General features: G+C 41.4%; 2 protein-coding genes and 1 pseudogene across 5 annotated transcripts in view; all 3 read left to right on the top strand.

Moving 5' to 3' along the window:
* Positions 1 to 27,395: 27,395 nt before the first annotated feature.
* LOC118618512 lies at positions 27,396 to 28,060 on the top strand (annotated as a pseudogene).
* A 7,994-nt stretch (positions 28,061 to 36,054) lies between these two features.
* On the top strand, positions 36,055 to 116,279 carry SHLD1 (shieldin complex subunit 1). Of its 4 annotated transcripts, XM_036245645.1 has the most exons (4): positions 36,055 to 36,071; positions 42,909 to 43,090; positions 114,828 to 115,068; positions 115,723 to 116,279. In XM_036245645.1, exons 2-4 carry the CDS (start codon positions 42,913 to 42,915, stop codon positions 115,832 to 115,834), a joined length of 531 nt encoding a protein of 176 aa, XP_036101538.1. In that variant the 5' UTR covers positions 36,055 to 36,071; positions 42,909 to 42,912; the 3' UTR covers positions 115,835 to 116,279. The 4 variants fall into 4 exon arrangements, with proteins under 4 accessions (XP_036101538.1, XP_036101536.1, XP_036101540.1 ...); XM_036245643.1 differs by having other exon boundaries at positions 114,828 to 115,782; XM_036245647.1 differs by lacking the exons at positions 114,828 to 115,068; positions 115,723 to 116,279 and adding an exon at positions 81,118 to 81,357.
* Positions 116,280 to 139,333: 23,054 nt separating this feature from the next.
* CHGB (chromogranin B) overlaps positions 139,334 to 144,179 on the top strand; it is a 13,585-nt gene continuing 8,739 nt past the window's right edge. Inside the window, exons 1-2 of the mRNA XM_036245037.1 lie at positions 139,334 to 139,553; positions 144,168 to 144,179. The exon at positions 144,168 to 144,179 is cut by the window's right edge and continues 35 nt beyond it. Coding sequence (XP_036100930.1) covers positions 139,505 to 139,553; positions 144,168 to 144,179 — 61 coding nt within the window. The 5' untranslated portion in view covers positions 139,334 to 139,504. The remainder of the gene's footprint in view (positions 139,554 to 144,167) is intronic.

Here is a 144,179-nt window from a genome sequence, read left to right on the forward strand (position 1 = left end):
ATTAGTAAAGCAAGATAGGACACATAGCTATAGAAATTAGTTATTGTTTTCTTTCCTTCCTTAGATTACTCTGAATAACTTATTTAGATGCCAGAGAAAGCATCTAGTAATGTTGGGGATCTGCAAGAACAACATATTTGAAAGTAACTATAATAAATATTACATCATTTATAAGAGAGGCAGGGGAGCAGGGTCTAGACAGACAGTCCTCCCTGGCAAAGTTGTAGCAGATTTCATTCCAACAGGGAAAGAGCCAGGAAAGGTTCATTCAGGGCCAACAAGTCACAACCCAGCAGGGAACCAGTCCCTACTGTTTGCCAGCTGCTATAGCATGATGCACTTGGGTAAAAGGAAGCACCTAGTTTTGGTTAATCCTGGGACATCGAGGGATGAGATGCAATCGTGGGTAGTAAGGAAAGGAAGGAGGATTGACCGTAGGGTTCAACTCAAGATGAAGTAACGGCAGACTATTCATTATGCAAAGGAGCATGGTGCAGTCAGCTTACTTAGGGTTGTTGTTGGTATTCAAGATGATCAAAACCAATGGAGGAGACAAGGCAACAGGTCTTTATAGATGGCAAATCTTCTTTGAAGTAAAGCACGAGGCAGTCTTTTAATTCCCAGTGTGTTTCCCAGAAAGAAACTGATGACACATGTAATGGGGTAGCTAAGAAGAATTTCATAGACTATTTAAAAAGATGTGGACTGTAATAAATATTACATCATTTATAAGAGAGTCAGGGGACCAGGGTCTAGACAGACAATCCTTCCTGGCAAGGAAAACCAAACTGGATGGTGCAGTGAAAAGAAGCTAGCAAAAGAGGGAAACCACTCACACCCCTAGGCCTGCAGAGCAACAGGCAGTAGCAGTTACAGTTAAAGAGAGCAGCAGCAGCCTGGCTGGTGTGGCTCAGCGGTTAGAGAACCAAAGAATCAAGGATTCAATTTCCGGTCACGGGCATGTACTTGGGTTGCAAGTTCAATCCCTGGGCCCAATCGGGGTTGTGAGGGAGGCAACCAATCGATGTGTCTCTTTTACATCGATGTTCCTCTCTCTCCCACTCTATCTAAAAAAAAAATTTAATGAAAAAATATCCTCGGGTGAGGATTAAAAAAAAAATTTTTTTAAGTATATAAAAAAAGAGCAGCCTCTTGGTATAAGCTCTAACTTTCAGCAGAAGGATAAAGCCCGTCTCTGGCAATCAGCAGGGGAGACACACAGAGAGAGGCAGAGGAGGAGGATGGGTCAGGGAATCTGAGAAGAGAGATGGCCTCCCGTTCCAGGTTCTCTCCCTTACGAAAGCCCTCCTACATCTGGTTCCTGGTCTGTGAATTATGCCAGTAATACAGGCGTACATTCCCTCTTATCTCTCAAGCTAGCTCAAGGAACTTTTATGACATACTATTAAATAGTCAATTAATCCAAAAAAGCATAATAAAATTTCACTCACACTCTCAGTGAGCCAGAAATTTCTGCTCCACTGCGCTCCCCGTGAGAATTTCGTTCTCGCAGCCCCGAGAGCGCAGTGGTGGCTCATTTCCCCACAGGTGAATGAGCGAGTCTTCAACTACTCTCCAGCATTCATAAAACTTGGCCTGAAGACCTGGCTGCCACACAGAGCAATGTGTTTGTGGTCCCAGATAACCTAAAATGGAACAATTTACTCCCTAATTACTCTAGCTGGAGTAGCACAAGCTCACCAAGCCACCCCAGGTTTAGAGATACATGGCAGTAGGAGGGAGTCGGAGGAAGTCAAAAGCGTATGAGCAGAACAGACTGGGACACCAATCCTGCAAGCTCCCCAGCTCCTACTTACTGCCTGCCAGGGTTCTGAATTCTCCACTTCCCTGTCTCTAACACTGGGCCACCGGAATGTGTGCGTGTTCATAGGCAGCTTCTCACCTGACGCTGTTACTGGGGAGCAGCATACCCTGACCAAAAATATCCTCTTTCTACCAGCCTGTTGTAACTCACAAAATTCTCATTATAGAGCTGTGCTTTTGGTTAAGATATAATTTCTGAAATGTCACTGCTAAAGCACAGCTGTACTAGAAAAATACAGAAAAAAAAAACTGGAAACAGAGTCATTACCGACAGGGCTCTGCCATCGTTTGTATTTGAACAAGCCCTCCAAGGGATTCTGATGCAGACAAATGTTTGAGAACCACTAAATGGAGGAATGAAGGAATCTATCATTACACACTGAGGCAAATGCTCTGAAGGAAAAGAACTCTACCAATGCTTTTTAAAGGGTGGTTTTGCCCACTATTAGTAGCACTGGCATCACCAGAGAGCTTGTTAGAAACACAAATTCCTAGATCCCACCCAAGACCTACTGAATCATGGAGTTGTATGTAGGGGACAGATCAAGAAACCAATGGAAGTCCCTGCTGGGTAGCTAAGTTTGTAAGAGCATCATTCCAATATACCAAGGTTGTGGGTTTGATGCTCGGTCAGGGCACATACAAGAATTGACCAAAGAATTCATAAATAAGTAGAACAACAAATCTATGTCTTTCTTCCTTCCTTCCTCTCTCTCTCTAAAATCAATTTTTAAAAATTTAGAAAAAAATTTTTTTAAAAACCCATTGGAGGCCATTCTAAGTAATTAAGACTTTACATGACAGGAAATTGAGGCTCTCTGAATTATTCAAATTCTGGCAATAAACAGAATTAGGTTGGAGAAAAGGTTAGATTCTGGAAATTATATCTTAACAAAAAGCATAACTCAATAACAAGAATTTTATGAGTTGAAGTAAGCTAGTAGAAAGAGATCCCTTTGATAAGGGTACTGCTTCTCCCCAGTAATGGAGGCAGCAGGGATAGCATGAAGGACATACAGACGAGAAAACCTCAGGAGAGAGAGTGTATAGGGCATGATAACTGATTGGATTAGGGAACAAATGTGTCAGAAATTCTTTTTTTTTTTTTTTTTTTTTATCCTCACCCGAGGATATTTTTCCATTTTTTGTACAGATAGAGTGGGAGGGAGAGAGAGGAAGAGAGAGAGAGAGAGAGAGAGAAACATTGACGTGAAGGGACACATCGAGTGGCTGCCACCAGCACGACCAACCAGGCCCGGGGACAAACTGCAACCGAAGTACGTGCCCTTAGCGGGAACCGAACCCGGGTCTCTCCGGACCGCAGTCCGACGCTCTAACTGCTGAGCCAAACCTGCCAGGGCAGAAATTCTTTTGACTGAAGTAACAAAAAAGAAATCACAACTTCGAGTGGCTTAAACAAAGATTGATTTTTCTTTCTATAACAAGAAGTCTAGACTGAAATAACTGCTACCTTTGGTTCAGCGGTCCAACAATATCAAGGTTGGTGTCTCTGTGATTCTCTTGGCCTTTACTTAAAATTTGTTACCTCATGGCCACAAGATAGCTTCTGCCTATCCAAATAGCTTGTCTGGGTTCAGGGACAGAAGGAAGAAATAAGAAAGACAGGGTCTGTTCTTTTTTTTTATCCTCACCCGAGGACATTTTTCCATTTTTTGTTCAGGTAGAGTGGGAGGGAGAGAGAGGAACACAGAGAGAGAGAGAAACATCGACGTGAAAGGAACACATCGAGTGGCTGCCACCCGCACGACCGACCAGGGCCGGGGACAAACTGCAACCGAGGTACGCGCCCTTAGCGGGAACTGAACCCGGGTCTCTCAGGACCGCAGGCCAACGTTCTAACCGCTGAGCCAAACCGGCCAGGGCGCAGGGTCTGTTCTTAATAAGAAAGCAAAAGTTTTTGTTAAATCACTCACAGACTTCTACTTATTGGCCAGAACTGTGTCACATGACTACTTACACAAAATAATGTGAGAAAGTGTTTATCTTCATCTTAATAGTTGAGAAAGAGGTTGGGAATTGGTATTAAGCCCTCCAACTCATAGTGTCTGCAAGGGAGAAAGGAGCAAACTAGAATGACTCTGACTTGAGTGAATAGGGGACACTGGCGCCATTCCCTAAGAGAGAAGGGGCATGAGAAGAAACAAGTGTGAAATGGGAAGAACGTTGTGTTAAATTATCTATTGCAATAATACCATGTATCGTCGTATACATGACTCTTTGCTGTGTGACTTTGCTGCTCCTGCCATCAGGAAATATAATTAATTTCTCCATCCTTTCAATTGGGACTTGACTGTGTGACTTCCTTTGGTGAATGACCGAGGCAGAGCCCTGTAAAGCACTTGCACACTGAGGCTTACTCTCTTCTGGCCAGTGTTGGAACAATGAGGCAACGATGTGCATAAGTCTGGTGAGCTGTACAAAGGAGTACTGTAGTGCCCCAGCAAAGACCCAGCACCACACACCAGATATACGAGTGAGACCATTTTAAACCACTGAGCACCAGATGGACCAGCAGGTGACTGCAGCTGCATGACTGAACTCCAGTGAGATCAGCAGAAATGCCCAGCTGAGTCCAGCCCAAATTGCTCCTCAGAGAATTGTGAACAAATCAACATCCTGGTGGAAATGTCCAGGAGCTAACTAAACTTTTTGATCTGAAGCTGGAGATACAGATTTGGGAGTTATTAGCACCACATATGGACTATATGAAGTTATGAAAAGAGACAAGATTGTCTTGGGGCAATTCCAGGAACATTAGTGAAAGGCAGAAAGTAAAATGGAAAAGGAATAGGCAGACAGCTTATAAGAGGAATTTCCAGAAAAAAGGTATCAACAGTATCATGTGCCAAGGAAATGTTAGGAAAGATGAAGCTGAAAAAGAGAACATTGGATTTGGCAATTAGTAGTCATGAGAGATCTCAGTCAGAGAGGTTTCAATAAGCAATAGGGGACAGAAGTCAGGTTGCAATAGGATTGCAATGGGTTGAAGTGTAAGTGGGAGGTAGGGAAGTAGATCATTTTACCTAAAAGTTTGGGCTATGTAGGCAAATATAGAAAGGAGGGTAGTAGCTAGATAAAAGTACATGGCCAAGGAGGGGCTGAACCTTATTTTTTTCTTTTAGATAGGGGAGGCATGAAAATGTTTAGAAAGTTTGGGGTAGAGAAGATATAGAAGTCATAATAATCACTGGATCTTGGTTCCTGAGAAGCAGGATTTATATTTTCCAGGAGAAAGGGCACCATAAAACAACAACATAACAAAATGAAAAAAGGAGAAGAAAAGAAAAAACAAATCAAAACAACAACAACAACGCCCTGGCCAGTTTTGCTCAGCGGTTAGAGCGTCGGCCTGCAGTCTGGAGAGACCCGGGTTCGGTTCCCCCTAAGGGCACGTACTTTGGTTGCAGTTTGTCCCCGGCCCTGGTTGGTTGTGTGGGTGGCAGCCGCTCGATGTGTCCCTTCACGTCGATGTTTCTCTCTCTCTCTTCCTTCCTCTCTCTCCCTCCCACTCTATACAAAAAATGGAAAAATATCCTCGGGTGAGGATAAAAAAAAAAAACAACAACCAACAACAACAACAAAACTAGAGGATAGGTGTTGTAGGGTTAAATGGCAGAAAGAAAAAAAACAAACTGTAGATATGGGGTTGAGGTACCTATATTTGAAACTATCCATTTCTTCTGGGGTGTAAGAGGTCAGGGAGACAGGAGGAGAGTGTCTGTAGAATAGTGGTGAAGGTTTGGAACAGCCCCTATGGGACTGGAGCAGGTAGCTGACCAGGCACCAGTAATGGATTAACTAGGGTGCTGAGGTCCACCTGAAGTTTGATGGTCACTCATCTGGCCACTACCTGTGCAGTAGTGTAGTGCTCAGCAGTCTGTGTGTAGAGACTAGAAATGTGAAGACTGGCTCAATCCATGGATTTTTTCCAATTTTCATTTTCTGCAACACCACTTCTTTCTCAATTCTTCTGACTAAATGGTAGGACAAAGATGGTTATTTGACCCCCATTGTTCATTCTCTCTAACTTTTAACTGAACATGTAGCTTTTCGAAGCAAAATTTACATTTCCAAGCTTCCCTTGCAGCTAGATGCGGCAGTGTGACTAAGTTCTGACCAATGGCATGAGTGCTAGTAAATGTCCTTAAAGAACTGGATATGTCCATTTTTCTCTCTTTTTCTCTCTGTCTGGAATGCAGATACAATGGCTTGAAACCAGGCAACTATTTTGGATCATAAGGGAAAAGCCACATGTTTAAATGTCAAAGCAACAAGATAGAAAGTATCTTGGTCCCAGATGATCATGGAGCCAAAATATTAACATGAGACCAGCTGCTTCTCTATGTACATAAAAATATTCTATTATGTTTAAGTAAGTATTCTGATATATAACTGAAGTACTCTCTGCTGTCAGAGAGCCTTACCTGCATGGATAGTCTGTCAATTCCAGATGACTATGTCTTCTTTAACGGCCTGTTTAAGCATCTTCTAACCTCTTTTTGAATACCTATCTCATAGTTTGATTTTACATCAGCTCTGCTTGGTTAAATCTCTACCCAAAGGTTTATCATATTTGGGGCACTTTTGCTTATATTATACTTCTGATTAAAATGCAGTAAAAAAATCCCCTCAATTTTTTCCACAACTATTTTATTTATTTACTTATTTATTTATTTTTTATCCTCACCCAAGGACTTTTTTTTTTTTTCCATTTATCTTCAGATAGAGCCGGAGGGAGAGGGGGAGGAAGAGAGAGGGCGAAACATCAATGTGAGAGAGACACATTGAGTGGCTGCCACCCACATAACCCCAATCAGGGCCAGGGACAAACTGCAACTGAGGTACGTGCCCTTAGTGGACACCGAACCCAGGACTCTCTGGTCCCCAGGCAGACTCTCTATCCTCTGAGCCAAACTGGCCAGGGCTATTTATTTATTTTTGTTGATCCTCACCTTAGGATATTTTTTTTCCATTGATTTTTAGAGAGAATGGAAGAGAAGGAAGAGAGAGAGAGAGAGAGAGAGAGAGAGACACATTGATTGGTTGCCTCTTGCACAGGCCCTGACTGGGGCCAGAGATCAAACCTGCAACCCAGGTATGTGCCCTTGACCAGGAATTGAACTGTGACCCTCCAGTGCATGGGCTGATGCTCTAACCAATGAGCCACAATGGCCACGGCCTTCCTCAACTATTTTTAATATTGCATTATTTTCACAGTGCTGTTAATAACCATACCATCATATGCTACACATTTATTTGACATTGATTGAATACCTATTATGTGCTTTGATGTGATAGACAATGTGGAGCAGCAGAAATCAGTAAAACATGGGGTATTCTCTCAAAAAGTTGACAATTCAGTGGAAGAGAGGAATTTGAAAACAACTACGATAATAAAAACAGAAGTGAGGCAGACAAATTTTTCATGGGAAGTATGCAATATTTAAAATCTTTTTCTCAGTCCACTGCTATAGTTTATAAGACTGGAATTAGAATTCAAGTTTCCTGATTCCCAATATTCTAGTCATAATATCAGATTTCATACTTGGCTGCCATCCCATATTTCACAAACACATCTTTCTGAAAAACAAAATCTTATTTGTTTGAAAGTTTAAAGTGTAGAATATTAGGAGTCTGAAAGGAGGAGATAATTTAAGTTTATTCATTTATTTACCATATGTCAGGCCCAGAGGTACCTGCTGAGATGAATGGAAACAAATGACTGATGTGGTCCTGTCTTTACAGATATTAAAAATAAGTCTCCCATGTAAATGCAAAATAAAATGCTAACTACAATTTAAAATTTTCCAAGAAGAGGTACATGTACCCAGAGAGGATATCATTGGGGCACTTTTCCTAGTTAGAGAGAGCATGGATGGGCTGAGCTGGGGAAGGAGGGAGGAGGGTGACCTAGGGAAGGGAAGGCTCCCGAATAGGGGGAAATACCAGGGGCACTGAAGCGGGGCTTGTTCAGTGGAGCTCAGAGAACGAGGGGAAAGGAGTATGATGTTAGAAGAGATGGGAGAGGTAAGTAGGGGCTAGACCATGTTACTATTTTGGCTTATTTTCAGAGCAATGAAAAGCAAGCGAAGTGGTTTGATTTCCAGTGGACTTCTCTGGTTCCTGAGTGAAGAATTGAAACAAGGGGGCCAGGTAAGAGTGGGAAGCAGGGAGACCAGTCTGGTGGTGATGGCAGAAATCCAGCTATGAGGGGAAGATAGCTCAGTTAGGATGTGCAGTGAGGAGAAAAGGTTGATGGCAGAATTTTTAGGAGGATTTGGCAGTGGTTCAGATGTGGGATGGGAGGAAAGAGATGTCAAAGATGACACTTGGGTTTCTGGATTTCTTCACCTGATGAATGGCATTATTATTCAGTGAGATAATTAGACAGACCAGAGCCTTGGCCACTGTGACTCGGTTGTGCGTTAAAGGGTTGTGGGTTCGATTCCCGGTCAGAGCACATGGCTGGATTTCAGGCTTGATCCCCAGTAGGGAGTGTGCAGGAGGGAGCTGATCGATGTTTCTCTCTCTTCAATGTTTCTCTCAGTCTCTCTCCCTCTCCCTTCCTTTCTCTCTCTCTAAAAACAAAAACAGCCCTGGCTGGTTTGGGTCAGCGGTTAGAGCATTGGCCTACGGACCTGGGAGTCCCAGGTTCAGTTCCCACTAAGGGCATGTACCTCAGTTGCAGTTTGTCCCCGGCTCCGGTTGGGGTCATGTGGGTGGCAGCCACTTGATGTGTCTCTCTCTCATATTGATGTTTCTCTCTCCCTCTTCCTCCCTCTCTCCCTCCTGCTCTATCTGAAGATAAATGAAAAAAAAAAAAAAAGTCCTCGGGTGAGGATAAAAAATAAAAACAAAAACAAATAAACAAAAACTTGAAGACAAACCAGATTTGGGGATGAGAGTAAGATGAAACGGGTCTTTCTTGAGTCGTTTTAAACATGCTGACTTTGAGATGCTTTTGAAATATCCAAGTGAAAATGTCATAAAAGAGGTTGGAAAAATGGATCTAGGTTCCCTCAGAAGGGGATGGGACATAGGTGTCTGCGAATTGTCTGTGGATTGGTTAGAACTGAAGCCAGAGGCAGGAATGAGATCACCTAGAAAGTGCACAGAGACCAGTAAGTAGTGAGCCTTAGAGTCAGCAATGCTGAATGCCCAGGTACAGTAGCCTGAGTCTGTCTGCAGAGGAAACTCTTAGACTTGCTAGGGAAGAAGACACCAGGAAATAGTAGAAACCTGAAAGCGAATCAGAAGAGCATTTCAAGGAAAGACTGTTCAACAATGTCAAAAGCTGCTGAAGAAACACATAGATGAAGCCTGAAAACTGCCCATGGAATTTAGTGCCATGGCGATGACTCAAGTTCAACAGTTTGTTTGTTTTTTATCTTCACCCGAGGACGTTTTTCCATTTTTTGTTCAGATAGAGAGGGAGGGAGAGAGAGGAAGAGAGAGAGAGAGAGAAACATCGACGTGAAGGGACACATCAAGTGGCTGCCACCCTCACGACCAACCAGGGCCGGGGACAAACTGCAACCGAGGTAAGTGCCCTTAGCGGAAACCGAACCCGGGCCTCTCTGTACCGCAGGCCGACGCTCCAACCACTGAGCCAAACCGGCCAGGGCATTCAACAGGTTTTGATGGAATAATCAGAGTGAAAGCCAGATCGAAGGAAATTGAAGAATAAATGGAAAGAAAATGGAAGCAAAGCATGGAAAACTCTTTTTGAAAAGTTTTTGTAGAAGAGGGGAGAGCTAAAGCAAATAGTAGAAAAACATGTAGGATTGGATGGAGGTTTTTTTTGTTTGTTTTTTTTTTTTTTGGTTTTTTTTTATGACAGACACATGAATAGACAGAGCAAACAAGAAATTCAAAAATACACTCAAATACACACGAACATTTAGAATATGATATAGGTGGCATTTCACATCTCTGGGGCTAGGACTTTTTAATAAGTGATATTGAGATGCCTTAAATAGCCATGTGGAAATTATAAAATTGGATTCATATCTCAAATTATATAAAATAATAAATTCCTAACGAATTAGATGTCTAAATGTGAAAATGAAACCATATAAATTCTAGAAGAAAACATGTGTGAATTCCTTTACTTCTTGAGGGTAGAAAAAGGTATTTCTAACTGAAAATTGAGATGCAATAAAAGATTGATCAATGTAATGTTTAAAAAAGAGTAAACTTGCCCAGCTGGTGTGGCTCAGTGGATTGAGCATCGTTCCATATACAAAGAGGTCATTGGTTTGGTTCTCAGTCAGGGCACATGCTTAGGTTGCAGGCTCCATCCCCAGTGTGGGGTATATGGGAGGTGGCCAATCAATGTTTCTCTCTCATTGATGTTTCTATCTCTCTCTCCCTATCCTTTCCTCTCTCTCAAAAATCAACAAAAGCATATTTAAAAAAAAAATAAAAATAAAAAGAGTAAACTTTTGCATAGCTAAAAACACAGCAAGCAAACAAACAAACAAAAAATTATAAACAAAGTCAAATGACAAACTTGGAAATAGTTGCAACATGTACTATATATATTACGTGTAGAACAGGTAAAGGAATGAACAAATGGATGTAGATATGAAGAACCCGCTGTCAAGACCCAGTTGAGAGGGACAGATCAGCTGGAGAAGGAAAGGGCAGATCCATCCCGTGAGTGTTCTGTGAACAAGCTGGGACAGAGGACAGGGCAAAGAAAGACAAAAGGGAACTGCCAGCCACTTCTGTGTTAGAGGGAGGGAAAGAGGCGATCTGAATCTGGATGGGGTTGGACGTTTGACAGCGTTAGGAAGCAGTCAGCAGCCAAGAGGGAGAGGAGGGAAATTTGAAATGATCGTGATGGAGGAGAAGAGCCTGCACTGAGCAGAGAAATGCCACGGAAAGACCGGAGCCTGCTGAGGGAGTGAATTTACAAAGGAGCCATTGTAGCTCCATGCGTCACTTTGCCCTGGTAGTCCTTGAAAACTGAGTAATTTGACTTTCTATTTTCTCCTTGGAAGGAGGGGGGAGAAAATTTCTTCTAATTGAACTCAATCTTTGTGGGAACATTTTTCCTACAGAACTAAGAGGAGAAAGGAAATGAAGGAATGGTCAGCAAGAAGCAGTTGAATTTATATTGAAAATGTTATGTCCAAGTCAAGTTTGTCAAGTAAAACTGGGCAATGTTAGACACAGAGAGAGATGGAGAAACTCAGAAGACTGAGGACTTTTAGGGACAACTGTTAGAAGGTTATAATAAGTTTATCTAATCACCTTCCTTCTCACTGCCTTTTGTAACGTGGCTGGGTGAATAAACCTTTGCTCAGAGTTCAAAGTCCTAATGCTTCCTAATGCTATTAATCTCTTAGATGAATCTCTGAGGGCTAACACATGGGTGTGTCTGCCTCTCACCTGACTGATTTAGGTGTAGTAGACATTTTTTTTTATCCTCACCTGAGAACATTTTTGCATTTATCTTCAGAGAGAACAGGAGGGAGAAAGGGAGGGAGAGAGAGAGAGACGCACACATCGAGTGGCTGCCACCCACACGACCCCAATCAGGGCCATGAACAAACTGCAACCGAGGTACATGCCCTTAGCGGGAACTGAACCCTGGGCTCTCTGGTCCGCAGGCCGACACTCTAACCGCTGAGCCAAACCAGCCAGGGCATGTGGTAGACATTTAAGCATTTGCAATTTGCTAGTTCCCTCCTTGCCCTTCACCCCCTGGCCCAGCTCCATGCAGTCTGTAGATTAAATATACATGAACAGTTTTCTGTATGAAAACCTCTTAGTGTCCAAGACTGGTGGCAATGGCCCTTAATTAAGTGTTGGAGTTTAGGGTACAGTAGATTATAGGCTAAGAGAAAGAATGTGGACATAATGAGTTTTTTTTTTCAAAGGGTAAAATGCATTTTTGTTTAGAATGTTGGGATCCTTAATCAGAGCAGAATACTAACTCATTCTTCATGGAAAAGATGAGATCATCTGTAGTGACAATATAATTTCAAAGAAAAAGCAAAAACGCCAGTCTTCTGACATTCAGAGGAAGAAAGGCCTCCCGGGTGCTGTGCCTGGAGGCATCTAAGCACGGACAGCACAGCTCTGTGGGTCCAAAGCGCCTCAAGCCAGAAGAGAGAATGTTGCCAATGTGTCGCTGATCTGCTTTGCTTGGTGGCTGTTTGCTGGGAAACTGATGTTCCCAGGTCAAGGTGATTCAGAGTGTTGATGTAAGAAACTGTAGACAATTTAAACTTTTTTTTTTTTGTAGATTTTAAAAATTGATTTAAAGAGAGAGAGAGAAGTATAGATGTGAGAATGAGTGAGCCATGACAGCCACTTTGATACGAAAGGTAGTATATGTTCACACACCCTCACGTGCTGGGGAAGATGAGTTTTATTACCTCCTTTTTGTGAAACAAGAACAGCAGGAAATGTGAGGCTGCTGACTCCTGGGGTGTCCCGCAGACATGGAGTGAGCGCTCTACCTTCCTAATGAGTCTGTCTGGCCACCCACAACAAAGGAAGGCGCCAACGAAGATACTAGGGCCAATGAAAGGGATGTCTGCACATTTTCATCTTCTACATCAATCAGATTGGAGCACTGGAGCTTTGTAGTTACACATTTCTCCCTGTGTATGCTTTTGTTAGGGATTTTCCCTCTCTAGGCCTTTAAATAATCCACTTGAGCAATAAGGCACTCTGATGTGGAGTTTTTATAGCACACAGGAGGGATGCTCCTAAAACACTCAAAGGATCTGGGTCACAGATATCCAGTATGGGGTTGTGTCTGTTTTATTTTAATAATTTTTTTTTAATCCTCATCTAAGGATATTTTTCTATTTATCTTCAGATAGAGTGGGATGGAGGGAGAGAGAGAGAAACATTGACATGAAAGAGACACATCAACTGGTTGCCTCCCGCAAGACCCTGACCAGGGCTGGGGGCGAACAGCAAACGAGACACATGCCCTTGACTGGAATTAAACCTGAAACTCATTGGTCTGTAGGCTGACACTCTAACAGCTGAGCCAAACTGGCTAGGGCTTAATAATGTTTTAAAAAAATAATTTATGACATCAATATTTGAAAATGAAAACTTACTTTTAATTTTTTAAAATTAAAACTTACTTTCAAGTTATTTTCTGATGCTATGAATGCTACCGGACAGGGACTGAGCCTGGAGCGGGTCTGCCTTGGGCCGGGTGGTAGTGTGTGGGTTCTTGATTTCATGCAGGAGAGATTTCACAACACAAATTCAGGTGGCTTTGAGAGTATGTTTATTACAGCTGGGAACAATGACATGAAGGAAGGGCTTAGGCTAGAAGCATCAACAGGGGAGAGGCCAGGCAGGGCTGCTTTGCTTTTTAGAAATGTTGTGGGAAAGAAGTGGGCCATGCTGGGCTGCAGGGACTCACTGAGAAGTAGAAGTCACAATGATAGAAGTGAGCCAAGGTGGGGCTGCTGTTAGCTCTCTGGGAAGTCTGAGAAAAGGGGGCCTTGGAGGTAGGTTCAGGGGGCTAGCCCTGGATGAGCTGCCATTGCCCACTGCTTCTCTGGCAACGAGTGTTGTGGGGATCCTCAGAGTTTAGGAGAAAGAGAACACAGATACATGCTTAAGGGAGAAAGGCATGGGTATGCTCTAGAAAGGTGCTCCTGGGTCTTTTGACTTGAGGCCTTTTATGTTTCTTTAACCAGTGGGAATCCTAGGGGAGTTCTCAGAGGGTCTTAACAGACTATTCAGTAGTTTTCCAGGTGTGTTCTTCAAATATGTTGATTAATCAAAAGGTGGGTATAAAGGGGTCAGGATTATTTTCTGACTAGTTTCTTTCTTTTTTCTTTTCCTTTCTTGGGATCAGATAGTAACAACCAAGGTGTTGCAATGATTAGTTTAATTTTTAAAGAATGTTCTGGTCTGCCCTGGTATGGTATGGAATGTGTAAACCTTTTGTTCCGGTGTCCTTGATTAAGGAAGATAAAACCTTGTGATTCATTAGCTGGCTGTAAATTGCACAACTTGTTTGGCTTTGTTCAATTTTTTTTTTTTTAATGTTTTGTTGTTGTTGTTAATCCTCACCTAAGGATATTTTTCCACTGATTTTGAGAGAGAATGGAAGGGAGGGAGGAAGAGCAAGGGAGACAATCATCAATGTGAGAGAGACACATTGATTGGTTGCCTCCCGCACGACCCCATCCAGGGTCGGGATCAAACCTGAAACCCAGGTACATGCCCTTAGCTGGAAATCAAACCCAAGACCCTTCTATCTGAGGGCCGACACTCTAATCACTGAGCAAAACTGGCCAGGGCTGTTCAATTATTTTGTCTCAGTTTTCCTTATTCTATTTTTCTAGTAATTTTCCTAGCTTCTTACTATCCTGCCTCAGGAATAATAACTGATTCCTTTTACAGTAATAGCATACTTTGCAGTTAATATACTTTAATGTCTTTTTTGCCAGCCATTTATGAGCTCTGTCACAAGTTACCTACATTCTCTGTGTCTCAGTTTCCTCATCTATAAAATGGGTATAAGAATAGTACCTTACAGCATTGTTACAAAGATTAAATAAGGAAATCCATGTCTTTAATGCTCTTAGCACAGTCTAGAGCACTCTACCAAACTTAACATATTATAATTGTTTTAAATTACAAAAGTAATATATGCTAGTTTTAAAAATAAATTTAAAAGATTCAAGCAACACAAAGGTTTATAAAGTAAAAAAATGATAGTATCCTGCCTTTCTCTAGCTCCTCCCACTCCTACCTCTGAGAGATAAACATCGTATATTGACCCAATCTTTCTATATATATTCATGAAACAATCTTAGAACTTTGCTTGTCCCCTCTAACAACTGATCATGGACGTCCATCCAGAGCAGGTCTCCTGCAGCCACCTCTTTACGTGATATGAATATTAGTACCTTGCCTGATCTCTGTGTGGCTCCAGTATGGCTCAGGGCATACTTCTCTGTAGTTAAGTTCTCACTCTCTTCTTTCCACCTATTGGGTTTTGCACAATGCTTAGAAAGAGCTTCCCAGTTGTCAGCATCTAGAAATATACTTCCCAGGATCAGAAAACAAAGACTTGCACAACTCAAAAGAAATTTTGAAACATACATTACATTTTGTGACTCATTAGTGTGAGTGTATTTTGATTTTTACTGGAGTAGTTCAAATAACTGAAACCTTTTTAGATGTTGTGGGGAATGCTACCTTCAACTAATGATGAGAAAAGCAAGCATGAGGACACCCCACAACAGGTCTCTTCATTGCACCCCACAGGCTTCTGATAGGTCATGGTGTATGTGGTGGGGAGAGAGGTCAATAATTTGGTGCTCTATGTCATGAACCTGTGGTCTAACCAGCATGGAGTGTAAGAAGATAGTTTCACTTTATTTCCTTATTTCAGAAGGTCATTGTCAAAGATAATAACAGCAAAATCATATGTAGACTCAAAAGTTACTGATAAAGCCAGTAGTTCTTGGCAAGTTCCATTAAGTTCTCCACATACTTGAGACGCTATGTCTGAGAACATCACACAAAGATATTTGTCAAAAAGATAAGTGAATATTTAAAAGAAAAAAAAAAGTGACTGTTACATTTTTGACACTAAGGCATTTCTATGAACATCTTACTACATGCTTTTACATACATTATTTTTCTCAAATAACACATACTGTGTCTATATAAAGTCAGTTTAACTGGGTGAGAAATAGATAATTAATTAATCTTTAATATTTTATTTACAGAGTGCCAAACAATTGGACAGATCAATTTTAAAAAGGGCTATTTGAAGCCTTATAGACACTAATATATATATAAACATTTATTTAACACCTACTATTTTAAAATAGTTTCATTAGGAGTTGTGGGGTTTTGAATATAAAAATGGCAGTCTTCACTCAATCTAGTTATTTATATTTCTTACTATATTTTAGACCTTTTCAGGGAAATATTTGGAAGAATACCAAGCAACTAGGAGCAGAATATTTTATATTTTATGGTAAGGAGAGTTATCTGTGTGATCTACCATGTTAATCAATTGGGATACTCCTCAGACACTGATATTATTTTTAAAGCCTCCAGGTAGCCTAGGATGACCCTTGCCTTTGGCATAGTCTTCAAACCCTGTGTGGTCTCCTCCCACAATAATCAAGCCTGAAGTGACCAATAGAATACAGCGGGAAGGACAGTATATGACTTCCCAGGCTAGATCTTTAAAGAATGGAAGTTTAGCCCTGGCTGGTTTGGCTCAGTGATTGGAGCGTCGGCCTGTGGACCAGAGAGTCTTAGGTTCGGTTCCCGCTAGGGGCATGTACCAAAAAAAAAAAAGAATACTAAAAAGAATGGAAGTTTAGGCGCTCTCCCTCTCTGGGAGCACACCCCCACCTTACCCTCCCTCTCTTCTTCCCCCAGGGGCACGTTACCTTTGCCTTCCCTCTCCTAAATTCCAAGGGCCCTTCTTCTGTCTCTGTAACTTGTTTCCTGAGCCTACGCAGCCCAGCTGGCTCACTTTTACCACCTCCGTAACTTTCTAATTAAACTTTCTCTTATAATTTGAAAAAAAAGAATGGCAATTTCCATTTTGGTCTATTGGACTGCTTGCTTGAGAGCAGGGACTGGCAAATTAGGGCTCATGGGCAAAATTCATCCCATAGACTGCTTTTGTATGACAAGATTGATTTTATATTTGTAAAAATATGGTTTGTTTGTGTTTAAAAAAAAAGAAAGAAAAAGAAGTGACAAAGACTGGATGTGGCCCACAAAGTTTAGCAATTTTACTTTCTGGTCTTTTACAGAAAAAAGTTTGCCACCCAGCTATGAGGAATCCAGGCACCTTACTATAAAGGACACTCATATAGCCTGTGGAGAAGCCAATATGGAGAGTAGCTGAGGCCTTCCAGCCACAGCCCAACCAAACGTGCTAACCATGAGTGAGCCACTTTGAAAGTAGTCTCCAACCCCCACTTAAGTCTTCATAGGATTGCAGCCTCAGCTGATATTGGCCTGTTTCCTCATGAAGGACACTGAGCCAGAACCATCAGGCCAAGCCACTGCCCAATAGGTGACCCACAGAAACTATAAAAGATAATAACTGACTCACAGAAACCAAATTATTATGTTGTTTTAATAATACTTAGAAGTAGGTAGAATACAAGCATATAAAAATCTTTATTACCATATTGTACCTGCTGATTTCTAAGCTTTGCAGTAGTTCCCATAAGATTTGAGGTATCACATTCCAAAAATAATAATCAAATTATTTTTTTAGTATTCAGGAGCATTATCAGTGTCTTCAGCTAAAGAGTCTTCAAGTTGCATTTGTTTACTGCTGACTTGCAATACTTCTGACGTTCACATCATTCATTTGTGAGGAAAGTGAATTTAAAATTGCTGGCCATCAGTCCATCACTTACTCCATCAAGCAGGATTTTTGTTGTTATTTTTTATAGTAGTCCTGGAAGGTATTTATTGTTCCCTTTTCACAGATGAGAAAAATAAGGCTCATAGAGGTTAAAAAACTACTGTCATAAAGTTGATTAATAAGAGAGTGAGGATTGAAGCTCAGTCTCCTAACTCCATATTCAAGGTGTTTGTTGATCCACCATTGAGTATAGACAATCCAGGGTGGTTCTTGGTGACAAGTCAGATGGAACTGTTCATCAAATTAGCTCAAGGTGCATAAAATGGATGTTTTCCCCTAGTATCACAAAATGTCCATCAAGACATATTATTAAGTTCTTCACCATTTGACTACAATTGTACAAGGGTTGATTTTAGCTATTAAGGTCCAGGTTTATGTTCATTATAAATATTGTGCATGAAAATGCAATAAGTCTAAACAACAGTAGATAATCTGATCATAAATTTCTAACTGGGCACATCATGGTGGATAGTCATGACCAGGCCTAGAAAAGGGTTATCTTTACCTTAAGGCAGCCTTGTCCATTGTTTCAGTGCATCTAAGTTAACACACCTTTGAAATGCCTTTTTTTCAAATCCATCTGAAGTGTAACCACCTTCAAGAGAGCACATAATCAAAGATTCCAAAATAGTGGCAGAGTGAATGGAAGCTACACAGACCATCTCCCAGGACCAAACAGGAATTACAACTAAATTAAAGACAAATCATTGGGAAAAAGAAACAGAAAAGCGGCTTGCGAGGATCATATAACCAGGGACACTGACTCGATCCTGGTAGGATTGCAGAGATGTGAGAGGGGGGCTGGGAGCCCATGGACAGCAGTGGTCTCAGCTGTGAGCAGCACCCTTGGTTTAAAATTCCAAGGGGCTCCACAGCACAGAGCTGGGACAGACGCTAAAATAGGCACAGCCACCCACCTTGGGTTCCGACAGAGGGAGGATAACTGAACTGGAACTGTATGGGGCCACTCAGGATTTGGAGGGTGCTCAGAGCTTTGGCTGAGTTGCAACCACACAGGGGGGTGGCCATCTTACGCCTTCCCAGGGCTCTGGGGAGAGGCAGCAGCCCCTCCCTTGGAGATTCAACCCCATCAGGTGGGCCATTGAAATGCAAATTGAGCTCATTAACAACCAGCATCTGCCCCGACCTCAGGGAACCCCCTTAAGCTGAGTCCCTGAGGGAGTTTTTCATTCTATTGAGAACCCAAGGCTCTTAAAGTAACCTTGACTAATAGCCACCAGGCAAAAAGTTAGAGGATAACTGAACTTTCCTGGGCTTGCAACTCTGCCCAGGAAAGTAAGACTTGACAGTGGTGTTTAATGTGGGTCCTCCCACGCTCATCCAAACACAGAAGAGGGAGCCACAAATAGCAGAATTCCAACACCCACAGGGAAAATTTGGCAGGCTCCAAAGCCCACTGTGATAGCCAAAATGGTGAAACACACAGAAACAGAAGCCAAATGAAAGAACAAGAGACCACTACCAAAGATGAGATAAATGAGGAGCAGTTAAGCAAGTTAACAGAGCTAGAATTCAGAGCCATGATCTTGAGGAAGCTCAACAGGATGAGTAAGGACATCAACACCATGAGTAAAGACACAGAAATGTTGAAAATCAACCAATTGGAAATTAAAAACCACCAAAAAGAAATGAGGAATGGCCCTGGCCAGTTTGGCTCAGCGGTTAGAGCGTTGGCCTGCGGTCCGGAGAGACCCGGGTTCGGTTCCCGCTAAGGGCACGTACCTCGGTTGCAGTTTGTCCCTGGCCCTGGTTGGTCGTGCGGGTGGCAGCCACTCGATGTGTCCCTTTCACATCGATGTTTCTCTCTCTCTCTCTTTCTCTCTCTCTCTCTCTCTTCCTCTCTCTCCCTCCCACTCTATCTGTACAAAAAATGGAAAAATGTCCTCGGGTGAGGATAAAAAAAAAAAGAAATGAGGAATGACATATCAGAAATAAAGAACACATTGGAAGATCTAAAAAGCAGAGTAGAGGAAGCTGAGGACCAGATCAGTGAATTAAAAAACAGGGTAGAATAAAATGAACCAATCAGAAAACCAAAAGGAAAAAAACAATTAAAAAATAGGAAGACAGCTTAAGAGAACTGTGGGACAACTGGAAATATAATGTTTTCGTGTCATAGGAGTTCCCGAAGAAAAAGAAAATGAGCAAGGGTTAGAGAATATATTTGAAGAAATAATGACAGAAAACTTCCCTAATTTGGTGAAGGAATAAGGCATTCAAATTCAAGAAACACAGAAAGCCCCAAGTAAGAAGAACCCAAACAGGCCCACACCAAGACACATAGTAATTAAAATACCAAAATTTAGAGACAAAGAGAGAATCCTAAAATTAGCAAGAGATAAGCAACAGGTTACCTACAAAGGAACCCCCATAAGGCTCTCAGCTGACTTCTTAGCAGAAACACTACAGGCCAGAAGGGAATGGCACAAAGTAATGAAGATCATGAAAAACAAGGATCTGAATCCAAGACTATTCTACCCAGCAAGGCTATCATTCAAAATAAAAGGTCCAATAAAGAGCTTCCCAGAAGAAAAGAAAAAAAGGCTAAGGGAATACATTAGCACCAAACCAGCACTGCAAGAAATGTTAAAAGGACTGCTGTAATTACTAGAAGAAATAGGAAGAAAACTATAACCACACTAAACAAAAATGTCAATAAATAAGTACATATCAATACTCACCTTAAATGTAAATGGATTGAATGTTCCGATAAAAAGACACTAAGTAGCTGATTGGATAAGAAAGCATGACTCATATATATGTTGTTTACAAGAGACCCATCTCACAACAAAAGACTCACATAGATTGAAAGTGAAGGGATGGAAAAAAATCTTCCAAGCAAACAGAAAAGAAAAAAAAGCTGGGGTAGCAATACTCATATCTGATAAAATAGATTTCAAAATGAAGGCTATAACTACAGACAAAGAAGGCCACTACATAATATTGAAAGGATCTATCCAACAGGAAGATATAAACTTGATAAACATATATGCACCCAATATAGGAGCACCAAAATATATTAAAAATATTCTGGAGGACTTCAAAGGAGAAATTGATAACAATACAATCATAGCAGGGGATTTCAACACCCTGCTGACATCACTGAATAGATCTTCTACACAAAAAAATTAACAAGGAAACACAGACTCTAAATGAAGCACTAGAACAAATGGATTTAATAACTATCTACAGAGAATTACACCCCAAAACTATAGAATTCACATTCTTCTCAAGTGCACATGGGACATTCTTAAAGATAGACCACATGATAGGGCACAAACTAAATCTCTACAAATTCAAAGAGATTGAAGTCATATCAAGCATCTTCTCAGATCACAATGGCATGAAACTAGAAATCAACCGCAACAAGAATATGCAAAGACATTTGAACACATGAAGGCTAAATAGAATGTTATTAAACAATGAATGGGTTACTGAGGAGATCAAGGAAGAAATTAAAAACTTCCTGGAAACCAATCAAAATAAACACACAACAACACAAAATCTATGGGATGCAGCAAAAGCAGTTCTGAGAGGGAAGTTCATAGCACTACAGGCCTACCTCAAGAAACAAGAAAAATTTCTAATAGACTATCCAACCTCACAACGTAAAGAACTAGAAAGCAAATAAAAAGAAAACCCCAGACCAAGAAGAAGGAAGGAAATAGTAAAGATCAGAGCAGAAATAAATGACATGGGAACCAAAAAAAAAAAATCAAAAGATCTATGAAACAAAGAGCTGGTTTTCCAAAAAGATAAACAAGATTGATGTACACTTAGCTAGACTCACCAAGAAACAAAGAGAGAGAACCCAAACACACAAAATCAGAAATGGAAGAGGAGAAGTAACAACTGACACCACAGAAATACAAAATATTATTAACAACTACTATGAACAATTATATGACAACAAATTCTATAATCTAAGCAAAATGGACAAATTTCTAGAAACATATAGTCTCCCAAAACTGGACCAGGAAGAGATAGAAAACTTGAACAGGCCAATAACAACTAAAGAAATTGAAGATGTAATCAAGACTCTCCCAGCAAACAAAAGCCCAGGCCCAGATGACTTCACGGTGGAGTTTTACCGAATATTCAAAAAAGAAGTAACACCCATTCTCCTCAAACTATTTCAAAAATCTCAAGAAGAAGGAAAACATTCGAACTCATTTTATGAGACCAACGTAATTCTAATTCCAAAACCAGAAAAAGACACTACGAAGAAAGAAAACTACAGGCCAATATCCCTGATGAACATAGATGCCAAAATCCTGAACAAAATACTAGCAAATTGGATCCAGCAATACATCAAAAATATTATTCACCATGACCAAGTAGGATTCATCCCAGGGATTCAAGGCTGGTATAATATTCGCAAATCAATAAATGGGATACACCAAATAGATAAAATGAATAATAAAAACCACATGATCATATCAATAGATGCTGAAAAAGCATTAGACAAAATCCAGCATCTATTTCTGATAAAGACGCTCAGCAATGCGGGAATAGAGGGATCATATCTCGACATAATAAAGGCCGTATATGAAAGACATCATATTCAATGGGCAGAAAATAAAAGCATTCACCTTAAGAATAGGAACAAGACGGGGATGCCCACTCTTGCCCCTCTTAATTAATATAGTACTAGAAGTCTTAGCCACAGCAATCAGACAGGAAGAAAAAATAAAAGGGATCCAAATTGGAAAGGAGAAAGTGAAACTGTCATTATTTGCAGATGACATGACATTATACATAGAAAATTCTAAAGACCCCATCAAAAATCTACCAGACCTAATAAATGAATTTTGCAAAGTAGCAGGATACAAAAGTAATGTCAAGAAATTGGCGTCACTCTTATACACCAATGATGAACTCACAGAAAGAGAAACTGAAAAAACAATCCCATTTACCACTGCCGCAAAAAAATTAAGATATCTAGGAATAAACATAACCAAAGAAGTAAAGGACCTATTCACAGAAAACTACAGGACATTGAAAAAGAAAAAATAAAGGAAGATATAAAAAAATGAAAGCACATACCTTGTTCATGGATTGAAAGAATTAACATCATTAAAATGTCCATATTACCCAAAACAATCTATAGATTCAATGCAACCCCCATTAAAATACCACATACTTCACAGAACTAGAACAAATACTTCAAAAGGTCATATGGAACCAAAAAAGACCCCAAATAGCCACACCAATCTTGAAAAAGAAGGACAAAGTATGTGGGGTCACAATACCAGATATCAAGTTATACTACAAAGCTACTGTAATCGAAACAGCCTGGTACTGGCACAGGAACAGGCATATAGACCAGTGGAACAGAACAGAGAACCCAGAAATGGACCCAAGGCAATATGCTCAATTAATATTTGACAAAGGTGGCAAGAGCATACAGTGGAGAAAAGACAGCCTCTTTAATAAATGGTGTTGGGAAAATTGGACAGCTACATGCAAAAAATAAAACTAGACCATCAACTTACACCATACACAAGAATAAACTCAAAATGAATAAAAGACTTAACTGTGACCCGTGAATCCATAAAAATTTTAGAAAAAAAGGTAGGCAACAAAATTTTGGACATCATACTCAGCAGAATTTTCACTGATACATCACCTAAGGCAACAGAAACAAAGGAGAAAATGAACGCATGGAACTACATCAAACTAAAAAGCTTCTGCACAGCAAAAGAAACAACCACCAAAATGGAAAGGCAACCCACTGTACGGGAGAGCATCATCGCCAATGATACATCAGATAAGCGGTTAATTTCCAGAATACATCGAGTACTCATACAACTCAACAAAGGAAGACAAAGATATAGACATCCACATTCACAAATTAATATTAAAATGACAATACTACCAACCCAAAGTGATCTATAGATTCAATGCAATCCCTATCAAATTTCAACAGCATTTTTTTCATAAGTAGAAAAACATCCTAAGATTCATATGAAATCTCAAGGGACCCTGAATAGCAAAGCAATCTTGGAAAAGAAAACAAAGCTGGAGGTTTCACACTTCCTGATTTCAAAACTTACTACAAATCTATAGCAATCAAAACAGTGTGATACTGGTATAATGACAAACATACAGACCAATGGACTAGAATAGAGAGCCCAGAAATAAACCCTCCCATATAAGGTCAACTGATTTTTGACGGGGATGCCAAGACCATCCCATGGGGAAAAGACAGTCTTTTCAGCAAATGGTGCTAGGAAAACTAAATATTCACATGCAAAAGATTGAAGCTGGACCTTTACTTTATATCATATACAAAAATTAACTCTGCCAGGCTGGTGTGACTCAGTGGATTGAGCATCATCCCACAAACTGAGAGGTCTTGGTTCGATTCCCAGTCAGGGCACATGCCTGAGTTGCGGGCTTGATCCCCGGCGGGGTGCGTGCGGGAGGCGGCCAGTCAATGTTTCTCTCTCACATTGATGTTTCTGTCTCTTTCTCCCTTCCTCTCTCTATTTAAAAATAAACATATTTTTAAAAAATTAACTCTAAATAGATCAGAGATGTAAATGTAAGACCTAAAACTATTAGAAGAAAACACAGAGGAAACTTCATGACATTGGACTTGGCAATGATTTATTAACTATAACACCAAAACATAAGCAACAAAAAGAAAATTTAGATTTAATCAAAATTAAAACCTTTGTGCATTAAAGGACACTATCAAGAGAGTGAGAAGACAACCCACAGTATGGGAGAAAATATTTGCAAATCATATATCTGAGAGTTGGTTAATATTCAGAATACATAAAGAACTACAACTCAATCGCAAAAAAGACAACCCAATTAAAACACTGGCAAGAAACTTAAATAGGCATTTCTCCAAATAAGATACACAAATGGCCAATAAGTACATGAAAAGATGCTCAGTATCATCAGTAATTAGGGAAATGCAAATCTAAACCACAATGAGCTACACCCATTAGGATGGCTATAATAAAGTATAAAATAAGTATTTTTAAAACATTTTTTCTTTATTGATTTTGGAGAGAGAGGAAGGGAGAGGAAGAGATATAGAAGCATCGATGAGAGGGAGCATTGGCTGGCCGCCTCCTGCATGCCCCCCACTGGGGATTTGGCCCAAAAAAAAAAAAAAAAAAAAAAAGGAAGACAAAGAACCCAATTAAAAAATGGGCAGAGGAACTGAATAGACACCTGTCCAAACAGGACATACAAATGACCAAGAGACATATGAAGAAATGCTCAACATCACTAACCATCAGAGAGATGCAAATTAAAACAACAATGAGGTATCACCTCACACCTGTCAGAATGGCCACCATCAACCAATCATCAAACAACAAGTGTTGGCGAGGTTGTGGAGAAGAGGGGACTCTAGTACACTGTTGGTGGGAATGCAGACTGGTGGATGCACTATGGAAAACAATATGGTGTTACATCAAAAAATTAAAAATTGAACTGCCATTTGGCCCTGTGATCCCACTTCTAGGAATATACCCTAAGAAGCCTGAAACACCAATCAGAAAGAATATATGTACCCCCATGTTCATAGCAGTGCTCTTTACAATAGCTAAGATCTGGAAACAGCCCAAGTATCCATCAGTAGAGTAATGGATAACAAAGCCGTGGTATACATACACAATGGAGTACTATGCAGCTGTAAGAAAGAAAGATCTCTTATCCTTTGAGATGACATGGAGGGGACTGGAAAGTATTATCTTAAGCGAAACAAGCCAAGCAGAAAAAGACAAATACCACATGATCCCACTTATTTGTGGAATATAATGAACATAACAGTCTGAAGAATAGGGTAGACCCAGAGACGTGGAAGTAGGGTACAGACTGAGAACCCTCAGAAGAGAGGTGTTGGGGGGAGGGAAGAGATAAACCACAGAACTTATATACATGTACGCATAACCAATGGAGATGGATAACAAAGCCAGGGACGGTGTGGGGGTGGTGGGGAGGAAGGTGTCAATGGGGTAAAAAGGAGAAACATCTGTAACAAAAATTAAAAAAATTTTTAAAAAAGGGAGCACATAATCTTGTTAACGGTTTTATGATCTAATCCCTGCCATGCTTTCTCCTACCTTCATGTAATATTCCTTAATTCCAAATGCATAAACGAAACTGTCATTTTCTAGAGCATTTGGGACTTTGTTTCTTGGCATGTCATCAGTTTGGCTCAATTAAACTCTTATAAAAATTCTTTACAGGTTGACGTTTCTTATGTCAACAATATACAAGAGTTTGCTGATTGAGACACTGTCTAGGCGGTGGGTATTCATTGGAAAATAAGGCCCACACTTTCCATCTTCATGGACCTTCCAGCTTAGTCAGGGAGCTTCCAGTCTACCTGATATTTACCCATTGGTTATCAACTTATTGCAGATTATGGTTTTAAAACACTGCATGAATTAAAAGCAATAAGATGCCTTGAGACTCATCAATTACTTAACCCTTGAATTTAAAAAAAAAATTTTTTTCTGTATTGATTTCAGAGAGAGAGGAAGTGAGAGGGAGCGAGAAATGGAAAAATTGATGAGAGAGAACATCAATTGGCCACCTCCTGCATGCTCCTCACTAGGGATTGGGCCCACAACCTGGGCATGTGTCCTGAGCAGGAATCAAAGTGGCAACCTCTTTGTGCATGGGTTGATGCTCAACCACTGCTCAACCACTGAGCCACACCAGCCAGACAACCCTTGTATTTTTGTAAGGTTAGTTTCTTCTTTTTTAAAGCTGAATCCCCAGATGTAAGAGTGGTTAAATCAAGGTTCTGAATGACAAAGAGAGATGAGGTGGCTGAAACATCACCCCACTTTAAAAGGGCTATTTTTTCTTCTCCCGAAAGTAACTTCTTTCTCCTGAAAGAAATTTGGCTGAAGCAGCTGGCTTAACTGATGGTAGAAAAATCAACCATGAAGTATAAGAGTTTCATAAGATTTATACAGTCATTAAATAATTAATGTCAAAACAGCAGGGGAGCCTGGCTGGTGTGGCTCAGTTGGTTGAGCGTCATCCCATGCACCAAGAGGTCACCTGTTCAATTCCAGATCAGGGCACATGCCCAGGTTTCTGGCTCGATCTTCTGTGGGGGGGTGTGCAGAAGGCAGCCAATCAATGTTTCTCTCTCACATAGATGTATCTATCTCTCTCTCCCTCCCTCTCTCTCTAAAAAATCGATAAAAATGTATTTTTAAAAAGAAAATGTATATTAATTGTCCGCTGGCCTGGGGACTGGCGGCAGGCAAAGTGCTCGACCATTGTCTCGCTTGCTCAGCCTTGTCTCCCACCCTGAACGGCCTGCCTCGAGCTTGTAGATTAACTCCCATCTTGCTCTTATCGATTCACATTCCAGAGGCTCCATGCATAGCCCCCGCAGGGCCAAACCCTAAGGGAAAAATTCCAGCTACAACAGGTAGATATAAAAGACACAAGCCCCTACATTGAGCGCGGCTTCTAGGACTCGACCCCCGGAGTCTGTGAACCCGCCCGAAGTGTACCCATTAAAGCCTGATCCCTGTTTATTCGGCTGATTGGCTCTCCAGTCTCTTCTCTGTTTTATTCGGCGGCGCCCCCGATTCCTTACATTAATAAAACAACAACAGCAAGGGATCTAAAGTAACTTATAAAACGCCTGAGCTGGAGACAGATCATATCCACAACACAAGGCCAATGTAAAGCAAAATAGCTTTCTTGCACTTGTCCAAGTGCAGGTGGGCTCAGCTGAAATGGGATCAGTCTCGAATGAATAACAGTTGGGGTGTAGGTTATATACTCTACTTCTAGCAGTTCCTGCTGACGAACCCTGCCTGGCCCATTGTCCACTTTGCAGTTGAACTGGTCCGGTATCACATCCTGCCTCTGCTGGGTGATTTGTTGTCTTGCAGATAATCCAGATAATCCGTACTCAACAGAAGGTTGAGGAAAGGTCACACAAGCAACACATTTTTCACAGTTTCCACCTTTTGCAAGCTTTTACCTTTACCCTTTAAAATGTTACTAACCCTTTCAATTTACACTTCATTTTTAGGAAGATGTGAGGATGACCCCCCGGACCAAAGAAAGCCCACATGCTGCTGCAGCCCCACGTCCAGCCTGTAATCCTGCCACCATTGCCATCATGCTCATGAGAAAGGCTGAAGGGGATGCTAAAGGAGATAAAGCCAAGGCGAAGGACGAACCACAGATAAGATCCATCAGTGTGGGAGACTTTTTGCATGGCATCAATTTTGATAAAATCTGTTCTGCCATCCCCTGCCCCAAGGCAGGATATCTCTGCATTCTGCATTTCTTTATCTCTGCATTTTGCATTTCTTTAAGTAACCATTTACTCCTCAAGCCAGTCTTTACTGACCTTTTGTTCCTCTTGTAGTATTTCCTGGAATTGCTTCGGGCAAGCTTGGTGCTTGGCAAAAGGTGCTTCTTACCCTATATATTGTGTGAATTTCCCCTGAATAAACGAGACTTGATCAGAGCCCTGTCTTGTCTCCATTTCTCGTGTCTCTTGTCCCTTGTCCCTCCTCATCCTCACTCCCCCTCTAGAGTCCTCGTTGCTCGACCTGCGGGACGGGTCACATCAGGTTATTAGCTAAACCTGCTTCTTCAAAGCCAGAGCCCAAGCCTCTAAAAGGCTCCTGCAAAGAAGGGAGAGAAGGTACCCAAAGGGAAAGGGAAAAGCTGATGCTGGCAAGGATGGAATAGCCCTGCAGAGAACGGAGATGCCAAACAGAACAGGCACTGAAAGCTGATGGTGCTGGAGATGCCAAGTGTGTGCGTTTTTTATAACTGTGTATTTCTGGTGACTGCACAGTTTGAAATACTACTTTTTGTCAAGTTTTATAAAAATGCAAAATTTTGTTTTACATTTTTTAAAGCTAAGTTTTTAGCACACAGAATACGTCATTGCTGTTTTTTTGGGAAGGACATATATACTAACAGAATGTTTCAAAGCTAGACTGAAATGGGAAAAACAAAAAACCTTTCCCTTCTAGTTTTGAGACTTCCTCTTGGTTCCTGGAGGAGGGAGCCCTTGATGTTGACCCACATTAGCCACCTTGGCAAAAACACCTTGAGGTGTGAGAATACTAAAATTCCTTTTCATGTCCCTTGCTCCCTCTCCAGTTTAAGCATAGACTTGACTCCCTTAAGCCCAGAGACCTGTTGGGACCTGTATGTTGGTTACCAGTATGTTGGGCAATCTGGACTTTCTAGTGTCACCACTGAGATGGCATCCTTCAAAACAGCAGCAGTTCCTTTTTAGATTGTGAATCTACAGATCGATAATTCTGCCATTATTATTCCATTTCCTGCAAATTAGGGTCAGCTTGTGAAAAGTTGTTAAACAACATGCTTAATGTGAAATGTTAACTCTCGCTCTAAACTTTGCCTGTTCAGAGCATCAGATGAAGACTTTATTGGGTTTTATAGTGGCTTTCTGATTTTGGCAGTCCATTGAAGAAGAAAGTTTGAAAGTTGTTGTACATTTTTAAAAATATATTTTCTTTATTGATTTTAGAGAGAGAGGAAGAGAGAGATAGAAACATCAATGAGAGAGAACATCAATTGGCTGCCTCCTGCATGCCCCCCACTGGGGATCAGGCCCACAACCTGGGCATGTGCCCTGACCAGGAATCAAACTGGCGAACTCTTGGTGCATGGGTTGACGCTCAACCACTGAACCACACCGGCTGGGCTGAAAGTTGCTATATACTATTAACAATTGTCTGCCCATGTCCTGCTTGAAATACCATGATTGTTTATGAAAAGTATCTTTAATAAAACTGGATACAGTTTGGCTTGGGGGAAAAAAAAGTAACTTATACTTTATTTTTAGAATGCAATAAACTTGTTCTTTTACCAGCTCTGTAGATTTAAGGTCCCAATTATTGAAAATTTTGTTTCGAGGATGATTTCAATTGTTTTCATTTCTTGTGCACTGACCAATTGAAAGTGGTAAGAAAGAATGGTCAGAGGCATGCTATGTGACAAAGAAAGTCATTCCAGACTTCAGACATTTGCTCCAGGAAGCCCATCAGAAAGGTAAACTGACAGAGCCACTGGAGAACAAATGAAAATAGTTAATAAGCAAAAACTTGTTTTTCAAGAAAAGGGCAACAATCGCAAAAGGCCCCAATGGTTGTTTCACTGATAACAGACCAAAAGGAAGTCAGGATTTTAGACATCTTGGAGAGCACAGAGGTTGGTGGGGCATTGGGGATTGGAGCAGAGGAGACCTAGGAGGAGACTTATTCATTCATGCATATAAAAGCACTTTGTGAGCACTTACATGTGCCTTCCTGGGCTGGGCTCCAGACCATGAGTTTGAAATACATATGGCCCTGGAGTGTGACTCAATGGATAGAATGTTGGCCCATGCACAGGAGGGTCACAGGTTTGATTCCCAGTCAAGGGCACATACCTGGATTTTGGGTTAGGTCCCCGGCCCCTGTCCCTGTCAGGATGCATGTGTTTCACTCACATCGATGTCTCCCTCTCTCTCCTTCCTTCCCTTCCAATCTGTAAAAGTTAGTGAAAAACTATCCTCAGGTGAGGATTAACCAAATAATAATAATAATAATAATAATAATAATAAAACAGAAAGAAAGAAAAAGAAATACATATGGTATATGCCCTCAAGGCACTTGCAGTCTAGTGGGGAGAAACAGAAAGGGTAAAAAATTTAGAGTACTTAGAAAATAGAGGGATGGGAGCATTCCTAGGAGGGACAACTAACTCATATTTGACAAGTCAGAAAAGGTTACCTAGAAGAATTCCATAAAGCTGAAATTTTTTTTTATCCTCACCCAAGGACAATTTTGCATTTATCTCAGGTAGAGCGGGAAGGAGAGAGGAGGGAAGAGAGAGAGAGAAACATTGACATAAGAGAAACACATTGACTGGTTGCCACCCACACGACCCCAACCAGGGCCAGGGACAAACTGCAACTGAGGTACGTGCGCTTAGCGGGAACCAAACTCAGGACTCTCTGGTCCATAGGCCAATGCTCTAACCACTGACCCAAACTGGCCAGGGCTCTTTTTTTTTTTTTTTTTTTTTTAATGTCACTTTTTAAAAATCCTCACCTGAGGATATGTTTATTGACTTTTTAGAGAGAGAGAGAAACATTGCTGTGAGAAAGAAATATTGATCAGTTGCCTCCCATACATGCTCCAAATGGGCTCAAACCTGCATCCTAGGTATATTCCCTCACTGGGAATCATACCTGTGACTTTCTGATGCTCCATTGATCTGAGCCACACTGGCCAAAGCAAAACTGAGCTCATAAGAAGGATGAAAGAGACCAAAGAGTAGGAGAGAAGAGTGTTCCTAAGAGAGAACACTGTATAGGTAAAAAGCTCAGAGGCAGAGAGAGCAAGCATGGATTTTTAAGGAAAAGAAAATAGTGCATAGGTAGAGGGTTGGGAAACAGTGATGGGGGTAGGGGTAGGAACCTTCTACGTCTAGTGAAGAAGTTTGAACTTTGGATCAAAGGTAAGGGAGTGGTGTGCTCAATCCTCATTAAAAAAAAACACAATAACTCTGGACTTCTGGTCAAGATGGCGGCATAGGTAAACACTGTATCGCGTTCTCCCACAACCACATCAAAATTACAACTGAACTACAGGACAACCATTATTCAGAACCACCTGAAATCGACCTGAATGGAAGTCCTACAACTACAAAGTTAAAGAAGAAGCCACACTGAGACTGGTAGGAGGCGCAGAGGGTGGACGGGATGGTCCTACACCCATGTGTGGTAGATAAAAACCAGGAGGTACACCTCAACTGTGAAAGTCCTCCGTGAGGGGTGTGGGGTTCCCATCCCACACCAGGCTCCCAGCTCAGGGTTCCAGTGCCAGGAAGAGAAGTCCCCATCACTTCTGGCTGTAGAAACCAATGGGAACTTAGGCTGAGGGAGGTTACGGCTGCTGGAGCCCCAGGCAGTTCCTCTTAAAGGGCCCGCACATGGACTTACCCAGATTTGTGCCCTCTGAGCTTGGAGGCGAGGCAACTTGAAAGGCACCAGAGACATATAGAAAAGAAGTGAGCTGTTTGGCCTCAGGACCAGGGCTGGAGAGGCAGCTTTGTCTCAGACAGATGTGCTGGTGGAGGTGTTTGTTCCTTTGGTGAGCCCTTCCCCGGGTAGCAGCGGGGTGCCATACCCGATCTCCAGCAACCTGGCTTACACTGTCTGCCCTGCCCTGGTGATTCCCTAAGGCCCTGGCCCACCCAACCTTTGGGCCCATCCAAGCTGTTTCCAATCGTTTTACCATAGGATTGGTTTGTCTTGGATCCCTGCTTCAGATTTTCCTAAAATTTCTTGAACAAGCAGCATCTGATCTCAGCAAGCCCATACTTCTCATTAAGTGGCCCCAGGCCTGGCACTAGAAGCAGCCAGCCGTGGTTCGCAACTTGCCTTTTCCTGGGCACCTCCAAGCCCAGCACAAAAAGCAGCCATCTGCAGATCACTTTGTAGCTTATGCTGGGTGGCCCCGGGTGGAACACAGGCAGTGGCTGACCTTGCCCCAGAGCCAGCACACCCAGTGGACAGCTTCAGACCACATCAAAGCATCACCACCCAACAACCTCCACAAGTGACACACTCAGAGAGTAGAATCAGTGGGTACAGAGTCCTGCTAAAGTAAGTCTCGCTCTGTGTGGTGGGCCCTTGCACAGCTGATCCTCCAATGTAGACAGAGGCCAGTTGTCAGTGGGCACAGACAGTCCTTGCAGCTGGTCAGCCTGAGTAAATCTGTCTTATTGACATGCGAACAATAATCAAGACTCAATTACAATAGAAGGGTATACAGTCCACACTAGGGGTGCACCTCAAGGGCTCAGCTGGGATACTCAGGGAGGCTGTGCCACTGGACCCTATAGGACACCTACAAAATCGGCCACCCTATGAAGCATAGGAGACATAGCAACTCTATTTAATACATAGAAACAAACACAGGGAAACAGCCAAAATAAGGAGACAAAGAAACATGGTGAAGGAAACAGACATACAAGTCCAGGAAGCACAGAGAGTCCCAAACAAGATGAACCCCAAGAGGTCCACACCAAGATACATCATCATCAAAATGTCAAAGGTTAAAGACAAAGAGAGAATCTTAAAAGTAGTAAGGAAAATGCAATTCATTATCCTACAAAGGAGCTCCCATAAGACTGTCAAATGATTTCTCAAAAGAAATTTTGCAGGCCAGAAAGGAATGGCAAGAGATATTCAAAGTGATGAAAAGCAATGACCTACAACCAAAATTACTCTATCCTGTAAAGCTATCATTTAGAATCGATGAGCATATCAAGAGTTTACCAGGAAAGAAAAAGCTAAAAGAATTCATCATCACCAAACCAGTATTATATGAAACACTGAAGGGTCTTCTTGAAGAAAAAGTAGAACAAAAACATGAACAATAAAATGGCAATTAATACATATATATCAACAATTGAATCTACAAACAAAATGAGCAAGCAGAACAGAGACTCATAGATACAGAGAACTTTTTGTTGCTTGCCAGATGAGTGGGGGCTGCAGGGATGGGTGAAAAAGATGAAGAAATTAATAAGTACAAATTGGTTGTTAGAATGATGAACCTCAAAGGGAAGTGGGGACAGGAAGAGAGAAACCAAAGAACTTCTATGCATATATGCATAACCAATGGACACAGAAAATAGTGTGGGGAAGGCAGGAGAGGGGCGGGACTGGGGAGGAGGAGGTCAATGGGGAAAATAAGGGAGAACATCTGTAACGCATTCAAGAATAAAGATAAGTTAAAAAAAGAAAAGAAAAGAAAACTCTGGCTTCAGGGGAGTTGGGAAGCTGTTATCACCCAGGTGGCAGATAATGGTGGACTCTACTCAGAATGTTGGAGTGAAGATAAAGAGAGTTAAGAGATAAGTCAATAGATCTTTAAGAGAAAAAAAACAGCCTTGGTCCCTTAGCTCAGTGGTTAGATCCCTGGTCCCAGTTAAGGTCATGTGGGAGGCAACCAATCAATGTGTCTCTCTCACACTGATGTTTCTCTCTCTCTCACTGTCTCTCTCTCTCCCTCCCCCTCTCTTCCTCCCTCCATTCCAGTCTCTCTAGAGACCGATGGAAAAACATCATCAGATGAGGATTAACAAACAAACAAGCAAAAACCAGCAAAAGAGAATTTGATTATTCATAGATATTCTACATGCTGATAAAGGAGGAGAAAAAAGTCTGGCTTTGGCAAGTAAATGGACCAAGCCAACTCACTGAGACAGGAGACTTCAAGGTAGAAGCAGGTTGATTGGGAGGAGGGGGAAGATTGAATTAAAGGTGGCTGGAGGATATGTTGAGTTGAATCTCAGGAGGAGACTAGGCTTAGAAGTTTGGGAATCATCTGCATAGAGGACAGAAGAGAAGAAGATTCAAGATAGAACCCTGGGACAGGTCCACATTGAAGAGAAAGAAGAGCTTCTATTGGAGATTAGATGGGCTTTTGAGAGAGGTAAGAGAAAAATCAAAAGACAGTGGTACCAGGGAAACTCAGGGACCAGAGCTTTCCAGAGGGAGGGAGTGGTCAACAATGTTCAATGCCAGGTGGAAGCATCAGACAAACTAAAATTGAGAACATTCTACAAAATAACTGACCTGTACTCTTCAAGAAGTACAAAGAAAGACAGAAACAGAGATTAAAGGAGACTAAAAGATATGAAAACTCATTTGCAATGCATGATCTAAGATTTTCTTTTGCTATACCTTTTATCATTTTTAATAGTTGCATAATAATAATTATTCATCTCATTCATTTATATTTGAGAGAAAGAGAGAGAGAGAGAGAGAGAGAGAGAAACATCAATTTGTTGTTCCACTTATGCATTCATTGGTTGATTCTTGTATGTGCCCTGCCTGGGTATCCAACCCACAACCCTGACATACTGGGACCATGTTCTAACCAACTGAGCTCCCCGGTCAGGGCTGAGTTTGTCATTTTTCTGCAACAAAAGAATAACTTAATATAATTCTAGACTTTCTCTAATCACAATCTATTATGTTACCTTGAAAGAGTGTTTTTATGAGATGTCACATAAAAAAGGCAAAAATCAAAATTATATACTTTGATTTCTAATGCACTGTCAACAAAAGAATATCCAGCCTATAGAAAAGTTTTATAAGAGTTTATATAAACTAAAATTTTGAGGACATGCCCAGAAACAAAATCTCAACAGATTGAGAAAATGTTCCCGATTATGGCAGTTTTGTAGCTTATTTTATATATTAAAATCAAAAGAGAAGAGGTAAAGAGGGTGACATAAAATCCATTGATGGTAGGTTAAAGGGGTGGTTGACCTAGGATTGGATAAAGAACAAAATGGAGAAACATGTAGTTCTTTTATATTGTTGGGCACAGGATAGTTAACATTTAACATGAACAGTACATAGAGATGGTATTTGGGGAACAAGATAACAATGAAGAGTTTCATGGTCTTGTGCTCTAGTGCCACAGGTTATACCTCCAAGGAGTCTAGAAAAAATATTACACTGACATTTTAAAAGTATGTTATCCTAAATGCATCAGTACAATGCACAGAGCTCACTTAAGATAAAGATTGAACTTTGCTAAGGAGGCTGTAGACCTGGCTGTGACTACCTGCCATGGTTCACCCAGTTAGGAATTTATAATCAGACCATTCTATGTGCTTATTTTCAGTCACCAAGTTTGTAAGGCCTGCCATGTGCCACCCCCATCTCCCAACTTTTCAGGTTTAATATGTAGTCTACTTGTTGTTCATAGCATAAAGCAAGAAGAGAAAATAAAATTTACAGTTGCTGTGTTAGGTTTGTCTGAATGTGAAGGAAAGTTAGTTTTACTTCTTATTGTATCTTTAAATTTGCTTTCAAAAGTTGTCTACATCTCCCAGGATATCTTAGTTCACAGTATCTGGCATGTGATTGGCCAAATCTCAGGTTGTGCTATTTAAAATGGTCACCTCAAATGCAGGACTCCTAATTAATGGGATCTTATCCCAAGGCAGGCATCTACTGGAGATGTCAAATGGGACAATAATCCCCAGTCTCTTCTCTGTGTGCTGCAGTTCTGACAGTCATAAAGAGTTACCTGCATGCAGCATATTACATATTTTCATTCTCACCCACTCAAAGTGGTTCATTGGTTCCTATTCACGGAAAGGTTTTTGTGATCCCCGAGGAGGTATGGAAGGAACCATCAATGTTTCTGTTTCTTTTATTTAAAAATATCATCTTTTTATTGATTTATAGAGAGAGAGAGGGAGAGAGAGAGAAACATGGGCTGCTTTCTGCACATCCCCTACTGAGGATCCAGCATTCAACTTGGGTATGCACCCTGACCAGGAATCCAACCAGTGACCTTGTGATGCATGGAACAATGCTCAACCAACTAAGCCACACCAGCCAGGGCTCTCTCTCATGTCTCTGTCTCTGTCTCTGTCTCTGTCTCATCTCTTTCTCTCCCCCACCCCTACACCTTGGGTGAGGATTTTTAAAAAAGTAAAATATTTTCATTCTCTTTGTTAATTTCTCTCTACTTTTTGTTTCTTAATCTAGACACTCACATTTAAAAAATTTTAAAATACTTTTTCTGTTCCCTTTAGTGTCCACCAAGCCCATTTTACCAATACACCTTCACTAGAAATTGCCCTTAGCCAAGATGGCCGCAGCTACCTTCCATTGCTCTTGCTTGCCCTCAGCAAAGATGGTTCCACTGACTTCCTTTTAAACTCACCTTTCCCTTAACAAACATGGTGCTTCCGCTTCCGGATTTCAGCTTGCTGCTGTTGCCGGATGGTGAGTGTAATTGGCAAGTTTTTGGTCATGTTGTCTGGGTTAATATAAGAATGCCTTGGTACTGGGAGCAGAGAAGGGGGTTCTCGCAATGTTTCAGACCGTTGTCTCACAATTGAGAAGTTATGGCTGCTTCCCCTGGCACACTTCCAATTTCCTGCCTGTCCAGCCCCTCCTCCACCCCAGTGGGCGCGCTCTGCAGCTTCAGAGGCCTTGGCTTTGGGGAATCTCTGGAATTTGCAGGCACTGTGTCCGGATGAGTTTAGGTTCTTCTTCTTATATAAAAAACAGCCTTGTTGAGATATAATTCACATAACATAAAATTTGTCTATTTAAAGGTTTGGTGACATGTAGCTATAGAAAAGTTTTATGAGTTTATTTGAGCCTTTTTTTTTCTTCTTTTTTTAACCACTAGCTTTTTAAAAATAATGTTTTCAAAACTTGTCCTTGTAGCATGTGTTAGAACTTCATTCTTTTATTGCTGGAAAATACTACATGTATGCATATACTAAGTTTTATTTATCCATTCATTAGCTGATGGACATTTGGATTGTTTTCACTTTTTTAATGTTATGAATAAAGCTGCAATGAATATTTGTGAAAGTTTGTGTGAACACATATTTTTATTTCTTGAGTATATACCTGCAAATGGATCTGCCTGGACAAAATGTAACTCTGTTTATCCTTTGAGACACTGCCACACTGTTTTCCAAAGTGCCTGCACCATTTTACTTTTTTGTATGTGAATATCCATTTATCTCAGTGTTGAAAAGACAGTCTTTTCCACTTAGAATTGTCTTGGCACCCTGTGGAAAAATCAATTGATGAACAGACATTTTTCCATAGAAGACATACAGATGACTAACAGATACATGGAAAGATGCCCAATATCACTAATCATCAGGGAAATGCAAATCAAAATTACAATCAGATATCAGCTCAAACCTATCAGAATGGCTATTACAAAGAAGACAGTAAGTAATAAGTGTTGGTGAGGATGTGAAGAAAAGGGAACCCTCGTGCACTATTGGTGGGAATGTAAAATGGTGTAGTCACTGTGGAAAACAGTATGAAGGTTCCTCAAAAAATTAACGATTCAGCAATTCCACTTCTGGGTATTTATCTGAAGAAAACAAGAACACTAGTTTGGAAAGACATGCCCTATGTTTACTGAAACATTATTTACAATTGCCAAGATACAAAAACAACCTAAGTGTCCAATGATAGATAAATGGATAAAGAACATATGGTATGTATATAGAGTGGACTATTACTCAGCCATAAAAATTAATGAAATCATGCCATTTGTGACAAGCATGGATGGACCTAGAGGGTATTATGCTAAGTGAAATAAGTCAGAGGAAGACAAATAGCATATGATTTCACTTATATGTGGAATCTAAAAAAAATAAAGTAAAACAAAAACAGTAATAGACTCATAGATACAGAGAACAAACTGATGACTGACAAAAGTGTCAGGGGTAGGAAGATTGGAAAATATGTGAAAGGGATTGATAGGTTTATACTTTCAGTTATAAAATAAATAAGTTACCAAGTTGTAATGCAAAGCATAGAGAATATAATCAATAATATTGTAATAACTTTGTGTGGTAGCAGATGACTATAAGACTTAATATGGTGATAATTTCTTGAAGTATATAAATATTGAATTACTATGTTGTACACCTGAAACTAATATAATATTGTATTTAAACTAGACTTCCATTTTAAAAAAGAAAATTAATTGACCATAAATGTAAGATTTTATATCTGGACCTCAATTCTGTTCCATCCATCTATATGTCTAATCTTTTGCCAATATTACACAGTTTTGATTATTGTGGTTTTGCAGTAAGTTTTGAAATTGGAAAGTATGAGTCTTCCAACTTCGTTCTTTTTGGCTATTCAGAGTCTCTTGCATTTCCATATGAATTTTAAAAACAGTTTTGTCAAATGTCTGCCAAAAAAAAAAAAAAAAGGCAACTGAGATTTTGGTAAGAATTGCATTGATCTGGCCCTGACCGGTTTGGCTCAGCGGTTAGAGCGTCGGCCTGCGGTCTGGAGAGACCCGGGTTCGGTTCCCGCTAAGGGCATGTACCTCGGTTGCAGTTTGTCCCCGGTCTATGTTTCTCTCTCTCCCTCTCTTCCTCTCTCTCCCTCCCACTCTATCTGTACAAAAAATGGAAAAATGTCCTCAGGTGAGGATGAAAAAAACAACAAAAAACAAAACAAAAAAGAATTGCATTGATCTGTAGATCAATTTGGGCAATAAAATATTAAGTCTTCCATTCCATGAACATAGGATGTCTTTTCATTCATTTAGATCTTCAGTTTCTTTCAACATTTATTTTGTAGTTTTCAGTGTATATGCCTTACACATTTTTATTAAATATATGCCTAAATATTTTATTTTTTGATGCTATTGAAAAGGGAATTGTTCTTTTCATTTTAATTTAATTTAATTGTTTACTGCTAATGTATATAAATATTTGAATTCTGTAGCTCAATCTCCATCTCCATCTCCAGTTGGACTTCCTTGAGGCTTAGCCTAAGTCTCAGCCCTCTTTGTGTGTGTGTGTGTGTGTGTGTGTGTGTGTCTATATGTATATATGTATATACACGTTTTAAGAACCATTTGAGAGTATGTTGTAGACATCATGTCCTTCTACAAATATGTATTTGAGGGGCATTTCTAAAGAATGAGGACATTCCCCTATATACCAGCTTTTGTTAAAAACAGAAGCAATTTGGGCATGTTGAAAATCTTAGTGTTGGTCTAGTGGAACAGAAGTGAAAGACAGAATTGTTGTCACTAAAGGCTATGGACAGATCCAAAGAGTGACATCTAAGGCCCAGGTTGGTTCCTTGTGATTCACGCTCTTTTAAGAGAGGAATATATACATTTCTGGAGAAGGAAGTTGAACCACACTTCAAGAGTCTGGGGGCAGCCTGGCTGGAGTGGCTCAATTGGTTGAGTGTCATTCTGTGTACCCAAGGGTTTCTGGTTCAATTCCCAGTCAGAGCACATGTGCAAAAGGCAACCTATCAATGTTTCTCTCTCTCTCTGCTTTCCTCTCTCTAAGCATATCCTCGGGTGAGGATCAAAAAAAAAGAAGTTTTAGGGCAAAAGATAAACATTGTATTCTACTTGCCAGCCTATGTGGTTTTTTTTTTTTTATCCTCACCGGAGGACATTTTTCCATTTTTTGTTCAGGTACAGTGGGAGGGAGAGAGAGGAACAGAGAGAGAGAGAGAAACATCGATGTGAAAGGAACATATCGAGTGGCTGCCACCCGCACAACCGACCAGGGCCAGGGACAAACTACAACCGAGGTACATGCCCTTAGCGGGAACCGAACCCGGGTCTCTCAGGACCGCAGGCCGACGCTCTAACCGCTGAGCCAAACCGGCCAGGGCCAGCCTATGTGGTTTAAGACCATAGCAAGAAGTGTCTCTTCTGTCTCTATTACTTGTTTCCCCCTGTACAAATTTGCTGAGTCCCAAATAATGTATTTTACATGCACAGATTCTTATTTTATAATAAAAAGGATTCAGCCTTTCAGTGGGTTTTTTCTTCATTCAAATGCCCAGTTTGAAATGTATTTGACATTTAATATAAGTGATTCTAAAAGAAAAGATAGATATCATATCAATGTGCTATTTGTTCTTTTTGTTTTTTTTAAAGGATCCCTTTTGCCCGGCGGGTGTGGCTTAGTGGTTGAGCATTGACCCATGCACCAAGAGGTCCCCGGTTCAATTCCCAGTCAGGGCACATGCCCAGGAAGTGGGCCAAATCCCCAGTGGGGGGGAATGCAGGAGGCGGCCAACTGATGTTCTCTTTCATCGATATTTCTGTCTTTCTCCCTCTCTCTTCCTCTCTCTAAAATCCATAAAGAAAGAAAAAAATTTTTTTTTTAAAAAAGGATCCTTTTTATTTCACGTTGCTATTGACACCTTTAGTTATGGTTGATTTCAGGCCCCTCTGCAGGCAGACAGGGTGTGCTGATGTCATTCAGTGACCTGTTTGTTCCCTTCCAGAAGACTCCAGAACAGTGTTTAGTAAGTGAGGAGAGAAGGTGGAGCCATTGATAGCCTGCAACAGAAATGTTTGCTGAAACTTCGGGCTTGGTTGGCAAATGTAGCACGTGTGAAAAGACAGGATGTTCTTACTTCTTTGGGAACTTTGATTACTCCACTCTTTTCAGAAGCAATCAGCTGATGTCTTAGTTCACACTCTGCCAGAGTGATTGTTCACAACAGCATGTGACTTGATGTCCTCAAAAGAAGGATCTTGCCAGGTCTCTCTGTTGATTTGTTTTCATCCACCTCCTATCTGTGCCTGATTAGGTCACGGTATGGAGGCTCTGCAGATGTAGGAGACTGGGAAGTCTTGGTGCTGAGTTCATCCTATCTTGGTACTTTCTAGGTGGGTTTCCTTGGGCAAGTTACCCTACCTGTGCCCGGGTCTGACTGTCTGACTTTAAATGAGGGGAATAAATGGATTACCTGCTTCATAGAGCTGTTGCAGATAAAGTTGTTAGTACAATGCCCTGCATACAACAAATACTTGTTATTATACTGTCCATGTTATTCTGAAATTTCTTTTTTCATTTGAAGTTATATCTTTGAGATCTTTCAAGTTCTGACTGTCATTTTAACAGTTGCATAATATTGCCCTGGCTGGTTTGGCTCAGTGGTAGTGCATTGGTCCGCAGACCAGTGAGTCCCGGGTTCGATTCCAGCCAAGGGCATGTACCTCAGTTGCAGTTCATCCCCAAACCTGGGCAGGGTCGTGTGGGAGGCAACTAGTCGATGTGTCCCTCTCACAATGATGTTTCTCTCGCTCTCTCTCTTTCTCTCCCTCTCTCTCTACCTGAAGATAAATAGAAAAATATCCTCAGGTGAGGATTAAAAAAAAATAACAACAACAAAAACAATTGCATAATATTCTATAACTTGGAATATTTTCTCCTCCCAAACTCATTCTTCTCCTATCTTTCCTAATTCAGTTGATAATACAACCCAGGTGCCACTCCTCATTGACTCTCTATTTCTCTTTAGCTCCTTTATCTATTTAGTTATTAAGTTCTACTCTCATTTCCCTTTCTAAATATGTTCTTAATCTGCCTCCTGCTTCTGGCTGGTAGTGCCTTGCCCTCGTTCATATACTCTTCTTTTCTCTCCAGGATCACTGCAGGTGAATGAATTCCTGTTGCTTTTGAGATTGCCTGCCACTGGGTGCAGGCCCTGTAAATCCACCTGCTCCCTAGCTGCCATATCTGACCATGTAACTCCTCTGCATGGCACGTGGTGGCCCATGGCAGTCATGATGCATGGTGTTGTCTATAATAAGATTTATTGATGACAACAACTTATGAGGCAGAGAGTAACAGAGGATCCAGGATCTCCCCAGGCCCATAGTTATTTTACAGAGAGATGGGTAGGGTTGGATGCACTGCAAAGAGCCCTTCCACCCCCACGGCCCTGCCTTAGAGAACCCAGCCCACAGGTGGATATAGATCCAGGAGAGGTAAGGAACAACTCATTTTTAACAAGAAATGGTCAAACACTGAACCTAATAAGCTACTTTTATCGTCCCCAGAGCTCAGCTTAAGAATTTGTATATCCAAGCTGCTGACAGCAGCCAAGCCTTGCTGTCTTTCCCAGACCTGGCACAGGAAGAGGCGAGAGTCCCAACTAAGACCACAGGGTTTGTCCCTCCCCAGTTACACAATGCATGACTGTTCCTTGACTCTCACTTTAAACTCCTGACACCCCATAACACTTGTTGTTGCCCTAGCTGGTTCTGCTGGAGTTCACAGTGTCCCCTGGCCATGGCCTGGCCTGCCTTATGCTTGGGGATAACCTCCTCCAGAAAGCCTGCTGCCCCTTCCTGGGCCCTACTCTGCTTTGTCATTGTGTTAACATGGTATGCTCTTGTGTTTGATCACCCCAAACTGTGAGCAATTTGAAGGAAAGGTCTATCACATTCACCTTTGTATCCCAGGGCCTGTCCTCTGGCCTGACATGTTAAATAACTGGCTGAATGTATGTTTGAGTAGGCCACAGAAGAAAATGAAAATCATCTATAATCTCACTACTGAGAAATTAAACCACTGAATTAGCTATCAGTGAAATTAATTTGGGATATACTCTTCTAGATTTGATTTTTCTAGCTTAGACATATATATTTCACACATATACATCTCATACCTCATATTTGATTTTACAGAATCTGGATTAAACCCTACCTATTGTTTCAAAATTCTTTTCCATTGACTATCTCATGAACAGTTTTTCTTCTCATTTAATATTCTTGTAGTCCTTGAATTATAGTACTGCACAGTATTTCATCCTATCAGACACACACAGCCTATTTTCCAGCTGGATTTATTAATGATTTCTTTCATACTGAGAAGATTTGTTTCTCATGATGAAGAAAATGTGGTAAACAAATACTGAGTCTAGTGGAAAGACAAGGAAGTAAAGACAAATTATTCTGGTTCTACTGTGCTTTGGCTTTTAAGATTCTGAGACGTCAGTCCTTCAGGTTGTGACAGTCTGTGATGGAGGCTCCTCTTTGCAATGCCTTTTGTTTTGATTGCTTTATTTTATTTTATTTATTTTTTTAACTGATTTTTTCAGATAGAGAGAAAGGGAGAGGGGGAGAGAGAAACATCGATCAGCTGCCACCTGCACACCCCCTACCAGGGACTGAGCCTGCAATTCAGGCATGTGCCCTGACTGGGAATCAAAGTGATGACCTCTTGGTGCATAGGATGGTCCTCAACCCATTGAGCCACACCGGCCGGGCTGACTGTTTTATTTTTCCCATGGCAGGACTATGGCAGCTCAGCAAGCCACTCCTGGCAGCCAGTCAGAGGAGAGCAGTACTTTGGAGCTGCCATCGGCTTGTGACATAAGAGATTACATGCTGCGGGAACACAGCCAGGAGGCCCACAGCGAGACTGTTAGCTCTGTAGAAGCCCTTTCCATTCCTTCTTCTTCTGAGGTGGATCCAGGTAAGAAACAGAATTGAAAACAAACTAACATGAAAAAAACAAACAAACAAAAAAACCCTAAGATATATAGGTATGCAGTAGTTTATTTCTCTCTCCCTGTGGAATGATTCATTGGCTCAGGTAGAAAAACATCTCAATAAAACTGGGGAGACACTTCAAAGGACAGCCTCCCTGGTGTAAGCACCACAAAACACTGTTTCCTGGAAGCCTTTTTTTTTTTTTTTGGTCTGAGTATCTTTCTGATCTCTATCCAAATGCATTCAGAGGCAGGAGAACACTGGGTTCAACAGGGAGAGAGTGGAGTTGTTTTTTGGTTTTGATCTCTTAAAAGTTCAGAAAATAGCAGTGTGGGCCAGTTATTTGTTATAGGCAATAGTAATACATACTTTAATTTTCCTCGTAGGAAGGATACTCTGGATTTAGGTAACAACTTTTCTATAAATTTCTCTGACTCAATTACTCAAAAGTATATTATTTAAGCTTAATGATAATTTCTTGACATTGTGACCATCTCTGGTTTGTAAAGCTCATGTCTTCTTCGTTCATTGCTCAGTTCAGACCTGAAGATCCACAGATCTGGATTCAGAGGCTGGTTCTATTTTTCCAGAGATTTTAGTGTGGACTCAGTTTTTAGTTTTTATTGACTATTGAATGAATAATCCACAGGAAAGCAACTATTATTATTATTATTATTATTATTATTTTATCCTCACTCGAGCATATTTTTGCATTTATCTTCAGACAGAGTGGGAGGGAGAGAGGACAAGAGAGAGAGAGAAACATTGACGTGAGAGAGACACATCTAGTGGTTGCCACCCACACGATCCCAACGAGGGCCAGGGACAAACTGCAACCAAGGTACATGCCCTTAGCGGGAACCAAACCCAGGACTCTCTGGTCCGCGGGCCGACGCTCTAACCACTAAGCCAAACCGGCCAGGGTGCAACTGTTATTGTTTTGAATTTGGTTGACAGCTCTAAAAATGAGAAGCATGTTGAAATATTTATGTTGCAGTATTTGTTAATATTATAAACATTTCATGCAAAAAAAGTTCTTTTAGAAACCCTCATAAAGGTCTAAACATGGGAATGCGCACTTAAGTGTTGAGACAAACTATTGCATGGTCTCAATGGTGGTGGTACTGGGTCTGACTGCCTGGCTTGAATTTTGGTTCTGCTTCTTCCTGTGGTTCAACCTTGGGCAAATTACTTGACCTCTCTGTTTTGGTTTCCTCGTTTGTAAAATGGAGATCATGACTCTTACCTTGTTGTGGGGAGGGATAATGAGAATGAGTGTGTATGAGGCATGTGGTAACTGCCATATGGTGGACTCTTGGAAATCCATCTCTTCATAACCTCACAGCATCTGGGTCACTCAACCCACTACCATGCTGACCAGGCTCCCTGTACATGTCTGAGCTCCCACCTCAGTGGACCCCTTGTGCTGCCCTCCTGGGTGACTGTTTTGTACCTTCTCTTCTCTTTGGAAACCCCCATTGCCTCCTCTTTCAGCCCCTCTGATGACGATGAGCTGATGAACTGATGAGCTGATTTTCTGTTTCATTGAGAGACCAGAAACAATCAGAAGAAACGACCACACACACACTGCACATCCACCAGCTTCCTTTCCTCCTGTATCTGAGGAAGACCCATCCCTGTTTTATCCTTCACTTCTGCACTAGATCCTGTTTTCTCTCTCCTACTCAAGGTTATCACTGGCAGTTTTCTGTGTCATCAGATACCCCCCGCCCCCGTCATTCTCATGATCGTGAAAACATGCTATATTTCCCGTCTTTAAAAACATCCACCCTAGACCCCACATTTCCCTCTAGTTATAGAATTGTTTCTTTCTTCTTTCCTACAGAAAAACCCTCAGAGGTGTCATGTATACCTGCTCGCTCCAGTTCTTCTCCTCTCAATTCCTCCTAAAACCCTCCAACGTGGCTTCTGTCTCCATCACTCCATGGAAATAGCTCTTGCCAAGGTCACTAATGGCCTCCACATTATAAGTCCAATGGACACTTTTCAAGCCTCATCCTTCTTGCTCTTCAGCAGCATTCACACAGTTGACCTTTTCCTTCTTGAATTCTTTCCTCACTGGGCTTTTTGGGAAGTAGCCTCTCATGGTGTCTTCTTACTTTACCGTCAGTTTGTTCCCAGTCTCCTTTGCTGGTTTCTCCTTGCCTCTCCAGCCATTTAACATTGGGCAGCCCCAGGGCTGAGTCATCAGTTCTCTTCTCTATTATCATCACTCACTGACTGAATAATCTTCCCAGTTTGGGGACCTTAAATGCCCTCAGTTGCCTGCTTAATCTCAGATTTCTCTCTACAGCTTGGATCTCCAGCTTGACACTTAGACCATGTGCATACTTGACATCATCACTTAGATTTCCATTAGAGTTCTTTTTTAAATGTAATTTTTATTTTTTAATTACTCTGATTTCTTAAATTTGACATATCCTAAACCAAATTACCAATACCTCTACCCCTTCCTCAGTCCCTACCCCTCATATACACATACACACACCTGTTACTTGAGGCTTTTTCATCTCGAAAAAGCACTTCCATCCTTCTGTTCACTTAGACAAAAATCTAGGAGTCATCCTCAACTTCTCTCCTTCCCTTAAACCTCACATCCAGTCCACTGGCAAATCCTGTCAACTCTGCCTTCAGAATAGATCTAGAATCTAAACAGTTTTGCCATCTCCACTGTACCGTCCTGGTCCCAGCCACTATCATCTGTCTTCTGGATTACTGTTACAGTCTCCTAACTGGACTTTTCCACTCCTGCCCTTATCTTCCTACAATCCCTTCTCAACACAGCAGCCAGAAGGATCCTTGTAAAAAGGATCCATGTTAGTCCTTGGTACAAACACCCCCATGGCTTCTCATCTGACTCAGAGCAAGCGCCAGGGTTTTTACCCATGCCCTCTGGGCCCTGGGCATGCCACCTCTCTGATCTCACCTCCTACTGTTCCCCTGCCCCCATCCCTGGCAGAGCTGGGCCCCTGCCACACCAAGTGTGTCCCTCTGCCCTGTGTGTTCACCCTTCTGGGAGGCCCACCCCTGCCTCCTGTGTATAGGAGCCAGCTCCTGCTGACGCTCCTTCATCATATCCTCCCCCAGCTTTGTTCTTCACCACAGATCTAGTGCCAGCCAGCACCTTATGTATTTGACGATTGCGGGAGGAACCCTTGCAGAAGCTAGGTTATAGGACCATGGGCCCAAGCTTAAACCTAACTCTTGTAAAGGTTTCCCCATTTCATGTTACAGTTGCCTCTGGCTCTGGGCCTATCACTGCTTTTCCCAGGCAGGCTTTTTGAAGGGGTTGCCTACACTTCTTTATTCTTATGATTGTTCCTTATTCCTGGGTGTGTGACTAAGCCTTCTCTTGCTCAGATGCCAGTGACCTTTACCAGGAGCTATACCTATAGCTCTACCCTTATCTGTATGCTCACTGCTACATTATTGTTCTTGCCCTGGAGGAGGACATTGGTGGCAAGGGGCATGAGACTTAAGAGCACTTTCTAAGGAACTAATGGGTTGATAAGAATTTGAGAGTATTAGAAAAAGCTTAGAAGCCTTAGTCATTGGTCATTTCAGTCTAGGTACCCAAAGGTAGGTGAGGACAGGCTATATTTGTTTAAATAAACAGAGCTCAGCTGTCCTTAAATGACCAACTAGCCACCTCTCATGACGAGCTGATGGAGTAAACAACTTGTCACCTAAGCCAGGCACAGGATTACGAAACTCCCTCCCTCTGCCCATCCTGCTGAGATAAGGCAGAAGCCCCACACCCCGAGGTCTTTCTGAACACCGTTTCCATCTCAGTCCTCTAAGTGCCTTTGAGATTCACTGTCTACTTCTACTTTCCTGCCAACTCCATCAAAGCTCCTTTCCCTCGTTTTCAGAACTCTGTGGTATCTGGTGTCTGGGTATTTATTCAAAATATTGAACAAACAGTTCAGCAGTACTGCAATATTTTGACAAATGGCAAGGTTGTACAGGTACACGCCAGCTGAATAGAGGACCCTGGTGTTGTCTAACACTCATTAACACAGGCCTGCCACCCCTGTGGGGCCTGTTTTCATGCTGAGTCAGACCTTAATGCCACAGCTGAGCTGTAATGTTCTCCAACTTGAAATGTGCCCCTTTCTCCCCTCTCAACTCCAGTCCACTCAGAGAATGCTGAATTGAATCCATCAATTAGCCTTGAGGGCATAATGTTGATGGACTTGAACTCCCTGCCTCTAAGATGCTTATTTCCTTTCTCTGTTTTTACCGGGCTCAAGGAAAGCATAGAATAAGCAGAATGGAAGCTTCAAGAGAAATGGCAAATGGCTTCGGACGAACCTCTCAAAAGCCAAGTTACAAAGGTTTCCTGGAGGCGCAGTCCTGTGTACATTACGATAGCTTGATAAACTGAGTAGCCCTCAGTAGCTCTAGTGGCATATCTCATCAGGGCCTTCTGAACCTTTGTCCTGGAGAGCACCCAAGATACATACAGGACAAAGAGTTTCCTGGGAGCTGTGCTTACACATTACAATCTGGAGGTGGAAAACCTCGGGCCTTTCCTTAAACTTGAACTTCTGAGGTCAGTGGTTGGAGAAACTGGTTGAATGTATACAGTAGGTTGAATGTTAAACACAATAAGTCTTTGATGATTAAAGGTTCTAGCTGACAGACAACTACAGTCTAATGTAAATAGTGCTTGAATGCCCCTTATTCTTCTTTTGGAATCTGTAAACATCCCAATCTTCAAAGGCCATTTTATAACCTGTGTATTTAGGCATTTCATCCAAGAAATTTGATAGTTAAGAGTAGAATGAATATGTCTTATTTTCTTTTAATGACCATACGATATCTATTTGTATTTCTAGAAAATTCTATTTTTGTAAGAAATTATACGCTCTTAAATCCAAAATCTCAAAATAGAATTTGCACAATTCTGGGTGAGTTGTCATTTTAAATAGGAGTCAGGATATATTTTAGACATGGAAAGAATGTTAAAGATGTTTTCTTTTTTTAGAAGGAAAAGGAAATAGTTTAATCAAAATATATTTCCATGGCATTCAAAATTCAAGTGTTTACAATAAGAAACTTTTAAAATAAAGGTTTCAAAGTACAATGTGATAAACAAGAAGTAATACATAGAGTAAATAAAAACTTGGGTAGTAAAAGTACAACAGAAATACTTAACAATACATAAAAGGTCCTAAGTTACATCTTAAATAATAATTACATTTAATTCTCTATTTATTTATTTTTTTTAGCATTAGAAATACATTTTAAGATAAGGGGGAAATGACTCAGAGGAAAGAAAAGAAAGTAAAATAAAATAGGTAGAAAATTATTCATTTTAATAATATTTTTAAGTAATTCTTTGAAGATACAGAATAAATTTGTGAATGTAAACAAACCCTTCAGAAGGATATGTTCTCATTTTAATGGATTGATTCCCTTCTTTAATGAAAGAGTGGAGCTAAGTATCAGGTACAAAATTAACGTTTTTCTCCTTAAGTTTTAGTGACCTTTAAAAATATGGGTAAGCCTGGCTGGTGTGGCTCAATGGTTGAACGTTGTCCCATGCACCCAGAGGTTGCCAGTTCAATTCCTGGTCAGGGCACATGCCCGGGTTGTGGACCCGATCTCCAGTGGGGGTCATGCAGGAGCAACCAGTCAGTGTTCTCTCTCATCAATGTTTCTCTCTCTCTCCCCCTCTCCCTTCCTCTCTCTCTAAAATCAATAAAGAAAAAAATATTAAAAAGAAATATGGTTAAATTTAAAAGTGAAATAAAATGAAAAAACTCATAAAACTGGCAATGTTCATATTAAAGTTTCTTTTTACATTGAATTAAAAGACATTAAAAAAAATGTTTCTCTTTATTGATTTTTAGAGAGAGATTAGAAGGGAGAGGGGAAGAGAGATAGAACATCAATGAGAGAGAACATTGATTGGCCACATCCTGCACACCCCCTACTGGGGATCAGGCCCAAAGCCTGGGCATGTGCCCTGACCAGGAATTGAACCGGCGACCTCTTGGTACATGGGTCGACACTCAACCGCTGAGCAACACTGGCCATACTAAAAGACATTTAAAAAAAATAGGTACATCAAATGATATCTAATCTAGTGGCTAATGACCCAGTACCCTCTAAACTGGCCCTAAGGTACTGAGGAAGGGGAAGGAGATTGATAACGCAAGTCTCTGAGAAGTCATGCAACAAAATCTGGTATTACCCCTCACATACCAGGTTGAACGGGTTTTTGTTTTGTTTTTTGGACAGTCTAAGTATTTTTCATGACAGTGCACCTCTGCGTTTGTCAGCACCTTCTGGGTTGAGTTATGTAGATTTAGCCATCTAGACTTTATTTTCAGGTCCAAAATGAGATTTTGAACTCTGTGCTTGCTCTTGGAAAGGCAGCAGTGTGTCCTAATTGTGTGGCCCACGTAGTAACTGATACACCTTTGGTGTATGTGGTTAAGGCCCACAGAGCTAGTGAAGGGCGTGGCTTTGGGCCAGTGATTTTCAAACTGTACTTCAGGCAGCCCTTTAGGGGCTACAGAGTTGGGACTGGGCGCCCTGGACTCTCCACTCTTGCTTGTCCACATCAGCTTATTTAGTGTGTGGGCTTCTAGACAGGCATTCATTGGAAAAATGGATATCAGGGCCAAAAAAGAGTTTGAACACCATCAAGCTCACCTGGTTGTCTCATTTTCTACAAGGGGAGGTTGAGTCCCAGGATAATTAAGAAAATCACCAAGGTCACAGAATAACCTGGCAACTCCTATTTCCCAGGTGACCCTCTGTCAGACTACTTTGAACTGTGACTTTTCTGTCGCTTAAAAAAAATTACATGTGTATATATATATGCTGCTAAATTGTAGATAACAGTAAACAGTGATTAGCAATGATAATAGTTTAAGCGTGGAATTATTTTTAAAGGCTTGAGCATGCTATTTGCCATCTGTGACATCTGCCAACTCTCGGCCTGCCAGGGGTCATTGCAATGCAATGAACTACAAGCAGACACAGCTTGGAGTGAGGAGGAGCATCACAAGGGAGCAAATGCTCCAGATCTCTGGATGTAGCTTAATTTATTTGCAAAGTAGTTCCCTAGGTTACATGGTGTTTTAGGTGATTAAGTCCTTGAGATAGAGTCTCTGCTGACCTTATAGCCAAGCCCAGCATACTCTGTTTCAGCTGTCTCTTGCTGATTTCAACGGGAGATACATAACAAACATATTCACGCTTGGGCAATAAGCTCATTGATGCTGTCAGGGTGGCTTTCCAAACCCAACATGCATACCTTATCTATTCTCATGCATACTGTACATTCAGGGCATCATTCCATTCTTATGCATACTTTGATAGATCAGGGCGGTGTTCCAGCCCATCATGCATACCTTATGTATTCACATGTATACTTTGATCCTTGGCTGGCCAGGCTATGAGAATGCATACCTCAACATTACATTTTGTTCATCCACCAAACCTCCAACTCTATATCTCCCCCTTTTTTGTTTTCTTGTAATTGAGGAATCGCCATGGCTGCAGTGGTCAGGAGTGTCATCACTTTTCAGTCTTTTGCATAGAGGACACCATTTGCCAGAGTCCTTGGAGTACTATGAGGCCAACACAAACAAGAAAGTGACAAACGGCAGTAAAAATTCAGATTCTAAGATTGAAACCCTCAAACCAATGCTTTGGATTGAGCCATTGGACGTTATCTGAGATTGCCTTCAAAACATTCTGTTGAGCAAGCTGTTGTATATCTGCTGTGTTTCCAGGTTTCCAGAGCCCTTTTTAGATTAGCTACTTGCCCTCCAAGGTTGCCAGCAAATGCTCCTTGTAAGTGTTGCTTGACTACTCTCCAGTTGTGGGAGGTGGCATTCCAAGGCAATGTAGTTACACACATACTATGATTAAATTCCCAATCACAGTGTAACATAGAGCGAATGGCTAAGGCCTCTTCACCCTCTCCCAGCCATAATACAGCTGCCTCTAAGGTGTTTAATTGAGCTAAAGTCCCTTGATTAATTTCTGTCCAGGAAGCCATATCTTTAGTAACATTGGTCATTACTTCAGCCACTGTAGGTGCCATTTGAACTGATTCTGTCAAGGCCGTGACTGAAATAGCTGCAGTAGCAGCAATGACTATGGCTGAAATTATGAATGCTATAAGCCACCCAATGAACTTCCTTTTATGAGGGTGTCCAAATACTTTAACTAATAAGTGAGTATTATGATTAGCATCCAAGGTCAGCTGCGTCATCTGAGGAAGCCGGTTGAAGGGCAGGTCCTTCCAATTCATGGTAAGGTCTTGTCCTCCGAGCCGCTAGCCACTTGGAACCTGTAGGAGACAAAACACAAGCATAAACCCCCGTCCCCAAACCAATAACTCTGCCAGACCTTGCCATTCAGGCCCTTGCTGTGGATCTCTGTACTGGACTAAAGTCTTGGGCCCTGTGGTGGAAGCTTTTTGTTGAAAATGTCGCTCTGCAGCTCCGCAAAAGCGATCTTGATTTAAAAAATTAAGGGTATAGATTGCCATAGAAAGTTGATTCACAGGGGGTTCACCCATACCCCCCCCTTTTTTGTAATTAATTCAAAGTAGCATGAGTACATTCAACCATAGCTAGCCCTGTAGAGTTATAGGGGATGCCAGTTTTATGCCCAATGCTCCACTGTTGGAGAAATAATTTAATGCTTTGAGATGTATAGGCTGGCCCATTATCTCTTTTAATTTCTAATGGCACCCCCATATGTGCAAAACAGGATGGCCAGTGATGCTTAACGTCTTTGGCTTTTCCCCTGGTAGTGGCAGTTGCATGCAGAAAATTAGAATGGGTATCAACAGTAACATGTACCCACTGAAATCGACCAAATAATGGAATATGTGTTACATCTGTGTGCCATAAGGCATTAGGGGTTAAACCCCGAGGATTGACTTCTGCTGATGTTGGAGTCCCTCACGAAAGTTGGCAATCTGGGCAAGCCTTAATAATACCTTGAGCTTGCAAAAGGGTCAAATGAAAGGTTTTCATGAGAGCTCACACATTCTGGTGAAAAAAGGCATGCGAACTTTGCGCTTGCTGAAATGCAAGCATTGCTATTACAATGGCATCTGCCTATTGATATCCTTGTGTTGATAGTCTGGGGAGCACGAAATGAGATCGAATGTGGGTTATAAAAATAGGATAATTCCGTTGGTCTATCAAAGTTTAGAGAGATAAGAATAAGGTTAATAGATGCTGATCAGCTAAAGGCTTAATAAAGTCTTGCTCTATTCTTTGTAACACTTTAACTGCATATTATGAATCACTAACTATATTTAAGGGCGCTTCTGTAAATTACTGAAAAGCTAATATTGCAGCCCGTAATTCAGCACGCTGAGTTGACCTAGGCTCAAGGCTGCTAATATTTATCCATTTCTCATTTTTTCCCAGGCTACACCTGCTTTGTGAGACTTACCTAACCCATCAATGAATATCGTTCTAGTCCCAGGTAATGGAGGAGTACTGATTTTTTGCACCATGTTAAGGTGTAATTGAGGAATATTTTGTAAGAATTTATTTGCTGGAGGAGACTAATTAATTTTCCCAGTGAAATCTGCTAGAGCTATTTGAAAGTCCATTCATTACCTGGGAAATCAAAATTGTAAATTGTTCCTGAGTAAGAGGCAAATGTAGAATCTGAGGGTCATATCCTGTCTGTCCTTGTGTTCTTTTTCTACCTTTGGCTATTCGATTTGCTAACTGTTCGGCAAATGGAGTTACTGTTTTAGGCGGGGTAGCTGGGAGAAAGATCCATTCAAGATATTTTACTTCAGGAGTAAATTGTCCTATTAATGCTGTAGGGTATGGTGCAGTTGAATATACAAATAGCCGAATAGGGTCCTTTAATGACCTACGATGAGCTTGTGGAGTTTGTATCTGAGTGGTAATTTCTCTAAGTTCTTGCTTCGCCTCTACAGATAGAGTTCTAGGTGAATTTAGTGTTGGATTACCCTTGAGGGTATTACATAAATGAGTTAACTGCTGAGTAGTGATACCAAGCATAGGTCAAAGCCGATTGATGGCCCCCAATAAGTTTTGTAATTCACTTAAAGTTGTTACTTTTACTGGAATGGTGAGTTTCTGGGGACAAATTGTTCTTGCCCCTAATAAGCACCCCAAATACTGTCAAGGTTCGAATTGCTGTACCTTGTCTGGAGCAATTTGTAATCCTGCCACTTTCAAAGTCTCCTGAAGCATTATATAGGCCTGATTCAATTTTTTGGGGTAGAGGCAGCTAAAAAAATATCATCCATGTAACGGTATAGATATATGGCAGGAAATAGTTTTCTTACTGGATCAATAGCATGATGGACATAGTACTGACAAATTGTTGGACTATCCATCATTCCTTGGGGTAGTACCTTCCATTGAAACTGCTGTATTTGTTCACCATTTTTAATGGAGGGAACAGAAAAAGCAAATTTCTTTCAATCTGTAAGGACTAAAGAGATAGTGAAAAAACAATCCTTAAGATCTATAACAATTACATGCCATTTTTAAGGAATCATTGTAGGATTGGGGAGCCCAGGTTGTAGGGCTCCCATGGGTTCCCTGACAGCATTGATCGCCCTAAAACCATGTGGTAATCTCCATTGACTTGCTTCCGATTGTTCTTTTACTAATTTGTTTGCTTGTAGTAATGTTTGCCCTTTTAAGAGTCCCTGATCAACCCATACTGGCTCTGTCATTTTCCAGGCCAAAGAAAGGAGGGGAATTTCACCAGTGACCCCTAGCCAAAAGGCTGAGCTTTAATAATCATTCCCCATTGAGTGAGAAGATCCCTTCCCCACAAATTTAGGGGAGACTCCATGACGTAAGGTTGAATCCATCCTTTTTGTCCATCTGGACCTACACAGGAAAGGGAGCGAGTACTTTGTTGAGGAGCTCGAGTTCCTCCCACTCCTGTCACTAACAGGGGTACTGGGGCTCTAGGCCATTTCTCAGGCCATTCCCTAGCTGTTGTAATAGAAATGTCTGTATCCACTAATCCTAAAAGTAGTTGCCCTTGTATTTTAATGGAGAGTAAGGGCTTCCTGGTGTTAACAGCAGCTGTCCAGAAAACATCACACTGACCAGTGCTCCCAAACCCTGCATTTCCTCTTACTGTGGAGGTGGCTCTGGGGACCCAGTATGGTAACAAAAGGAGTTGAGCTATTCTGTTACCGTGTTAATACATAAAAGCCCACTGATTTAAGCAACACTTTAATCTCTCCTTCAAAATCCGAGTCAGTTACCCCTGGCATTATTTGAATTCTTTTCATTGTTCAACTAGATCTTCCTAAATCATTAAAGCCATCTCTCCCTCAGCAAGAAGCCATAAACTGCAGTAGGAGCTAGATGAGTAACATTGGACTCCTAAAGGGTTAATTCTGTGGTCGTGGTAAGGTCCATGCTGGCACTGCTTGGAGGACTCCAACCCTCCACTTGATTGACTGAGAAAAGTCTGAGGCTGGGGGACCCAGGGAGTTGTCAGGGCACCAGGTCTCACACCCCTCTTCCCATTTCCCGACAAAGGATTCCCAATTTTGTCAAATTTAGACTGGCCCAATTGATTGGCCCAGTGCAGCCTTTGCCACATCGAGGACAAGGCTTAGTAGGAGTGCCACTGGTTTCGACCGTCCCTTTTCTATATTCTGAAAATGTCCTGGCATGCCACAATTGAAACATAATCCGGACCCTTGTTGCCCTTTTTTGAATCCTCCAATTTGCAACATTCTGAGAGCAGCAGCTAATGGTCTGGACCGATGCGCTTCTGTCCCCACATTCTGACATGCTTTTATATATTACCCTACCCTTGAGGTTTTTCCCTTCAAAGGAGCAAGTACAGCCTGACAATCTGCATTAGCATTCTCATAGGCTAATTGTAATAACTATGCATCTGCTGCTTCTGTATCATCAACCTGTCTACTTACTGCTGCTTACAACCGATTAATGAACGACACATGATGCCTGTGCTTCTTGCCTAACTAGCAAAAGAGCCTGTCCTTCCTCCAGACTCTGGAAGCCTTTGCCAAGCTTTAGTAGCTAAATCTGAGGCCTGACGAAACAATCTAGCATCTTGCCTTAATTGTACTCTGGGATCTAAATAGTTTCCTTGTCCTAGTAACATGTCCTGCCCAATAGGGATCTCTCTGCCCTAAGATTCTCCATTGCCTGCTGCGGCTCCTTCCTGACACTCTAACTTCCACACCGCATGTTGGGCAGGGGTCAGCACTGTTTTTCTGAGTGCAGCCCAACCCCAGGGAGTCATCTGATAACTGCTAGCCGCTCCCTCCAATATTCCCACAGTAAAGGAACTTTGAAAACCATTTTTCATTATGCTTCACCTGAATTCTTTAAAAACGTGATAGGGCAAACATTCATGCACAGGTTGTTGACCTGGCTGAGTAGTAGCTGGGAAAGGTCCAGAATCTCCAGCTTCCCTGGCTTCTCTAAGACAGCCCCCCACAGCTGGGCGTGGAGACACTGAGGAGACACCGCAAGCAGTGGAGGAGGGGGAGGAGAATTTTCCTCTTTTGATGACCATGGGGTGGTGGTTGGCTCCAGAGTCTCCTCCAAAGGGGAGATTGGAGCTTCCGCGCTGCTAGGACTTGTTTCCTCCGTTAGCGGCTGCAATGCTGTAAATACCAGTCGCCATACAAGAAGGGTTGAGGTGGAAAGATTACACCCCAAATCCTTGCACACCCTAACAGTTCCCCCCACTTTGAACCACACGTCCCAATCAAACGTGCCCTCGTTAGGGAACCATGGGCAGTACTCCTGCATGTCCCTCAGCAGCTAAAAGAGCTTCTGCTCCAATACAGAGCATTGAGCTGCTTTCAACAGCTGTTGTAAGACTTGGGCATAAAGTCGCTGATCTTTAGAAAATCCTGACCCCATGCTGTTTTACTGGAAAACCCCTCACAACACTTGGTATGCAGGCAGGTGTCCCAAGACAGGGCGCTGCTGACTCGAGATAACCCAAGTTTACTTTTACATTTGATCTGGATGGTTAAATCCTTTTTGCATACTCTTACATTGCTGGTCACATCAAATCGTGTTGCTGTGTGTTCGAATCATGTCGGGGTCACCACTTGCTGACTCTCGGCCTGCTGGGGGTCGTGGCAATGCAATGAATTACAAGCAGACACGGCTTGAAGTGAGGGAGAGCATCGCAAGGGAGCAAATGCTTCAGATCTCTGGACGCAGCCCAATTTATTTGCAAAGTGGTTCCCTAGGTTACATGGTGTTTTAGGTAATTAAGTCCTTGAGATGGAGTCTCTACTGACCTTACAACCAAGCCCCACATACTTCCTATGTCAGCTGTCTCTCAATGATTTCAGCGGGAGACACATAACAAGCACATTCATGCTTGGGCGATAAGCTCATTGGCGCTGTCAGGGTGGCTTTCCAAACCCAACATGCATGCCTTATCTATCCTCATGCATACTGTACATTCAGGGCAGTGTTCCAGCCTATCATGCGTTCCGTATGCATTCACATGTAGACTTGATCCTTGGCTGGGCAGGCCGTGAGCATGCATACCTCAAGGTTACATTTTGTTCATCCACCAGACCCCCAACCCTACAGACATCTCTCATCACTTCTCACTTTTGAGTTTCACGGACACGTGCTATGGGAGAAGAGACTCGTTTACTTCTGTGTACTTTGCCTGCAGTCACAGATTTAAAAAGAAATGCCAACTGAGTTGAAAAACAGACTGTGTGCCTGGTGAGAGCCACACCTGCAGGTATTTATTTTTTCAGGCCAGGTGTACAGCTGAGCCACGTGGTCTGACCCGATAGCTCTCCTCAAGGGCTTCCCCAAGTGAACATTCATTCATGACTTGTCACTCAGCTGTGTCTTCTTAAAATATGAGAAAACAGCTTGATTAAAATAGTTAAATATACAACATCACTTGTATTATTTACTCATATACTTATAGAACAAACAAGACTATGCATAATTAAGGGAAGACAGAAATATTAATAGTTTGTCATTTACTGTACACTGACATTCCCAGCATTGTGTTATGCATTTTATATGCTCTGTTCCTTCTGATTCTCACATCTACCCCCAAGAATGAAATACTGTTATAATTGCCATGTTACCTATGAGGAAATAGAACCTTAGAGAGAGGTTACATATTAATATGTTACCCAAAGAATGGTGGAAAGTTGAGTCCCAAATCTGGGTCAGGCTGACTTAAAGGCAAGCCTTGAAAGAAATTCAAACATCCAGGAATGAGTAAGTACTAAGCAGTGCTAAGTCTTAAGTACTTACAGTTACCTCCTTCAGTCCCTGTGAGCTTCTTTCCACTAACTCAGAATATGCTCAATATCAGCACCCTCTCAGAGGTGACCAGGACTCTGGTCCATTTGACCAGCACTGTGTCCACTGCCCACTGCGTTTCCCTCCCAACATCTCCTCTTCCCATTGTTGAAGAAGCTCTAACTACCTGCACACTAATTGGAGAGAAGGCATTGCCTTCTCAGTTAAATTTTTCACTGAGGTAGGATCCAGCTTCATATGTTAAAACCAAGGGAAGAAAACAAGTCAGGAATTTTAACTCTGTTTGCTAGAATGAATGAAACCCTTGATAACTTTTTTTCTACCCAGAAGAAATGTCCTCATCGGGCCTGGGAACTCTTCTTATTCTTGGCTCTTTGCCCTTTGAAGTTGTAAATCATGCCTTTTGTCTGCTGGGTGGCTGTCCTGTGCAGACCAGCAAACTCCCTGAAGTTTTTGATAGAGCTGAGTTTTGCTAACATGTTTAATGTAAAAAACAAAATGAAGAAAAAAAAAACCCAGTTTATTGAAGCATAATTGTTAAGGGTAAATAGTTTTTAACTCATTCCTGTTTGCCTGCCAGGGCTCATGTTTTGTTCCCTGCCTTGCCTAATCACAGTGCTTGCAGTGCTGCCTTCTAAACCCAGACCCTCACATGTGAGTAGAGAATAAGGGTACAGTGCCTGGAACATGGTAGGTGCTCAGCAAAGGCTGGTTGAATGAATAAATGCAAAAACACATATAAGTGAAATTTGATATGATTTTAATATAGATATAAAGTATCACAGGACCTTGATTACCTTTTTATAACTACCATTTAAGCTGTGATTGATCTTATGTATATTATAGGACAAGAAACTTTCTAAGTTAAGTAGAATATACTCTTACTTAAGCCCTACAGATTTGTTCAGCTCATTGGGAAACTCTTCAGACTAGCCCAAACTGGTCTCTTTAAAGCCTCTGGCTTCAATAAAAAAAAAACCAAAAGCAAAACAGCAGAGAAATGAACATCTGTGAGGAGAGAAAATGCTACTGAGAGTTGAAAAGTATCACTACATTTCTCCATCATGAAGAAAGCATGTTCCTCGTGGAGATGCTTCTTTAACTTATTTATTCAGCAAATGTTTCTCTATAGTGTAAGAGTTTATGGCCGCAAGGATACGCCTAAACACTTTTTTTTTAAAGCATTGTTCTTAAGGAAACTGTATTCTTATCGCATTTTATAGCATATGAGCTGTTTCTGCTTACAAAATAATACACTTGAGTGGAAAATTTTAATAAATTTTAAAAACAAACAAGCGAAGAGACTGAGTTCCATATTTAGCAGTTATGTCCAGAATTTTCTTTTACAAAGAACTCTTAGAAAATACTAGGGAATATTAGGCACAATATAAATTAAAAAATGGGGTAGTTATACATGGGCCAATGGCATTTTAGAAGTAGAGTTTGGGGGAGAATGGGTTAAAATAATATCCCATGTTTTTAGGCAGTAATACCTGAATAGCTGAGCCCGAGATGTGCTTGGAAAGCTCTAGCTAAGGGGTAGAGTTTGAGTCTACTGCCCTCTAGTGGCTACTCATTACATATTCTTGAGCCCTACAGAGAAAATTATTTAAATGTACTAGATGGCTTAAGCCTTTGTAATTCATTCTTTGCAGTTTTGCACCTACTCGGGATCAGAATTAAAGTTGTTGGAGATTATTTTACTGATTTGAAATCTGAGAACCTAACTTGTCTTAAGGCCGGCAATGTTAGGTCTAGTTACTGTACATGCATTCTATAACCTGAGGACACTTTTTCATTTATCTTGCTAAATTGATTGCAGACATAAGGAATGATGTCTGGTTTTTCTCTGCACATTTGCTAAATAAAAGTTGTGTTTTTTTTGAAAAAACAAAACAAAACAAAGATAAGACCAATGGGTTTAAATTTGTTTTATCTGATAAAATTATATTTTAAAAGTCTTTTGGGATTTCTAATCTGATAAAATGGAATAGACATATTTCTCCCTGCTAAGTACAACTGTAAATCCTGGAACTACGAGAGGCAACCAAAGGAGGAGAACATTTTGCAGGGGTAAGAAGAAGATGAATTGGTGTGGAGCCCCAGGCCTGGAGGAACACCACCACCAATAGAATAAGGTGACCTGAAACCTAGCAACAAGGAGGGGCCCAGGTAGGAGTCATTTCCTACCTGGTCATTCCCGGGATTGACCTGTTGTTTGTCCAACATCACCAGGCTAACTCAGCACCCCGAAAGAGGGAATTGATAAAGACCCATAATAGTAAGTGGTCACGGGAAGTGGCCTGAGATTTCCATCCCCTACAAAGTCAGACTTTGGGGGTCAGGAGGCACACGCCTGGGGATTCTGCCAATGCATGTGCAGTGACCTGGCCTGGGAATGCTTTGTCCCTGTGGACCTGAGACTGCCCTCCCCCACGCACAGTCTCTGGGGCACCCAGCAAGCAGCTGGGGGCACTGAAAAGGGGATTCCACCTAAATAAGCAGCACAGCCTGGGAAGCCTCCTCCTCCCAAGGGGGTCTGAGATCTTCCTACCACGAGACACTCGTGGGCCAGGCCAATCCTCAGGCAGCCCTAGCAGGGACCTATGGGAGCCTCGGCAGCACCAGATAAACTACTCAGACCAAAATTCACAGCAAAGGCTCTGAAAATTACACTGTCATAGGAACCGCAGCCCACTAAAGTAGGCCACGACCTACATGCCAAACCTAAACAGGGTGTTTTTGTGCTAAAGTAAAAGACCAAAATTCTCCAAACATAATAATCTCTAAACATAATAGACAAAATGCTCAGGATACTGCCAAAGATCACCTATCTTGACACCAAGAACTGAAAATCACAACTTGAATGAAAAAGCAGTCACGACACCAACGTGATGAATCAAATGTTGGAATTACCTGACAACGATTTTAAAACAACCACCATGAAAATTACAGTTTCTCTTGAAACAAATGGAAAAAATGGGAAACCTCAGTGAAGAAATACAAGTTGTAAAAAGAAGCAAATGGAAATGATATAATTGAAAAATGGATAACTTTAAATTACTCTTCAAGCTAAACTATTAGAAAAATTACCTTATACCATAAAAATTTTTTGATACATATTCTAATTTATCCTCAAGAAAAGGGATGAAAGTCACTTTCCAAGACTCTTATCAACAGTAGCATTATAATTTTTTAATACTTTGATCAGCCAGTGTGGCTCAATGGATTGAGCATCGACCCATGCACCAAGAGGACACTGGTTCGATTCCTGGTCAGGGCTCATCCCAGGTTGTGGGCCTGATCCCCAGTGGGAGCCATGTAGGAGGCGGCCAATCAGTGTTTTCTCTCATTGATATCTCTCTCTCCCTTCCTCTCTTTCTAAAATCAATAAAGAAAAAATATTAAAAAAAAAAATTTTGCTAATGATGTAGGCAGAAAAAAATAATTTCTTGTTTCAATTTGCATTTCTCTGATTATAGTGAAAAGAGACATTGTGGTTTTTTTTGGACATTTTTTTCCCTATACCTACTAACTTTCTGACCTGGGGCAAGTTGCTATATACACTTCACTTTTCTCAGTTTCCTCACCTGTAGAAAAAGGATAATAATCTTGCCTGCTCCCTGTTGTCATGAGGATTGAGGGAGGCACCTGGTGTTTAGCACACTTAGTAAAGGCTGGCTGTCATTACTACTGCTGCTGTTAAAATGAGTACTGCCACCAGGGTTGTTTCTGGACTTCCTCTTCTTCACTGAATTCCTTTCTGGAAGAGACCAAGCTCATGAAAGAAAATAGTTATACAGTTCTGTAGGAGAAGGCTTACATCTAGTTGTGATTACAGGTATTGCAGCAGTTCTCAACCAAAGGAGATTTTGTCCTCCATGGGTTATTTGGCAATACATAGAGGTATTTTTGGTTGCCATAGCTGGGGTAGAGGACATTGCTACTGGCATCTAGTGGGCAGAGGGCAAAATGATGTTAAACATTCTACAATGCACAGGACAGCCTTTCCCCACAACAAAGAATATTCTGACTCCAAATGCCAATAGTCCTGAGGTTGAGAACCCCTGAGCTACAGCCAAGATTCTTCCCATACTCTCTTGTTAGTTCATATAGAGCACATTGCTTTTTAAACTCTGAGACATCGTTTGTTCCTTTCATTTTGTAGAATAAAAAAAAATTTAATTCCTATATTTCCAGATTGAAATTATGAGATTTCTCTAAGGGTGCTTATGACTGAAAAACAGAAGTTTATTAGAGTATTGTAATAAGAATAGCCTGGGAGATTGAACCCACTTATATCCCAGAGATGAAAGAATTAGAAGTGCTCTATTTTAAAATTTAAAAATGTTTGATGTTTAAAAAGTATTTAATGTGTTGTGGAAATTATATAAAGTCTTCTCTATAGAGTTTTGTGTTCAACATCATTGGCCTAGTACAGAGCCTGTTACATAGTATGTGCTCAATAAATACTCACTGAATTGAATGGTAGCTCTAACCTTACCATAGGGAAAACCAAACATTGGTTATAAATTATTAACATCATCATCATCATCATCATCATCATCATCATCATCATAATCCTGTTATCTATCTCACATTTAAAGTTGGTTTTGAAAACATATCAGTGTCCTGACCCCTTTTAAGGAAGTTTTCCTGCCCTGCAAGCTGCCAAGATCCAAATAAAAGACCTGGGGATTTAGATCACGACTTCCGTGTTTTTTAGCAGAGTCCTTATTTTTTTCTTTGCAATTTCCTGGGCCCACCCACCATGCCTGTCCCTCTCTCCTCAGCTTTGTGAAAAGATGTCCCTGGTCCTCCAGACCCAGCTTTGCTATTGGCTGTTCTGTGTGCACTGGGACTTTGGAGATACTAGAAGTGAGGAGTGGGCTCTGGTGTCAGACCTGCCTGGGTCAAAATCTACAGTGTACTCCCTCTATGACTAGGCAAGTCACTTCATCTTTCTGGTCCTCATTTGCAAAATTTGAATAATGCTGCTACCTATATCATAAAGCACCCTGGTGAGTATTAAATGCTGCCTGTCTGGTGTGGCTCAGCTGGTTGGGCATCCTTCTGTGTACTAGTGGGTAGCTGGTTCAATTCCCAGTCAGGGCACATGCCTGAGTTGCGAGCTCAATCCCCAATAGGGGGTGTGCAGGAGGCAGCTGATCAATGTCTCGCTCTCACATTGATTTTTTTTTTTTTTCTCTCTCTCTCTCTCCCTTCCTCTCTCTTTAAAAATCAATAAGGCAATACTTAGAACGTTCTTAGGATGGTGGCTGGCACTTCGTGAGTACCTGATGCATGGTATGATTTATCACCAGTGCCGTCAATACCACCACCCTTCCAATCTCTATCCATATCTAACTCTAGGACTTCTCCCAGGAGAAGTCTCCATGTCTCCGCCCAGCTTTGCCAACCTGCGTGGTGGTCTCTGTTACATTAGTTGGTTTGGTTTAAGTCAATATCCCAATACCCCAGAGTCCCAGGATATCATTTTTAGGGCTGGCTTAGTCTCAGGTTATTTCTAGCTTTTAACCCACATAGCTTCAAAAAGTCATTTACTAGCTCTGTGCCCTGGTTTCCTTCTCTGTGAAACAGAAATATTACCTTTTTCTTCCTAATTCCCAGGGATTTTTTTTCTTCCTTAACTCTATATTTTATGCCATCTCATCAACTTTTATGTGTCCTTAAAGTCACCCTCAGTCCTTGATAGGGAAAGATGGGGCTAAAACTCATAAAGAACCACATAAATAAAATGAAGAATAGTTGGGAAAGCGGTGGAAGAAGTTCGAAGCATCATACATATATATGCAAGACATTTTTAGCCAGGAAGTGTTATCAGTGGCAGATGTTGGAAAATCCACCTCGTCATTATGTCTGTCGAGCTTAGCAATGTTCAAATTATTGTAGATAGGATATAAGAAAAATATGGAGGAGATGAACTGCTTTGGTCCTGTGAAGATAGAAGTTCTAAAAAAGTTAAGTAGCAAAGCTGAGAATATACTTTTAACACATGTGGCCACACGTTCTTAAATGGAAGGATTAGCATTGAGATCCTAATAAATCTCTCAGCCCCAGGAAGTGCTCATTGCGAAGGTCACGCGCAGAAACGATTACAAAGGGAGTATCAGGTCACCTACAAGTAGAAATCATGATCGCTGTTATTTGCTGAGTGCTTACTTGGCCTTATCCCAGGTAATCCTTGAATAAGCAAAGGGAGACCTATTGTTTTTATTCCCATTTTACAGTTGAGAAAACAGGCCCAGTGAGGTTATTTAACCGAGGTTATGGTGGAACTGGTCAGTCCAGCTCCAGAGCTGCCAGTGATCACTCAACACTGCCCCGTAACCAGGTGGGCCCTTCGAGCCGCAGCCTTGTAATGCAGCGTTGCTTTTGGAGGTTCTTCTGATGGTTCCACCATGGAATTCTCTGTCACACACTATGGAGCCAGGGCCTGCCCTGGCCGGTTTGGCTCAGCGGTTGGAGCGCCGGCCTGCGGTACAGAGGGAGCCAGGGCCAGGACAAAGTGATGTGTTACATTTTGCTCTGATTCCCATCTGGCTTGTTCGCCAGCCCCAGCCTTCCCTTATCACTGTCCTGGGCTTATTTTCACCTTTAGCGTGTACCTGATAAGCCTACAACACTCGCAACTCAAGGGGGACTGTATTTCAAAAGGCCATTGTTTAGGGGGTGCAGGGGTGTTGGTGGTGATTCTCTCTTTTTTAAATTGAGGTAACATTGGTTAATAACATTATGTAAATTTTAGGTGTACAACACTATAATTTGGTATCTGTATACTCCATGTTTTCTCACCACCCAAGGTCTAGTTTTCTTCCGTCATCTTATATTGGACCCCATTTGCCCTCCCTCATCCCTTTTCCTCCTGGTAACCACCATTCTGATGTCTGTATCTGTGAGTTTGTTTTGTTTTGTTAGTTCGTTTGTTACTTTTTGTCTTATATTCACATGTGAGTGAAATCATATGGTTTTTGTCTTTTTCCAGAGACTTTTTTTCACTTAGCATGATACCCTCAAGATCCATCCATGTTTCCACAAAAGGCAATATTTCATCTATTTCTTTTTCTGTGTGGCTGAGTATTTCAAAATACTCAAAGACCTTTGTCCTTCACCTTGTTTGATTGCAGATCCCTTTGAGATTCTGACAGAAAGAAGGAAAACTATCCCCAGGAAAAGAAAAGGGCTTTAAATGTGGTGTGTGGTTTCAGGGGACCCCCTTCCCCAAATCCAAGATGTGAATTTAACATTTGACGGAATAAAACACGAATGACAAGAGGAGGTGGTAGTGGGCTTGCTCTGTGGGGGTTGGGCGGCTGTCTGCCTCCTCAATCAAAAGAGGAAGCTGCCAGCTACCAAGCTAGAGTAAACTAATGCAAAACAGTACAGAGCAAGAAAAAAGAATCTAGCTTCCGCTCAGTCTCCTGAATGTTTTTTATGAGACTTTAACCTGCAGGCTGGTTTTGTTGCTTCAGTGTCTGCCACATCCAGTAATCTTTCACTCTCTTAGCATGATCTGTGACTTTACAAGGACGTTTTAATTCTGGCCCCACACAAGGTGTACCCCAGGAATTCCAGCGCAGGAGCTGCACTTGCCGAAGGTGCCATCAGCCGTTTCTGTCACCTCGCTGTGTGTCACCCGTGCCACTTGACATTTTGTGACCGGCACGGAAAGGCGTGCTGGCGCGTCGGACAGGAACTGGCGTCCAGAAGCAGGACCTTGTTCGGTTTCGCAGGAGATGTTTCCTGTTTGCCTGGAAAACTTGATGTGTTTGAAGGCAGCGGAGAAAAGACAACCCGAGAGATTCTGTGTATTCAGACTCCTTGGCAGTTTGTTTACTGAGAAGTGGACTTGTGCTGGTGGTGAAATAAAGCCTTTGCTCTACCCAGGAAGTCTCGGTGGAGTCCAGGCAGCAGGGAGCCGGGCAGCATTCCACAGTGATCAGCTGAGGGAAACAAAACTCCTACCCCCCAGTGCCCCTCCCAGAAGATAGAATTGTCTTGACCTAGGAAAGCTGTACCTTAATGCCCAGCTGTTGGTCTAACACTCATGAAGTTGCAGTAATATGATTGTGTTTCTTTTTCTTACTCTCCTTTATCAGTCGGTCCCCCAATCTCCCTTTTGGTTTCTCTAAATTAAGAAATTAGGCCTTGCCCCGCCGGTGTGGCTCAGTGCACTGAGCGTCGTCCCATGGACTGAGAGGTCCTGGTTCGATTTCCGGTCAGGGCACATGCTATGGGCTCGATCCCCACTGAGGGGCGTGCAGGAGGCAGCCCATCGATGTTTCTCTTTCACATAGATGTTTCTATCTCTCTCTCCCTCTAAAAAAAAAAAAAAAAAAAAAAAAAATCAATAAAAACATGTTAAAAAGTACTTAAAAAAAAAAGAAGAAGAAGAAATTAGGCCTTTATACAAGTGGCACATTTTAAAATTTCTTAGAAAGGGTAAAAGGTAGCCCTGGCCGGTTTGGCTCAGTGGTTGGAGCGTCGGCCTGCGGTCCAGAGAGACCTGGGTTTGGTTCCCGCTAAGGGCACGTACCTCTGTTGCAGTTTGTCCCCGGCCCTGGTTGGGTCGTGTAGGTGGCAACCACTCAATGTGTCCCTTTCACATCGATGTTTCTCTCTCTCTCTCTCCTTCCCACTCTATCAGAACAAAAAATGGAAAAATGTCCTCGGTGAGGATAAAAAAAAAAACAACAAGAAAGGGTAAAAGGTAGATTTGATGGGGCAGACAGCAAAATAAGAATATAAATGCTTGAACTCCACTAAATTTGTGATCAGACAGAAGTGGGCCGATGTGGCAGGGTTGACGGCTAGGCCTTGTGACCTCTGTCTAATAAAAGAAAAAAAAATTTTTTTGAAAGAACTTCTCTGAGCTTCAGCTTTTATTTATTTACTTATTTATTTATTTAGTGTTAATCCTCATCCAAGGATATTTTCCCATTGATTTTTAGATAGGGTTGAAGGGAGGGAGTAGGGTGGGGTGGGGGCAGGGAGAAAGAGAGAAAGAGAGAAACATCAATGTGAGAGAGACACACTGATTGGTTGCCTCCCACACAACTTTGACTGGGACCAGGGATCTAATCTGCAACCCAGGTATTTGCCCTTGACCAGAATCGAACCCATGACTTGTCGGCCTGAGGGCTGACACTCTAACTGCTAAGCCAAACCAGCCAGGGCTGAGACTCAGTTTTTTTTTTTTTTGTCTGTTTTATGGGTCTAATAATACCTGGCCACTGGAATTGGATACACAATAGGTGTCACAAATGACAGTATCCACCCTCACACTGTTTAAGCATCAGGCTCAATGGTCCATAATGTATAGGTTTATAAACTGTACCTTCTTCCTCCCTGTTGAAAATTAGAACATTTGCTTGTCTCTTTTCTTCTATCATATTGCAGATATCTTGTGAAGGTTAGGAAGCACTGATTATTTTTCTGTATGACTGTAAGGAAGCAGCTTCTCTGCAGTAAATGCCCTGTGTCCATTTTCACCCTTCCCAGTCAGGCATGTGGTTTTGATAAGCTACTTCCCCACTTCTGAAGGTATTAGGTTTAAGCCTAAAAGAAACCAAACAATTGAATTTTGATGGAAGTGGGACAGAGGCCCACAGTTTTGCCCCAGGAGCTGGAGAGGCTCCTGGCATCTGCTTCTGGCCACAGACAAATTCAATATCACCGCGTCGCCGCAGAGTGGTGGGAGAGCTGGCTTTCCTGGCCACCTCGCCTGCATGATACGCTGATCAGTTATGATACCAACATTCCTTGTTTACACCCAGTTTGCCTTTCTGTGTACCTAGGGGATGTGAACTGAGTATGCTGGGGTGACGGAAGGTGCAGAGTGGAGGCAGTGATGGTTGCCAGCCCTCTGTCACCACCTTCTCTACTACAGTGACATGTTTGTATCTTTCCACTGAAAAGACTTGCTTTTAGCACCTGAGAGTAAGTGAGTGGCCTTGTAACCATTGCCTGTAATTTTCTGCCTTAAATTCTCATTTTGTTCATGAACACACTGGCTTAGAAATCAGTTGGCTAGCAGCCCTGAGTCAGGACAGCGCCCACAGCTTTCACCGGAGCCCGCGGAGCTGGGCCTCGCCTCAGTCGGCCTTTGCCTTGTGTCCCTTTCCCGTTAGGCTGAGGGCAGCTCTTGCCTACATTTGACTGTGCTTGAATTGTGATTCAGAATGGGCATAATGATTTCACTTCTTTTTAAACCCAGAAATACAGTATAAACTCCCAACTTCTGAAAATAGTACCCATCCTAGTTATTCAAAGCAGTTTCATAAGTTGCAGAGCCCTATTTCTGTGGAATGTTCCTGATTTGGCAAGTTGCAAACCCTAGAGGTATTTTAACATTGCTGAAAAAGAGGTACTGCTTGCATTTCCTTTTTGAGGACATCGCCTTTCTTTGCTAGGCCTCAGGATTCATGCTCCCTAGAATTCATTGGTGATTTCAGGCAATGAGCTGTAGAGAATAATCCAAAGCATTCTGTTCTTTTTGCAACTAGTCTTTGGGCGTAGGTCCCACTTTGGTATATGTATGATAGTTATGATACTTGTGATAAAGGCATTAGTCACCTTTTTCTTTAAAAAATAGCTAGAAGGGTATGAAGTGAAATGTAAAAGTTCTGGGTCTCCATAGTGCTTCTCCCTAGATGCAATCAGTATAAATAACTTTTGTGTATCTTTCCAGGTATTTTTCTACACAATTTTAAACATATACATATACATATACACATACATATTATACACACACAAACAACACACGTATCTGTTGTTTTAGAAATACAAATAGTTTTACCTTATATACCACTTTTGATCTTGCTTTTTTTACTTAATGCTGTATCAAGGCATCTGACCAAGTTAGTACATGTAGAGCTCTTATATTTTTAGTGGCTGCATAGTGTTTCATTTTACCATTGAACGATAATTTATTTAGCACGATGTCTGCTGATGGATGTTTAGGTTGTTGCCACTTGTTTCTCTCTCAATCTTGTAGTGGCTATCCTTGTACATATCTTACCCAATGCATTTGGTAAGTGACATTCTTGTTAGTTGAACTATATGTTGAGAACTATATTGCTATACTTTTTAAAAATATATTTTTATTGATTTTTTTTTAAAGAGAGAAAGGGAGAGAGAGAGAGAAACATTGATGTGAGAGAGACACATCAGTTGGCTGCCTCCTGCATGCCCCCACTGGGGATCAAGCCCGCAACCTGGGCATGTGCCCTGACCAGGAATTGAACCAGGACCTCTCAGTCCATGGGATGATGCTTAATACACTGAGCCACACCGGCTGGGCTATATTACTGTATTTTATTTTATTTATTTATTTTTTAGAAATAATTTTTATTTATTTTATTTTTATTATTATTGATTTTAGAGAGAGAGGAAGGGAGAGGGAATGAGAAATAGAAAAATCGATGAGAGAGAACATTGATTGGTCACCTCCTGCATGCCCCGCACTGGGGATTGGGCCCACAACCTGGGCATATGTTCTGATTGGGAATAGAACCGGTGACCTCTTGGTGCATGGATCAATGCTCAACCACTGAGCCACACCAGTTGGACTATTGCTGTATTTTAAATATTAGTTAATATTTGTGATGAAGCCCAATGACTAAGTAACAATATTTTCTTAAATATGTGCAAGAGATATAGGAGTCAAGATGGCGGCATAGGTAAACGTGGTACTCCTCCTCCCACAACCACATCAAAATTACAACTAAACTACAGAACAACAAATCATTCAAAACCACCTGAAATCTGGCTGAATGGAAGTCCTACAACTAGGGAATTAAAGAAGAAGTCACATCGAGCTTGGTAGGAAAGGTGGAGGTGCAAACGGGCTGTTCCCACACCCACATGTGATGGATTTTAATCAGGAGGGATATCTTGGCTGTGGAGAACCCCCTGAGGAGTGAGGAGTTCCAGCTCCACACCAGACCCTTCAGCCCAGGGTTCCAGCCCAGGATTCCAGCCCCGGGAAGAGAAGTCCTGTATCCTCGGCTGTAAAAACCAGTAGGGATTGTGGCTGAGTGACACAGAGGCTTCTGGGGTCTCAGGCAGTTCCTCTTAAAGGGCCTGCACGTGGACCTATTCAGACTCACTCCCTCTGAGCTCCACTGTTGGGGCAGCAGCTTGAAAGGAACCTGGGACAGACAGGGAGGAACTAACTTCCTTGGCATCAGGGCAAGAGCTGGGGTGGAGATGGGGGAAGATTTCTCCCAGAAAATAGTGCTGGCAGAGGCCATTGTTCCTTTGCTGAGCTCTCCCTGCCACAGAGCTGACAGGCAGACACCATATCTGAGTCTCTAGCAACAGGTTCACATTCTTCACCCTGCCCTGGTGATTCTCTGAGACTCTGTCCCACTGGTTTATACTCTTCACCCTGCCCTGGTGATTCCCTGAGACCCTGTCCCACTGGTTCACTCTCTTCACCCTGCCCTGGTGATTCCCTGAGACCCCGTCCCACTGGTTCACTCTCTTCACCCTGCCCTGGTGATTCCCTGAGACCCTGTCCCACCTAACCTGCAGGCTCATCCAAGCTATTTCCAGTGGCTTTTCCATATAAATGGCCTGTCTTGGAAAATGCTTTAAACTTTCCTAAAATCTCTCAAACAAGCAGCAGCTGGCCTCAGTATACCCCGTGCATCTTGCTAAGCAGCCCCAAGCTTGGCACTAGAGGCTGCCTGTCTTGGTTCACGGTTTGGTCTCTCCTGGGCACCTTCAAGCCCAGCATAGTGGCAGCTATCTGCAGATCGCTCTGTAGCTCATGCTGGGTGGCCCCAGGCAGGGCACAAGCGGTGGCTGACTTTGCACCTCCTGGGAGGCCCAGAACCAGTGCACCTAGTGGTCAGCTTCAGATCACACCAGACTACAACCCTACCACTTCTATGAGCAACACACTCAAGGAGAAGATTTGGTAAGGCCAAAGCCTCATTGAAGCAAGTCCTGCTCCACAGGGTTGGTGCCTACACAGCAGCAATTTGGCTGTAGTTGAAGCTGGTCCTCACAGCCAATTGTTCTGGAGGTCAATCCCTCCCAGTCATACCAACAACAATCAAAGCTCAACTACAACAGGGTGCACACAGTCCACACAGGTACACCTGGAGTGCCCAGCTCAGGTGACTGGGGAGGCTGAGCCACTGGGCCCTATAAGAAACCTATCGCACAAAGCCATGCTACAAAGTCTGGGAGACATAGCAACTTACCTAATACATAGAAAGAAACACCTGGAAGCAGCAAAAATGCAGACACAAAGGAACTTGCTGCACATGAAAGAAGAGAAATCTCCAGAAAAAGAGCTAAATGAAATGGAAACAAGCAAACTATCAGGTACAGAATTAAAAATAATGGTTATATGGATGCACACGAAACTTAGTGAGAACTTCAAGAAACTTAGTGAGAACATCAGCAACATAAAAAAGGACCAGTCAGAAATAAAGGATATACTAACGAAATTAAGAATAATTCACAGGGAACCAACAGTAGAGTAGAGGACACCAAGAACCAAATCAATGATTTTGAATATGAGGAAACAAAAAACATCCAATCAGAACAGCAAAAAGAAAAAAGAATCCAAAAATATGAAGATGGTTTAGGAGACTCTGAGACAACTCAAGTGTACCAACACTGGTATCATGGGGGTGCCAGAAGGAGAGGAGAGAGAACAAGAAATTGAAAACCTATTTGAAAAAATAATGACAGAAAACTTCCCTAACCTGATGAAAGAAATAGACATATAAGTCCAGGAACTGCAGAGAGTCCAAACAAGATGAACCCAAAGAGGCCCACATCAAAACACATCATAATTAAAATACAAAAGGTTAAAGACAAAGAGAGACTCTTAAAAGCAGCAAGGGAAAAGCAGTTAGTTACCTACAAGGGCATGCCCATAAGTCTGTTAGCGGATTTCTCAACAGAAACTTTGCAGGCCAGAAGGGAGTGGCAAGAAATATTTAAAGTGATGAAAAGCAAATACCTACAACCAAGATTACTCTTCCCAGCAAAGCTATCATTTAGAATTGAAGGTCAGATAAAGAGCTTCCCAGACAAGAAAAAGCTAAAAGAGTTCATCACCACCAAACCAGTATTCTGTGAAATCTTAAGGGGTCTTCTTGAAGAAGAAGAAGAGGAGGAGAAGGAGGAGGCGGGGGAGGAGGAAAAGAAGGAGGAGAAAGAGATAAAAATATGAACAGTAAAATGGCAATAAATACATATCAATCAATAATTGAATCTAAAAATAAAAATAAACAAGCAGAACAGAAACCGACTCATAGATACAGAGAACATTTTGACAGTAGCCAGATGAGAGGGGGTTTGGGGGATGGGTGAAAAAGGTAAAGGGAATTAGAACTACAAATTAGTAGTTATAGTGTAGTCACGGGGGTGTAAAGTACAGCATTAGGAATATAGTCAATAATATTCTAATAACTATGGTATCAGATGGGTACGAGATTTTTCAGAATGATCACTTAATACATTTTATAATGTCTAATCACTGGGGTATACACCTGAAACTAATATAATATTGATGTCAACTGTAACTGAAAAAAAATTATTTAAAACAATGTGCAAGAAATATTTACAGATGGTAGAAGTGTTATAGAAACCAGTTTAAGTTAGGTTACTCTTATTTTTTACTAAGAATTAATTCATGGTAAAATATTTGTTTTAAAACATCAAATTTATATACCATGAAGGAGTTTACAGGGGTGGCATTTTTAATGAGTTGCCATAGTCGCAGATACAGAGCTGTGGCACGTACATCATTGGAATGTACTTCCAGAGGTGGAACTAAAAATAATAATTTCTCATAAGAGGAGGTGAGAAATGTTGGGGTGGATTTTCCTTTCTGAAACTGTGATCATAAGTGATTAAATGATGGCTTTTTAAAAAATCACTGAAGAACTAGATGTCTGAATGTACCTGTTCGACACACCATTTTAATTCCATGAAATGCATAATTACTGTTTAGAGTAAATCTTGATTGCTTTAATAGATATGACTCTCCTTAAATAGATCCATACAATTAGATTCGTTTGCTCTGAGTACACAGCTAAATTTCTATTTCCATTTATGGGCTCATCCCTATGGCTATGTGTCTGATTAGCAGCGTCCATGTAGGAAAAAGCTGTCTGTCTCACCCTGGCCAGTGTGACTCAGTTAATTGAGTATTGTCCCATGCACCCAGAGTCACTGGTTCGATTCCTGGTCAGGGAAAATGCCTGGGTTGTGGGCTCGATCTCTGGTAGGGGACATGCAGGAAGCAGCTGATCATCTATCTCTTTCTTCTATGTTGCTCTCTCCGTCTTCCTTCCTCTCTCTCTCAAATCAATAAAAACATATATATATGTGTGTGTGTATATATATACACATATATATATACATATATATACATATATTTTAAACTGTTTGTCTCACAGGAGGTAGGCTTCAGTGCCACAGCCCAGCATACTCCTGAGGGGATTGCCACTCTGCCACCAAGAATGGCCCAGTGCATTTGGCCCTTAGCAGCTCCTTCTCCAGCCCAGGACAAGTTTTCTTCTAACTACTGTCATCCTATATCATATAACAATTGTCTCCATCCTTCCTCATTTGTGTAGATAACTCGAGTATTTACTCTACACCAGTGGTTCTCAACCAGGGAAGAATGTGTCCCCCAGGGAGCACCTGGCAATGTTTGGAGACATTTTTGATTGTCACAGCTGTGGACGTGCCACTGGCACCCAGGCGATGGAGGCCCAGGCATGCCACTGAACATCCTACAATACACAGAATAGCCCCCTTTCCCCCATGCCCATTTCTAGAGCCCTTTCTCTGTGTAGCTCCCTTGTCTCCAGAACTCCTCCTCACAAGTTCCAGCCACCTCAAGCTTCAATCTCTGTCTCCTCGGTGAGGAGAGAATGTCCTCTGCTTGGATCCCCCTCCTTGCCTGCGGACCAGAAAGTACCTGTAAGGCAGAAGGTGGGGCAATCATAGACATTTTACTGTTTCCCTTCTCTCAGGGATTGAAGTCCTGTACTACCTGTGTCCAGTATCTGAAACAGTTGCTCCATACATTTTGTCTGGTTTTCTAGTTGTTCACAGCAAGAGGGCAAGTCTGTCACCAGTTACTTTGTTGTTGACAGAGGCTATTTACTTAGTTTCTTTTCTTCTCTCATTGCTTTTCTCTAGAAAGTAAAGGCAGGGATCCTGTCCCCACTTTATAGGTTAGATGACACAGAGTTGCCAAGAGTGAGTAATAGCCTTGCAGTCACCAGCTGAGTAGGGAGGATGGCAGGATCCAAGATCATATGACCTGGCCCTTGCCTCATTAAACTGGATCCCACCCGCAGACCTGAGCGCACCAGTGGGTGTTACTGGTGACCACTGGCAGAGACAGAAGCAGGGGAACGAAAGAGAAGACAATGAAAAAATGGTAAAAGAACAGGGCAGGGGAAGGCTCCACAGCTGTGTAGTGGGAGAGGAATTCGGGACAGCTCTAATAACCCCAAAAGTCGCATCAGATATCACTGTTTATCACCTAATAAGATACTTGAAATAATAGCCACTATTTACTCCCCCTACCACTGTGCTGAGAGCCTTCGATGTATTATCTCATTTAATCTTCCTTCTCTACCTAAAGAAGAAATTATTATTATTTTACAGTTCAGGAAACTGAAGCTCAGAGAGGCAAAGTTTTCTGCCTGGAGAAACAACTAATATGTAGTAGTGCTGAGATTGACCTAGATTTACACAAAGCTTATGCTCTTTTATTATGGTTTCCCATCAGGCATTGCTTCTTCCCCACTCATTTTTATGGACTTACCTAATATTTTTCCCACTTCATTCCACCCCTTCAGGGGTACCATTTATTTTCTTCTGACTTTAAAACCAATGCTGGCTGATTGTAGAAGAATTTGAAAATACAGAACATTGGTAGGAAATATATCATCTATACTCTTATTCTTATCTGTTATTTTCTTATTGCTTATTAACTGTAATGCTTACCTTTTTTTGTTGTTGTTAATTCTCACCTAGGATATTTTTCCATTGATTTTTAGATAGAGTGGAAGGGAGGGGAGGGAGGGGGGGGGAGAAAGAAAGAGAGAGAGAAAGAGAGAGAGAGAGAGAGAAACATTTATGTGAGAGTGACACATTGATTGGTTGTCTCCCACACAACCCCAACCAGGGCTGGGGATCGAATATGCAACCCAGGTATGTGCCCTTGACCAGGAATTGAATCCATGACACTTTGGTCTTTGGGCTGGCTCTAACTTCTGAGCCAAACCATCCAAGGCTGTAATGCTCACCTTTATGGCTGCTTTGCCCTCATCAAGTATGGTAAGTACTCAATGAATGTTTGTTAATTTCAGGTACCATAGGAACTACATAGAATATTTAAAACATTACTGGCTGAGACAGGTACACCTTTGCATTTATGCCTAAAGAACTCCTGAATTTCAATGGCTACACAATGAGGACTTGATTGTCTTTCCAAGTGCATCAGTCATATGCCAAGTTAAGTTTCATGGCCCTTAAAACTCCTTGCACCATTCTATACACACAAGCACTCAACAAATACCCTTTAATTGATTGACAGACTTTCAGAGATGGAAAGTAAATTCAATGCGTTTATTCATCAAATATTCACTGAGCACCTACTATGTGCCAGGCACTGTGCTAGCTCCTGGGGTGAAGTGTGAGCTAGATGCAGTCTCTGACCTCTTGGAATTTACCCTCCAGTGATAGAAAACCCTTGAAACCGGCCTCTGAAATGTTCAGATTAGAAGACGTTCTACTGCAGTGATGTTTTTACCAGGCAAACTCAGAGTGTTTGTCATGAGGAGGTTTAAAAAAGAATAATTGTGAAAGACCAGGTAAAGTTCCTAAAATAAAGAAAGAAAAATGATACTTCGGGCTGATGTTAGATGATGGCTTGGCCAGCTGCCATACTGCCTCACAGGAGGAAGGTTTTGTCTGTCTCCTTGGGTCTCGTCTTCCTTTCATCTCCAGGTTTGATGCTAAGCTTTAGCCTGGGACTTTGATTTGTAGTGTTCTGGCGAAAGAGGCCAGGGATGACAAAGCCAGCCAGGCGGTACCTGAGAGCCCAATGCGCTGTCCTAGATTTGATGCTGGCTTGCAGCCACTCAGAGGACTTCAGCAGACTGTGCAGGAAGAACCTGCTGGGGAGGAGGCCCCCTGCAGCCCCATAAAATAAAGAGTTTCCCTATCCTTCTTTGAAACACACAGTTTGCCAGGGTATTGAATGTCATGACAGCAATCTGTACTTCTCTGAAAAATCTTCTACCATCTAAGATTAACCAACTGAGAAAATAAAGGATTATGGATCCATCAATTATAAATATATTAAATAAGAGGCTTTAAAATTATGTGAAAATCTGTGACAAACATTTTTTTAACCTCTAAATGTAGTTTGGTAAACACTTTCTTATAACATACTGGATATTGAAGGATAGCGAGCTTAGTTATTTATTGGGAGTAATAATAAATTACCCCAAAACGTAGTGGCTTAAAACAATAAACATTCATAATCTTACAGTGTCTGTGGATCAGAAGTCTGGGAGTGGCTTCACTGGGGGTTCTGGCCCAGGGTCCCCCATGAGGTCGCTGTCAAGACAAAGCCTTGACTAGAGCTAGTGGATCTGCTTCCAAGAGGTTCCCTCAGGTGACTCTTGGCTGGAGTCTTTGGTTCTCCACATGGGCCTCTCCCCGGGGCTGCTGGGTGTCCTCAAGGCATGGCCACTGCCTTGCCTCAGAGTGTGTCATGAGATGGTGACATTCACTCATCCCATAGGATACAGTGTGGGTACACAGTGTCATCTCATTGTTTTAGTTTGCATTTCTTTGCCAATAAAATGCATTTTGGGGGGTAAAATACATGTAACATAAAATTTATCATTTTAATCACTTTAAAATATATAGTTCAGTGGCATTAAGTACATTCATGTCACTACTGTGAATCCCCAGAAATTTTTCATCTTCCCAAACTGAAATTCTGAACCCATTAAACACGAACCCCCATCTCCCCACTTCTCTGGTGACCGCCATTCTACTTTCTGCCTCTACGGATAAAATACAGAATACATACATATTATGTATTGGCCACTCACATTTCTTTACCTATGGATTCTTAGGAAAATGTCCTTAGCTTATTTTCCCAATTGGGACATTCATATGTTTTTTTTTTTTTTTTACCACTGAGTAGGAAGAGTACACCAGGAAAATTGAGAGTGAACAGATCAAGGATTTTTAGTATTTTAAGCATTGTTAAAAATGAGTGGTTTTTCTCTGCGTGCACTTGATTCCTGAAAAATTTGCCTTCTTTTGCCCCGTCATGGCTGCTAAATCAGATTCTCTGAACGGTTTCCTCCCCTTAGAAATGGGTCTGGCATTTATTTTCAGCTTTATTGAGGAATAAGTGACATAAAATATTGTAATATTTAAAGTGTACAACATGATGATTTGATATACATATATACTGTGACATGATTACCAAGATCAAAATAAAGAACACATCCACCGCTCACGTAGTTAGTGTGTGTGTGTGTGTGTGTGTGTGTGTGTGTGTGTGTGTGGTGAGCATGCTGAAAGGTCAAACAGGGCCTTAGGCTTACAGTGCTTGTACAGTGATAGAACCAAAAACCAACCAAACAAAACTAGTAAAGTAACAGCATTAATTTAATGTTATGCAGCATATGCTTTTGGTGAAACTAAATTGTAGCTCACAACATTAATAGGACCCCACAATGACAATCAGTCAGTCAGTCACCGAAAAGAGGGGAGAGAAAGAAAAGAATGGGCTGGATTGGCAGTTCTAGGGCACCTGGTTTCTGACTCTTTTAAGGATCACCTTGTGATTCCACATGACCTTGCATCTTGCTTCTGATTTTACAGAGAGCAACAGAAAAAGAACTTTCTCATCCCCTTGCCACCTGCCTCTGTTCCTGGATGCCCCCATCTGTCATGGTGGGTGAGCTGCCTGTGCTGCTATTTAGGGCCGATGGCTCCACTGATGTGCAGTCCCCCTCTCCCCTTCCAGCCGACATCACACCTCCAACCATCTCTCTCCTGAATTACTGATTTCTCCCTCTTGCCTGGCTCATTCTTAGTGAAACAAACAAACAAACAAAAAACATGCTGTATATTTCCTATATTTAAAAAAGACAAAGAAATCCTCCCTTGACTCCATATTACTCTGCAGCTACTGCTCCATTTCTCTTCTCCTGTTTATAGTAAAAGGCTATGAAAGATGAATCTAATGTGTCGATGTCCACTTTCTCCATTCTTCCCTCCTGGCTACTCTCCCTCCCACTACAGCCTTTCCCCTCTGCTCCAAACCATGCCTCCACTCACCCCTCCACACGCTCCACCACTGCTATTGTTATGGACTTAGTCATCTGGCCACACTTGGGAGCCAGGGAGGCTGGCAAGTGCCACCCAGCTGTGAGCTCATGGAAGGGGAAATCAGATTTGGGGACAGATAGGGTGATGCGAAAGAGAAACAGGGAGCCCTCTCAGAGCTACTACTTGCAGTAGAATGGAGCAGGAAGGAATGTAACCTCTCCTCCACATCAACCAGCACTAAAGAATTTCAAGAACCGCAGGCGATTCTGAATAACGCAGGCCCTGCCCACAGGTGTGTAGGGCTGCCCTTCGTGTAGTCACAGCCTGGAGGAATAGACTAGAATGCTTGCTTCCTCCAGGCAGCCGGTCCCCAACCTTGACTTTAGAAGATGAAGGTTTCTTTTTATCTTTATTTTATTTTATTTTATTTTTAGGTAACAGATGTATAATATTTATTTTATTTAAAAGAAATGAGTGTAACTAGTATTGCACTAAGAGTTGAAACCTGGCTTTTAGCTACATGGTCATGTTAAAGTGCCTCTAATGTGGCTGGAAGCTTGTATTAACTGGATCCAAGAAGAAAATGATAATGTTAATTTGAGTAAGGCACAAATGAATAAACAAGTTTTTGAGCAATGGCTTCTTACCGATCTGAAAGACTTGGATCATCTTCTTTTACCTTTTTGCCCTGACCAGTTTGGCACAGCAGTTAGAGCGTCAGCCCGCGGACCAGAAAATCCCCGGTTTGGGGCATGTACCTTGGTTGCAGTTTGTCCCCAGCCCCAGTTGGGGTTGTGTGGGTGGCAACCACTCAATGTATCTCTCTCACATCAATGTTTTTCTCTCTCTTCCTCCCGCCTGCTCTATCTGAAGATAAATGCAAAAATGTTCTTGGGAGGATAAAAACAAACATTTATTTCATGAAAAGGATTACATTTTTTATTAGTGATATCCATAAATGTTGCTATTGTGTATTTCCATCCAGGAAAGTGACTTCCTCCTATATCATTGGGTTTTTGTTTGTTTGTTTGTTTTATAAACAAGAACTTGAATTCTATTGCATGAAAAAGGTACAGATATACATTTGTTAACACAGATATTTTGCTTTACAATTTGCACCTAAGATACTAGTACCTGTAACTGGTTCATTGGTTGGAATGAGGTTGCATTTTTAAGGAAAAAATGTAGCCATGGAACAATTTTATGACAAAATCTCCAATTTTCTACAATGTAGATTAAAGTTTGAATCTTCTCAATTTTATCTGAAGATCCTTAAAGTTAGATTGCCGTGCCAAATCCTAATGTTCAGATTTCATTTTTCAAATCTGATTCTGTGGATCAATTACATACTGTATACCTTGGCCTTTACGGTCACCGGGGGCCTTAGCTTCCTTTTAGGAACCACTGGATAGCTTAGTGCCTTGTAAATGGGGATCGAGTCCCCCTCGACGGGTCTTTAGGGGTGATTTCAACACAGCTGCAGAAATGGTACTCGGAGAGGCAAGTGAAATGAAAGCGTTTACTGTACTCACAGATCCTACAGGAGGGAGGCACCTGAGGAGCAGCCGGGAGTAGACTCAGCCAAGTAGGAGGGGACCTGAGAGAGTGAGCACCCTGGGCAGGTACTTTTGTTGGGCTCAGGTACAATCCCCACACCAGCAGAAGACATGAGGGGATTTTATTGGTGTATTTGAATGTCTCTTGGTCACAGGGGAGGGTGAGAAGAGGAACAAATTATAGCCTGGACCAGCCTTACAACACTGGTGCACCTGGTCACCCGGCAGGTGCTCACAGCCTATTTATGGGGATGTTGAGGCATCAGGAAAATAGGAATTTTTCCAAATTAACAATACACTTAACTAAACCATGTCTCTTTTCAAAATACTTTATGAGATCTCTCCTATTATACTAAAAATAAAGGGTGTATTCTTTTAAAGCAAATTAGCAGTTTGAACCTGAAAGGATATTCAACCTAGTATCAGCTTTTCTTGGCTCCCGTTACTATAAATATATGGAACGTCAGTGTTGATAAGTGTCATCTGCCAGCTGCCCCATCTTGCACGGAAAAGCAACCTGCCTTTGATGTTGAGTGAACAATTGCAGAAATGGACCATTTTCTATAGTCCCATCTTTAACTGCGCATGGGACCAAGCCCGAGGATATGAACAAAATAAGGCAGAGGCAGGTCAACACCACCAGTAGCTATTATCAAACACCCACGGTGAACCTGCAGGCCTCCAGCCACTGTGTGTCCAGAGCTCATTATTAGATTCCTCATTACAACCTCGGCTGGGCTGGCACGCTTGGCAGCCCACAGTGCAGATGGAAAATACAGGAGTCTGACTAGGGAGCATTTCCCCTTTCTCTCTCTCTCCTCAAGGAAAGAGATTGCTGTGGAAGTTATTTCTGATGTTAATAGGAACATGTTGGCATGGCTCTGCCAGCCAAAGAAGTTGGGTGAATATAGTGAGATGCCATTTAAAATAAGCAACAGGAATGGGAGGTGCCAGGTGTCATTACACGTCTCTAGCACTCCTCATGTTCAGAGCACTGTTGTTTTCATGGTCTTATCTGCTGCAAGAGACCTGGTTATTATGCATCTGCCTATGTGGGAAGCACAGTTTGCATTTTCTGGACCACTGTGGGTTGTGACGTTAGCACCATCAGAGGGAGCCCTGGGCCTGGCGGAAGGAAGCGGCTGCCCGCAGAGGCCAGCTGGCGCCGAGGGCTTCTCTTTACTGTAGGTGGGTGTGAACTTGGCTGCAGGTTATATTTCTCTGTCGTTCAGGTTTTTCTTTTGCTTTATCCTTTGCTGGTCTGGGATCAAGCCGTTTAGTGTTTTTAGTTGGTAACAAAATATAATTAAACTCTTTTAGATGGTAACAAAATAAGATATAATATCTAAGCTCCTACAGGAAAAATCATTTAGTTTTATAGATTCTCTGTAACCACAATCCTTGCTTCCCCATATTGAAATAACTATTATATGATATGTTTTTTATAATATGAGGTTTTATTATTATTTTTCCTTTATTGATTATTTTAGAGAGAGAAGAAAGGAGAGAGAGAGAGAGATAGAAACATCGATGAGAGAGAACATCAACTGGCTGCCTCCCGCATGCCCCCCACTGGGGATTGGGCCCACAACCTGGCCATGTGCCCTGACCAGGAATCGAACCGGCGACCTCTTGTTGCATGGGTCAATGCTCAACCACTGAGCTACACCGGCTGGGCAATATGAGGTTTTATATGAACATAATTATGGTTTTATAGAAGACCTGACTAATTTATTTGGACAGTCATTTTTTTTTTTTTTTTTAAGGATTTCTGCCATTTTGATACCTGGACAAAGTTCTGCCTTGTCATTGAGGCAGTTTGTACAAGGTAACGAGATTTTCTTCAGCAGTCTACATACATGGCTGTCCCAAGAGGTGACATCACCAGTGCCTTGCCACCTGCAAGATCTTGAATTCTGAAGGCCCTTTTCTGTCCCACCCAGAGGGGTCAGTCTAGCACAGAGGCTGAGAGCATGACTCTGGTATTAGACTTCCCTGGGTTTGAATCTGAGCTTCACCACTTACTAGCTTGGGACCTTGAGCAAGTCACTTGATCTTTTTGTCTCAGTTTCTCCATCTGTTAAATGGGCTGCCTCATAACAAAGCTGGAAGAATAAAATGATTTATGTTAAAGCCTGTGGATAGTGCCTGGCACATGGTAGGTTTCACATAAATGCTGTGGTCTGTGGCTAGTCTGTCATTGCACCTCCCCCATCACCCCACTCTTCACCATCATTATGACCTTTCATCCCCAGTTCCCTCCTCCTCCTCTTGCACGTGTCTCCCTCTCTGTATGTGCCTCCATTGCCTTTATCAGCCTCCCTGATTTCCTTGCTGCATGACTGTATTAGTTCAGGTTCCGGTGGGGAACGGATAACACAGTCCAACCAGGTAATTTGAGGAAAGCTTAATAAAGAGAGTATGTACAAAGCTGTGAGCAGCTGGGAAGAAACCACAAGGGGAAGCCCAGTACCTGGGCCTAGAAACTCTGAGAGGGTGCTCACAGGAGCTGTGCTGAGTGTGCTGCCTGCCTGATCAGAGCCCTGAACTTGTGGAGGGATGCAGCCACCACATGGCAACCTCCCAGGAAGGAAGCCAGGAAGTAAATAGTCCAACCACACCTTTCTCCCTCCTGTGTCTCCTGCCAGGCCTCTTTGTGGTTCCCAACTCCAAGACAGAGGGCCAGGGCACCCATCCATACAGGCCTTCCTGTCTCTGCCCTCATACCCACCACTCTGGTCTCCTCCCCTGCCATTCAGCCAGTCTGCAGGCTGCTTATCCAACACACCATGACCTTTGCACCTCTTTTCAACTTTCCTGACCATTCCCTTTCCCAGGAGTTCCCTTCCCTCCTTCTCAGCCTGGAGAAGTGCTATATATTCATGCAATCCAGACCAAAAACTTTTGTTTGCTGCAGTCTGCCCTGCCTCCTGTAGGTTCCCTTACAGCTGACTCTGTGTGTCCTTCACTAGGCTGCATTTCAGGTTGTGGTCTGGGGGCTTATCTGTGAGACTGCTTCTTCTCAAGACAAGACCACGCACTCTTTGAGAACAAACCATCCCGTACTCATCTTGGCATTTTATTTATTTATTTATTTATTTATTTATTTATTTATTTATTTATAAGACAGAAGAGATGATATAGTGTACACATTACATTCAGCCACCACTGTCATCTCGGCATTCTTTTGTGGTGCCAAGAGGCTGAAATGGAAACGAGTACTCAAAAAATTTTTTTAATTGTATTGAAATGACTAATGAAAAGATATGACAAATGGTTATGGCTAAAGATGGTATTAGTTATGATCATGGATTCAGCATGTTTAACACTGGTTAACTATACCACATGTCGTACATAACCAAGTCACTCACTGCCTGACACCATCTCCTCACATCCGATTTACTTGCTGCCGTGGTCTCTGGAGATACCATATATGTGACTTATTGGAATTGATCTGTGTAGTTATTTATTCCTTGTTTTACCTTCTCTTCTGAATCTTTAGCTTCATGAGAACGGACCACATCTGTGATATTCATCGCAGTCTCTAGACCTTAGAACAGTGTATGGTTCATAATAGATCCTTCAGAAATATTTGTTGAATGAATAAAAATATTGATCACAATACTCTGTGACATGTCACAACATCAGAAGGCAGCAGAGTGGGGATTCTAGATGCCATGGAAAGATGCCGTGGAAGTTCCTTTCCACGCCCCTCAAGTCATTCGTCACTGCTCAAGGAGTCATTCCTTGATGACCCCACTCACCCACCCTCAGAGCAGCCGCCCTTCCACTCGTGTGGGAGCAGGTCTTGTACCAGGAGCAACTCCCTTTTCCTCTAGTCACCATGGGGAATGTAATATTGGGGGAATTATTTCTCATTTCTCTTTCCCAAATGGTGCCAAGCAAAATACGTTTGATTGTTTTTTTTTTTTTTTTAATCCTCATCCAAGGATATTTTTTCGTTTTCAGATAGAGTGGGAGGGGGAGAGAGAGAGAGAGAGAGAGAAACATCAATGTGAAAGGGACACATTGAGTGGTTGCCACCCACATGACCCAACCAGGGCCGGGGACAAACTGCAACCAAGGTACATGCCCTTAGCGGGAACCGAACCCGGGTCTGTGTGGACCACAGGCCAATGCTCTAACCGCTGAGCCAAACCGGCCAGGGCCGTTTGATTGTTATTTGGACCATTTCAAACCTATTCAGTAATTTTGAAAATGTGTAATAGGCATTGTCAGGTCTTACAATTAAAACTTGGCATCATTTTATATTATTCACTATTGTGATAGTCTAACCAGATTTCATTACGAATAAATGACTTCAGGGAGTCCTTTTTAAAGGTCACAAATAATGTTTAATATCCTCAAAAAAGGATTTTACTTTTTTAGAAACAGGAAGGAGCATCACAGCTTGGAAGGCTTAATTTATTTAAGCCTTACCATTGCACAATCATCTTTTCATCTGCCATTTTTCTGAGGTTTAATATTCTGGATAAAAAAATGTTCTGGAAAGGAAATTAAACTTGGGGTTTGAGATAACAGGGCTCCTGTGGAACTTATATAATGACAATATCAGAGAGAGATCCTGACCAAAAAACACAACAACCCAATAACGAAAAGCAATTATTTTGGAGGGCTAAGTAAGATTGTCTGAAGTGGAAACATGAGAAAATTGGACAGATGGACTTCATAAACTTGGGGAATATTAACTCTGGGTCTGTGCTGTAACAGGTTTTCACCGACACATCCGTTGCAAACTAATTGCCTCTTTTCTGCCTTATCACCGAAGTTTAAGTTTGGGAGTTTTGCAATAGAAGCAATTAAAAGCTCAACACTGTCATATTTTTTCATTAACTTACCAGTGAGTGGTTGAATTTATATGGATAATTTGATTTATTTTGGAGATAATTATAATTATAAGTATGTTTTACTAGACAGCTTGTCCTTTGTCATATAATTTGCTTTTAACTACAGTATAATTTATTCTGCCCTTCTGGTTTATGGCCTCTTATTTAGGAAAAAAACTAAAAAAAAAAAAAAACAACCAAAAAAACCCAAGCATAGGTAATATCTATGAAAAAATATTTTTAAGGTAGATGAGAATAGAATGGTTTGGGGGCTCTCAGTATTGGGTGATAGAAGATCAGTTTCGAGCCAGGTGTGACATGGGATACCACCATTAGAGCTAGGAACAGGCAAAAGCAGAAATGGATCCTTAACTCTCAGATACGCTATTATACCTATACCTACTTCCAGTATCTCTAAAAACTGAACATTTGTGTACCTTGCACCCAGCAGTTCCATTTCCAGGTACATATCTGAGAGAAATGCATCCGTATGTTCATGGAAAGATATACACCAATGAAAATAGTCATGGAATAATCACGGTAGCACCAATTATAGCAGCCATAACTAGAGACTACCCAAATGCCCATCATCAGTAGAATAGACAAATAAATGGCTGTGTTCATATAATGGAATTCTATGCATCACTGAAAATGAACAAACTGCTATTCTACACAACACAATGGATGAGTCTCACAAGATTGGGTGAAATGCAGATACCTAAGAGGAACTACTGTGTAATTCCATTTGTATTCAGTATAAAAACGACAAAGCCATCTAGGTGTTAGAAGTCAAAATAACAATAACCCTCAGAAGGGTGGCGGTAGTAACTTCAACGGGCACTGGACGGGCTGCTGGGGTTCTCTGGTGCTGTTAAATTTCTGGATCTATGTGCTGGCTGTAATGAGTGTGTTCAGTTTGTGAAACTTAATAGAGCTGTGATTTAGGCACTTTCAAATATGTATATTATAATTCTCAAAAGTGTTTCAAATATATCAATTTATAAACAGGACCTTGCTATAATTTTCAGGGAGACTCATTAGAAAAGGCAGAAGTTTGCAATGACACTTGACTACAGGTTAAAGGACCCACAAGTACTGCACTGTCTTTAAGCAGACCATATTACCTTCCAAAAGAAACCACTGAAGCACTTCGATTTAGCTGTGATTTTTTGTGAGGACTATGGGAGCTCATCCGAATCCCATGTCCCTCAGGGGTCAGCTCTGGTTTCCAGTTCAGTGAAATCTTTATGGCATTCTGACCTCTGTTCTCCACAAGCTCTGATTATGCCATTGTGAAAAAACAGGACAGAAACATGGTTTAGCAGTTAATAGTGCTCTAGGGGTTTTATTTCTTTTGATTCTTTCTTGACTGCAAGTATGTCAAGGCCAACAGTCCCCCCTTTCATTTCTCCATCCACAGTCAGGCATTAGGTGGACCTTTAATAAATATTTGACAAATGACTGTTGCCCTTTAAGACACAGGAATGAACAGAGGCTCTGCCTGAGGCAGAACAAGCTTTTGTTTTTAAGTTGCAATAGTTGTGTTGCTTCCTCTGAGTTGTCTCAGTTTGATTTTTCTAATTCCTTTGATCTCTCTAAAAATGTTCTTGTTTACATTTTTATTGTAGAAGATTGGGAAATATGAAAAGGCACTAAGAAGTAGAAGATAAACACCCATAATCCTTCCACTCAGAGAGAAATTCTTCTTATTATTTTGCTACATTTCCCTATAATGCCATTGCTTTTGTTCTCCCTGTCCTCCTCTCCCCACTCCCGTTGTCTGTGTGTGTGTTTGTGTGTGTGTGTGTGTGTGTTTTCTTAAGAATAATGGAAGTGAGTCTAGGAGAGAAACTTCTCCAGATTTTTAAAGGATTTTTTGGGTAGAGTAGAAATTGTATGTGTTACTGCCTCAGTTTCTTTTTTCCTTTCTTTCTCTCCATATGTGAAAGTGTAACTTAGATTAAGATCTGGGCTTCCATGCCTTGCTATAGAACAGTATAACATGATATGTAACTCAAGCTTCTCTTATCCACTGCTTGAATTTTTTAGATTAGGTTGGCTGGCATATACATTATACTCCAAATTAGAAGAAAAAAAAAAAAAAGCTTTGCATTCTTCCAGGATAGAATCATTCTGTTGACGACTGTTGTCCTCAATCTCATCCTAAAAGCAGGATTAGATCTTTCAGATCTCTTAGACGCTAACATGTTTTAGACCTTTAAATCCCATTGATCCCAGTTCTTCACCTGAGAATTTTATTAGAAGATTTGCCTCTCCAGGCAGAGATTTCTGAGTGGCTGTCCATGGCTGTGCTGGTCTTGATGGTTCTGGAACCATACAGTAGCCCCCTTCCCTACCCCATGCTGTGTGGCCAGTGTGTCTGCCTTCCTCGCCATGACCTGGAGCTCCAGGACGGTCACGCACCTAGGAGAACTCACCATGCAGTGTTTGTACTCTGGCTTTCCTCCTAAGATAGTCTTAAAACAGACCTCTGTGCTTCTCTCCTTGATGTTTCTCCATTTTCCCCCAGACTACTTTGAGCTTCGTTGCTAATTTCTCTTCCGACTCCTGAAGTATTAAAATGATATTCATTTAAATGAGATTATTCACTGATAAGAAGAAAAATCTCCCTTATAACACTTACATACTATTTCTCTTGACCTTTAAAATACCTTAATGGGTATGTTTGTTCAGCTCCTCTCTGGTTGGGGGCCATGTGACATTTGCATTATCTCTAGGCCTCTGCTTATCCAAGTTGCTATAAATGATTGTCTTGAACAGAGTCTGTCTACAGTGAGTACCCTGCTCTGTTGTGTGTGGGTGTGACACAGAGAGAGAATAGTTGTCCTGAAAAGAGAAAGAGATATATAGGTTCAATTTGCATCTTCATTCCATTTTGTCTAAACCCTTGGCTTATGTTCAGTTACCTGAAGTGACCCTATACTCCTCTCTCTGAACCTCCTTCATCTAAGATGCATCTGCTGTCTTTGGCATTGAGGAGACAGAACATGCATGTGTTTGCATTTGATTCCCTTAGAACACAGATGTCTGCTTAAAGTTGAGTTTATGGATGTGATGTTTACGTTATTACTGTTACCATCACCAGGAAGGCAGTGCTCAATTTTTGGGCAAGCCACCACTCACATCCGAGCCTTCCCCTGGAGGCCGAGAACAGAGCTGCCAGAAAGCTCCGTGGTGGCGCCTCTGTCTCTGGTGTGTGGTTCCCCTGTCCTGCGAGCCCTTTCCTTCAGATATAAATTTCAAAGTTAAAAACAAGTTGTTTGTTAGAGAAATTAACAGTGTGTAACTTTTATGTAGAGGAAGAACTAGAAGAGGGATTGTTTCTATAATACAGGAAAATAAATATTACACACTCATCCAGCTGGGTTGCCTTCTAATGTTACTAATTCTTTTAGTAAAGTAGCTTAATTTTTTTTAAGTAAAAGTAATCTACAATCTGTGAAAATCTATGAGAAGAAGTTGCAGAATATAGACAATGAGAAGAGGAAGAAGGAAACAGCAGATAGCATTTCTCAAGTGCTCAGTAGAACTTCTCCTGCGTCACTTCACTCCCTCCTCCTCCAGTTCCGTCGCTGGGATCCTGTTGTACAAAGGTCTGTGGTCCAAAGGCCTGGTTAATGTTTTTAACCCTGCCGTTTTGAACTCATTGGAAAATCAAATCCCCCTTTAAATGGAACACCTGCCACCTTCTGCAGGACACAGATGGTGTCTGCAGACACGGCTCGGAAAATGAGAGTGGTTCCTCATCTCACGACCGCCTCAGGCCCGAGCTGGGGCTCGGCACACCTGCCCTCAACCCACCACCAGCTTTCCAGACTCTTCCCGCTAATTGTGACTTGGGAGTGTCCTCCAGCATTAAAAGCTAGAGCAGTACATTAATTCATTCTGTCTCACTCACTTAAGCCAGTTACCTCAGCACTGTGTCAGGATCTGGTGTCCCACTGTAGATAGGACAGGGTCCCTGCCTCTGGGAAGTCACAGCTGGATAAGAAAACAGTAACACACAAACTTTCAGTAGGGTGGAAATGCTGCTGAATACTGTAGACTGAACGTATGTGCTTCGGGACCTGGGGCAGGCGACAGCCAGCTGTACCTGGGGAAGTGAGGAGGCCTCACAGAGGAGGGGCATGGCACAGGGTCCCATGGAGCAGCGGCGTCTCCCGGTGGAGAAAGCTGGGGAGGGGAGCGTCAAGAACGAGCTTGGCACAAATGACATGGCTTTTAGCAGGGCGGCCAGTGGAGGAGCACAGATGGTGTTTAAAGTCAGCTCTGAGTCACTCTTTGAAATTACAGAAATTCAAGGAGAAGGATTTGGAAACCCTCCAGCAAGTTATTTGACCTTCTAATCTCTCAGTAACCTTTTCCTGGCTAGCTCATAAATGGAAGTTCTCTGTACAGCTGTGTCACCCAGGAAAAGTTGTAGAACAAGTTCAAGTAAAGAAAAACGGTCCTTACGCCTTAGTGTATGAACCAGAGGTTACTTTCACCTTCTGAAAGGGTTTTTTACTGGCCAGTTGCCCCACTGCCTGGCTTTGGCAAAGGCCCCTGTGCTGTGGATTCTCACTTCTTGCCCCATCTCCAGAAGTGACTGAACGAAAGATAACTACGCCTTCCACAGCAGGGCCAGAAGACACTCAGCATCTGAATGTGGTCGTGCTTGAGATGCAAACTCTATTTTCTGTCTAACATTTTTTCTCGTTGCCTTGGCAGCTGGTTTTTTTTCAAGCTTTTGATTTTTCTCAACACATGAGCTGCTTCCTTTTGATTTAGCTCAGAAGTGTGTACAGATCCATATCTTATTCAGAGTCTCTAGTGTAAGTGTTTATGTTTATAGATTTTTTATTTTTTAGATTCTTCATAAGGTTGAACAAGGATAGATAACATATACCTGTTAGTCTGCCTGATTCACCAAACAAAGGCAAATGATAGTGATTTTCTTTTGTGTGCTGTCAAATACTGTAGAAATGATTCAGATTCACTTTTTTAAAAAATTGTTTTATTTGGGAAAAGTGTTTGTTAAAAAGGGCAGCTGTAAGATACAGAGCCTTCTGTAACAATGACTTGTTTTCTCTTAAAGAATGGGTGGGATCGCAGGAATCAAAGAGGTGGAGGAATGACCCAAGAGCATTTCCAAGTTATTTTCAGGACATAGAGCAACAAAACAAAAGCGAAAAGTTCTGATCAAGGGATTCTTTCAACAACCTGTTTCATGGGTTCCGTCCCTCCCCTCTTTAGTGGGAAAGCATGACTTATTGCTGCAGACCAATGACCCCACTGTAACAACCACGTTAGAACACAGATTGATTCAGATTCACTTTTATTAAATATGTCTAAATATTTTAATATTTGGCTTTTTAATGTCTGACAAGGTCTATCTGCAAATTGTTTCCATAAGTTACACATGCTTGTGGTTCCTTCTGTCCCCTCCTTGGTTACTCTGCTCCAGCCACAGTGGCTTCCTGGCTGGTCCTCGTCCTTGCTAAGTCTGTTCCCATCTCAGTGTATAGGTTCTGATGTAAATAAGACTGGCTCCTACTTTGTGCCTCCTTGATTTCTTTTCTGTTTAAGTTTCCATGCTGTGAACTATGACTAACCTAACTCTTCCCAGCAAGCACACCAAAGGCTTATGGTTAATGATTAGCTGTGTGCTGTGGCTTACACAGTGTCACCATAGAGATTCCTGTCAGTGACAGCCAGAATGGCGCAGCAACTGAGATAAATATCAAACTAGGTGTTAGTGTCCATTGTAAGCAATTATCTATCACAACACCAGCGGGAGGTATGGTTCCTGGCTCACACTGCATTCTTTGCCTCTTTGTGTTGTCAGTCACTTAGTACTTTAGCTACACTATAAAATATTTAGCAGAGATTAGCTACACACGGACTGCTGGATTGCCTGTCCACTCCAATCCCACCCCTTGTGAATAACTTACCCTACAATAAATTTGGTTATAATTTATGGAGTTGCCTGCCTCATTTTTAGGTCTCAAGATACCCTCACAGTTCGGTGGTCACTATCCCTTCACCCCACGGTCAGACACTCGGGGACTCTTCATTTGCTGTCTCCTCTCCCCTAAACCTGACTGCCCCAGGTGTTTGCATCGCTCTCTTCCTCATTGCATTCAGGGCTCCAGTTAAATGCCACCTCCTCAAAGAGGACTTTCTGGACTTTCCTGTCTAAAGCAGCATCCTTATCCATCATCCTCTGGCCAGTTCAGAGATGAGAGGAGCCATCTCTGGAAAACCTGAGTGGTTACCAGTCACCCTGTATGAAGTCCACCAGTCTGTAAGCCCTACTCATGACAAGAGCTTCCAAATTCGCTTTTTAATGCCTCACTCTTAAATTATGAACTCATAGCCAATATCACCAGGTATTTGTGGAAAACCTAAATTTGAAAATATAGAGAGTAAGACTAATAAAAACTAAAGAACTTCAAAGAAACAGAGATGAAGCAGAAGAAATCTACAAAAAAAAAAAAAAGAAAAGAAACACAAAATGGGGTAGAGGAAATCATCATAGAAATAATACAAGAAATTTAGTAGAGCAACAGAAGGGAGACCAGGCCAGCAGCTGTGAAGCAGGGCTGGAGAGCAACCTGGAGCAAGCTGGAGGGCTCTCAGAGGGAGTGACAGGAGGGCTGGGGAATTGAGAGACTGTCCTATCATCTCGACACGTAGAACATTATACTGAGAGGCTCCTGGAGGGTGTGAAGAGTTATAAAGCAAAGCAAGCAGAAATAACTATTAATCACAGAAACAATAATATTGTCCAGTGGAGGAAACATATTCTTAGTATGTTTAGCAGTAATCAACTTTATGTACTTCTAATAATATAAACACTGAATATTGATTTAATAAAAAAATCGACATAACCATGGAGAAGGGGGGAAGGTACATGTGCATATATGAGGCCTACAGATATCAACATAAATGTCTAAAACTGATAAATTATCATGTGATTATATCAATTAAACATAAGATTTAAAAAACCAGAAGGAATGGCAAGTTGAAAGGTAGACCTAGAAATCAGAAAGAGGCCCTGGCCAATTTGGCTTAGTGGTTGGAGCATCAGCCTGCGGACCAGAGAGTCCCAGGTTCGGTTCCCGCTAGGGGCACGTACCAAAAAAATAGGAAGGAAGGAAGGAAGGAAGGAAGGAAGGAAGGAAGGAAGGAAGGAAGGAAGGAAGGAAGGAAGGAAGGAAGGAAGGAATCAAAAAGAGGGTGGAGAAGGCAGGGAACCACTGTTTATTATAAGACTTATGCAGCCTCATCTGATTTAAAAGCTATGAGCATATGTTACTTTGATGAACTAAAATCAGTTAGGAATTAAGTTGTAAGTGTTCAGCAGCCCTTCTCCTGTGCACACGTCATTGATACAATTTGATGTACATTTGATTAATATGAAATGTAGTCCAGCATATGACGGATGTCCTTGGCTGGCAGGCTCATTTGTTTAACGAAATCCATTTTCACTTGCACACGGAGTAATTAAGTCAGACTCTTTTTGTCGGAAGTCATGCTGAAGACATTTATTATTTTCTTCTATACCATAGAAATAGATTGGGTTATGGGTCCTGGTTGTTTAGTCTGTGTGCTCATTAAAAATGGAGAGATGTGTGCAGTACTAAATGGAGCTTCTTAATTACTTTAGATTTAATGATGTACCTTTGCCATGTACTTAATCTTCAGCAAATGTTTACCTTTTCCAAATAGGCAGATTTGCAATTCATAACTTGTCATGTCAAATGAAGCATTTTCTCCTTCCCCTACCCCCAGAAAGATCTCTGTTCAAAATTATGGCCTTTTAAAAATAGTTGACACATTCTCCTTTGTGGGGAACTTTTAACATTTCCATCCTATGATTTGGAACTGACCCTTCTCACTCATATCAACCTTAGTCTGTACTTATTGACATATTTATTTTGGATAGAGTAAATGCTTTTATTCTGCTCTCTGGCTCATCCTCACAGAGAAACGGGTGGGTGGATGGATAAATGAAGAAAGATAGATAGATAGATAGATAGACAGACAGATAGATAGACTGACAGACCAAACTACACTGAGAGTGTGGTAATCAGTTTCAGATAACAGAGGATACATACAAGCTTTGGTTTCGAGGTTTCCAGTCCATAAGAGCTGCATAACGCTCAGCTTTCCAAGCAGAGGCTAAATAACCATCATCCTAATGCATCTAACATAGTTTCCCAAACTTTTTGATGGAAGTAGGATCAGGAAGATGTTCCATTAGAAAATCTTAAAATAAGTTTAGGGTGTTTTTAAGTATCCTTTTAATTTGTACAATGGAAGTAAAGTGAGGAGCTGGAGCTGGAGGTGGTCATCGAAGCCTGGGTACGGATTCTTCAGAGACTATTTAATGATAGAATCTTTTTCAATCCCCCCATCACCCAAAACACTTGCTAACACTTTCTAAACTGAAAATAAAATGGTCAAGGAAATTAATAATAACTTTGAATTTTGAAGATGAGAAACTATGAAATGAGACTTCACATTCTAGAGGGTATGTCAGGATTAATGAGTACAAAATTGGAAGTTGCTCTTTGTGAGCACAAAACTTGTATGTCAGGACTACAGACCTCACACTCGCGAGCTTGCCTGTGCACTGTGTTTATTATTCTCTAATAAACACATATTATTCTCTAATAATATGCCTTATGAGGCCTTGGGGCATACTTCCTGAGTGTAAATTCTGACCCTGGCACTTACTAGCAGTGTGTCTTTGACCAAGTTTCTTAATCTCTGTGCCTCAGTTTTATTATTTGTTAGTTTATCACTTAGCCCACCTAATGCCTACTCCAACCTCTTCCTTCTGTTATCATACCAAGTTGGGGGCATCCTCTTCCCCACTGGTGCTGCTGGGGGTGAACTTCTTATGAGAAAAAGAATTTTCTGAGAAAATTTTCAAAGTTACATTTCCCTTAGTTTAGTCATAGAAATGTAGTAGCTGGGGTTTTAATAAAGCTAGAAGATGAGCCAGAACTTCTGTTCCATGTTGCAGCCCGGTCCAGTACAGCATCAGACTAGCTGCAGCCTATTAATCCATTGTGCACGGGGAGAATGCAGGAGACCGCTCCCCAACCAATGAGAGTCCCGAGGCTCCCGAAAGCACAAGAGGACAAATTCCTTTGTTTAGGGATTAAATATCCCAAATTTTCAGGGGCTTGCAGTGGCCATGGCCATTCTGGCCAATGACCTCTGTTCCCAGGTGTGGTTGACAGGCAAGTATTTCAGGAAACGTGCGTATAATGTCTGGCCTTCCCTTGGCTCCTTTCCTGTTTTTTTTTGTTTTGTTTTTTTTGTTTTTATCCTCACCAGAGGACATTTTCCCATTTTTTTGTTCAGGTAGAGTGGGAGGGAGAGAGAGGAACAGAGAGAGAGAGAGAAACATCGATGTGAAAGGGACACATCGAGTGGCTGCCACCCGCACGACCGACCAGGGCCGGGGACAAACTGCAACCGAGGTACATGCCCTTAGCGGGAACCGAACCCGGGTCTCTCAGGACCGCAGGTCGACGCTCTAACCGCTGAGCTAAACCGGCCAGGGCTCTTTTCCTGTTATTAATAACTAGGTAATTACAGTGGTATCACTACTATGATGTCTTGCCTTACAGAGGGTGGAAATTTCCATTTCCAGAATTTTTTGCACAGCCAGTGTTCTAGATGTAAGTTAGATCTGCTAATCAAATGCATTCCCATTAACCTTTGAATTTAGATCTAGATTATGTGGGAAGAGAGAAATGGGCATGGTACGTTCATTTTTATTTTTCTCTTTTGCTTTTTCTTTTCTTTTACATTTACCTTTATTGTTGAAAGTATTACAGATGTCCCCTCTTTTTTTCCCTTTGACTCCCCCCACTCCACCCTCACCCCTGTTTTCACTGCACTATTGTCTGTGTCCATTGGTTATACATATATGCATGTAAGTGCTTTGGTTAATCTCTTCCTGTCCTTCTCCCATTCTCTCTGAGATTTGTCAATCTGTTCCCTGCTTCCATGTCTCTGGATCTATTTTGTTTGTCATTTTATTTTATTCATGAGATTCCACATATAAGTGAGATTATGTGATGGTTGTCTTTCTCTGACTGGCTTATTTTACTTAGCATAATACTCTCTAAGTTCCTCAATGCTGTCTCAAAAGGGAAGAGATCCTTCTTTTTCACTGCTGCATAGTATTCATTGTATAGATATACCATAGCTTTTTTATCCACTCATCTACTGATGGGCACTTGTACATTCATTTTTAGTTGGTGTGTTTAATGGCAGAGGCACCATGGTTCTGGAACTAGCAACTGTAGTGATAGCTTCCTGATTCGCAGTCAGCTTTCTGTTTGGGAAGCTTCCAGACTGTAGCAGAAACTGTGTCACTTTGGTGCAGCATCTGTAACAGCAGCTTCCTAATTCTTTGGGTTCCTAATAGTGATAGAGCCCCTTTGGCTGTTTAGGTCTGCTTATTGATTTGATCAGCAATTCCTCGGGCTTGAGTCTGTTTCTGCAATTCTTCCAACAATGATGTGTACTGTTATACTTTTTAATACCTCTCTTTCTGCTTAAAGTAGCCAAAATGACTTGTGTTGGCTGCAGCTAAAGACCATGAACAGTTAACTTACCTTATAGAGTTGTTGTGAGGGTTAATAAAATAAAGTATTTATAGTACTTACAACATTATCTGGAACATTTTGTAAAAAATATGTTTTTAGGGCTTTTTCTGGGCTGAATCAATAGTACACCTACAGCCATGACCAGCATAGATAGTTATTAGTTTGTTGATTTAATCATTCATTCATTCATTCATTCATTCACCCATTAATTAAAACAAATATTTGCTGAATGTCTATTCTAATCGAGACATGTTCTAGTTGCTTTAGGGTAGTGGTTACCAACTTAACTGAACATTATAACTCTTTGGAATCTTTTTTTAAAAACTTAATTTCTATGCCACATTTAAGACTTATTGAAGACAGGAAGTGTGTGTATGTTTATAGATATTTTTTGTGTTGAGATACAATTTTCATATAAAGTATACAAATCTTATATGTTACAGCTTGATAGATTATATGTACATACCTGGTTAACCCCTGCTCAGATCAAGATTCAGAAAAACATAAATGTACATGAAAGATTTATTGTGTGTATGGGTTTTTTGGGCCCCTTTAAGAAGCTAAAGTTACAAATGCATTTGAGGTTTTGCCATTCAGAAGTTAAAAAAAAAAAATTTAGTCATCTGGAATAACCAGTATAATTAAGTAATCTTTCTGTTTTTTCTTCTTAATACTACCCTACAAATTTGTATTCCTCTCTAGGCTTATGCAATAAGACTGTCTTTTTTATACGTGAAATGAAATGAATTTAAGGAAGACCTTCTATAACAGAAAATTCCAAAATATCAATAAGGTAGTAAATGTTACCAGTGATAACTGTGAATAATAATTTTGACTCTGTCTGTCTTCTTATGATTGGCATGGTTTATTTGCTAAAAGAGAGTTTACCTTCTTAAAACCAAACTATACATCTTCTTTTGTGTGATCTTTTCAAAGAGGAGTGAATATCATGAGAGAGTAGAAATACTCATTTTCTCTTTGTTTCAAAAGAGTGTCTGGAGCCGATATCTTGGTCTGTGGACCACTGGCTGTACAATTAGTATTGCAGTTCTGAGGCTACTAGAGAAGCAGGCATGAACTGAATTAGAAAGATAAAGTTTGTAATTATTTGAAAAGTAAATAGAAATAGTTGATACAGAGAGAGAAAATGTCATCTGCAAAACATTAAAAGCATGTGTGTTTTTTATAAAACCAACTAGAGTAACTTTGATTTTTAATGATTTTATATAATTGGTTTATTATGGAATGAAACTTTCAGAAGCAAAGTGCAGGGTGGACATGAACTATACTTTTAAGACGATCAGCCCTGGCTGGTATGGCTCAGCAGTAGAGCATACGCCCGCAGACCAATGAGTCTCGGGTTTGATTCTGGCCAAGGGCATGTACCACGGTTTCGGTTCATTCCCGGCCCTGGTGGGATTGTATGGGAGGCAACCAGTCGATGTGTCCCTCTCACATTGATGTTTCTCTCTCTCTCCCTTTCTCTCCCTCCCACTCTATCTGAAGATAAATAGAAAAATATCCTCCAGTGAGGATTAAAAAAAAAATTGAGCCCGGCCGGTATGGCTTAGTGGTTGAATGTCCACCCATGCACCAAGATGTCGCCAGTTCGATTCCCAGTCAGGGTACATGCCAGGTTGTGGGCTGAATCCCCAGTGGGGGGCATGCAGGAGTTGGCCAGTCGATATTCTCTCTCATCGGTGTTTCTGTCTCTCTCCCTCAAATCAATAAAGAAAAAAAATGACCACATGTGATTTGGCATCAAAGTCTAGTTTGGAATACTGTTTTAAAGATAGCTGGACTATAGTAGTAAATTAAACCGATTCATGTCATCAAAGGAATAGAAACCAAGAAAATGCATTCCTCTGTCTTCAGGCAACATCTCTCTAAATCAATCTAGGTGATACGAATATTATCCATTTGAAACACTCTTAGAGAATGAACTTTGGATATGAAGGCAATCTGGCTATGACATTTATCATTGTGTTGATCTGGCCAATTAAGAGACTGATATCTCAATTTCCTGAGTGGCTATAGGTTGGCCATTCTTTTCTATTAGAACTTTGAAGATATGATTCCACTGCCTTCTTACTTGTATTGCTGCTATTGAGACAGCAGTCAACTTAATCATCGTTCATTTATAGGTAATCTGTATTTTCTTATTGGGTGGTTTTAGGATTTTTATTTTTGCCTTTGATGATCTGCAGTTTTATCTGGTGCCTAGCCATAGAGTTCTTTTTATTTATCCTGCTTTTAAAACATTGTGATTGCTAAATTTGAGAATCCACACTTTTGCCAGTTCTAGGAAATTCTTACCCATTACCTCACTGTGCATTGCCTTCCCCCACTGTCTATTATCTCTCTCTGAAATTCCAGTTAGATGCATAGTAAGTTTTCTCACTTGGACTTACATCTCTTATTTTTTTCTGTTTTGTTTTCTCCATCTCCTTGTCTGTGCTAAATTCTGAGTAATATCTTTAAATTTGATTTCTATTTTCAAATATTTTTCAGTGGTATCTAATCTTGTTTTACCAACTATTATTATGACTTTTTTCTAGTTATTTTTGTTTCTTTTTCTAATTTACCTATTCATGTTTTATAGTCTTTTATTCATACTTAAACTTTCTATTTCCTATTGTATTTTTTAACATATTAAGCACATTTGTTTTGTATTCTGCGTCCATGAACTCCAATATTTAATGTTTCTCTGAGCCTTGTTCTGGTGCTGGTTCTTTTTGTTTTCTCACTCGCAGTAAAGGGGTCTTGTTCTGGATGTATTTTGTGAGCATCGTTTTTATTGTGAGCCCATATTCAGTGGAACTTTATGCATAGGGTTTCTTTTGAGGTTTGGTTCGAGAGTACATTTTTCTAAAAAGGATTTGCATTTGGTTTCTCCAAACATAGGAGGGCACATCAATCTGGAACCATATTAAAATAAATACCTAGCTTTGAGGTTTTTTGACCACAAAATAGTCCCAACAGAGGCCGTAAGCATATGTGAGGTCTGGCTATGGTTAAATCTTAGGAGAGATATTTCTCTCTCTCTCTTTCCCCGCCTCATCCAAAGATATGCTTTTATTGATTTTAGAGAGAGAGGGGAGAGAGAGAGACATATCGATGTGAGAGAGAAACATTGATCGGTTCCCTCCCATATGCGCCCTCACAGGGAATCGAACTTTCAGCCTTTTGGTGTACAGGTCGACACTCCTACCAAGTGAGCAACCGACCTGGTCTCTCTTTTTCTCTCAGGCAGAGCTAAAGCCAAGACAAACAAGTTTTCTTACTGTGACCCTTTGCCAGGCATACATATTTTTTCTAGTTCATCTTTTCTCAGAGGGTGTGCGTCAGGGCTCTCAGCTTTGTGCAGTGATCTTTCGAGCACTACTCCTACCATGATAGACCGTGTGTCCTGCCTCCTGTGTGGCCATTAAAGCTGGTGTGCTAGGTCTGCCTTCACTTACCTGTTGAAATGCCTGCTCTCATTTTGCTTTTGGTCTCTGAGGACTTTATTTCCTTTATTCCAGCTCAGTCATGCATTTTAAAAGATTAAAAAAATATTTTACCAGCATTTTTAGATGTTTGTTAACAGGGAGGATTTTCATCATATCTTGTACACCATATTCTTTTGTCAAAAATGTATAACTATCTCTGCAGTCCTACCAGAAGTATCCTTATAGAAGTGGAAATTCAATTCCTTATTTGCACCTGCTTCTAGCCCTTCAGAATCCATGTTAGTAACACTTTCAGCACGAATACATCCTAAACCCTTCTGCCCGTATCTTCTGTCACTTAGCCCCAGCTTTCACTTCTCTGCTGGCTGTGGGCCTTTTCTGCATAGGTTGTATCATATTAGGCTATTTAAAATTTTGTTTGTGGACTTTCCCATTTTCTCTGAGTTTTCCATGTTCTCTGAAGATTTTGGTCCAGGAGAGCAACCTCAAAGCTTTGCTGTCCTTCAAATTCAACTGTAAATGGAGAAAGAGATGGAAAGGGAAGGAGACTGAAAATCCCTATAACTGTTCTCATTTTATTTTCAGTCTCATCTTACCTGTTTAAGTTGAACTCAGCACTACAATTCTGACTCGGCCAGCAGTCATTTTGTGAACCCTAGATTTTTTCTGTCTGATTTCCCAACCTTTTCTTTTTTAATGCAGCCCATTTCGCCTTCCTCAATATATTTATTCACCTAAACTTTTTCCTGAAGCTTTTTGCTTGATTTATAGTTTCCATCAACTTCCAAACACCACCACCGCATCAGACTCTCTGGAGACTGAGTCATTTCAGTCCCACTTACACTCTGGTGCTGGTTGTCCTTGGGGACACACAGTGGGGGACAGCTGGAGGGCTTCATAGTCTGGGCTTCTGTGTTTGACACTCCCACACACGGAGGCACCTGCTGTTTCCACCCTCACTGGGATCATGTCTGCTTTGCAGAGCATGCACTTGGGACCTCTCTGTAGTCATCATCCTACTGCTGTGAGGTGGGTAACGTTTGCTATGATTCATCTCATCAGCTCTCATGCCAGGATGGGGTGGTAGCTGTTGGTAAAAGTGATGTTCCTCCTAGTCAGGAATGAATACTTGTTCATCTGGACTTTCCTTATGAAAGTGTCTATCACTGTATAGTGGACATAGAGGAGCATTTACAATCCACTTTTAAAAATCCCAGATGTTTAACGACAAAGACCTTTATACTCACATGTGACAACTCTGCTGCTGATACTACTCTGTCACTATGGTAATAATTATAAAGTAGCTTTCATTTATTGAGCACTTACCTATGTGCTAGGCTTTATGCTAATAAATTGTTTAATTCTAACAACAGTCCAATGAAGTAGGAGCTGTTATTATGCCCATTTTACAGGTAAGGACATGAAATTCAGAGATGTTAAGTAACTTGCCCAAGGTCACATAGCCAGTAAGTGGGCAAGTTAGGACTCCAACTCAAACTTTGTAAATACAAAGTTGATGCTCACAAGGATCTCAGCTGTCCGGATAGAAACATTCAGTGTTCTGATTGATGGCTGTGAGCCTTTTTATAAAGGCCAGAACTTGAATCCATGTCAGGTCTGTCCTTTAAGGTACCGCATTTGAAAGTATATACACACTGAAACCGTGCTGCCTGCCCTTGCGCAGAACTGGTTTGGGAACTGCTTTGTGAGAACTGCTTTTAGAACCAATTTGTGAAACATAAGAAAAGCAATTTCCTTTTGGAGCTAAACCTTGATTTTATATATTTTATTTCTTTTTCTTTTTTACATAAATGTTTACTCTTTAATCACAGTTGACATACAATATTACATTAGTTTCAGGTACAGCATCATGGTTAGATATTTATATTCTGAACCTTGCTTTTTGCCCCATGCCATGTTACCCTGCTGATCACCTAAATCATTTATCATTCACTCCTAATGACTCTTGACAGTTCAAAAAGGCAATTCTGCTCTCTGAGGATGGCGTTTGCCACCAGTGAGGACATCCAGAAGACAGACACTGACAGAGAATGAAAACACTTTTTAAAAAATGTTATTTTAATGTTGAGAGTATTACAGCTGTCCCCTCATTTTCCCCCTTTGCCTCCTCCACCCGGCTCTCACCCACCCCAGGCCTTCACCACACTATGTTTGTGTCCATGGGCTATGCATATATGTGTATAGGAAGACACTTTTTAAGGGACTCCAACACGCTCTCAGCACTGGCCACAGTTTTAAAGTAAGAGCGCTCCCCCCCCCCCATCCCATAATACTTTGAAGAGGGAGCAGTCAGCTCTATGTTTACATTCTGGTGTATTGGTTTTCAATTCAATCTGTTACTTCATAGATGTACTTAATGTCAGTTTGATGTGGAGTGCAACCTGTTTACACAAATAAGCATCTAACCAAAATGCTACCGTATATAGAAAAAGGTCAGACTTTCCTTGTCTGTCACCATCTCAGAAAGTCTTACTGCTGAGATCAACATTGGAATGGGCTCTGTTTGGATAGTTCTGTTCCATTCTCTGTTTGGATAGTTCTGTTCCATTCCTCTTTACATCTTAAAATTAAGAAATACTGACTTGTGGATGTGAGGTGTCAGAGGCCTTTATTCCTTTGGTGAGCCCTTCCCTGGGGCAGCAGACAGTCGCCATATCTGGGACTCCAGCAACCTGGCTCACTCTGGTTGCCCAGCCCTAGTGATTACCTGAGGCCACGCCCCACCCAACTTTCAGGCCCACCCAAGCTGTTGCCACTTGCTTAACAATAGGATTGGCCTGTCTTGAATCCTGCTTCAGGTTCTCCTAAATTCTTTCAAACAGGCAGCATCTGGTCTCAGCTAGGCCCGTATCTCTCATTAAGTAATACATAGAAACAAACACAGGGAGGCAGCCAAAATGAGGAGACAAAAAACAGGTCCCAAATAAAAGAACAGAACAAAACTCCAGGTAAAGAACTAAGCAAAATGGAGATAGGCAACCTAACAGATGCTGAGTTCAAAACACTGCTTATAAGGATGCTCAATGAACTTAGTGAGAACCTCAGAGAACTTAGTGAGGGCCTCAAGAGCATAAAAAAGGACCAGTCGGAAATAAAGGATTCATAGTCAGAAATAAAGGAGACACTAATTGAAATAAAGAATAATTTACACGGATTCAATAGTAGAGTAGGTAAAGGCAAGAAGCAAACCATTGATTTGGAATATAAGGAAGCAAAAAACGCCCAATCAGAACAGCAAAAAGAAAAAGAATCCAAAAAAAAAAAAAAAAATGATGAATGATGATAGTGTAAGGAGCCTCTGGGACAAATGCAAGCGTGCCAACATTCACATCTTGGGGGTGCCAGAAGGAGAAGAGAGAGAACGAGAAATCGAAAACCTATTTGAAATAATGACAGAAAACTTCCCTAACTTGGTGAAGAGAACAGACATATAAGTCCAGGAAGCACAGAGAGTCCCAAACAAGATGAACCCCAAGAGGCCCACACCAAGACACATCATTATCAAAATGCAAAAGGTTGAAGACAAAGAGAGAATCTTAAAAGCAGAAAGAGAAAAGCAGTTAGTTACCTACAAGGGAGCCCCCATAAGACTGTCAGCTGATTTCTCAAAAGAAATTTTGCAGGCCAGAAGGGATTGGCAAGAAATATTCAGAGTAATGAGAAGGAAGAATTTACAACCAAGAGTACTCTATCCTGCAAAGCTGTCATTTAGAATCGATGGACAGATAAAGAGTTTCCCGGACAAGAAAAACCTAAAGGAGTTCATCACCACCAAACCATTATTATATGAAATGTTGAAGGGTCTTCTTGAAGAAAAAGATAAAAAATATAAACAAAATGGCAATGAATACATATCTAGCGACAATGGAATCTACAAACAAAATGAACAAGCAGAACAGAAACATTCTCATAGATACAGAAAACATTTTGTTGGTTGCCAGATGGGAGGGGGGTTGGGGGAATGGGTGAAAAAGGTGAAGGGGTTAAGAAGTACAAATTCATTGCTAGACTGACAAACCTCAAAGGGAAAGGGGTTGGGGGGGTGGGAAGAAATAAACCAAAGAACTTATATGCATAACCAATGGACACAGACAATAGTGTGGGAAAAGGCAGGAGGGGGGCGGGAGTGGGGAGGAGGGGGTCAATGGGGGAAAATGAGGAACATCTGTAATACATTCAACAATAAAGATAGGTTTAAAAAAATGAAGTGCTTATTTTTTTCTTAGAGTGAAGGTTAAAGTTTCAAGCATTATCTTAATTAGCTGTTCACATTTAACTTAACTCTGCTGAAGTAAACAGTTGTGCTAAAAAAAAAAAGCGGTGTTGCCATAGCAACCTTGATCTGAACGTTTGCTTTTCCTTTCTACTCACAAGTGTTTCTTACTATCTAGGCCAGGATATGAAACAAATCTGCTGAGACTTGCCATATAAAACAAAATGTAAAACACCGTTTTGGGGGAAACATTTTAAATGATTGCTTCAAGGATTACAGCAAAGCTCCTAATTCCAAATGGTTGCCGAAGGGGACTGTCTCTGGGGTTCCCTTGTCTGACAGCTTCTCTCTGTGTCCCCTCTCAGGGCTTGATGGGGGGCGGGGGGAGGGGGCGTAGTTCTTGTTCCTGCACCAGCTCTAAGGTTCTGGTCCAGAAAGTGAGTTGAACCAGATAATTCCCATTGGCTTTCCTGGCTGTAAAGGGGTCAGGTTCTGAGTCTTTAACTGGTTACTAAAGTGCAAAACTAAGCTGTTTTCAATTCAGCCTCGGGCTAAGCCTCAATCTCATAGTAAAGAAAAGAATTGTTAAGCATTCTCAGGATCCAAGCCCGTGGTTCCTAAACTCTTATAATCTGAATCATCTAGTGAGGCTCTGAACTCTCCTGCCTGGCTGGCTCATCACTGCCAACGTGCAGATCATTGGTCCTAATCACGGCAAATGATAACCACATGAAGATCATTTTAATTAAGAAAATTAATGAGATTAGCCTTTTCCAATTCTATTTACCAACCCCTTCATCAAGTGATTCTGAAGGCGTGGCCTTTGTCTCCATTTTCCTGTCCGAATGAGACCAGGGTGCCCCCCTCTCCCTCTCCCACTCCCAATGCAGTAGTATCACATTTTGGAAGCAATAAGCTGACACTGAGGGTTTTCTGCGTGAGAAGAGTCGCCATTAAAACAAAACAAACCTGAGGCTTCTCATGAAGTCTTTTTTCCCACACTCATTCTTTTTAATCCCCGTCAGACTAAGATGACCCGAAGAAAAATCAAAGATACTGTTTTCTTTGTAATTCATTTTGTAGGCCATTAAAAAGAAGAGAGAAAAGAGATAAAACCCAGTAGAAAAGTGATAAAGGATATGAGTAGAAAGTTCACAGTATAGGAAACCCAAATGGCCAATAGGTCTATGAAAAGCAGCTCAGACACACAGGTAATCAGGGAAATGAGAACCCAGATAAAAAGGTGCCATTTGAAACGTCTGAATAAATTTCTAGGTATCAGGGCTTGGCAAAGCCCTAGCGAAACAGGAGAACCCAGGCTCTGCTGGTGAGGGGTAAATGCCACAACACTGTGGACGAGGTGAGTTCGGATCTAGTGACAGTGATAAGATTCCCTTTGACTCAGCAATTCCCCTTCTGGCTGTGTTTCCAGGGAAAGTCTCCCTCAAGTTTACAAGGAGGCCTGCACCAGGGGGCTCACTGAGGCCTTGTTTGTGGTAGTGAAAATTAGACTCAAGCTATATGCCATCAGCAAGAGATTGGATGAAGAGTAATGCAGTATGTTTCTATATTAGAAATCTAAATAAGGCAGATTCATATATATTAGCAATGGCTAGAAGTAAAAAATTGTAAAGTTGACTGAAAAAAGCAAAAGTTTGTTCATTGAGATTAAAACGACCACCACACACAAAGTGACACTCTTGCTTAAGGAGACATCTGTATGTAAAGTAAGAAGATGGGCTGGAAGGAATAAATTTCTAGGTAGAAGTGGTTAACTTTAATTGAAATGTTTAACTCTTTAACAAGGAAAAAGAATCAAATATGATATCTTTTTTTGTTGTTGTTAATCCTCATGCGAGGATATTTTTCCATTAACTCTTAAAGAGGAAGGGAGGGAGGTAAAGGGGGAGAGAGAGAGGGAGAAACATCCATGGGAGAGACACATTGATTAGCTGTCTGCTGCCCAACCCCAACCTGCAACCCAGGTTCGTGCCCTTAACCGGAAATTGAACCAGAGACCCTTTGGTCCTCTCACCGATGCTCTAACCTCTGAGTCAAACTGGCCAGGGCTACGATAGTATCTTTTTTTTTTTTCTTTATTCATAGAGAGACAGAGGAAGGGAGAAGGAGAGAGAGATAGAAACATCAGTGAGAGAGAACATTGATTGGCCACCTCCTGCATGCCCTCCACTGGGGATCGGGCCCAGAACCTGGGCATGTGCCCTGACCAGGAATCTAACCAGCGACCTCTTAGTGCATGGGTTGATGCTCAACCACTGAGCCACACTGGCCAGGCACGATAGTATCTTAATTGCTGATTTGGAGTGGTATAAACTTAGATATTATATATAGTTCCCTGTAAATATCAGAACATTTCAATTTCTGAAGAAAATATACCAAGGAAGAAGATAACTACAGATCAGACAGTAGAAAGTGGCTTTATATAACTGGCCTGGGCCCCTGATTCTACGGCTGGTCACCAATCGCACACGCCTTTGTTTTTTTGCCAGCATTAATTTTATTTCTCAGCAGTTGCATTTTGGAGGGCCCTGTCCTCTTCCCATGGCATCTGCTAGTCATTAGGATGAAGGTGACATCATATGCCACCTCCCCTCAGGTGATTCGTTCAGTTTTAGCTTCAGATGTAAACAAGTACAGACAGAGACTATGGTTTCAAAGCACCTGAGCAGATCTTCCATCTCTTTGAAGTGTTAAATTGTATTAAATATCTTTATATCCAACCCTCCTCTCCTTTCTAAGTATGTGGATTTTATCCTTTAAAGGAACGGTTGCTATTCTAAAATGTATAAACCAGCAGGGTTACCATTAGGTAAAGGATGACTTAAGCTTATTGATTTTTTTTTTTTGGTCATTAGTTTTATGATATTAATAAGATAGGAAGCAAGGTGTCTTAACTCTCCAGCGCTGGTATTATTACGTAGCGGCAGGGAAGGAGGTAGCCAGACAAAACCAGAAAGAGGAATAGAGCAAATTGCTCGTGGGATAGAGTGAATAGAGGCCCTTGCAGGGCAGAAACCAAGTTTCTGGGGCTGCAAGGGGGAGGAGAAATCCCATCATATATGAAAGAGGGGAAAGAAAAGGAGGATTGTCTTGGAATACAGTACAACAAATCTGAGGAAGCTTCCACAAAACAAAACAAAACAAAACAAAAGAATGTAGACACCTTATTGTTTAAACAGCAGACTAGGATTATTTTTGGCATCCAAACTCAGTCCAGCCCTCTGGACATAGGGATGTGGGGTGGGAACATCTCACTGTTGACCCAGGTGTATCTGCCCCACTCCTTCAGCATCTGATTACATATATAATGTACTCATGATACATGTATGCACAAATGAATCCTGTGATGGGGGCCCTTATGAGAGTGAAAGAGGGTGCTATTAATTTTTTAAAAGAGAATTTTATAAAAGTTTATTTGAGCCAAACTGATGACATGCTGGGAGGCAAGATCTCAAATGCTCCCTGGTGCTATTAATAATTAATTGAGACAACAGGCATACACCCAGGTTGTCTGGGCAAACCTCCCAGTCACCCTAGAAAGTACTGGTAACGCTCGTGATAGTGCACATTTACAGTAAGGAATGACCAAAGCTGGAAGTTATCAGAAGGGTTTTCCTGGCTTCTCTGTGAGACACTCAAGTCCTCCACAGCCTAACCGGGCCTCTCCTCCCTTGTAAGAATTTTCTGCCCTTGGGCTGCCCCACACTACCCTCCCAGGCATTTATTTCTGCCTCCGTACCTTCCCCTACTGCTATAGCTTTTTCTCTCTGCTTCACCTGTCTGGAGACGACTCACCTTCCAGTCCCGGCATTACCCACCATCCTAGCTTTACTCAGCATTTGCTTCCTGGACCTTGCCCGTCTGTCACTGGACCGGGCCCCGTGCCATGGATAGTAGATGGTTATAATTATTTAGTCTGAAGGTAGAATGACTGGGCCACCTAAGAAGGCTGGTCCTTGTTTACTTGCAGGAGTGGTCCCGAGGGGCAGCAGGTAAAGGCGGGGCGACACAGCACTGACCAGTCAGGTGTGGGTAGCTCATGCTTCTCTAATCAGTGTAGATTCCAGATTCCACAGTACAGCACACCTCTCCTGGCTGCCTTCAGAGTAGCATGTGATCTCCAGGCGCATCAACATAATCCTTGGGTAGGAGAAGATGTAATGAACAAACAAATCATATATATTGTTAGATGCTATTAGGTTTATATAGAAATATAAGGCTGACAAGGGACATGAGGACAGCCGAGGTCTTAGTATAGTGAGGGAAATGTAATTTAAAATAGTGTGCTCAGGGAAGATATGGTAGATTGAATTATTGTTCACTATTATTCTCGGCTTCTCCCTATAGGAGAATTTTCCTTCCTCATTCTTTTGAAATCGGACTTGGCCATATGATTTAACTTTGGCCAGTAATATGTACACAGAGCGACAGTGTTTTCCCAGTCACTGCCTACTTCACCACACTCGTTTCCCTGTGTTGTAGCCACTATGAAATGTTGAGGCTGTGGCTGCACCGTCAGCTGGGTTCCAGGGTAAGGACAAGAATGATACACATCTACTTGTAGTTGACACTGAGCTGGAAGATGGGAGAAAAAGTCCTTGTTGTTTTATACCCCCGGGGTCTGGGGCTTGCTTGTTATGAAGCCCATCCTGATGGATACAGAAGGACTCACTGAGAAGGTAACATCTGAGCAGAGACCTGAAGGAGGTGAGGGGACCAGTCATGCAGATGTGTGGAGAAAGCGTGTTCCACTCAGAGAAAAAGCAAGTGCAAAGGTTCTGAAGAGGGAGCTTTTCTGATGCATTGCAGGGTCAGAAAGAAGCCGGATTTTTCAAGGCAAAGATGCAGAGGTGTGAGCACCAGTCAGACTTTCACACAGCTGATCCTTGTTGATCCTGGACACTACTCCTGCAGTAGGAAGGCAGGAGTGATAGAAATAGAAAGGAGATGAAGGAAAAGAGTGAGATCTGGAGCAGGAAGATGTCCACTAGGAGAGCAGGACCCCCAGATCCATGGGCCAGAGCCCGTCATACACTAAAATAGTAGTGTCACTGATTAGAGATCCTGTGAGGCCTGTGAAGTCCAACTCCTGGCATAGAGGAACCGAGTCACTGCATCCAGAGAGTGACCACTGATGACCAGGACATCTCCCCGCCCCCCAGCATTCACCTTGTTCTTCCCATGCCCATGAGTTTTTCTTAGAGCCACACAGAACCCAGGCAACCTCCAACAGACAAAGCAGGCAGCAGGATTGTCTGAGTGCTGGGCAGTGCCCAGAGAAAGGGTCAGCTTCCCCTCGGAGCAACAGAGAAGGAAACTGCAAGCCACCTATTCCTTCTTTCCTCAAACCCTGATCATTGTTTGTGTTCTTAAATTAAGTCATGTTTCTTCCAGCTCTGCACAGCCTTGAAACCATAGATCCTCCCAATTAGCAGTTGTTAGTAAAAGAAACTCTGGGCAAACAGGCAGAGTGGGCAGCGATTGATGCCGATACAAGGAGACAGAATTCTAAATATCAAACTCATGTGGAAGAAACTTGTTAAAGTTGAAGGCTAAACTGTTTCACAGACAAAAAATCCTGCTCCGAGTTTATCAACCACAGAAGTAGCCGTGAAGATTCTCTGGGAGAAACCCCCACTGAACACCTGGGTTTCTGAAAGTGAATGGCATCTCTCGCAGAACACAGCCATCAATCTCGAATGCTCCATGCTAATTGATAGTCTCAGATTACTGAACTCAAATTAGCATCTATAACTCCTGACCATATAAAAATAGGTTTATAAGAATCTCAGCTATCTGTATTTTTTCTCTCTTTGGTCAAAAGAAAAGCTAACAGCCTTGGCCAGTGTGGCTCAGTTGGTTGGAGCGTCAGCTCATACACTGAAGGTTCACTTCCTGGTCGGGGCAAATATTTAGGTGGCAGGTTTGATCCCTGGTAGGGGATGTGCAGGAGGCAACCAACCAATGTTTCACTTTCATATCAATGTTTCTCTCTCCCTCTCCCATCCTCTCTCTCTAAAATCAATAAAAGATTAAAAAAAGAAAAGTTAGCAAACAGATGCTCTGGTAGATAGTAACCTTGAAACAATGCATGCAAAAATATTACCAGAGGAAGCCCGGTCCTCCTTTTCTTCTTGTTAGTTACTTCTTAGAGAAATTTTATTCCTGATTGGAAGCCTATTGAAATAAAAAGGGAAGTTCCATTCAATTTAGATAATGCCAGAATTGGGATTGGTACTTGGGTTCTTGCTTAGGAAAAAAAAAAAATCTCAAGGTCTGAGAAGGGAAGACTGCATAGTGCAAATGGGACCAGCAAGAAGCCCTTGTGCAGGATCAATAGCAAGGTGAGCTCAGGGTAAATCAACATATTACAATGCAGTGGCATCCAGCATTCACTTCCCACTTCCTCCAGAACCCATCCTTTGAGCCAGAATTTCTGAGAGTAAGGGGAAAGGGTGATTCTTTCTTGTATGGAACTATCCTCTACATCATTGATTTTCAACCTTCCTCATCTCATGGCACAAATAAACGAATTACTAAAATTGTGCGGTATACCGAAAAATACATTTTTTCCAATCTGACAATGAAAATAGGTATGATTTTGATTCATTCACACCAGATGATGATTGTTCTGTTAACTGTTGTCATTTTTATATTTGACAGTCTAAGGGAAAAGAGGTCAGTGCCCCTGACTAGTCAGGTATTGCATGTTTTGAATTTGTTTGTGGCACACCAGTTGAGAATTGCTGCTCCACATTGTAAGACGTTTACATCCTTGACCCCAATCACTAAATGCAAGTAGCACTTTCCAATCAGTCCCCCTCTAGAGTAGATAGTACAGTCCCAAGCTGAGAGCCCTGCAAGTCTGAGCTGTATCAACAGGTAGAATAAGGTGAGCTTGAACATAGCTGTGAGGATGCACACTGAGCTGGAATTGACGGAGCTATCAAAGATCCATCCTTTGGTCCACATTTAGGTGCATTAAAAAAAAAGAAGAAGAAGCAATTAGCTTTATTTGCTGGTGAAGAAACAGTGATTCCAAAAGACCACACCAGCCACATGATTAGAGAGATGGCTTTGTAGTTGGTAGTAAAGCAAATTTTAAAAGGAAATCAAAGACTGCAATGAACTGGAGGCAGCGTTCTAAAGAACTGATGCAGTGAATGACTCAACTCATATTGTTATTGCTCTTTGGAAAGGGGAAGGGAGGTTTCTTTGAAGATGAGTTGCAGTCTGCTTGACATTTGCATGAAAAATAAAAAAGACAGGCTAGTTTTTTGCAGGAGGGTGGGGGTGTCTTTTGGACACTGAATTTAGGATGCCTAATTTCAGATTTTAAAATTAAAAATGAAAATGAAACTCCGATGAAAACTAAAAATCCTGCATATCAAAGTTATTGATCAGTTACTTAATAAGTACATGCTCTGCTCCTTGGAATGCTTTGTATAAATGGCTGCCCTGGGTGGGCAGTTTCAGGAACTCTCCAACTTGCCCCGGGTTACTGTCAAGCATCTCCCTTCTCTCATTCTTCCCATTGACCCGTCTCAGCCCCTGTCTTCCTGCCTTACTGCCCCCAGGACAGGATCATCTGTGGGGAAGAAGGTGGGAAGGAACCCCTCACCCTGCCATTGCAGGACCCCTTCCCTTCTCCCCTCAGCTCTCTAACAGCAGTACCATTTGTTAGGCAAGTGCTCTTTGCCAAGCCCTGAGCTAAGGCTTTTGTTGTTGGGCCACAATTATTCCTTCAGAGGTTTGTTTGCATTTTTTCTTGAAATGATCTCAAACTCACAGAAAACTTGCAAGTACAATACAAATAACTTTTTGTCATAAATTATTTGGAAGTTGCCAACCTGATGCGCACCATCCCTGATTTTCCTACAAGCAAGGACATTCCTCTACACAACCCCAATGCAACCATCAAAATCAGGACATTAACAATGATAACAGTACTGCCATCTAACCCTCAGCCCCCATCCAGTTGTCCACATAATGTTCTTTCTTTAAAGTTTTTTTTTAAAATTACCTTTATTGTTGATAGTATTACAAATATTCCTCTTTTTCCTCACATTGACCCCTTCCACCCTGGTCCCGCCCCCACCCAGGCCTTCACTGCACTATATTCTGTGTCTGCTGGTTATGCATATATGCACATAGGATTTTAAAAAATTGATTTTTAGAAAGAGAGAGGAAGGGAGAGAGAGAAACATTGGCTGACCCCTGCATGCATGCTACAGGGGATCGAGCCCACAACCCGGACATGTGCCCTGACAGGGAATTGAATCAGCAGCTTTTCGGTGCACATGACAACACACAACCAACTGAGCCACACCGGTCAGGACCAATAATGTTCTTTATAGCAAAAAGATCCAGTTGAAAATAATGTTGTGTTTAACTGTCATGTGTCTTTAATCTACTTCAATTGTGAACAATTGCTTAGTCTTTCCTTGGTTTTCATGACCTGGGCACTTCTAAAGAGTACAGGTCAGTCATTTTGTAGCATGTCTCTGAATTTGGTTTTGTCTGTGACTTTCTCGTAGTCGGGTTCAGGTGATGCACCTTAGGCAGGACTCTCAGGGAAGCAATGCTGGGTCTTCCTGTTGCATCTGGTCAGGTGGCACCTGATTTTGTTTTGTCCCATTACTAGTGGTGCTCACCAAGATCACTTGATTAAGGTATTTACCAATCTTCACCATTACAGTATTTTTTCCACTTTGTAACTAGTAAGTATTTTATAGGGAAGGACTCTGAAACTTGTAAATATCCTGTTCCTTATCAAGTTTTCAATTATTTTTCATGGTTTTCTATTAATTATTTATGTATGTATGTATGTATTTATTTATTTATTTTCATCCTCACCCAAAGATACTTTTCCATTGATTTTTTAGATAGAGTCGGAGGGAGGGAGGGAAAGAGAGACAGAGAGAAACATCAATGTGAGCGAGACACATCGATTGGCTGCCTCCTGCATGACCCTGACTGGAGCTGGGGATTGAACCCCAAACTGAGGTATGTGCCTTTGACCAGGAATTGAACCCGAGACTCTTTGGTCTTTGGGACAATACTCTAACCGTTGAGCCAAACCAGCCATGGCAATGGTTTTCTGTTTTAATAAATGGGTTATAATCTGATACTTTCATGATTTATTTTGATGCTGAAGTTGTTCCAGATTTGGCCAGGAGAATCTCTTTTGAGCTGGCCTCCGCCCCCTCCCCTTACATGCTGCTGTCATTCTTCGAACATTCTAGAACAGTAAAATGTTCATCTTGCACTTTGCTATCACCAGCCTGCAATCAGCCATTCTTCAAGGTGGGCTAAGTGCTTTGTTGTTGGGCTAATTGTGTGTTGGATCAATGAATGCTTGTCCTTGTGTGGGTCTACGTGTATCTCATAGAACATGTCCACGTTCTTTCTGGATACTCTAATGCTTTGGATCATATACTTTTCTCTTCCCTATGTGACCATAGAGACTCTGGAAGAGAGACTGTTTAGTAGAACTCTTGTTTTGTGGATGAAAAAACTGAATCTCTGAATCTCAGAAAGGTGGTCTGGCTTGCCTTCCAGTGTGGTTCAGTGGATTGAGCACTGTCCCATGCACTGAGAGGTCACAGGTTCGATTCCTGGTCAGGGCACATGCCCAAGTTGCAGGTTTAATCCCCAATATGGGCTGTGCAGGAGGCAGGTGATGGATGTTTCTCTCTCTCCCCTTCTCCTTTCCTCTCTGTCCAAAAAAATCAATAAAAATATATTTAAAAAAGAGAAAGGTGATCTGGCTTGTTCAAGGAGAGATAACTAGCTGGTAACAAAACTAGAATCAAAACCCCAAATCTCAGCTCCTTTTCTAAAACTTCAACCACTGCATCATGCAACTTTCTTCATCACTAGCAAGTACAGATATTTTTTATTATAACTACTAATTGAGTTCGCGGGGATGGGGTGTGGGTGTGTAGAATTAAAGCTAGTAATTAACTGCAGCTTATGTCAGAACAAAAAAGGGAAAATGTACTATTTTGATTTAAAGTATAATAGTTTAAATCATAAAACTGGTGGCTGTACAAGGAATTCAGCAGCTTACAAATTATTTGCTTTTCTAGAACACAATGATAAGACAGTTCTTTGTATCAGGAAACTTAAGAGATTCCTATGTTAAGAATCAGGGTGCCCAGAGAGGTATAGCCAGTTAGCTCAAGAACTAGGATTTGGCTCCAATCCTGGCTTCTTACTGTCTATTATTAAATCACTTGGTTTATTTGTTACTGCTCTTTTAAAAGACACAAAGGTGGTGATTTCAATTTAGAGACAGAGTCTATAGGATTATAGTAGGGAGTAAAGAAAGAAATGTGTGAACTGTGTATAAATGCCCAGAACTGTCTGCATTAAGGGTCTTCACTGTGTTGTGCAATGGATCCCTTTGGCATCTGGTGAAGCCAGTCAACCCTTTTGCAGAATAAAGTTTTTAACTGCAGAAAGTAAAATATATAGGCTTACCGAGGAAAAAATTGAAATATAGTTATTAAAATACCTAAAGAACAAATGTGTGATATTGTAATGAATATGTGTTTTTAAAACTAACACTTAGAGCCCTGGTCAGTGGTTAGAGCATCAGCCTGTGGTCCAGAGAGACCCGGGTTCAGTTCCTGCTAAGGGCATGTACCTCAGTTGCAGTTTGTCCCCGGCCCTGGTTGGGTTGTGTGGGTGGCAACCACTCGATGTGTCTCTCTCACGTTGATGTTTCTCTCTCTCCCTCCCACTCTATCTGAACAAAAAATGGAAAAGTGTCCTTGGATGAAGATAAAAAAAAAAAACCTAACACTTAGATAATAAGCTCTAATGTCAGCACTAATAGCTGTGGTGATTTCATAGTAGTTGTCTTAGTCTGGTTGGACTGCCATAAAAAATATCATAAACTAGCCCTGGCCAGTTTGGCTCAGCGGTTAGAGCGTCGGCCTGTGGTCCGGAGAGACCTGGGTTCGGTTCCCGCTAAGGGCACGTATCTCGGTTGCAGTTTGTCCCTGGCCCTGGTTGGTCGTGCGGGTGGCAGCCACTCGATATGGCCCTTTCACATCGATATTTCCCTCTCTCTCTCTTCTTCTCTCTCCCTCACACTCTGTCTGTACAAAAAATGGAAAAATGTCCTCGGATGAGGATAAAAAAAATATATACAGTGATACCTCGGTTCTCGAACATAATTCGTTCCAGGAGGACGGTCGAGAACCGAATTGTTCGAGAACCGAAGCAATGAAACCCAATAGGAAAGCGTGACTCTCCACAAAGCGTGACTCTCTCTGCACTCACACTGATGACACAAGCAAGGCGCGCTGGGCCGAATGAACGCCATTTGGCTCAACTCGGCTCATCTCGGAAGTTCGAGTTCCAAATATTTGTTCGGATTCCGAGACAAAAGTTTCTCGAATCTCCTGGTCGAATACCGATTTGGTCGAAAACCGAGGCGTTCGAGAACCGAGGTATCACTGTATATATATATATATATATATATATATATATATATATATAATAAACTAAATGGCTTAAACAAAAGAAATTTATTTCTCACAGTTTTGGAAGCTGGAAGTCCAAGATCAAGATTCTGGTGAAGACTCTCTTCCTGGCCTGCAGAAAGTCACCTTCTTGTTGTGTCCATGGACTTTCCTCGGTTCCTGCACATGAAGAGAGAGATCTTCCTTTTCTTATAAGGCCACCAATCTTAACAGATTGAGGCCCCACCTTTATAACCTCATTTAACCTTAGTAACCTAAAAGCCCTATCTCCTTTAAGGATTAGGGCTTCAACAGAATTTTGGAGAGACACAGTCCAGCCCATAACATGGTAATGGGCATAAATTATATTTCAAAACATCTTCAACAAGGTATAATGTGATATGAAAATAGCTGTGATCTATTGGTGACAAAGTCATAGATATTTCTGCTAATGGGTTTATTGCCTGTATTCATCGTAGAAGGAACTGCTTGATTTTAGGTAGAGGTTAGTGAATATAAAGATATGATATGTTTCCTGTCCAACTTCACAGCCACCCCAAACTTCTTTACAAGGACCTCCCGTTAAGAACCCCTGAAACATGCAAGTAAAATGTTCTTGTTTTGAGCAAACAAATGGCATAACCCCAGGATGGTGAGAACAGATTCTGAAATCATCTGATTCTGCCCATTGCTCATTCATTACCCAGTAGCAGTAAGTGTATTAAGTTGAAAAGAGACATCATCCGCTCTTGATTATCTTTCTGGTGTTTTTGACTATGTGCTTGAGTATTGGGATGTGTTTGTTTTGCAGACAGCAGTAATGTAAACACTACACAAAATGATTCCTGGACCTCTGAGAACTTCTGGCTTGACCCTTCTGTGAAAAGCCAACCAGAGACCAAGACAGAGGAAGATGGGCTTCGGAAATCCCTGGACACGTTCTATGAGATGTTTGGCCGTCCACAGCCAGCCTCTGGAGACGCACTCTCCACATCTGTCTGCCGGTGCCTGTCTCAGAAAATCAACGAACTGAAGGACCAGGAGAACCAAAAGTATGCCCTCCGCAGTTTTCAAATGGCTCGGGTCATTTTCAACCGGGATGGCTGCTCCGTCTTACAGAAGTACTCCAGGGATGCCCGCTTCTACCCACTGGGAGAAGGAAGTGTGTCTCTGGATGATGAAGAGCTGACCCCTGGACTTTCCAAAGATATTATTCATTTCCTCTTGCAGCAGAATGTGATGGAAGACCCATAACTGGTGCCTGGTGGTGAAAGCTGGCCACACGGATATGGAGGGCAGCCCTGTGGCCGACGCTGTCAGTGCCCCACCCAGGTCCCTTCAGGTGCGTCTTGCCAGCTCTGTGTGTCCAGCTGCCAGCTAAGTGCTCTGCAGTCCTCAGTTGGCCTCTGCCAGCAAGTACTGGAGGCTATTCAGCCCACACAGAGAACCACTGGTGTCTGGGAATTTTATAGCTCCCAAGCCACACTCCCTCGTACTGTTCCCCCGGCCAGAGGCCAGTGATTGGCTAGTTTGGGAGCATGAAAGCCCAGCTTCCTTGTCTCAAAGAAAGATGTGCTCTGAGGCATAATTGACCCCCCAGAGCTCCGCTGGGAATCAGGCCTTGCTGTCCTCCCATTCATTCACTGGTGGGTGTCACCTGGCAGCCTTTCCTTAATAAATCTCTTGTTCCTGAATCCTTGACTCAGAGACTACTTCTGGGAGAACCTGGCCTACGAGAACAGCCTTCCACCAGATGAATTTCTGGAAGGGAATAAAGCTCTATGCTGGATCAAATACGAGAAGTGTGCCGTGCTGTAAAACTGCGATCACACAGTTGAGGAGGTGTGTCCCAGAATCATACGAGATTTAAATGTGGTTCCAAGCAGTGCCTCACATCTTAGTCAGACCTTGCCTCTCCAAATCCAGAACTGCCCAATTTATAATACTTCTGGGAGTGGAAGGGACATTTGGACCTTCTAAAATAGCAGCTAAAATTCGCAAAGTAAAGAAAAGAACAGAAGAAAGCCTCCACCAGATTGCAAATGTGAAAGGCGAGGAGAAAACAAACATGCTCCACCCCCCTCGGTATTTGCAAGCTCAGTGATGATAGGCTGGGCGGATGCCTCCTCAGTTTGTGGTGGAAGAGAAAGAGGACTCCTTGTCCAGGTGGACTGTTTCTTCTGGTTGTTTCTGCCTTCTGCTTGCCTGCTGCCAGCACCCTCTGTCACCCTCTGAAAGGTTGACCCCCTCATACCTGCTCTGTCCTGACTTCACCAGGGAGTGGCTTTACCTTTTTTGTTTTTTTATCCTTATCCGAAGACATTTTTGCATTTATCTTCAGATAGAGTGCAGGGGAGGAGGGGGAGAAACATAGACTGGCTGCCACCCACACGACCCCCAACCTGGGCCAGGGACAAACTGCAATCAAGGCACGTGCCCCCAGTGGGAACCGAACCCAGGACTCTCCAGTCCGGGGGGCCAACACCCTAACCACTGAGCCAAACTGGCCAGGGCTACCTTTTTTTTTTTAGATTATTTTTAAAACTTATTTCTCAGTTATAGTTAACATACAATATATTAGTTTCAGGTATACAACATAGTGATTAGATGTTTGTGTACCTCATGAAGTGTTCCCCTATAAGTGTGGTACCCATCTGACATCATACAATATTATTGACTATACCCTTGTGGCTTTAAATTGCTGGTGCAGGCATGTGCTGGCAGATGGTCTGCTCCATGGCCGTGTCCTGAACCCCTATTTGAGACTCGGTTGGTAGATGACATCACCTGGCACCATGCTCCCTGAAACTGTCATTGGAAACCTCACACTAATCCTTACCTTGACAGTTCTCCAAACAAATTACATGGACAGAAAAGGGTTATATCACACTTGTTTGGAGGTGTGGGGGGACAACAAGAGAAGCTGGCAACACTGCAATTAGATTTGGAGAAACTTCAGGTGAAATTTAACTGGCATAAGACCCCCGAACCTTTCCAGAAACCAGATTATGCAAGTAGATGAGCCTAATGTGTACATTCAGAGTGAATGTGTCCTGGTAGGCAGGTTTCTTAGGGACTCTAGGATGGAGAGAGACGCCTTTTAAAGGTCAGGAATTATTGCCTGGCCAGTGTGGCTCAGTGGTTGAGCGTTGACCCATGCACCCAGAGGTCACCGGTTTGATTCCCAGTCAGGGCACATGCCCAGGTTGTGGACCAAATCCCCAGTGGGGGGCATGCAGGAGGCGGCCAGTCGATGTTCTCTCTCATTGATGTTTCTCTCTCTCTCTCTCTCCCTCTCCCTTCCTCTTTCTAAAAGTCAATGAAGAAAAAAAATTTTTTCTTAAAAATAAATAAAGGTCAGGAATTACATACTAAGGCTTCCGGTTCCTGGAAGATCAGGCGTAAGAAGTAGTTCCCCACTGACGTGCAGAGGCACCACAGAAAGGAGACCTACATGGTAGGAAACAGGAAATGAATGGGCCTCTGAGACACTTGAGTAAACAAACCTCCTGATGTCCCTCTGACCAGCAATCTTCTTCCATGGGTCTCTCCTGTTCAGCTGGCCTCCAGATGGTCATGAAACCAGTGTGACTTGTAATTGAAAAGCTACAGGTTGAATTTTCAGGTGATTAACGTGAAGCAAATTAATAGATGTCCTAGAAGATTGGAACAGTTCTTAATATTATGCAGTCACTGATTGGCGATTAGTTTCAGTTATGGTGGCTACCCACATAAAGAAACTGGCTTATACTGTTTTTAAAGGAAAAAGACACAAGCTATTTGAATCTCCATGGCCGGAAGCAGCAGCTTCTATTTGGCAGTGAGTTTTTAGTATCAATAATTTTGTAAACTTTATTAACGTCAGTGCTGTGGGCTCCCAGCCAGCAGTCAGACTCTGAAAGCAGAGAATTTACAAATCTAAAAACCAGAATCACCCGACGTTAAAAAAAAAAAAAAAAAAGGAGTGTGGTCTGTGCTTGTTTGTATCTGAGTAAGTGCTTGTGACAGGTCAGTACAAGATATTTGATTCCCTGCAATCTCGTGCCTTAATTTGATCTCCATGGGGTCAGGATGGCATTTTCCATTTATCTCTGTTTACCTTTAATAAAGACTAAGAGGTAAGGACATCGAGGCTCTGGCCTTTAGCTTTATTGTCTGATTTTGCCCTACAGATCACTCACTGACATATTATCATGCTATGAAGGTTCCGACTGGCCTATGACACCACCTGTGGCCCTTTCGCAGGTCTTGGGGAGGATGGATTTGCCTGCAGGAACATCAGAACTCCAAAGAAGAGAACTGCTACTGTATTTTAACTTTGTTTCACTATTACTTCATTAGTCTATTTCTTTGCATAACCTATGTGAGAGTAGTGTACTAGATCTCATTAGCAGAAAACAACACATTGATACTTTTAAAACTTTAAAGCTTACTTTGACAACTTTATTGGATTATAATCATCATGCAGAAAGTAAACATCTTGATGATTTTCACAAACTGAAGCCACCTGTGCAATCAACAGGTATGAGCAGCCAGCCCAAGTAGCATCCTTCTGAGTGGAGATTTTCATCTGGAAAACTGTTTGCTCAGATCAATGTTTCTCAAACTGCTCGTAGTACACAAAATAATTTACATGGACAAACTTTATTTTCATTGTTATCTATTCAGTTTAATATATTAGAAAAATATAACTATGTCTAATTCATGCTTTTAGTGATATTATGTAAGATAAGTCTAATATAAGTATTTAAAATATAGAAGTGAATTGACTTGTTGAAAAAGTTAAATTAGTCCCCTGGCTGGGTAGCTCAACTGGTTAGAGCGTCATCCCAATACACCAAGGTTGCAATACACCTTGCACATACAAGAATCAACCAATGAATGGAACAACAGGGAGATGTTTCTATCTACCTCCCTCCTCTCCTCCCTCCCTCCCACTCTATCTGAAAAACTCAATGGAAAAATATCCTCGGATGAGGATTAAAAATAAATAAATCAAATTAGTGCAAAACTCAGCCTGAAATGATCTCAAACTGTCTGGACAGAAGGAAGTCTCATGTTTGGAGCACAGTTTGCAGAGGGCAGAGTAGTAGGTGAGTTTCAGAAGCAGGCTAGGGCCTTTTAAGCCTGGATGAAGAATTAAAATTTTATTCTAAAGACAATGGGAAATGATTTCTGAATTTTAAAGCAAGAGAATGGGAAGATATTCATGGAAATTTAGTATGTGTTAAGGGTAATATTTCAAAAGACTCGTAAAGGCTGAATTCCTAAATATTCAATAAACAGTGATTCCAGATGGATTAAGGTCTAAAGGTAAAAAAATAAAACTCTAAAAGCTGCAAATGATACTATTGGTGTTTTTATCATCTTTTCCTCTACTCCCATTCTCTCAGGTCACTTTGCAATGGTCTCCCTCTACTTCCTTCTCCAGGGGACCATCACTGTCCCTATACATCAGAGAACTCGACGTTCCTGAGCAAGTTCACATTCAGAGGAAGGACGTGCCAAGGTGATCCGAATGACAGCCCCTTTGGGAGAAATGGTTCTTTTGTCCAGGAAGCTTGTGGACCATACTTGGGCATGTTTGCCTGTTGGCAACCCACTGGCCTTATTCTCTCATTACTTTTTAAGAAACACTGGTCTGAGCACAGCATTCTTACATCTGCCTTTTTCTTTCTCTGGCCACTGCTATCACCTGCTCCAAGCCTTCACCTCCTGGAAGCCCTCCTCAAGGTTCTCCCGGTGCCAGCCTGTCACATACTGTTGCTACCATATTGGTCCTCCTAAATCCAGTCAGTACTGGATCCCATCCTGTCCCCCACAGAAACCTCCCAAGCTCTTTAACACCCACAGGCTGAAGCACAAACCCAGGTCCATGCTATTCTAACCTGGCTGTTCTGCCCTCTCCTCAGTCCTAGAACCTCTGTGGCCTCCAAACATTCCATCCTTTCTCTAGTCCCCACGGCTCTACCCAGCTACTCATTTAGGCTTTAATCCTACAAAACAGGGATATCCTCTAACTATTAACAGGTGTCCATCTTCCTTTCCCCAATAGACAGAGTTCCTGAAGGCCAGAGAGCTTCTCTTACCCAGGCTGGGCACAGAACAGTGCTGGGTAAATACTGATCATGAACTTGTTCTGTAGTCATGTCTCCTGTTCAGCATCCTGCTGGAGCCAGCTTGACAAGTTGTTTCTCTTTCCTGTAACTGAAACCATGAATTTTAAACCAGGAGCAAGAGGTGGGGATGAGAGATGGGTTTGTACTTTCTGAGAAACATCAAGGCAAAAGGAAGAGTCCAGTTGTAGGTGTCAGAGGCGACAACACTGCCATTAACAGTGGGATGTTCAGTGAGGCTCATATAATTCCTCCAGGCCTCATTTCCTTCTGCAAAATGAGGACATTAGCAAAGCTCCAAGTCCCCCTCAGGCTCAAACATTCTGTGCAAATCTCCGTGAGGGCGGATTCAGGAAACTGATTTTCCAATTGATTGAGCTGTGTGGCGTTATTGCATGGAGAATTAAACTACTGTTCATCACAATTCATTTCCTGAGTTTTGCCTATCTGCCTGTCTTTATTAAGCACCATTTACTCTGCAGTACACTGGATTAAGTGCTGTGGAGACACAGAACTGGTATCTCACAGGATCCTTGGCCTCAAAGAGTTTATTATATAATCAGAATTTATTATATAATAAAAGCTCACTAAGCTTGTGATCCAGCAAAGTACTTTCTGTTTACCAAAGACTTCTTAAAGTTTATTTGAACCATTACATAAAATCCCTGTGTGAACTATGTAGTCTATGTGTCATTTCTATATTATTTTATTTGAAACACACACACATATTTTCACTGTATGTTAAATATAAATATATGCGTTGAAAATGCATGTATTTAAAATATCTCCAGCCCTGGCCAGTGTGGCTCACTTGTTTGGGTGTTGTCCCATGCACTGAAGGGGTGTGTAAGAGGCAATTGATATATGTTTTACTCTCATATGAATGTTTCACTCTCTCCTTCCTCCCTTCCTCTCTCAAACTCAATAAAAAATCTTAATATATATATATGTATATATATAGAGAGAGAAAGAGAGAGAGAGAGGCTGTTTTTTTTTTAATTAAAATATATATATATTCTTATTGATTTTTAGAGCAAGAGGAAGGGAGAGGGAGGGAGAAAGAGAAATATCAATGTGAGAGCAGATCATTGATTGGCTGCCTCCTGCACACCCCCTACCAGGGATTGAGCCCACCTGGACCAAAATTGAACCAGCAAACTTTTGGTGTACAGTACAATGTTCAACCAACTGAACCACACCTGCCAGGGCTTTTAAAAACCTTTTTAATAAACCAAAGGATGCAGATTTTAAAACTTTCATAGAAGTAGAGAGAATTGTGCTACCTGCCCATTACCTAGCTTCAACAGCCATCAGCTTTCTGCCATTCTTTTTTATCACTCCCCCACCCTCCCTTTTGTGTGTGTGCTAAACCATTGCTTCTTAAGTTATCAGTAGTAGTGAAGGACCCTTATTTAATTGCCAATCACTTAAGGACCAATGCCAGCACACAACTCACCATGCAAGTTCAACAACACCCAGGAAATCAATTAATATATATGTGGGAGTTACTTTGAAATCTGTTAACAAATAAGATCGATGGATAGATGGTAGGTAGGTAGGTAGGTAGATGGATGGATGGATAGATAGATAGATGATAGATAGATAGATGATAGATAAAAGATAAACAAATATAGTAGATGTTCATGGTAAAATCTGATGGGTATACAGGTATTATTTGTAAATTTTTATCAGGTTTTCTGCATGTTTAAAAGTTTTCATGATAAAATGTTGGGGAAATACAAACTGGATGTGTTCTAAGTGTATTAAATATCTACCCACAAACAATCATAACTTGTAATTTTAAATCGCCACAAGCTTTCCTAGGACTATCTTTTTTCTCAATAGAAGACATACTTGAAATATGAAAGATAAATTTATTGGTTCTTAAGTGGTAGAACTAATTAAATAATCAACAGATCATTGAAGAATATTTCCAATTTGCTCTGGGGAATATGAATATATAATCATGATCCCCACCTTCAAAGAACTTAAATTCAAATTGGGAAAAGTATTTTCAATTGATCTATCTAGATATCTGTTTCATCACCTATACCTAATCTATGCCATCTGCATCATTAGCATCTAGTTTCCTGGCCAGATCGTAAAACTAACCTTTATACCATCTACATGATCTATATCAAATATATCATCGATATTATGCCTAATTTTATATCACCTACATCTATATGTACATAAACTTTACCCACATCTATGTTTCTATCCCAATCATTCACAGCTAATCATCCACAGCTACATTTTCATGTTCATCATCTGCATCATCTACACCAATGCCTCTATCTACATCAATATCTACATTGAGCCAACTTTGCACCCAAGGGACATTGGCCACATCCAGAAACATTTTTGATGGTCGCAACTTGGGGTGGAGAGAGTACCCTGGCATCTAGGACAGTGCACAGGACAGCCCCTGACAACAAAGAATTATCCAGCCCAAATTCTCAATAGTGCTGAGGTTGAGAAACACTAATCAGCAACATCCACATCATCTACATCCATGTTGACAGCTATACCGTGCACATCTGCATCTATATTGACATCTACTCTATCTACATCTGTATTTAGGTCTACATCATCCACATTTGCCTTTACATCTATGTCATTGACAGCCACATCTGCAGCATGTACAGCATCTACATCAACCCCTCTGTCTACTTCAACATGTCCATCATCTACATTTGCATCTACATCTACCTGAATATCTAGTAGCTCAGAGCATATTTGTTACATCACAATGTGGTCTGTAAACAGAGTGGTCTGTTTAAAATTAAAATTTAATTCTCCCCTCCTCTGGCTGTAACAATTCTGATCACCCAATTCCACTGTGTGTGTGGGGGTGGGGGTGGGTGGGTGGGGGGCAGTCCCTACACCATCAAGCAATTCTTAAACACCAGTTGGGTGTCCTACAACTCAACTCAATTCTGACACTATCTGGCTGGAGATAGCATCAGATTCTGTAGGTTGAGGGCTCAGTCCCCCCACCTCCACTGCCCTCCACTTCAGAAGTCAATCCCAAGTCCATGTGGTTACCTTTGCTTGTGACTGACCGACTATAAATCAAAGGTTCACACAACTCCCCTCATGGCTTGATTAATTTGTTAGAATGACTCACAGAATTTAGGAAACCAGTTTACTCACTAGATTACCAATTTATTACAAAGAATATGAATCAACAGCCAGATGAAGAGATACACATCTCAAGGTCCCCAAAAAACAAAGGAGCTTCTGTCTTCATGGAGCTTGGCACCCAGCATGGTAGCATGTGGAAGCATTCTGGTTCACCAGCCTGGAAGCTCTCCAAACCTTCTCTTTTGGGGTATTTATGGAGGCTTCATTACATCAGCATGACTGACTAGATTAAATCAGTAATTTTCAGTGGGTGTGCCCAAAGAATTTTTTTAAAAATATGTTTTTATTGCCCTGGCCAGTTTTTCTCAGTGGTTAGAGCATCAGCCCATGGACCAATAAGTCGTGGGTTCGATTCTGGTCAAGGGCACATACCTCAGTTTCAATTTGTCCTGGCCCTGGTTGGGGTCATGCCAGAGACAGCCAGTCGATGTGTCTCTCTTGCATCGATGTTGCTCTCTCTCTTTCTCTCTCTCTCTTTCTCACCCTCCTTCCCATTCTATCTGAAGATAAATGGGAAAAATATCCTCGGGTGAGGATAAAAATAAATAAATAAATAAATAAATAAATAAATAAATAAATAAATAAATAAAATGTTTTATTGATTTCTTGGAGAGAGAAAGGGAGAGAGAGATAGAAACATCTTGATGTGAGAGAGAAATATTGATCAGCTGCGTCCTGCACGCCCCGCACTGAGGATCGAGCCTAGCAAGCATGTGCCCTGACTGGGAATTGAACCAAGACCTCTCAGTCCATGGGACGACACTCACTCCACAGAGCCACACCAGCTGGGCCTAAATAATTTTTAAAACATGCAATATCTGACTATTTATTCAGGGACCCTGACCTCTTTTCCCTTAGATTGCCACCACAACAGTGACAACAGCCACCATAACAATAGCTGTCCTGTGTGAATGAGTCAAAATTATACTTTTTTTTTTTTGTCAGACCAGCAAAAAAATATAATATTTTTTGGTATGCCAAAGAAATTTAGTAATTAGTTTATGTGTTCCATGAGATGAAAAAGGTTGAAAATTGCTGGATTAAATCCTTGGCCATTGCTGGTTTATTCAACCTCCAGCCCCTTTCCCCTCACCAGAGGTCAGGTGGGTAGGATTAAAATTTTCAACCCTCCAGTCACATGGTTGGTTCCCCTGGCAACAAGCCCCCATTTTTTTGTTGCTTTCCCAAAGTCACCTTCTTAACAAACTCAGGTGTGGTCAAAAGGGGTCTGTTGTGAATATCAAGACACCCTTATCACTCTTACTTAAGAAATTCCAAGGGTTTTAGGAGCTCTAAGACATAAACAGGAACAAAGATCAAATATATAGTTATTATAAATCATTATATCACTAGCCACATACAGAAATGTTTGTTATATCAGAATGAATGATCCATTTAATCTAAAATTAATATTTGATTTTAATTCTCCCCTTCTCTGGCCACACACAAAAATGGGAGTGGACCAGAGATTGATCATTTTTGATCACACTCCCTAAAGTGTCACAGAATGAGCTTTCTGCAGGCTTTGTCCTGGTTTCAAAGGACATGGATTGAAGTGAGAAGTTTAGCATGTGCCTGATCAATTTCCTTCATGCCCTGCCTTTGCCTGCCAGCCTCCCAGAACCAGAGGGCATCTGGTGCAGACACAATTATCTCTCATAGGGTGATAAAGAATAATTTGTTCTCAGAGAAGCAATTGCTGCACTTTGAGAACGTGATGTGGTTTGATCACATCTTGTTCCATCAGAACTGGTCTGAGCTGTCAAACAAGCAGCTGACACGCAGGAAGCCACAGATGCTGCTATTTCGCCCTGGACTCTTTGGGTCTCACAATAGTTGAAAAGACCTCTGATCTCTTATCCTTTGAGACAACATGGAGGGACCTGGAAAGTATTATCCTAAGCTTAACAAGCCAAACAGAGAAAGATAAGTATCACATGATCTCACTTATTTGTGGAATATAATGAACATAACAGTCTGAGAAATGGGGTAGTCCCAGAGATGTGGAAGTGGGGTACAGACTGACAATCCCCAGAAGAGGGGGTGGTGGGGGAGAGATAAACCACAGAACTTATATGCATGTATGGACATGGACAACAAAGCTGGAGACAGGGTGGGGAGAAAGGGGGCGGGGGGAAAGGAGAAACATCTGTAACAAAAATAAATAAATTAATTAATAAAAAATATAAATGAATAAATAAATAAATAAAAAGACCTCTGATTCCAGACCAAGCAGCAGCTCAGGTTGCCACATTTGTGTACCCTACTGAAGCAAATGAGCTGACTTGTCAGCCAAGACAAAAGTACAATGATGATTGTTTTCTCATATAGATAGATAGATAGATAGATAGATAGATAATTTTTGGGTTCTTATGATTTTTTTTTTATTGATCTTAGAGAGAGAGGAAGTGAAAGAGAGAGAGATAGAAACATCGATGAGAGAGAACATCGACTGGCCGCCTCCTGCATGCCCCCCACTGGGGATTTGGCCCACAACCTGGGCATGTGCCCTGACTAGGAATCGAACCGGCAACCACTTGGTGCATGGGTCGACGCTCAACCACTGAGCCATGCTGGCTGGACCAATGATGCTTCTTGATGAAACTGAAAACATGGGAGATAAGACAACACAAGAGCAAATCCATGTGGCTTCTTTAGCCTGTGACATTTATCAAATAACTTTTCTTCCCTATAGGAACCGTGCCTCTCAGAGACTACTGTTTTTCCTCCAGGAAAAATATTGGCCTTTGGCAAAGTTTCAAAACAGACTCTCACTCACCTTTCTGTATCCTCACTCATTCAGTGTTTCTGAATTCTCAAAATATATGAATCTTTGGGACTGGGAAGTGAAGCATCAGAAATTCTTTACTCATTATTATGGATTTTAAATATTTTAATAAATTAGAAACACACAGTTTAGTAGTATTTATAAGAAATTGTAGCCTGTAGCAAATATCCAAACATTGTAAAATTCCAACAAACATGATTAAGCAGTTTTTGAATAACCTAACGTTCAACTCTAACCCGGCACGGTTAAGAGCATTACACAAAAATCACAATTCAAAATCACCAAATAATGAACTTACTTTGCTTCCAAAAGTTATTTCTTGGAACACTATATTAAGGATCTGCATAAAATATGTCATAAAAAGTATAAAACTATTCATATGTATTTTGTTTGCGAGAGTACCTCACGGTAGACAAGACCATGAACACGCCCTTACAATATGGCAATCGCTACAAGCCACACAGACAGTCACACCGTGACACCTTCTCTGTGGTGTGCTCCTGCCCTGTTCCCAGAAACTTTCCCTTAACCTTCAATCCAGTGTTAGAATTTCTTGATCTTGCTTATGGTTGGATCCCTTTCACCCAGGAGTGTCTCTCTGTTGACTGTTCCACTTTCATTTTCACAGGTGAATTGTAATACCTTTTCCTGTTGTCCCAATTTCTCAACTAATGGGCCTTGGAATTTGAGATTTGGAAAGCATATAGATCTTCCAAGAAATGCTGGGAGGGGTTCCCTCATGGAAACACTCTCAGCAGCTCCTCAGCTGGTACCGCCTGCCCCCCGGCCTTGCCCTCTTACCCAGAGCCCCTTCCTACCTGGCCCCACCAAGCCTGTGCTTTCCCTACTGCATTTAAGTTGCACAGAAACAGTCCCCACTAACAAAACTCCAGTTCCTCCTGGGTTGACTCAGGCTCCAGGAAGAAAACAGTCGGATTGAACTACGTTGTCCTAAGGTGTGAAGAACTATGTCTCCCAGGGGATTAGAAGCACAATCAAGACAATGAAAGCATTTCTGCGAGGGTAGAAAAAATAGTCCAAGGCATTCCTTCCAAGGATCAGAGAAGTAAATGCTTCCAAGGGCCACATAGGGCATAAGCTATGGGAACGGGGCTGGATGTTAAAACTCTAAAACCGGTGGTGACTGAGTGCAGCCAAACAGGAGCATGCAAGCTTCAACTAAAGGCATTTAAATTCAAATGTTTAAAACAACCAAGCAGGACAAGCCACACATAACCCACCTGAGAGCCAGGCTTGGCCAGTTCGGGATCTCTGGATTGATGCTTCAGTGGGGCTGGTCGGCTTGAGATAGGTGCACCCTGCGTGTGCAGTTACACCTCGAAAGAAGATTGAGGCTAGTATTTTCCCAAAGGTGAGGATATGGAGTCAGTAAAAAATAGGCATATCTTTCTACCAGGAATGGGCCCAGTGAAAACCAATTCCAGTTGCTAGGCCCATGTCAGACCCCGAAAGTTAAAATCACAGATGAAAAGATTTTTACCAAGAATAATTTAAAATAATAATTTATTAAAAAAAAACAGTGTCAGCAATTTTAATCTTAGACTTAATAAATTTAGTAAGCAGATGAGAAAATTACATTTTATATATAGACTGTGTTTTTATAAACAAGGTAGTGTAAGGAATTCATTATAATTAACACCCCCATTCAAATATTGCACCTATGTTAGCAACGTTCCCTGTTATTAAATCATTGGTTGACTATCCTTATCAATATACAAATTCAAATGCAACTCTAATTTATAACCCAGAACATTTTTATATGAATCTACTTGCGGGACAAAGTCATCTGTTTTTATCAACTAAACATACTCAAAACACAGTTGCAATATAACCACAATCGTTTCATGTGATTCTTCCCTTATAACTCTGGTGGAATCATTTTTATTTTTAAGTCAAAGCTTGTCTTATGTGTACAAATGTATAGGATACTGTGTGACTATTGCCTGCTATTCTAGTAACTAGATCTTTATTCCTTTAACTTCAGACTGCAATGCCAAATAAAAGGCACTGTTTGAAAAAAAGAAACAGTTCTAACCAACATAAACGTCAGCTGCTCAGATCTCTTATGAATGGGGTGGCTGTTTCCCTCCCAGTAAAGGGTTTCAGTTCCCTAGTTGCATTTTGTTAACTGTGTCTGTGATTATTTGAAATTCCATTCCTTAATGATGTCTGCATCTTTCTACTAGTTCAAAGTGATCTTTGCAATGCAAAGGCATTGAACTCTACTTGGGTACTAAAATTTCCTTGCTCTGCTTCTTTAATGTAGATGTTGAGGATTTTAATATGTCATCACTATCTCCATTATTTGAGACTGTTGAGATGGTTCTTGCCCACCTTGGAGAGAACATCAGAGAGGCAGAGTATCACAGGGCAAGGAAGGTGTGCACTTAAAAAAAGCCAGATTTGCCCTGGTTAGTTTGGCTCAGCGGTTAGAGCATCAGCCTGCGGTCCGGAGAGACCCGGGTTCGGTTCCCGCTAAGGGCACGTACTTCGGTTGCAGTTTGTCCCCGGCCCTGGTTGGTCGTGCGGGTGGCAGCCACTCGATGTGTCCCTTCACGTCGATGTTTCTCTCTCTCTCTCCCTTCCTCTCTCTCCCTCCCACTCTATCTGTACAAAAAATGGAAAAATATCCTCGGGTGAGGATAAAAAAAAAAAAAAAAAGCCAGATTTAAACCTGCTTATTTCAACTCAGTTCTGTTACTAATCACTGTGTGACCTTGAGCAACTCACTTAATTTCTTTGAATTTTAGTGTTCTTATCTTCAAAATTAGAATAACAGTAATGAACCCTACCTCATTAGATTGTTTTAAGGATGAACAGAAATGCTGTTTCTGACCCTGCAAATACATCTTGGGAATGGAGGAGGCATGTAAAGACCCTCAATAAATAACAACGGTTCCAACTTTCCCATACTGCGCACATCCCTTACACATCCCCATCGTATTGTCCTTATTCATGCAATTCTGTATCAGTTTTCTAGAGCAGAGAATAGGACGTGTGTGTATGCCACGCTGCCTCATATACACTCTTTGTTTTCTTTCTCCCTCTACATCCCCACTGTCAAAACAATGTTCAGAGGATCGCAATGAAACCCTGACTAATTATGAAAATGAACCATTGCTCTAGCTTTTGGAGAATGTTTTCTGTCCATTTCATGAAACCCTTGGGTTAATTCAGGAACAGGGGCAATTCAGGTTCACTTTTCTGTGACTAAACCATTTCCCTTGAGGCAACTTCCATTCTCCCTCCAACACCCCCCTCTCTCCTCCCCCCCAGGTCCTGCCCTCAGCTGCTCTGAGCTTTCTGCAATCTCTCCCTGGGCTATATGTAGATTCGGTGGGGTTTTCTCCGGGGGATGCCCCTTTTCTTCCTCTTCTACCTCTAAACTAGAAGCTGCCCCTTATTCCAGTAGACTTGGGTCTGATGAACCCCGAATCTTTGGCTTTAGTCTGCAGAACCTGTGGGACCACTTTGCCTCTTGGGTTATTTTCCTGCAAAGGTACTTTCTCTTTTCCTAAATTGGCTGTGAATTCTGCCTCCACTGTACTTCTGGGGAGAAGTACCAAATCCAGAGAGTCTTCTAATTTCTCTCTTCAGACCTGATAGAATATCAGGTTTGTCTGCTAAAAGACAAAAGTATTTGAGTTGAAACTAGCTCATCCATCAGTAATTTACGATTTTAGGCTATACCATGTTTACCTTGCAGTATTATGATATTTGGTGTTCTTTTCTCAGCTCTGTGAGTGAATGTAAAAGAAAGTAAAGGCAGCCAAGGGAGAAGGAGAAAGACACAGAGAAAATCCCTTAATAAAACTGATGAGAAGTGACCTACTTACATATATACTTTTGTTACCCACATCAAAAATATGGGCAATTACATCTTTGGAGGTTTCAGACTATGCATATTTACTTAACAATAATGGCTCCTCCAGGACCACTACAAATTATTGGAAATAAAATATTCATAGTGTAAAACTGAAATTAGTCTACATGGAGTTTTCCTGGAGTTTACATCTACAGAATATATTTTTTTGTGGAGGAGAGGACTGCCTGGAAGTTGTTATGCTCTAATGGTCACCATAAATAATTAAAAATTCAGCAGCAGAAGAATACCTCCTCTCAGAGAAAAGAGGGCTTAGCATCCACCAGATCTCTCAGAATCACAGAGGCAGAACCAAGTGACATTTCATGACTCCTGAGGATGAACGCAAAGGGAAAGGCCAGGGGAGTTCGTCAGGCAGAACAGGGAGACCTCAGAACGACCAGCACAGCACTGCTGATTCCCAGCGTCAGCCATGTTGGCCTGAACACGCTGTGATTTCAAGGTCACGACCATCATTTCTGGTTTGGTGCTGGAAATTCCACCAATTGAGATACATCTTTTGGAATGAGACCAAATTAAAGAATTTACATGGAGAGTGCCATCAAGAAGAGAAAGAGGCTGTGGGCATCAAAGCATCAGAAAGGGAAAGAAGTTACTACTAAGAGGTGGAAAAAACCCAACAGAAGAGGATGCAGGTCCTGGCATCTCTTCTACCCACTGCTTGGCACAAGTGCTGAAGAAGGGGAGGGCCACACCACCTGCGTGCCTCTGCCAGGCACCCCATTCAAACTCCTCAACAGTCACACCCAGGTGACTTCTGGGCTTGGAGGAATCCCAAAGTTCCTCCCATCTTTTGCATTAGTCTTATTGTATGTAGCAGCTGTGATTTTTCTCCTTCAACCTGAATGAATCTGCTTTTACCTTTTGAGGACTCCTCATGATTTTTATTGCAATCAAAGTGTTCCTATTACATTGCAGTACTCATATGTGTAAGCATTTGTCTTTTCTTTTTTAAAAGTCTTCTATTGATTTTTTTAGAGAGAGGCAAAGAGAGGAAGAGAGAGAGAAACATTGATATAAGAGTGAAACATTGATTGGTTGCTTCTGCACATGCCCTGACTGGAGATTGAACCCACAACCTGAGTATGTGACCTGACTAGGACCTTTGGGTGTGTGGCACAATGCTTCAACCAACAGAGCCACCCAGCCATTTTCCAACCCTATATTACACATGTGCCATTTGAACATGCTGAACTTGGAAGGTATGCTCAGGAGACAGCTTCAATCCTCTTTCACAACTGCCTTCAAACATATTCTGACAAATCTCCCTGATCCTGAAAGTATCCCAGGCAGAAATGCCAGCTTTTCATTCACTCTGGACCATTACAACAGTTCAAACATTAATTTTTCACTCAATTCAAAGCTTCTCCATCTCCCAGAGACTGTCTGACCCAGAACCAGTGAGGGAGAAGACAGAAGGTGGCCCATTCTTTTGTTCCCTTGTTTCTTTCCTACCTACCTCCAGCCCACAGCTCCTTCTAATTAGGAACAAGATCAAGGATCAGAGAAGATAGAGGAGGGATGAGAGATCAGCATTGCCGGTGTCCTCTGAGTCCTCTCCTGAATAGTGCATACCCTCCATCATGCACACCTCTAGGTGCTGGCTTGTCCTTTCAAAGGAGACCTTTGTCAGTTCTTTAGCATTCTCCATGACAACCTCCTCACTACACCAATCCCTGATGAGGGTGATTCTGTCTGACCTCTCACAAAGCCTCTCTGCTAACATCATCAGTACATCCCAGGAATCCACTTGCTTTATCAAGAAGGGACCTTTTGGGATGACTTCAGACCAGTAACATTCCATGGAGTCCATTTGGCCCAGGGGGAAACTCTGGACATGCAGACACTCCAGCCACAGCCCTCTCTGCCCCTTGCAGGTTGCTCCAGCTGACCTCCCGCCCACCTTTGCCTTCTTCACTTAACTCTCAAACTTTTGGTGATACAAACTAAACTGCCCTATGGTCTCTTCCTACTCTCCTCTAGTAGCATTACAGGGAATCTGAGTTTCTGCAGCTCAGCGAGCACCCAGCCAGGAAATGGGACATCGGTCTTCTCTCCTTCAGACAACCCCACCTTTTATGAGCTGTTCTCTTGGGGCCACTCACTTGGCAGAGTTAGAAAGAAGCACCATGAAACAACACAGGGCTCCCTACAAACCCCCTTCAAATAAATTCTTTCTCTAAGTTGCCCCTTTGCATTTGACCTAACCTAGATGTTGTGAGTGAGGGCCGCTTGCCAGCGCAGCCCCATGTTAGTAAGACTTGTAGTGACTGGCACTTCTGTTTGCAACAGGGGGGCACTTCAAACCATGTTCTCTAGCTCTGACACCTCAGCCAAAAATTAGACATAATAAGACAAATTCTATTTAACAGTGTGTTGTAGGTTAGTGAACCTATGGGTCATAGTTCAATTTCCCCCAGAAGCAGACCTTGAGACAATGATTTGACTGCAAGTTATTTATTTTGGACGTAAGTCCAAGACATAGCAACAGGGAGTGGAGAAGCGAGATGGGGAAGGGAAGGCAGCCATAAAGAGCTGTCTATCAAGAAGGTTTCCACTATGGGTAACTAAAGCTCAGTGCCACTGGGAAACTCTCAGAGCTTATGTAGAACACACATTTTAGAGGGATCTGGGAATCTGGGATAGTTATACACCAATTCCTGGCAGTCTTGGGGTGAGGGCTGCTCCTGAGGGGCTGTGCTTCCTCAGCACCTCCAGCGTAGCTTCGTTGGCTCTGGCGACCAGAGAAAGCCATCAGGCAAAGAAATGCAGTTCTTGATCTCTGAAAATTAAGCCAATGTGCTCCAAAGTGGTAAGAATGAGGGAAATGAGCAGAAAACCAGCAGCATCCACTGCAGTATGTGTGTGCGCATGTTTGTGTGTGTACGTGTGTGTAGGAGGAAGAGGAGGAACAGATGAGAGATCAAGAAGCACTCTCCATCCACGCTAAATCCTTACCATGTGACATGTTGCTAACTAGAATAATTTGTCAAAATTGGTCTTATCCACTCATCAGACTCAAACATAGTTATCCCATGTAGTTCTCAAAATTCGTTCCTTGCTTTATCTCCAGTATATAAACAAATAAGTGAACCTGTTTATCTAAAACATTCAATTTCAGCAAACTCTGAAATGAAGAGAAACAGTTCCTGCTTTGTCACATCTGAGTGGTAGTAGCTCTGTCTCTTCTTGACTTCTTTTGAGTAATGTTAACTTTTATTAATATCTAGCTACATGCAAGCTACATGGGGTTACATTTCCTATGGTTTAGTGAATTAAAAAATAGTTTTTATCTTCTCTTAAGATGAGGATTTTATTTGTGATTTCTTAATTTTATCAAAGTATATTAGGAATCTAACCTGACATAAAAAACCTTGTACTAAATATATTCTAGGACCAAGCTACTAAGGAAATTACTTGTTGACATGAGCCTCTTTATTGGAAAAAAACCTGGAAGTTCCAAGTGATGTTTGTCCTGTTGGCTATGAACACAGAGAATTCTGTAGATCTACGATTGCAGGACAGGAGTTTCCATGGTCATGCCATTTTTCTGACACACCGTGCTCTCTCGTCCTTCTCCATAGACCTGAAGCTTACCCTACACCTCTCTTTTACTATCAGTCTCGCTGGTGAACTCTGCTAGAGTAATGGAGTATATTTCCTTTTGCCATTAATGCTGGGCTTCACCATGTGATTTGTTGTAGCCAAAGGAATATGTGCCTACCACAGTGCTTGACACACAGTAAGCATTTACATATGCAAATAAAATTAACTTTGAGAGAAGGTCTAAGTTAAGTACTTGTACTGCTAAGTAGTTTTGATTTATATGCCCTTCATCTGTCTGTTTGCTTTCTGATGATTCATTCCTTCCTCCGCTCTGTTTCACTGGTGGAACTGGCCCTTGGAAACCCTATTTTCCAGGCTTCCCTGTCAGTCATTTCCAGGCATGTTTAGCCACTAAGAGGCACTGGCTCTTAAAGAAAGAAGAAGCCAGAGTGTTTCTCTCCCTTTCTCTTCTTGGGAGGGTGGGATGCACTTCTAGCAGTGGCTGCTTCTCTTCCATGGTCCCAGCTCCCATCAGATAGGCCTTCTTCCATAGCTGGCTCCAAATCCCACCTTCCTAGACTGCAGAGCTTTCCACTTCTAGCAAGTGGGTCTGTTTCTGGACTTTGGTAAGGACACATTCTTTCTTTATCTCTCCATTCCCCAGGGTGTAGCAGCTGCCTGCAGTTACTGCTCTCTGGGTTTCCTCATCTTCCCCTACTTTAGCTTTTCTAACCCCTGCGTATTATTTCCTGTATTAAATTTGTTCTAATGGTTTCATTTTTCTACCTGGACTCTGACGTATAACCTATTTCAGGAACCTTGTACAAAAGCATGGTTAATCTGAGCCTGGTTCCTAAAGCAGATATGTTTTCCTCCTTAATTCTTTTTTGAGAGCCTTTCTGATACATGCTCTTCCCTGTGGTTTTTTGTCTTTTCCTATGGTATTAGTGCTTTGTACTACTTGAGATAAGATTATATCTGGAGCCCTGGCCAGTTTGGCTCAGCGGTTGGAGCTTTGGCTTGCAGACCAGAGAGTCCCGGGTTCGGTTCCTGCTAGGGGCACGTACCAAAAAAAATAAAAGATTATATTCAGAATATTATGAGTAATCAAAAGGCTACATTTGCTCAGCTTTGTAAAGATGTTATCTGTTCCTGAATTGATCTATAGATTAAAGATGTCACCTGTTCTCAAAATAATCTAATTAATCTATAGATTTTATGCAATTCCTATCAAAATCCTAACAGGTTTTGTTCAGGGAAATTGACAACCGATTCTAAAATGTACATGAAAATGCAAAGGGTCAATACCCTCATGAAGAAAAACAAGATGTGAAGACCTTTTCCATCAGACACTAGAACTTATTAAAAAGCCATGGTAATAGAGAAAGTGCAGTATTGCCCCAAGGATAAACACATAGACCAGAGAGATGGAATGAATCAGTGAATCAATATTCTGGAAGAGTCCAAAAACATACCTGTACACACATGGACTAGATTTTTTTTCAAAGTGACATGACAGAGCAGGTGGAAAAGGATAGTCACTTCAATTTTTAAAAAAATTCCAGGGTAGAAAGAGAAACTAAAAAAACAATCTCATTTACCATTGCAGCAAAAAAATTAAGATACCTAGGAATAAACTTAACTAAAGAAATAAAGGACCTATTTGCAGAAAACTACAGGACATTGAAAAAAGAAATAGAGGAAGATATAAAAAAGTGGAAGCACATACCTTGTTCATGAATTGGAAGTATTAACATCATTAAAATGTCCATACTACCTAAAGCAATCTATAGATTCAATGCAATCCCCATCAAAATACCAACGACATACTTCACAGCACTAGAATACTTCAAAAGTTCATATGGAACCAAAAAGACCCCGAATAGCCACACCAATCTTGAAAAAAAAGAACAAAGTTGGAGGGATCACATTACCAGATTTCAGCTTATACTACAAAGCCACGGTAATCAAAACAGCCTGGTACTGGCACGAGAACAGGCAGATAGATCAATGGAACAGAATAGAGAACCCAGAAATGGACCCAAGACAATATGTTAAATTAATATTTAACAAAAGGGGGCAAGAGCATACAGAGGAGTAAAGACAGCCTCTTTAATAAATGGTGTTGGGAAAATTGGACAGCTACATGCCAAAAAATGAAACTAGACTATCAACTTACACCATACACAAGAATAAACTCAAAATGGATAAAAGACTTCAATGTGACTCATGAATCCATAAAAATCCTAGGAGAAAATGTAAGCAATAAAATTTCAGACATCATACACAGCAGAATTTTCACTGATACATCACCTAAGGCAATAGAAACAAAGGAGAAAATGAACATATGGGACTACATCAAAGTCACAAGCTTCTGCACAGCAAAAAGAAACAACCACCAAAATGGAAAGGCAACCCACTGTACGGGAGAGCATCATTGCCAATGATACATCAGATAAGGGGTTAATTTCCAATATATATAGAGTGCTCATACAGCTCAACAAAAAGAAGACAAAGACCCCAATTAAAAAATGGGCAGAGGAATTAAATAGACACCTCTCCAAACAGGACATACAAATGGCCAAGAGACATATGAAGAAATGCTCAACATCACTAATCATCAGAGAGATGCAAATTAAAACAACAATGAGGTATCACCTCACACCTGTCAGAATGGCCGCCATCAACAAATCATCAAACAACAAGTGTTGGCGAGGGTGTGGAGAAAAGGGGACTCTAGTGCACTGCTGGTGGGAATGCAAACTGGTGCAGCCACTATGGAAAACAATATGGTGTTACCTCAAAAAATTAAAAATTGAACTTCCATTTGACCCAGTGATCCCACTTCTAGGAATATACTCTAAGAAGCCTGAAACACTAATCAGAAAAAATATATGTACCCCCATGTTAATAGCAGCACTATTTACAATAGCTAAGATCTAGAAACAGCCCAAATATCCATCATTAGACAAATGGATAAAAAAGCAGTGGTACATACACACAATGGAGTACTATGCAGCTGTAAGAAAGAAAGATCAATCCTTTGAGACGACATGGAGGGACCTGGAGAGTATTATCTTAAGTGAAATAGGCCAAGCAGAGAAAGACAAATATCACATGATCTCACTTATTTGTGGAATATAATGAACATAACATATGTTCATTGAGAGACATATGAAGAAATGCTCAACATCACTAATCATCAGAGAGATGCAAATTAAAACAACAATGAACAGGGTAGTTCCAGAGATGTGGAAGTGGGGTACAGACTGACAATCCCCAGAAGAGGGGGTGTGGGAGAGTTAAATCACAGAACTTATATGCATGTATGCATGAACAATGGACATGGACAACAAAGCTGGGGACAGGGCGGGGAGGGATGGGGAAGGAAAAAGGAGAAACATCTATATCAATGGGTGAAAAAGGAGAAACATCTGTAACAAAAATTAATTAATTAATTAAAAAGAAAACAAAATACAAATCCCCAATAAAAAAAAAATCCCAGAATAATTAGGTGGCAATATGATTTAAAAAAAAAAAAAGTGACTATATCCTTATCTCATACCGTGTTTATTCTAAACCCTGGTTCCTAAGAAAATATTAGTTTTCCTCCCTCATTCTGCTTTGAGGAAATTTTTAATAAATGCTCCTCCCAAAGGTTTTTATTCCCTCATACATGGAGAGCTAACTGTGAAGGCAAAATAATAAAAAGTTTATTACATAATGAGAAAAAAGAAAGGTAAGTCTGAATATAAGAAATGGCTGTGGGCCAACTGACAATAATGAAAAGACTTTTCTCGGTGAGTAATAAATGCAGAGCAACCCCATCTGAGGAGCCACAGATGATGTTAACACTTTTAACTCAGTGTTTTTCAAGGAAACAAGGAGAGAGAGAGCTCATTAGAAAACTGGAATGCAGATGTTCCTGGAAGATGGCAATTTCAAAGTACTATTGGCAATCAGTGCATGTAAAGGAGCAGTTAGAACCCTTGTAGAGGAAGAACGCCCAGATCAGTACCCAAGGAAGAGCCTTAATGCAACACCTTCATTTTCTGTACCCACTGCTTTCTGTAACCATTTTTTAAGCAGACTTTTCTGTGCCAAGAACATTCTTTTCTGTTTATTTTAAAATAATATCCAATTTTGGAAAAATGCTAAAATATTATTAAAGGTTTACATACACTTTTCACCCCATTTCACAAATGTTGTTGTGTTGCCCTACTTGCCTTAGTATTCTTTCTTTTCCTTCCCCTAACTCTACCTTTATATATTTTTTTCTAAAACATTTGAGAATCAGCTGTACATATAGCACCATTTTACCTCTGGATACTTGAAGGTGTATTTCCTAAAAACAAGAACATTCTCTTCTATGATAACAGTACAATTCTCAAGATCAGGAAATTAACACTGATACAATACTTATTATGTAATCTACAGATCTTTTTCAAATATTTCCAATTATTCCACTAATATCCTTTTAAAGACTCTTCTTTTAAATATTCTGTGGCTGTGGTCTTGGTGAAATAATCCCCAGCCTTTTCAAGAAGATGTAGTCATGCACTTAGCACATGCAAAAATAATTTGAGCCTCATTGATTTTTCAGGAAAAAAGACACCAAAACTTCCTTTTAGCTGTGCATGCAGACATTCCCGGAAGGCGACCACAAATGCAGGCTCACTCTATTCCCCAAAACCTGTATTATCAGAGAAGTTTCTGAATTATCTCTTTTTCCTGCAGGGTATTTGCGTACTGCTTTCCTGATTTCTCATTAGACTGAGAAAGCCCACATCAAAAATATCTTAGAAGATGTTTTTGCTTCCCTCTCACACAAAGCAAAGTAACTTTCTATTTCAATTTCAGAGCAAGAGAGGATGTACAGGGCTTGTGGGATGTACTAGTTGCTACCAGCAGCTTATTCCATTCCCTGTTCTTGAGACTATGGCTCTGCTATAAAGAAGTAATGAGGCCAAAGGACAGCAACCTAAATAAATGCCCACCAGAAAGAGGACTAAAGAAATTCTGGTGTATAAATTAATGTAATACTGTGCAACCATTCAAAAACAAGAGGCAGCTGTAAATGTTCCCAAATGAATTAAGCCTAACAACAGAAATTATCTAAGTCATTTTGACTCTGCAGAAGGAAACTGGGGGACTTGGGGAGATAGAGATGGAGGAAAGACATTTATAGTAAACCCTTTTGTTGCATCTGATTTTTTAAATTTTTTCCAGTGTATGTTATGTGTTGGGGAGGGAATCATGAGTAGTAGATAGGTAGATAGATAGATAGATACATACATACATACATACATAGAAAGAATGAATCATGGGGTAGGTAAATTTAAGAACATAAATTTGAAAACAAACAAAAAACCATTAGTTTCCATGTTCTCCAGCTGCACCTTTTGTTTCTAAAGCCATCACTCCCTTTTTTATTTTCACCACGGTTTAGTCTTCCCTTGGGTAGTGGAGACACAAAACAGATTTAGTCATGGACACACTCTGAACAGAACCGCACACCATACATAGCTTCCAATACACTTTTTAAGACTTGGAAGTACAGGGGGCGGGAAAAGATAAGGAGAAACCTTGGGCAATTTAAGTGGGACCTCGCCTCTCCCTGGGTCTCACTCAGATTGGCATTACCTCCTCTTACCTTCCATTCCTTCCTCCGCCTTATTCCCCACCCCCGCTCCAGACCCAGACCACCCTGGTGACTGGACTGGCGCAAATTGCCGCCTACTTGTGCTACCGCCCCCGTGGCCACCTCGTGACGTCAGGGCAGAGCGAGGGGGCGCCGCCTCCCGGGTGTCCGCCCCTCCCGTTCCTGCAGCCTGGACTTGCCCTTTAAAAGAGCGGGGGCCTGCGCCACACCGCGGGCACCAAGACACACGACTGTTTTCCTGGAGCATCTTCATTTCGCCTTTCGTCTGCATCTCGCTCCATTGCTCCATCTGCTCATCTTCGCGCAGCTTCGGGCGAGCCGGGCCATGCAGCGGGCAGTGCTTCTCGGCCTTCTGGGAGCCACGATGGTGGCCGGTGAGTGGGCGCGGCAGGCTGTTCAGCACCGCGGACAGCTCCCGCCTCTGTGTTTCCCTCGGCCGCGGGCATCTTGGCTGGAGGATACCGGGAGAGAAAGAGGGTTAAGTGGAAGGTTCCTCTCTCTTGCTTGAGGTTTTTAATTTCTTCTCTTTCCCGGGTGTTTTCCTTCCACTCCCCGCCCTACTGTCTGACTTGGAAAAAGCCAGAGGGCTTCCTAGCCCAACCCCAAGAGTCTCAGTCTTTTCCTCAGTTTTCCTGTGGATAGGGAGAAAACGTGCCCGTGCCTCCAAGGCACATTGCGCTCACTTCTAAGTTGCCAGACTCGCCCAGCCGGTGTGGCTCAGTGCTTGAGCATCAATCCATGCACCAAGAGGTCGCCGGTTCGATTCCTGGTCAGGGAGCATGCACAGGTTGTGGGTCTGATCCCAGTGGGGGACATGCAGGAGGTGGCCGATTGATGTTCTCTTATCAATGTTCCTATCTCTCTCCCTTTCCCTTCCTCTCTCTAAAAAATCAATAAAGAAAAAATATTAAAAATAAATAAATAAATAAATAAATAAATAAATAAATAAATTGCCAGGCTCTCTCTACCTATCTAGAGAGCCACTGTTATAGTCTTACTCTGTATCTGTATTTAAGTATTTGTTTGGCTTTTTAAAACCAGATAACCAAGGAGTGACAGTAGTGTAATATGATATAGTTGGTACCTGCATATTTTCCTTTGCTGTTGTTGTTATTATTATTATATAAACACGATGAGATAAAAGTAAGTCTCATACATAAGATACCATATTTTATTATTATCATGTTCATATATATGTGCATGTGTGTTCATGTATATGTGTGTACAGGGTTAATGTAATATTTTCTGTATTTTGTATTTTTGCCTCTGGAGAGAGGAAATTTCACACTCAATTTAATGAATTTTTAAGTTATGAATGAAAACTTCAGTAGATATTTTGACTTTTGTATTCCAGAAAAATAATAGAATATAAAATAACTACAAAAATATCCTTGGAGTACTAAAAATATTGTTTTAGTCAATTTGAGAGGATGAAATTTTTCTGGTTTTTAAAAATTGAGGTATAACTGACATATAACAGGATGAAATATTTGACAGTGTCTTCTGATGTGTGGATGAATTGGGATTACTCTTTCAAACTAGCTCTGGAGATTTAAAAAAATACATTGTGTGTGTATGTGTTGAAATAAAATAATTATGAGTACTGAGACTATTGAGAAGCAAATAGACCACCACCAGATTAAACTGGGGGTTTCCTTTGGCTGTTTTAATGACATCACATAATTTTTTTAAAAATCTGAGATTGAGATTCTAACTAGAATTGAGGTATTACCATCCATGAATATAAAGCTTTTAGTGGCAGCAATTAGTGGATCCAAAATGTAAAGAAACAAAAGGAAAGCCAATGGTAATCTATTTTGTTGCAAGCCACATACATTCAGAATTTTCTAAAATGCTTACGTTCTTACAAATTGCCTATAAATGTTCTCAATTTAATTAAAGAAATCCAAATGAATGATATAGTCTCTCTGGTCAAAAATATCTTCAGAAAGGAATTGCTTAAGAGGCTAAAGCTGTGCTATACATTGTACTATGGACCACAATGTGACATTTGTGAAGCTTATTTAACAATAGTGGTAAAATACTTATAGCTCTCTTATGTACAAGAATATTTTTTAAAGAGTTCATATTTTAACATGAGCTAAAATGGAGACATTATAGTTTTTAAAAGTTTATTGAGCTATAATTCACCAATAATAAAACCCATCCTTTTAAAGTGCATAATTTAGTGATTTTTAGTATATTCACAGATTGTATACCCACTATCAAATTTCAGAACATTTTCATTACCCCAGATAGAAATTCCATATCCATTAGCAGTTATTTTCCATTCCCACCTCCCCCAACACCTGGAAACGAGACATGATTAACCTTCAAGCAGAGTTTGTTATTTAGCAAAATCACAGGGCTGGGGAAAAAACTCAGGAAACCATATGGTCCATTTCCTACCCTTCAGAGTTTCTGGAAGGAGAGCTACACATTTTTACAGTAGCTACTGTGCACTCTAAAAATTAATATGAATGAAGTAGCTATATGATATCCATTTTATACCAGGTTAGATAGTTTCTGCATTCAGAAGGGCCTGATTAACTTGTTATTATACAGCTTTATTTTCAATGTGGGATCATACCTTGATAGTCTTATGAGATATTAATACTTTGGGTGTTATTCTCAGATTTATAGTACAATATTATTTGAATTTTTTTTCTACCATTTGACTATTTTAACAAAGCCCACTGGCTTTTCTTTTGTGTCTCCTGAGTCTTCACACAAAAATAAGGTAACTACTTTAGGGGAATCAAGGTGTTCTGGTTATTACTTTGTTGTCACAGATTCTGTTGGAAGCAACACAATGGCACTTATATGTCTCACCAAGATGCACAATGTACTTTCTCAAGGAGTCCCTAGTTCCTTTCCATCAAACAGATTTCTGAAGAGCTTAAACCAGAGAAACAATACTATTTTGTAATAATAAATATAAGCTGCAAATTGTTTAGAGCAATAAAAGAAAAATATTTCCCTCTCCCAAATCTGATGACTGCTTATAGTTTGCCAATATCAGTAGCTAATAAAAACATATATTCTACATTTTGGAGGGGGGAAAAGGGAAGTATTAGCAAGAAACTGCAATATGAAAGAAATTTAGTAAAGCTAGATTTTAAAAGGCACCTTCTGAGAGGAGGAATTCTCTTAGTTATTTCTTTCCAGAGGATTTTACAGATTTCAGGTAGAAAGAGTAAGTACCAAAGTGGGAATGTTCCCTCCGTTGAAGGCTAAAATAATCACCCATCATAGCGCACCGTGGGTGCCAATGTGGGCCATATGAATCTTTCTTTTTTAATCCTCACCTGAGGACATTTTTTCATTTTTTGTTCAGATAGAGTGGGAGGGAGAGAGAGGAAAAGAGAGAGAGAAACATTGATGTGAAAGGGACACATCGAGTGGCTGCCTCCCCCACGACCCAACCAGGGCCGAGGACAAACAGCAACCATGGTACATGCCCTTAGCGGGAACCGGACCCAAATCTCTCTGGACCGCAGGCCAATGCTCTAACTGCTGAGCCAAACTGGCCAGGGCAGAATCTTATCTGAACTATATTTCAGGATGAACAGGGGGTCTTTATACCTCATTAGCCACTTCTTAAACATTTTACAAATGATTTTAACATGCTGGCTAACTTTAGGCCTCTTGAAACAATTGAAGTAGATCCCAGGCCATGCTTGGAAAGGGAAAATTCAGTAAGGTGAGTAAATGGAATAGGTGTTATATTTCTAGGTTGAGCCGTATGGTATGTAATTGATTGGAGGGGGTGTAGTTACAGTGGCTTGGGGAGCAAACATTTTGGGAGGAAAGGTCAGGTTGCTGGTTATAAATAAACTGCGTTTCAGTAGCTTACATCTCCGATGTCTGAGGGTTTTGCTTTTGCTCCAGCTAGCTCGTCTCTTGTTTCAGGGACCTAGAAGAATTTTCTGCACTGATTTTCTCCTCCAGGCAGTGCCAGAAGAACAGAGGAGATGAGCCTATGTGCACATAAATGCTTTGAGCAAATCCAGTGGAAAAGGCTTGGACAACACCAAATCAAAGTGAAACATAAAAATATCAAAACAGCTTTGAAAAAGAAGGCACTGGAAAATTGAAATCAACTGAAGTATTTCCTAAGAAGATAATATACTTCAGTCTGGTTTAAAAGAAGCAGAATCTCATGAAATTTAATTTAAATGAATTAAAATGATCCTTTTTAATGCCCTCATAAATAGTTGTTAAACACCTATTTGCATATGATACTATGGACTCAATGCTCTAGTAGAATTAAAAACCTCCCATGTTCTCTGCATGGCTGCAGACAGCATAGGGGATGACATACAGCATTGACTGATACAGATGCATAAGCAAGCTTGTCCAGGCAGATAGCTAGGGTAAAAATGAGGTAACTGATTATGTGAGATAGTCACAACAATGTTTTTGTAAAGGAACTGAGTTTTGGAGGGGACAGGAGTAGGCAGAGGGAGTCACAGATCTTTACCCATTTTGGATGGGCAGAAGGGTGGAGGAGGGCACCCTGGTTTTATTTAAACTAGGTCTATTTTAAACTTTTAATTGATGTATAATATACATATACATATAGAAAACTGCGCAGATCTTAAATGTACAGCTTAATGAATTTTTCATGCATTGAGCACACCTGTGTCATCAGCACCTAGATTAAGAAACAGAACATTACCAGTGTTCCCAAACCTTCCCTTGTCTGTGCTCTGAGTTTGATTTATACTGAATATAAGATAGCATTCATTTCCAAATCATGTTTAAGACATTGCTAGGGAAAACAACTGTGTCTGTGTGTGTGTGTGTGTGCGCGCGCGCACAACTCCTGGGCAATCATCCCTAACTATCTTTATTCTGTTCATCTCTGACTCTACCCCTCTCTCCAAGTACTGCATGTGTTAGGTGGGGGATGATTTTGTGTTTGGGTTCACACCACTTTCAAAGTCAATTCAAGTCATTTCCCTTTTTTCTCCCCTCTTTCAAAGCTGTCAGTTCTA

The sequence above is a fragment of the Molossus molossus genome, unplaced genomic scaffold, assembly GCF_014108415.1.
Source record: "Molossus molossus isolate mMolMol1 unplaced genomic scaffold, mMolMol1.p scaffold_m16_p_6, whole genome shotgun sequence".
Classification (NCBI taxonomy): domain Eukaryota; kingdom Metazoa; phylum Chordata; class Mammalia; order Chiroptera; family Molossidae; genus Molossus; species Molossus molossus.

Coding starts and splice junctions, on each gene's coding strand:
- SHLD1 (XM_036245643.1), top strand. CDS start 42,913: ATGGCAGCTCAGCAAGCCACTCCTGGCAGCCAGTCAGAGGAGAGCAGT. Junction 43,091..114,827: donor TTCTTCTGAGGTGGATCCAG/GTAAGAAACAGA, acceptor TTTGTTTTGCAG/ACAGCAGTAATGTAAACACT.